Raw genomic sequence first — 111,820 nt, 5'->3', positions numbered from 1 at the left:
TAACCCTTTAAAGTGAACTCTAACAAAGAAGAAAAAACACTGAAATAACAGACAAAAAACAAGCCAGAACAAATGAAGGACTATTCACAAAAAAAGTCTAATTTTTGAAGTTTTTCATTTTTTAAAGCCGTCTTCAGTTCTGAAAACAAGAAAAAAAACCTACAAAATAAGAACTACCCGTATAAAGTGAACTCTACAAAGCCTTACTCTTCTAGCTCTGTGTAAAAGTGCCATCATAGTATCGAGTGTGCAATAACAGCTGTTGAATTCTATACTACAATAAAAGCTTTAAAAAAACTTCTTGCCACCAGAACCACGAAAATTTTTTATTTTATGACCTGATTTCGTTCCCTACGATCAAACAACAGAGCTCTTAAAAGACCAGTTCTTTGTAACCAACTTGGCACGGCTTATCTATTCATATGACTGTGTTTTTATACCTCTTTCTAGCACGTGCTAGTTTATAAAACTTTAAAAACTGTTTAACTGGAACCGGTTTTCTTACACTAATCAAGAATGCTGAAGGTGAATTAAATAGCGTCAGCATTGCGCAAGATAACGTAATAGCCAAATAGTTCATTAAGTCCTAAGTCATGTTTGCACTGGCATCGATGGATAAAGATACATTTGTAGAATCAATTCTATACTTCAAGCATGACCAAAATTCTATTTACTAATAATAATAAGAAAATATGGTCCTTCTTGAACCCCATTCATACCCCTAAAATGTTTATTCTGTGTTCTTTCCCGAGCTCAAATGACCATTGAAAAAAAAAAAAAACATACATCAATAGCATACCTAGAGTTTATAGCCCGTAAGGGGTTAAACACAGCATTAAAAAAAACTTCTAAAGAAAAAAAAGTCGAAAGGAGCCTGGCTTACCGGACCAGAGAACAAAAACCTCACAAAAATAAAAAGAAAAAAATGGAATCCCAATCCAAAAACACTGCCCTCCCCTCCCCCCCCCAAAAAAAAAAACAAAACAAGACGGCTAAAGACAATGCATCAAATTCTTATGCTTCAAAATAATGCAATTTCGACATGTACAGAACTGCAGTTGAACATTTAGGCATGTTAACTCATTAGACTTACCTTCCAAATTTAGGAGCCCAACATGTCCAATACTAGATCGTTTGGTACTAGTCTGTTATCACGACAACACTTAATTTCTTGACCTCAGTAAAACCGATTTTCCTATCTGCATTTGGAGATAATTACCTTAGTCACAGTGAGATAAAATACTATACAGGTATATTTTAATTGAATATCTAATGTATAGAATTGGTTAGGTTAGGTTTAATTTAATACAGTATATTTAATATATTGCGTTCGGAACAGCCTGCTTTTCATGATTCTCTGTTGTATTTTCCATAATTTTGGGACTAAAGTATTATATTTTCATCATATTTTGTTATATTTCATTATAAATAATCTAAATTTACTTCTTGAGTGTGGTCGGTATAACAGACAAGTACCAATGATCTAAATTTAATGATCTTTACATAATTACAATCACCATAAAATGTGGATTTTTTTTAATATATATTAGTATTAATAAAATCATAATAATAACTTCATAGCTTTAAAAGCTCTGGATCCAGAAGTATTTGAAGATCTTATCGACGAAGATGAAAAACAAGGACTTGTTAGCTCACAATACAAGTAACTAAGAGCATAAATAACTCACCCCATCCTACCCGCTATAAGCCCAATTTTACAGGTCTTCTGATTTCCTTTCTCACAAATCCAGCCCCTACTCCTAATGAAGCCATTACTTGATCAGTCATTTCCTGCATGCTTACCAAATACGGACTATTGTTTTCAAATTTGCCCCCCCCCCGTTGTTTGCGGCTCGGCTGAAAGGGAGTCTCTCTAGTCTTCCATGTTACAATTTTTTTGTAGCGATAAGCAATAGCCTGTGATTATTTCCCCAAGCCCTCCTTCCCCAACCCCAAAAATTACAAAGGAAAACCAACAGGAGCTTCAAGGCACTGGGACAACCAATAAGACATGGGAACACGGATAGAACCAATAATTAGAGAGTACGTAGTTTAAAAGGGTAGGTTGTGCATCCCACTCCAAAAAATATCGCATAATGCCTTTGAAATTACCGCGGCCAAGGTAATTCAAGACAAAATCCACGAAGGTTGATACGGACCCATGTATGTAAGACTGACATCTACGCCTGGAACAACACTATGGTAAGTAAATCTAAAAACTTTCAACAATAATGTAAAGTTTTGGCCACTGTAACAAGACATCTTGGAAAAAGGCCACAGCTTGAATTAGTATTTTTGCCACCATTTCATGTAATTAAAAAAAAAAAATCCTCCATCATGTTTTACTTCTGACCTAACCTTAGTTGTTTTGTAGAAGGAGTGTTTCTTTTTTCTTTTCTTCCCTTTTCTCGTCCTCGGGCTATTAGTCCTGTTTTGTAAATTTTGGTTTCATCTGTAAATATTTTTTTAAACCGAAAATTAAGACTGTAAAAGTAAAAAAACAACAACAATTATTTCGAGAACCGAAGAGTGTACAAAGAAACGGACTAGACTAATCGATTTGGACTAAACTAATCGATTTAAGGTTTAAGGCCGGCAGGATTAAAATCCTGGCTAGGGAAAAAATATTACACAGCACCTTTGAATTATTGAAGACAAAATACTTTAAGATGTAAGTATCTACGCAAGTAAACAAGTCGAACTTACCAACTATAAGTCCTATCCGGCAGGCGGGCTGTTTGTAAGCGCAGGCCATTAAAGTCCCTGTTGTGTCGTTCAGAACAGCCATCACTTCAATCGTGACATCCTAGGGAGGAAAAAGGGGGTGAAATGAGAGGGTAGCTGTTCTACGGTACCTCCTAACCCACCTTCATTTTCAGAAAGGTGCATAGTAAAAATCATAATAGAGAAACTGGTGTTGGTCACCAGTAATTTTGAAAGAGCTTGAGTTTCAAGCAAACGATGATGTGTGAAGAATTGGAAGCGTTTGAGCATTCCTAGTCTTACTATTATAGAAAATGGTTTAAAGTTGAAATAAATGAACTGAAAATAGCAGATATTCCTACTATCATGAGTGTAGGTAAGTTTTGAATAAACATAGGTTGGTTCTTGAAATTCTGATTTCAGGGGTTTGAGTCCTGGTGTTGCTGGTTAATTGGTTTGGAACGGGGGCAAATGGTGTGTGACTTTATGAGCACAGCCGCAGTCGACCCAGCTCTAAATGGGTACCAGGAGAAATCCTGGGAGGAAAATACGGGAAGCCTCAAATGATTTGCCCCCAAATACGCACTACACTGCCGGCCGAAGGCACTGAACCAGGAGATCGGTACCTGCACAACGCAGACCATTGGTCAGCATGCGAAAACGTTTTATTTTAATAAACGGGTATGTTATGTATTTTGGGCCTCATTCAGTTTTCTCAGTTTTTCATGAGAAGTCCTTAAGTTCATAATAAGGGGGGGGGGGTGCAAATTTCCCCTACTATTCTTTTATTTGTATGAAATGTGTATCTCTAGAAATAGCACGGGGAATGGGTACTGGGGAGATTTTAGTCCCAATGCGATTGTTTAAAACGTGGGGCATAAAAGATGACTCTTACATGGATGTCTTCAAAGGAGAAGGGGGATAATGCTGACATCAGTCGTAACATTCTTAAAGAGACAGAAATATGTGAAATGCAAAGGGGGCTTTGCGTCCTAAAACGAAGAGATTTTTCTTTTTACTCTAAGTCTTTACTTCTTTGTCTTTACGAAGACGTTAAAATTAAATCATTCCGTTTTTTGGCTGAATATTTATATTATTTACAATTATACAGTCAGAAATAAATACCATAAAAATTATCAGAAACAAAAAACAAGCTGTCCTCAGTGCTCAACGCAGAAAAAAAACTTTTGAAGTTAATTACAACAAGCCAGAAAACTAACTACTATCCCTTCTCATTTTCAAACAAGTTCAATTGACTGTATTAACAAAATCAGGCTATTAGATAAACTGCGTTAATCCCTAGAGACAGAATTTTTGCCCTATCTAATTTTAAACAGCTATTATTTTGTTTAGTTATTATTTTGTTATTGAGTCTTGTTGCATATAACTTAAGGTTATTGATTTTATTCTGTGGTAAGCACCGAGGGTGGCTTGGCAGAAGTCGTTCCCGAAATATCTGCTTAGTCTTTTTGCCTTTAATTCAACTGGCTGAAAATTACCCTTGTTTCTTGGTTTATTTTTTATTTTTCTATTATCAAATGTTCGTTTTCCTACATTGTGCAGCAATAATATGTGCGACGGTCCAGTCGGTGTCAAAAAGTTGGGGGGGGGAGTACAAAAAACCTAAAAATGCGTCAATTTTGTTATTCACTTTTGTTACGTCTTAACGAGTCGGTAAAAACTTCGAGGGGGGTTTAACCCCCCCCCCCCCCTTTGACACGGCCTTCGCTCCCTGCGTGTAACGAATTGGGTGAAGCCAATGGGGAGGTGAAAAAAAGGTTGTCATCACCGATGATTCATCGGGTTTGTTTATTTCTTTTAAAATTTGTCCATGCTGTGGGGAGGTGTAAAAATTCGTTTTGAGTGATATTTTTCCAAGCAGTAGTTTCAAAGGCGGCATTAAGCTATGAGTTCATCCCAGCAAGGAATTACTAAATCTCTTAGAAAACCTTTTTGAACGTGCTTTTGTTCAACGACAAATGTATCCCCGATTTCATGAGCTAACATTTCAAAAAAATTTAGATCAGGAAAAATAATGATCCTAACTTGGGCTTAATTTTAGTTAAGTACATCACTCAATTTTTCTGGGGAATTCTTTTTTTTTTAATCTTGATAAAACGAACCTTTGTACTTAGCTCTATAAGCCGGAAAAATTGGAAAACCAGAAGCAATGACACTGTATTTCTTTGAATATTATCAGGGTCATAAATCCACGGAAAATGTGGAGAGAAGGAGGGGGCAAACTATTCCTAAATCTAAGAGGACGGCACATCCTGTTTATCATCTTTTTTCTTCGCTTTTCCGGTGCCTTTTTTTCGTTTTTTTTTTGTGACGGCTTTGTGATTTTATTTGCCGTTGGAATGTTTTATGTCTTACGCCAAATATGTCAAGCGAATGGTTGTTGTATCTCTTGACCATAACAGGAAGAATGTCAAAAGAGGTTAATGCAAGCGATTTTAAATGTATAAACAAAGTATAAACAGGTAAAAAGAAAGATAAATAAAGGAGACAGAAAAAAGAAAGTAAATTGGACGAAAGTAAAAAGTAAAAAAGTCTTACTCCTCTTTTATGAATCGCTCTCTGCAGTAATTCTACGACGTCTTCGCCCTCCACATTAGCGCAGGTGAATCCTTTAGTCCACTGGACAAGTCTGGCTTTTGTCAGGCCTTCTTGCCGACACGGAAAGCTGAAGGTGAAACCCAGGGGAATCACTTCTTTGTCAACCTTGTACTCCTTTACAAATAGTGCAAGGCATTCTGCGATGTGATCAAAAAGCTGCAAAAGGCAAAGCATTTTACCATCGAGTAATGGACCAATAGATACATCAAAAGAATTAGACTTTTATGCTGATTTCAAATATATAAATTTCAGCTATTGATCTATGTATTCTAATTAAACAATTTGTGATTCAGGGGTCATTCTTAAAGAATTGGAGCAAACTTGAACTTCGGCGTAAAGAGCAAGACATTAATGAGGGGGCGAATGGCCTCATTCGACTAATAAAAATATACGAATGTAGAAGTTCATCACGTAAGTTAATTCGTTAGTTAAGCATATTTATTACTAATAAAAAAGGCTCGTAAATAAAATTAAAAGTTCTAGTGCTCTTTTTAAGTACCCCAAAAAGATGAAGGGCAACAAGGCCCTCTCCCTCGTCCCTTTTTTCTCAAAATCGTCAGACAAAATTTTGAGAAGACCATTAGCCAAAAAAAGAGTCTCACTCTTTACGCTAAAGTTTGACTCTTTCTCACAACTCTTTTCTTTTAAACAATAAAAAACTTTAGCGGAAAGAGCGGGGAGGGCAAGGAGGGGACAACCCCTTTCATATACGGAATAATTTCTGTTCTTCTTCAGTTTTAATGTTGCTCCTTACTTTCATTTAAAAAACTTGTTTTTTTATTTAATCGCATGTATAAAACTAAAACTTTTTCGCATGCTGACTTATGGTTGGCTTTGTGCAGGTGCCGATCTCCTGATTCACTGCCTTCTGCTGGAAGTGCAATGTGTGGTGGGGGGGGGCAAATCATCCCATGCTTCTTATGTTTTCCCTCCAGATTATTTTCTTTTAGATAGTTGAATATTTAAATGCCTTGGTTTGACTCTGTCTGCGATATTTCAAGTTACTTACATATGACGATGGCTATGGCTGTGTTTTTATATGTTTAGTGCCTTACTTTTTATTGTGACAAGAGCTGCCACTGATCAGCATAATCACACAAGGCATTTGACAATATAATGGTTTGAGTTTGAAATTCCTCCAGATGCTCATTTAGAGCTGGGTCGACTCTGGCTTATTGATCACATCGACCACGTAGTATTACACACTATTGACCCCGTTCCAAAACAAATAACCAGGGCCATATGCAAAATGTGTTTAAGTGTACTTGAACAAGGACTTAATCTTGTCCTAGAAAAAGATATTCAAGACCCAGAACTATCTAGTCATTTCGAGTATTGTTTCAGCGTTCTGTGTTTACTTGTTTCGCCAGACACTCCGCTATAACTAATTACAAAGCTGCGAAATACAGAAGCAACTTTTACCATCGGATAATGAATAAATAATAAATTATTTGTTCGTAAAACTGATTTTTTTTTTTCTGACGTATTTGAGAATGCAAAATATGTTTCAGTATGTTTGAGCAAGGCCTTAATCGTCTTATAAAAAGAAAATATTGAAGAGGCAGAATTACTTAGGGTTTAGCCGTTTGCAAGAGACAACATAGATCAGAAAGCTGTAAAAAAAATAATAACACCGGATAATGAAAAAAAAAATGCCCACAAATCAGCTAAAGATTTGTCAGCGTTCTTTTGCTTGCTGACGCAGTGGAGAATGCACAATATGATTTCAGTACATTTGAACTAGGACTTAATCTCGTCTTACAAAAAGAGAATATTCAAGAACCAGAATTCTTTCATTGTTTAGGAATTTAGCCGTTTTGGACAACAAAAAACTAAAAAAAAAAAACTGCGATTGATAATGAACTTTGATGATGTATAAATAACAAAATTTCTGTTTGTAAAATAGATAAAGCTCTTAAACGAGACAATAGAGAAAAGAAACATAGAAATAATAAAGATTCAGTTTTTTGCTTATGAATTTGAGTACAAAAAAATCTTTGCAATTTGTTTTAGCAAAAAATGTTCAAGAACCAGTATTATTTTGTTTTTTTGTTTTATTTTTTGGAGGGGGGGTTAACAGTTTTGGGGGGTTTAACTGTTTAGCTTTTTTGGGGGGATTTAGCTGTTTAGCTATTTTTTGGGGGGTTTAGCTGTTTAGCTGTTTTTGGAGGGGTTTAACTGTTTTGGGGGGTTTAGCTATTTAGCTGTTCTTTGGGGGGTTTAGCTGTATTTTGGGGAGTTAAATGTTTTAGGGGGTTTAGATGTTCTGGAGGGTTTAGCTGTTTTTGGGGGGTAACTGTTTTAGGGGGTTTAGCTGTTTTTTGGGGATTTATCTGTTTAGCTGTTTTTGGGGGGTTTAGCTGTTTAGTTGTTATTGGGATGTTTAGCTGTTTTTCACTTTGGGGGTTTAGCACTCCGCTTTGGTCAAAATACTGCGAAAAAATTTGATCATTCAATATTATATTTCAAGATAGATCAGTCTATTGACTTACTGCAAATTCAAAAGGCAAAAATAAGCATCAAGACAATTGACAAGAATACCAAAAAGTGATATATTGGTCATTTAATCAACAATTTTACCCATGATTACAATCTTGAAAGTCAAGTTCGTTGACATAAAAAAAAAAAAATAAATAAAAGGAGTTAACAAAACTGACCTGGATTAACTAAATACAAATTAACTGAACAATATCAATTTAAACGCCTCATTCGAAAAAGAGAGAAATATTATATTATAAACGAGTTTCAACTGAATAGTTTTCTTACTTTAAATTAATTCCTTAACATAATTAGAATAAATAAATACAAATTTGTGAATGGATACTTTCTGCGAAATTCGTCACCATTAAAGGTTATAATGCATACATACATACTCTTTTGGTTTTTACATCCAGTCCTCTTTTTGATCAAACAGTTCGTGGAAACGAACTGTAGTAAGGAGCGACCCGGCTCAACAGTAACCAAAACTCTAAAAAATTGAATTTTGATATCAAAAGCTATATCAAAAGAATTGCATTTTAATGCTGATTTTAAATATATAAGTTTCATCAAGTTTAGTCTTACCCATCAAAAGTTACGAGCCTGAGAAAATTTGCCTTATTTAGGAAAATAGGGGGAAACACCCCCTAAAAGTCGTAGGATCTTAACGAAAATGACACCATCAGATTCAGCTAATCAGAGAACCCTACTGTAGAAGTTTCAAGCTCCTATCTACAAAAATGTAGAATTTTGTATTTTTTGCCAGAAGACAAATCACGGGTGCGTGTTTATTTGTTTGTCTTTTTTTGTTTTTTTTTCCCCAGTGGTCATCGTATCGACCAAGTGGTCCTAGAATGTCGCAAGAGGGCTCATTCTAACGGAAATGAGAAGTTCTAGTGCCCTTTTTAAGTGACCAAAAAAATTGGAGGGCATATAGGCCCCCTCCCACTCTCATTTTTTTCCCAAAGTCAACGGATCAAAATTTTGAGATAGCCATTTTGTTCAGCATAGTCGAAAACCATAATAACTATTTCTTTGGGGATGACTTACTAACCCACAATCCCTGGGGGAGGGGCTGCAAGTTACAAACTTTGACCAGTGTTTACATATAGTAATGGTTATTGGGAAGTGTATAGACGTTTTCAGGGGGATTTTATTTTGTTTGGGGGTGGGGCTGAGGAGAGGGGGCTATGTTGGAGGATCTTTCCTTGGAGGAATCTGTCATGGGGGAAGAAAAATTCAATGACAAGGGCGCAGGATTCTCTAGCATTACTATAAGAAAACAATGAAAAATAAACATGAAAACGTTTTTTCAAATGAAAGGAAGAAGTAGCATTGAAACTTAAAACGAACGGAGATTATTACGCATATGAGGGGTTCTAAAAATATTTAGCATAAATAGCGAGGTATTTAGGAGGAGATAAATACCTTGCTCTTTATGCTAAAGTATTTTTAGTTTTTTCAACTATTTATTCTACGGCCTTTCTGATTCAGGGGTCATTCTTAAAGAATTGGGACAGAACTAACGATTTAGTGTAAAGAGCGAGGTATTAACGAGGGTACAAACCCCCTCGTATACATAATAAAAATATAAGGTTATGAAAGTTTGTTACGTAAGTTAATTCTTAAGTTACGTATATTTTTTACTAATAAAAACGTTCGTTAAAAATTAAAAGTTCTAGTTGCTTTTTTAAGTAACTGAAAAATTGGAGGGCAACTAGGCCTCCTTCTCCACCCCTTATTTCTCAAAATCGTCTGATCAAAACTAAGAGAAAGCCATTTAGCCAAAAAAAGAATTAATATACAAATTTCATTTTAATAATTTATGTGCGGAGATCCAAAACCAAACATGCATTAATTCAAAAACGTTCAGAAATTAAATAAAAAAAAAACTAATTTTTTTAGCTGAAAGTAAGGAGCGACATTAAAACTTAAAACGAACAGAAATTACTCCGTATATGAAATGAGTTGTCCCCTCCGCAATCCCTCGCTCTTTACGCTAAAGTTTGACTCTTTGCCACAATTCTACTTTTTAAAACAATTAAAAGCTTTAGCGTAAAGAGCGAGGGATTGCGGAGGGGACAACTCATTTCATATACGGAGTAATTTCTATTCGTTTTAAGTTTTAATGTCGCTCCTTACTTTCAGCTAAAAAAATCAGTTTTTTTATATTTAATTTTCTTGTGAGAGAGTGCCTTTTTCACTTTTATATGGCAAATCTTGTTTTAAGCTTCTAGCATATCCTGTGTTATTGGCTCCCTTTTCCATTGGTTTGATTTTATTATAAAACAAATATGAATAACTAAACATCAGTTTAGTTTATAAGTTTTATTTTGTTCATTTGTAGAATTTATACTATTAATATATATTAACATATACATATAACATGTGTTTATAGTATATACATATAATAACATATGTATATATTGATTTTATTAATATGTAGTATTCTATCCGTGGTTGTCTTCTGTTGCTTTTTTTTTTGTAAAATATGTACAGCCAGCAGGGTCTTAAAACTTATCTACAGCAATTCTTCTCTTGGATAATTACTTCAAGAAGAGGTATGAGACCAGAGTAAAAAAAAAAAACGGTAGTTGAGGCAAAGAAGGGGGGGGGGGTCATCTAAGTCTTAAAAATACCCAAACATCTTGTCATTACATTGGGATTACACTAAATTCAAATAGGGAGTCCTATACCCTTCTATTAAGGTAGCAATAATTGTGGGTGTGTATGATTTCAGAGTAATCCTAATTAATAGTTTACATTATCTTTATTAAGCTCTCTAATTAATGGTTTCCCTCTTGTTATTAAAGTGTTTCCCGTGTTTGTCAAGCATTTTACCGTTTTATTTATTCAAAATCTCTTATTTGCTTTGTGCTGCAATAAAACACGAGTCCGAACTAAATTATCTGATAATCACTCCTTATCAAAGTGAAATATAAAATGAAAGTAACTTAAAAATGAAGCGTAAAATAGCCCGATAAAAATAACCCGACAGTGAAAAGTAAAAAATAGTAAAAAAAAAATCTATGAAAATATTCCAAAACGAAAAGTAAAAAATGGTAGAGTAACACGAAAATGAAAAGCAAAAATAGTACAATAGCTCAGTGAAAAATAACCTGAAAATAAGAAGTAAAAAAAAATGTAAAATAACCCGAAAGTGAAAAGTAAAAAAACAATAAAAGAACCCAATGAAAAAAACCCAAAATAAAAAGCAAAAAACAGTAAAATATACCAAAAATGAAAAGTAAAAAATAGTAAAATAGCCCGATGAAAAAACTAAAAAATGAAGCCACTCCATAGTAAAAAAGCAAAGATGTTCCAAAAATGCATTTGATGTCGCTTCACGCGAAAAATGTAGGCTAAATCTTTATATATATAAATAAGTTGTATGTTTGTGTGTTTGTCCGCATATGACGTCATTATAAGTATATAAGGCTTTGTATATGACGTCATTATAAGTATATAAGGGGGCGATTCAAAGACAAATTTCAGTATAAATCCTACAATGGCAGAAGAAACAGCCGAGGAAGTTGCTCAAAGAGTTAATTCAAAGAGAAATTTTAGTATAACTTCTACAATGGCAAAAGAAACAGACGAGGAAGCTGCTCAAAGAGTTAATGCCAAAAGGCTTGCGGCTAATAGAGAAAGTAAGAAAAGAAAGCGTGCCGAGGAATTACAAGAACAACGTGAAAACAGGCTTGCGTCTCAAAGAGAAAATGACGACCGGGACACAGGGAATATAAATGACAACCGGGACACTCAAAGAGAAATAACAGACCGAGACACAGGGAATATAAATGACGACCGGGACACAGGGACAATAACTACAACGGGGAAGCAAGGGGGCACAGGGGGGATATATAAATGACGACGGGGACACAGGGAATATTCGATTAGCAATCACCATCAACAAAGCTCAAGGGCAATCATTAGAAAAATGCGGTATAGATCTGAATACAGATTGTTTTTCCCATGGAAAATTATATGTTGCATGTTCAAGAGTCGGTAAGCCTGACAATCTATTTATATGCACATACAATGGGACAGCGAAGAATGTTGTATATTCGCAAGTTTTGCGTAGTTAAAAACATATATATACTAGCTGTTGGTGGCGTTGGCGTTGGGGTGGCGCGAAGCGCCACCCCAACACCCAGTTGGTGGGGGCGCTTCACCATCCCCCCCAAGACCCCCCGCGCGCATAAGTCGTTACGCGCCATATTAGTTACGCGCCATTGTAGTTGTGTCCCTGTGTTCCACCTGTGATATATATATATATATATATATATATATATATATATATATATATATATATATATATATATATATATATATATATATATATATATATATATATATATATATATATATATATATATATATATATATATATATATATATATATATATATATATTGAACTACGTAAAACTTGCGAATATACAACATTCTTGGCTGTCCCATTGTCTGTGGATATAAATAGATTGTCAGGTTTACAGACTCTTGAACATGCAACATATAATTGTCCATGGGAAAAACAATCTGTATTCAGATCTATACCTCATTATTCTAATGATTGCCCTTGAGCTTTGTTGATGGTGATAGCTAATCGAACATTCCCTGTGTCCCCGTCGTCATTTATATATACTTCGCCCCCTTCCCCTAGCCCCCCCCCCCCCCCGCGCGCGTAAGTCGTTACGCACCATATTAGTTACGCGCCATTGTAGTTGTGTCCCTGTGTCCCACCTGTGAATATATATATATATATATATATATATATATATATATATATATATATATATATATATATATATATATATATATATATATAACTACGTAAAACTTGCGAATATACAACATTCTTGGCTGCCCCATTGTCTGTGCATATAAATAGATTGTCAGGTTTACCGACTCTTGAACATGCAACATATAATTGTCCATGGGAAAAACAATCTGTATTCTGATCTATACCTCATTATTCTAATGATTTGCCTTGAGCTTTGTTGATGGTGATTTCTATTCGAACATTCCGTGTCCCCGTCGTCATTTATATGTCCCGGTCGTCATTTGTGTCCCGGTGTCTCAGTCTGTAATTGCTCTTTTAGTGTCGCGGTCGTCATTTATATTCCCTGTGTCCCGATGTCCCGGTCGTCATTTTTGTCCCGGTCGTCATTTGTGTTCCGGTGTCCCGGTCTGTAATTTCTCTTTGAGTGTCCTGGTCGTCATTTATATTCCCTGTGTCCCGGTCGTCATTTGTGTCCCGGTGCTTTGTTGATGGTGCTTGCTAATCGAACATTCCTTGTGTCCCGGTCGCTTTCTCTTTGAGTGTCCCGGTCGTCATTTATATTCCCTATGTCCCGGTGTCCCGGTCGTCATTTGTGTCCAGATGTCCCGGTTTGTAATTTCGTCAGTCGACAAACATGACGTCAGTCGACACACAAACATGACGCCAGTCGACACACACACACACAGACAACTTATTCATATATATATATATATATATATATATATATATATATATATATATATATATATATATATATATATATATATATATATATATATATATTCACAGGTGGGACACAGAGACACAACTACAATGGCGCGTAACTAATATGGCGCGTAACGACTTGCGCGCGGGGGGGAGGGGGGCCTGGGGGGCGCGAAGCGCCACACCAATAGCTAGTGTCTACATAAAAACATTGATGAGGATTGAAATTAATAAAAGTTTCACAGACTATTTCGGAGGGGTGATAAACTTACTGTAAAAATTTTCTTTTTTCTAGCTTGATCATACTTCTTTACTTCTGCTTACAAAACCCGTTTGAGTTCGCTATATACTTGATATTAATTGTAGGTCTATACCAAATAGGGATCAATGAGATGCATTAAAACAGGCTTCACAAGGAACGTTTTCAGGAAGACGGACTATAGTTTTCATTGCAGAAAAGTGCTGAATTTGGATTTTTAATTAATGAAACTCAATTCCCTTAGTATCACCAATTTTACAACCATTTAACTCGCTCATATTTATTTAACTTAAATTTCTTTTAAGTTTTGCTTTCCAAATCTAGAACCTGATAACTTAAGTAAAACTTACGGCTTCGCCTGGTCCCGTCATTATTTGATGTGGCACAGCAAAAATTCTTGACGCAAATTCCTTTTCAGGTGTGGCTTCACCTAAATGGATCAAAAGTACTCTAAAATTGGTCCCGCCTAGATCGAGGGCCAAGAATTTTCCCCTTTCTGAAAAAAAGAGAAATATATGAATTTCATTTCTCCACAAAAGGTTATAAACGGAATATTTATAGAAAGGAATACGTGCAGCGGCGTAGCAAGGTATTTGACTTTCCTTTGTGGTTACTAAATTGATCCCCTCCTCTATCTTTAAAACGACCTAATTCTAACCCAAAAAATTCAACCACAGATGATGGATTCAGGTTTATGTCTTTATCATTCGGCAAATAGGTGGATTTGTTAAATTATGAAAATCGTAAGAGTGAAATAATCCTGATTCATAATGATTATGGAAGTTATTTTTGTAAAGCAAACTTCACGTATCGTGAAAATTTCTACTCTGAATAATACAGACAGTTAAACGAGAGCAAAATTTACTTAAAGCCGCAATTTAGTAGCCAGCTTAAGCAATTTAGGTTTTTTGGTCAAGTAATTTACTGCGTTTGAGAAGTTCAACCTTTTATAGAAACAGGGCATTTTTTTTTTGTGCAATAAAAAAGTAATGTAAATTATCGCGTACATTTTTTTAAGGGCCCTAATGAAAAAAAGGTTAAGATGGCTACGCCATGGTTTATGGATGAATGATAGCCCATTCAAAAAGATTTTACTTTTTGGTCATACATCCCAGGACAAATGGAAAGCAGGTCGTCCCTGAATAGAGGGGGGGGGGTAAGAAGTCATAAGAAAGTAATTAGAGGTAATTGGAACTCCATAGGAGAGGTTAAGAGTAAAGCTTTGAATGAATTAGGGTGAATGAGAAGCGTGAATAGCCATGCTGGCCCAAGGCTTGGTACTGCAGCGAGTTGTTGGTTATAGAAGTGGGAGTTTTTTTTTTTTTAATAAGCAAAAGCAGAATCAAAGGCAGAGACAATCCATTGCAAACATAACGTCAATTCAAATTGGTTACTCGTGCAATTCAAGAATAATGCCATTTGCAGTGATTTTGTTCTGTGTGAACCTAGAGCAGGCACATTTCAAGTGAATTTAAATACAATACAAGAAAAATGTAATATCTAGAGTTTGCTTTCTAAAAAAAACGTCATCATTACAAGAAAGGATTGAAATCCCTATTTGTGGACCGTCTCCTTCCCCGCGTTATCCACTCATCCTTCTCTACTCTACACCCATCTCCGCTCACTCTATTCTCTACCACTAATCTATACTCTACTATCTATTAGTACATCTCTCTGTACTCTACCAAAACATGGATGATTTCATTAAAGAAATACATTATGTCTTGAATGTAATCTATGCTGGACAAGGCTTAAAAAGAAGAAACGCTTTCACAAAAACCAAAGGAGCACAAATACATAAGCTATGATGTAAAAGTCTCTTGCTTTACGAGAAATATCCCCTCATTTTAAGCTTTTTGATTTATTCGCTGACAAGGTATGAATCACTGGTACGCAATTTATGAGAAATACATTTCATAAGAAATACTTTTTGAACAACCGAATAAGCAAAAATTAGAGTTTTGTAACAGTTAATTAGTAGTTTGAATGAAGTCACCTCTTTAGGCATTCAAAACGGTGGGCACATGTACTATTACCACTACTACTAACAATTCATTGCACCACCACGCCGCCTGAGGACAACAGAGCTATGAAAAACCTGAACCTAATTGTCAAAATAATGTATTATGGTGAACCTAGACAACGATTCCCCTCTTCGGGGTAAAATACTTTGGGGAGGGTTAAGAATGCATTATACTTAATATTTTTCAAAGAATTGTTCTCAGTTGAACAAGTATTGCGGATTTCAAGGATTCCTTAAACTTATAGGGTGGGCGCATTACTTATGAACCTACCTTGAAGGGCATGGTCGAAAACAAGAAGTTTTGGTAATTCTGTATTTACTCCCAGTGTTTTGTGTCAAGGACAAATTTTCCCCTTTTTTCTTCTTCAAAGGAAGTCGCCAGAGCCCGACTTGTCTATTAAAATTTGAGCCTATTTTTTTATTTAATTAGTAGGGTCTTATCACTTTATTAGCGATTGATAGTTGTTCTTTCATTTTTTTTTTCATTTATACTTCTGAATTGGTACTTATATTCTGTTTAAATCTGCTAATTTATTAATGGTAAGAAAACTAAGAATAAGCCACAAAATGGAGGGGCTCGTCCACTTTACGCCACCTGAAGTACATCTCAGAGCACCACATATACCAAGCAGTTCCATCCTACGTATGACGTATGAGAGTTTGCCAAGCTTAGCACGCACCATATGGTGAAGGTGATTTCTTGAAGTCGGTGACCCCTCGTAGCAACAAGATAGTCAGTAAACAGTAAATAAAACAGTTCAAGCGTTCACACCAAAATTCTATTTTAACTCACCCTCGCCATTTGGCAAATTTCTAACGTAGGTGGGATAGCATTTTATGTCAGCTTCACCGTTTGTCTTCTGGCGCAGTCCATTTTCAATTTCTTTTAGTAAAGTTGCAGAAACTCTTTCTATTTGATCATCAGAAAGGATTAAATTCGAACATCTTTCTTCCAACTAAAAATTAAGATACAAAGTCATGACACGGTTTGACATGGATACCGGAACAAACAGTTTATAAAGTTTAGCCAGTACAATTTGTTCTGTTTCTTCTTTCTAGATTAACGCACACAGGAAACAATACAAAAATACATGACACTTGGAACCTTACAAAAGTTTTAGGGGGCCAAAATGCATAAAATCTTACACCTTTTCATATGTTTTCCTAAATCGTCCTGAAAGGAGGGGATTCTCGATATAGTTTTTTTTCTGTAGCTACGAAAACGTGTAAGCTATGAGCAAGATTTGCAGCTTAATACCTGAAAATAATATAGATCCGTCGATAGGTTCAGTTCATTTTCTCCACCCTTATTTGGATTTCATTAAATATTTACAATTTTAACCAGAATTCGCTATATTCTCTTGTCTCGCTAACAGAAATAATTATAAATAGATCTTCTTTTTTTCAAATGGCTCTTCACAGACCCTGAACACCTCAAAAAATTACATCTTGCTCACAAATGTACATTGGTGACAGTTAAAAACACAAAAACTCACTTCTTGTTTTCCGCTCTTCTGTAATACTTGTACTGTTACAGAACGCATTGGAGTTGGCGCAGCCAAGTTTCGCCCTCGTCCTTCCCTCAAAACCCCTCAAAATGAATTTTGGGAAATTCTTCCCAAAATCTATTCAAACAACCCCGAAGGAAATTTATCCCTTAAAACGCACAGGGTTTTGGACAGAGAGAAGATGTCACCCTTTCATAATAATGGTTTGTCTTTTTCTTAAGAGAAGGGGCGGGGCAAAAAATTGAAAAAGAAAATCAATATTTAAGGCTGTTATTTATCACGTTTTCCAGAATTAGAATCGGACCAATACATGGTGGACCCCCCCCCCGTACCTTTGCTATGTAAGATAAGCGTCAGAACCGAATACGAGAAATTATTTCGAGGCGGTGTCATAAATAAATAAGTAAATAAGATACACAATAGCAATATAGAAATTACACGAATAACCGCAAACATTTCGAGGATTTTGAAAGTAATAGAGTTTCAATGCTGCCCCCTACCCTCTTTCGTATGTCTCCTGTTATCTTAAACATCATTTCGTTGCTTTAAATGAGAAGAAAAGATCCGCACAAAAACGTAAAGAATACAATCAAAAATCAATTATTCTAAGTAATAATAAAAAAAAATAACTGATTAACAATATTTTTTTCACGGCAGAAGCATGGACGCCGCCAGGACGGACAAGTACCCTCACCACCGCCGCCAGGACGGACAAGTACCCTCACCACCTTCTGGTAAACAAGAAGACCTTCTTGTTTGAAAAAAAAATCATTTAAGGAAGAATAGTCTATGGTTAAGTTAATCATAAAAGCCTATTTAGAGGATACATTCAATCTTTTCAGGGGGGGGGGGTGAAATATGTTCCTAAGGATAGTCAAGGTCAGGCACAACTATATTACTCACTGGATATGTCCTACCTTTGAAACAATTTCTTTAATAAACCTTAAAGCCTTAAGGGAGGGACGAAGCACAGGGGCGCCAAATCAAGAAAATTTAGGTTTTTAGTCAAGAGGGGGGGGGGGTTGTTATTTTTAATTTTCAGCGAAAATGAAAATATCCCCCCCTCTAGTTGGTGCCATCCCAAAAGAACAATTAGCACAAAAAGATCCAGGTTGAGCAAAAGAAGAAATACCGATTTGTACATGACGATGCAACAAGAACTAAGATTTAACGGATAAATGAACTTTTCATCTTAAAAGTCTAAAGTACAAACAAATAACCTTATAAGAGTTAATTGACCATTTAAACATAAAAAAAAATCTGAAATATCCAGGAAGTACAATTGTAAAACAAAAAGAAAAAAAGTGTATAACCTTCAATAACGTTTTCATCCGACACGCCTCTGGGGTGACCAGTCAAGATTATAAATTGATAACTTTTTTTTCAAGAAATAAACCGCAATGTGCCAAGACTTGAAACTGACGTCAATGTCCACAAAATATGCACTCAATCATCAGACTGAGTAGAAAAAAATTTTTCCAAGAACCAACTAAAAATAGTTGTTTCATACCGACCGTATGATGCGGTTACAATCTAGATTAAACAGGTTTTTCATTCAAATGCAATCAAAGAGTGACTGAGACTCAAGGACGTCAAGATAAAACATTTTTGCCTGCTTAGACCCAACTGAACTATTAATACCAAAAACCATGATCTTTTAAGATTTTTCTTTTGATTTATGTCAAAATTACGAAGTATTTAGGACAGTGCCACATTTATGTCACTGTTGTGACTTCAAATCTTAAAAACAAATAAGCAAAACTAATAAGTTAAGTTAATGAGCTAAGCAACAAGTTAATAAAAGAAACATGGGTGAAAATTCCGCAAAAAATTAGATAAACATGGCACCAAATGCTTAAGAAAACTGTGCAAGTTTTCGTATAATTAATTCAAACAATCAGGGAGTCAACATATTCTTAATGTTTGAGCTTTTACAGACAAAAAATTCCACAACGTTTTTCATCCGTAAAATTCAAAAATTAAGAATATGTTGATACATATTCGGAGGAAGTCCGCACCTTCTTAAGCATTTGATGTCATGTTTTAGCTTATTTTTCGCGGAATTTTCACCCATGTTTCTTTTTTTGACATTTGGCACCCGCTACAACCAAAATCTATACAACTGCATTATGGAAGTGTTTTTCATTACAAATTGACTTCCCGATTGTTCCCAATCTTTATAAAAATATATAAGTAGCGATGTAAGTTACCGTTTAATTAATTCAAACAATCAGAATTCATATTCACTATTCTTGGTACTTTAAGTTACCGCAAATACAGAGTTCTCAATGAAAAGTATATATATATAGTCTGTGTTGTATAGTCCGTTGTATAGTCTGTGTGAAAGATATATATATATATATATATATATATATATATATATATATATATATATATATATATATATATATAAGTCTGTGTTACATATAAGTTTGCACTAATGGTATCATTCGCTGTTGCCTTTTTTTTATAGCAAAATATAAGACTTTCTAATAGGGTTGTTCTACTTTCAATAATTATCTCTTAATGCCAACTTTATATGGCAGAAAACTCTGGTCCAAAAATATCGCTTGAGTGAAATATGCTTAGGTTCAACCACGTGAATTAGATCAGGATGTCTAGGTCTGGCATTGGATCGGGAAAAAATATTGGCAGTGTTTAGATCCAGTTTTATGTGACGTAAATATAAGAAAATACCAAACATTAACTTTCCAAAAAATGCACTTCCTCCTATTGCTTTCGGAAGTCAGTATGATGAGGTTTCTAAATATCGTCTTTACATAGATTCATATCTTTGGTGTTAGATGGGGTGTGTTTGCAACATATGGGGCACTTTTCTAAGGTGGTTGTATGTTGATTTTTTCAAATGAGTGGATATTTCAAAGCGAGCATTTTTGAAAATGTAACATCGGCGAATTTTTGCTTGAAAAATTATGCTTTCTGGACATTTCCGCTTTTATGGCTTACGCTGTGTTCTAAAAAGCATCTGGTAACACTGGTCCATACAACATCAAATCGGCATAATAGCAATTAAACATGCACAGTTCATCATAGCCAGCAAAAGTAATGAGCAAATATGTATTATTTCTGTATTTTTCACTTTAGCTTTTCACCAAACCACTTTGTATGGGAAAGGTTGTTGTAGCAACCTAATAAAGGATTTGTTATTGGGAAAAGGGGGCATGTTTGATCCTGGATCTCTAAAAAGGGTAAGGATATTAAGGAAAAGCTTAAACTGAATGTTGGGGGAGGATATAAACTAAATTAATGAATACCATGTGCATGGAGATTTTCAAAAGGGCGTATAGGTAATATCATAGGACGGCTTAGGGTATTAAGCTGAAAATTCCAGGGTATGTTGAGGGGGATCTTGATTTAACTAAAACAAAGTAGCGATTTCAGGGCTTATAATTGGGGGGGGGGGAATTTATATCATAGGAGTGTAAAAATATAAAATAAAACGAATTTAATATCAGATGTAAGAAAAATCGGGGGGAGGGGAGCTACCCTTTTGCCCAGACCTAAAACCGCAACTGCAAAGAAGCACAGTGTGCATACTAATACTGCTACTACTTTTGCTGCTACTACCACTTCTTCTACTGCTACTACTAATACTACCAGGGTGAAGCTTTCAGGGAATACTAGACTAAATCAAAACACATTAGATGCGTGTATGTTGTCAAAAGAGCGCGTCAGCGATGCCTAAGAAACAGCTTAGAGCATCAAGTTGAAATTTACATGTATGTTTACGTATGTTGAGGGGGATGTTGAACTAATCAGAAGGCTCTATGTGCATGTCATTACTACTCCTATTGCTACTACTAAGACAACTACTACTGTTACTTCTAAGGCCAAGTTAAAACCCATTATGTGCATGCAGATTGTCAAAGGGCGTAATAGTAATATAGCAGGAACACCTTAAAGTAAAAAATTTATATTTCAGACATGTTGGGGAAGATGTTAAATTAAACAAAATACATTGTGTGCTTACTACTATTGCTAGTAGTACTACAACTACTACTATTGCTAAGGCTATTAAAGTGAAACTTTCATGGCTGTCGAATAGGATAATGAACTAAATCAAAATACACTTTGTGCATGCAGGTTGTCAAAAAGAAGGTTGTCAGCAATATCTCAGAACGGCTAGAAGTACTAAATTTAAAGTTTCAGGATGGGTTGAGGGGGATGTTGAACAAACCAAGAGGCACCATGTGCGTACTACTACAACTACTATTATTAAGATTGAGGTTAAAAGTATGACAATTTCAGCGAATCTTAAGGAGGAAGTAAAACTGAATCAAAACACACCACGGGCTTGCAGGTTGTCAAAAGGCGGAATAACAATTATCTAAGGAACGACTGAGGGTATTAAGTAGAAATCTGAAGGGCACGCTGAGAAGGATGTTGAACTAACCAAAAGACACTATGTATATACTATTGCTGCTGCTGCTACTAATTTACTATAAATAATAAACTACAACTACTATAGCCTAGCCACTACAACTGTGACCGCGACTACTTGTGACTTCTTTTGTCTGCCACTGCAACAACTTACGGCTATGAATATTTGTGATTGCAACTACTTGCGACTGCGACTGCTTTCAGTTGCAACAGTTACGACTGTGACAACTTATGGGTCTGACTGGAATCAGTTGCGACTGAGAGTGCGACTACTTGCTGAAACTGCGACTATTTGTGATTCCGACTGCAGCTAATTTTGAGTTCAATTACTTGCAACTGTGACTATTTGTGACTGCTTGGGACTGTGACTACTTGTGACTGCGACTACCACTACTTGCAGCTGCGACTACTTGCGACTACACCACCAACTCCTTGCAACTGCAACTACATGAAACTGGAACTAATGAAGACTACGACTACTAGTGGCTGCGAATATTTGCAACTGCGAATAGCTGCGACTGCAACAGCTTGAGACTACGGCTGCAACTGCGACTGCTACTATTGCTAATGCAATTTTGACATTGACTGTGACTGCTACAACTACTTGTACAGTTGTGAACTGCATCAAAAGAGTTTAAGTACATCCAGGTTGTCAAATAGATACATAGATACAATATCTCAGTAACAGAAAAGGATATTAGACTGAAAATGTCAGGAAAAGTTAAGAGGGATGTATAACTGAAGAAAAATACACTATTGACTATGTGTATCCAGATTGTCAAAAGGATCTGTATGCAATATACCGGTAACAGCTAAAGATAGGCCTATACTCTGGAACTTTTAGGGCGTGTTGTTGGGGATGTTTAGCTATATTAAAAGACGAAACGTAGCATCCAAGATTGTCAAAGGGCAGATTTGCAATACCTATGGAACGGCTAAGTTTATTAAACTGAAACTTCTAGGGTGTGCTGAGGGGGATGTTGAATAAAATCAAAAGAAGCTGTGTGTATCCAGGTTGTCAAAAGGGCGTATCTTAAATATCTTAAGAACGTCTAAGAGTATTAAATTAAGACTTTCAGGGCATGTTGTGGGAGTTTCTTCAATTTTAATGGGCTGTAAACTTGATGTAGAGCTGAATCTAAAGAAACTATGTGCAGCTAGATGGTAAAAAGAATGAATCATGAATATATAGGGAGCAAATAAGGGCATTGAGATAAGCCTTTCAGGCATACTGAAACAAATGCTGAACTAAGAAAAGAAAATCTGCGCATTCGAAGTTGTAAAAAGGTCTAGCTGTGACATCTCAGAAAGGCCAAACGGGCTCTTGTGAACTAAGCAGTATAGGCCTAATATCACAGCTTTCACTCGACTAAACAACGTCTTAAACCATATGGCTTTTTCATTTGTCCATAAAACTATAAAGTAAGACAGTGAACGTTTACTTGCTTCAAATATATTTTCATTTAATTCTAGTTCTACTCCACTACATTTAAAATATTTCTGTTTCTTAGATTTTTCACAGTCGCTTTACGTTTAACTGATCCCCTTTCCCATTACCTGGGAGTAGCCTTAGAATATTAACAAAAACTTTGTTTTCTTTTTAATTGGCAGTATGAATCATTTATTGATGAGAAGTGAGCAGCCTACAAATAAGAATGCAAACCAACGAAAGTAGCAAGCATTTGTATAATATGTAGTTTAAGCACTAGGTGGGGGAAGGCTATATTTGAACTGAAAGCGACCCCGAAGTAGAAACTTCCTGAATATATAGAAATAAGAATTCTGGGTACTACTCTGTTAGCCAGTACACACTCGAGAATTTGGATCTATAAAGTCGGACAATAACCGGTTTATTGCTGTTTGAATGCGGTGACAAAAAGCTCCAACTCGGTGGAAAACTATATTGTAGCTATATTTTAAAAAACCATTTAGTTGGTATTTTGGTTAGGTTAGGTTACATTTTGCATGCAACCCCGATGTACTTAACACACACACCCTAATGTGCAAATTTACATCCTAAATTATATATATACATACATATATATATATATATATATATATATATATATATATATATATATATATATATATATATATATATATATATATATATATATATATATATATATATATATATATATATATATATATATATATATATCGCAGTTGTTTCAACCCCCGTCCAAATTCTCGAGTGTGTACTGGCTAGCAGATAAGTAACAAATTATGTTCATCATAGCGTTTCCTTCAGGGGGTGAGACATTAATTCCATTGTTGCCAAGACAATCATTCAGCAATAAAAAAAATACATAAACACGACAACCAAAAGCATGTATGCTTATCAATGTATCTACTCTGTCTAAAATTAGGGGTAAACACTTCGATTCCTAATTTGATACCACTCGATGCCCTTCTTAACGCCAATTCCAAATATATATACCCTGCCCTAGCAAATGCGGTCCAGTTCCCCAAATGGGATTAAACACAGCCCAATGCTATATAAAAAACTTCGCTTATTTTACGTCATCTTTCATTTGGCCCATTAATGGGGGAGGGGATTGCAGCACATTTGTAAGGGTAGCAACTAATATAATTGGTATCGACGGTGAGAAGCACATCAAGTGGTATGTTTATCTTTCAGCTAGGCTAGCAAAATAGGTAAATTTGCAGTTTTCGATGTAATTTAGCTAGGGTGAAAGTAGATACGTCTCTTTATGTTTCTTTTCATGCTCTTTCATAATTCAGTAATCGCTTCTGGGGAAATTACATTTTTAGCTCTTAAAGAGCTAAAGGCAGTCCATAGTAGCAAAAAATTTTAAAGCATGCTCTAAAAAACAACTGCCAAAATTTCACCACAAGTTGTCATTTGCAGCTGGTTCAGGAATTCCGATTACCATTTTCCTTAGTTTTAATAGTAAAATGTTATTTGGAAGGAAAAAAAATGCCAAAATTATGTTTAAAAGAACTTGAACAAAAAAAAAAACGGCGTCAGTTTTACTGTGATGTCACTTGCAAGGCATGGAATCCCTAAAAAAATTGTTTTCAAATTAACATTTTAACAGCCTACTAAGATTAGGGGAAATCTTAATAGGTTAATAATAACCATTCCGGAATCAGCTACAAATGGGAATTTTGTTTCTCACTAGACATATTCTTTAATTTCATGCTTTTAAACTTATGGCTGCTATAGGCGTTTTACCTTTTGGGACCCCGCTAAAGGCTCAAAATGGAATTTCCTCCCGCAGAAAAGGATTACTGAATTATGGAAGAGCATAAGAAAAGGCATCAAGTGTGGTATTCACTTTCATCCTAGCTAAATTATGTTGTAAACTACAAATTTACTTCGAAATTATCTAAACATCGTAAAAATATTAAGGATAATTGCAGTATTTTGATTTTAAAAAAAGTTTAAATCAAACCTGAGGATCAGGCGGTATGACCTTTGGTGTTCCTAGTGTATGTCTACCCGAAAAACTTAAATTTAAAATATCTTCTTCATACTGATGTCTAATTTCATCAACCATTTTCACCGAAAGCCTAGACACAACTGAGGAACTGGCCAAGATCTTGGAGCCAAAAATGAGATTTCAGGATATTTCTGTCACCTTATTTATCAGCCAAATTTCACCTAAGGGGTCTTGGCAAGTCAAACTAATTAAAGATTTATGAGAACTTTGAAATGTCAACACGCGGTACGAATGATAACTGATAATTTTTAGTCTCCTTATCAGACAGAAAACATGAAACAGGTTCTTTTCCCTAGTATGTCAATAGTATAGACAAGTATTTCAAAAACAAATAGTAAAAAGAGCAATAGTAATGCTAAAGGATTTCGTAGAGGGTCGGGGGAGGGCACCGTAACCTTTAGATATTTTCCCAGGAGCAATTCAGCAAATTGTTTCTCAAAATGGAGAGAGGGAGGGGTTAGGCTTGTAAGAGAATTTTAGATGTAGAAACGGTGTATTCACCTTAAATAGAAACAAAATTTGCGCTTTAGGCCTATACATATTTTTATCCTCAGAGAGAGAGAGGAATCACCCTCCTTGCTTTCTTATGGGGCACTCTGGGCAGCAGATATTGTACCCATCATCATTACGATTTAATGATAAATTTTATGTAAAATAGTCGGGGACTATTTTTTTATTATAGCGACCCCATTCAAGAAGTGGAGTTATGTTATTCCTAATGAAATATACCTAAATATGATGAAAATGTAATACTTTAGCAACAAAATTATGGAAACTACAACAAAGAATTATGGAAAGCCCAGAACGCTTCATATTAAACATCTAACCTAACCGAAATACCAACTTTATATATTAAATACTTAATTAAAATATACCTTTGTAGTAGTTTATCTCAGCTAAATGTCTCCGAATACAGAAACACACAAACCGGTTTTACATTCCGTTTCCGAATTTTCTCTAAATACAGACCGACAAAACGGTTTTACAAACAAACTTCTTGAGTGGGGTCGCTATAATACATAAGTATCAATAGTCATTTAGAAAATTATACAATTTAAGACTCTCTCATCGTTTTCTATTTTCTGGGGCCACTAGCCACTCCTGGTCCCGTGGGTAACTCAAATAACGAAAAAAAATTCTTTACAAAACCATGTGGATTTTACAGAGGAGAAAAAACTGAGGTGTGCTTTTCAGGTTTGTTTTAGTGTTATTATCAAGTAGTTATTGATGAAAGGATCATCTGCTTAGGCATCCAAGATACGACAGAAGTAATTTTAGTGAAGTTGCCGACCAGTAACTCTTCAAAAGGAGACTTGCTAAAACAAAAAGAGAGGCATTTTTAAATTACTAATTCATACAAAATACTTTTCTGTTGAGAGGAAACTCTCCATTTTGATCTAATGCTATTTTCCTATCTTAAAAAATGCTCATTTTTCCCCAAAGTCGCCCAATCAAAATGTTTAGATAGTCATTTTGTTCAGCATAGTTGAACTATGCATCTAGGGATAACATGCCCCCCCCCCTCAAAGCCTGTGAGGAGAGGCCTGTAAGTTATGAAATTTGCCCATTGTTCACGAACAATATTTGTTATAGGGAAGTATATAGACTTTATTGGGAGGGAGAATTTTGTGCTAGAGGTGGGTTTCCATGGAGAGTTTCCATGAGGAGGTAAATTGCTGGGGGCTAGCTTTCAAGGGTAAATTTTACAGTGGAGATTTGACATAATTTGTATACGACATTATTTTTATTTGTCTTACTTTCTCTTTGCCAACTTAATTCTGTTCTTAGATATTTTTCCAGGGTAATTGCCCGAGGGCTATTTTCAGCATGTTTCGGTTTTCAGGAAAAAATTTTGACGGAAGGGGGGATCTCTGGAGCGATCGGAAAAACAATTAGAAATTAATGCCACTTTCAAATGAATTTTTCAAGTGATTTGCTTAGCAATGCAGTGGTCTATTATTAATAAGGAGTGCTAGATTATTGTGTAGGGAAGGGAGTAAGATACAAAAAGGACTATGTTTCAGTGGCCTAATTTTTAAGCCTCAGGTGAAAGCTAAACAAGTTTTTGATACTGCTTGTCTAATTCTTTTTAGTTCCCACGGATATTTTCAGTCTATGGTCCTTTATTATAGGTCCTGGGGCGGAGAGGAAGGGGGGAGGGTACTAACGTCCTAGCATTGGTCACTTGAACTGTAATTTTCCATTCCCAATGAGCCCTAACCCTATCTTCTAGGACCATTGGTTTGATGTAGTTACCCCTGAGAAATACTTAGGCCACAGAAACTTACTCATTTTGTTATCCCACCATCCCCTACACAAATATCTATCTCCTCACCTTAATAACATATATCACTCTACCATGAAGTAAATCACTTCGGTTAAATAAAGCATTAAAATAAAAACCAGAAATACTTCTGTGCAACAGGAAGGGAGGTCTCCTTGCAGCATCTTTGGGGACATTAAGCACATTTTTTTTCACAGGGAGATATTGCCAGACAATTTGATCCCTGCTGAAAATTTCCCCTTGACAATTCCAAGGTAAAGTTGTTCTCTCCATACTGAAAATTGTCCATACAAAAAGGGAGAAAAACGAATAAAATGAATCATGCGAAAAAATTCAGGTTAATCTTCCTAAAAATTTTCTCCCCACTGAAAATTCCCAAGCAAAAGTGTCCTTATAATTCCCAATAACAAATACTATCTGCAAACAATGTACAATTTACGAAGCTTAAAAAGGCACTTAAATTTCTTCAATGGGGATCTCTGATTGTTTTGTACTTAGGGAGGGAGGGAGATGCCTCAATGGGTGCATTTTTAATGCCAAAATACCCCAGCTCTCATTGAGCCTTCACATAAATACTTAATTAGTTCTAAGAGAGACAAGGAGAGGCTGTATAATGTAGAATCGGGAACAACCTTACAAAACAAAATTACGAAAAAAAATGAAGACTTACAATTGTTATTTCTCTTATATGTATTATACGTTTGCAAATAATTATAAATTTTATCTATGAAATGTGCAAACATTTATTATAGCTATACCAATTACCAATAAACACTTTTTTTTTTTAGAATATAAGGAGGTCGATTCATTTCAGTTTTACTGAAACTATATCTTTCTTTCTGTTCAAAATTGCCCTGGTTTTACCTATGACAGCCACAGTTGATGTTGAGTTAAAAAGAAAGAACATTCTTCTTGACCCAGAGACTTAGGGATATAGGTTTCAAACTGACCAATACAAAAAGCTCATCCTTCCCTGTGGCATTCATGAAAACCGCCCTCGCAATAAAACTGTGATCATCTGTCGGCTCAAGAAATAATGTACCAAGTTTATAGCTTATATGTGTCCGCATTTGTCGGCATAATGGATGCTTTTGTTGACAAATTCTTTAAAACCCCCTCCAAACTTAGACACCCTATCATATGAGTATTCCAGGATTCAGGGACTCTGGATCAGAAGACCTGGAATTGGAACCGTGGCTGGTTTGGATTTTAGACAGTTTAGTTATGATGGATAAAGGTATATATATATTATATATATAAGGTATATATAAGGATGGATAAGGTAGTAGGGGTTAGAAAAAGGGATCCCTAGAATAACTAGAATTTTCTTCCCAAATGGTGAAACACATTCAAGAATTATGCTGTATAAGATCTAACAATAACCGGTTTGCCTCATAGGAATCGGCTATGACTTGCTTATTTTGAGTAACAAAAACTACGATGTAACTATATTTTAACTAAATATTTAATATATAGAGGTAGATAGGGGTTAGATTGCATGTTTAATATAATGCGTTCTGCACGGCCTGCTTATTCTTTGTCATAGTTTCCATAATTTTGTTTTTAAAGTATTATATTAGGGTAATGTTTTGGTACGTTTCATTAGGATTAACCAAAAATCACTTTTTGGGTGTGTTCCGTTTAACAGACAAGTACCACTTCTTAGGTTTAAAGTCACGTTCGTGAAAATTCATCTCCAGCCCCTTAATGTTCCCATATACAGCCTTAGGATATACACGCAAACAAACTATAGAAAAAAACTATCGCAAATTGTTCCTTTATAATATGAAACACATTTCTATTAATCAAATTATCATATTTCCTTCCATCAATATTCGTGTTTTCATTTTGTTTAAAATAGTATATATTTTTTCAATATTCAGCCCGATCACTCTTGCTAAACTGCTAAAATATCTTGCTAAAATATCTTGCTAAAAAATCTTGCTAAATATCTCGAGTCTATATGGCGTAAGCGGTTTTAAAATCGACCAGTCAAAGGAAAGAACAACATACAAATTTATAATCAGGGTCGCATATGTGCCCATCTAGGGGTTGGAGTTCATTAAGGGACATAGCTCCAGCATTTTTATTAGGGAGAGCAAAAGGGGTCCACATCCGGAGAGTCAAGGAGTGTGAGCTCTATAATAATTTTTATCGACATTATTGGAGCAACTGCCCCCTTGCCCCCCCCCCCACACCAACGACGCCACTGGGTGCACTATAAAGGCAAAAACGACTATAATGTTCAAAAAGAGCACAAAATAAGGAACCTATCTAGGGCTAAATAGGAGAGACGGCTGGTGCCGAATTTTCACAAAGGCGACTTTGACCATAAAAAGAGCATAGAACTAACAATCTAAAAATGCCTCTCTTTTTGTTCTAAAATGCCTCCTTCGGTAGAGCAGCTCTTCTGAAATATTACCATACTTTTGATGTCGAAAGCTTCAATTTCAAACGGCTTATGTCAGCGAAAATAACGAAAGTAGTAGTTTCAAAAGAACGGAAAATTATCAACAGTTCATGGTAAGGAGCGACCCGGCTCAATAGTAACCTAAACCCAAAAATTGGAATTTCGATACCAATAGATATATAAAAGAATTGTTTCTTTATGCTGATTTCAAATATATAAGTTTTATTAAGACAAGTCTTGCCTATCAAAGGCTACGGGCCTGAGGAAATGTGTCTGGTTTTCAAAAAAAGGGGGAAATACCCCCTACAAGTCATAGAATCTTAATAAAAATTACACCATCAGATTCAGCGTATCAGAAAACCCTACTATAGAGGTTTCAAGCTCATATTTGCAAAAAAAATTGGAATTTTGTATTTTTTGCCGGAAGAACGATGACGGATGCTTGTTTTTTTTTTTTTTTTTTTTTTTTTTTTTTTTTTTTTTTTTTTTTTTTTTTTTTTTTTTTTTTTTTTTTTTTTTTTTTTTTTTTTTTTTTTAGGGATGATCATATCGATCTAGTGGTCAATAAATAGAAAATAAAGTTGGTTTGAAGAAGTAACGTGTTTTTAGACCGCCTTTAAGGTTTTGTCGTTCATTTTTGTTTTTTGTCGTGATATCGTGAGCAGGATCATTCGAACGAAAATTAAAAGTTCTAAAGCACTTTTTAACTGACCAAAAAGATTGGAGGGCAACTAGGCTCCCTGCTCCATCCTCTTTTTCCCAAAATCTTCCGATCAAAATTTTGAAATAGCCATTTTGTTAATCATAGTTGAAAGGCCCAATAACTATGCCTTGGACATAGCAAGATCATCCCCCCAGCCTCAGCGGAAAGGTTTTTAAGTTATAAAATTTACCCAGTGTTTACACATGGTATTTGTTATTGGGAAGTATGCATATATTTTCGGTTGGGGGGCGACGAATTTTCTGCTGGGGCTTTTTCCATGGGGGATTTTTCCACAGAAAGGGAAGTTTCCAGAGGGCGAATTTGTCAAGAGAAATTATACTCTGGGGGAATTTACCAGAATTCCTATACAAAATTCTTTTTGTATGTCTTGCTTTCTCTTTTCTGTCTCAATTTTTACGAGTGAAGTTTTAAAGTGTAATTTTACGGGGTATTTTTTTCCGAGATTGAATTGTCTGGAGGATGTTTATTTCCTCGGGAAAGGAGATTCCTCCACAGAGGTGGGGCCAGATTTCTTGGCATTTAAAAAAAATTATCAGAAATTAAATAAAAAAATACGTTTTTTCAACTGAAAGTAAGGAGCAACATTAAAACTTAAATGCTACAGTAAATTTATCAATCCAGCCGAAAATCTGAGCTCTCCGTAAAAGCCGCAAAGCGTAAAAGCCACTAAACTAAAATTTATAGCACAGGGGGAAAAAAAGGGCAAAACCAAGATGCTTTTCCTGCAGTACAATAAAAAACTGTATAAAAAACTGTATATTAAAAAAACTGTATATCTTCTTTTTGTCTTCTTTTACATTCAATTTTTACACTCAATTTTTTACGATATTTCTCATAAATTACTTTTTTTTATATAATACACTTGAAACAGTTTTTATGCTTTTCGAATAAAGCCTAATCATATTAAACAAAAAAACGATCAAAAAACAAAGCTTTTGATTTTTCCCTGTGATTTTCCACATTTTTAAACAAAACAAGAGAATTTTTTTTAGCGTTATTCGAGCTTGCTTTTTCAAGTACATCCTAAAAGTAATTAAATAAAAAAAAACTAATTTTTTAGCTGAAAGTAAGGAGCGACATTAAAACTTAAAACGAACAGAAATTACTCCGTATATGAAATGAGTTGTCCCCTCCGCAATCCCTCGCTCTTTACGCTAAAGCTTTTAATTGTTTTAAAAAGTAGAATTGTGGCAAAGAGTCAAACTTTAGCGTAAAGAGCGAGGGATTGCGGAGGGGACAACTCATTTCATATACGGAGTAATTTCTGTTCGTTTTAAGTTTTAATGTCGCTCCTTACTTTCAGCTAAAAAAATTAGTTTTTTTTTTTATTTAATTTCTGAACGTTTTTGAATTAATGCATATTTGGTTTTGGCTCTCCGCACATAAATTATTAAAATGAAATTTGTATATTAATTCTTTTTTTGGCTAAATGGCTTTCTCTTAGTTTTGATCAGACGATTTTGAGAAATAAGGGGTGGAGAACGAGGCCTAGTTGCCCTTCAATTTTTCGGTTACTTAAAAAGGCAACTAGAACTTTTAATTTTTAACGAACGTTTTTATTAGTAAAAAATATACGTAACTTAAGAATTAACTTACGTAGCAAATTTTCATAACCTTATATTTTTATTATGTATACGAGGGGGTTTGTACCCTCGTTAATACCTCGCTCTTTACACTAAATCGTAAGTTTTGTCCCAATTCTTTAAGAATGACCCCTGAATCAGAAAGGCCGTAGAATAAATAGTTGAAATTACTAAAAATACTTTAGCATAAAGACAAAGGTATTTATCTCCTCCTAAATACCTCGCTCTTTATGCTAAAGTATTTTTAGAACCCCTCATATGCGTAATAATCTCTGTTCGTTTTAAGTTTCAATGCTACTTCTTCCTTTCATTTGAAAAAACGTTTTCATGTTTATTTTTCATTGTTTTCTTATAGTAATGCTAGAGAATCCTGCGCCCTTGTCATTGAATTTTTCTTCCCCCATGACAGATTCCTCCAAGGAAAGATCCTCCAACATAGCCACCTCTCCTCAGCCTCACCCCCAAACAAAATAAAATCCCCCTGAAAACGTCTGTACACTTCCCAATAACCATTACTATATGTAAACACTGGTCAAAGTTTGTAACTTGCAGCCCCTCCCCCAGGGATTGTGGGGGAGTAAGTCATCCCTAAAGACATAGTTATTATGGTTTTTGACTATGCTGAACAAAATGGCTATCTCAAAATTTTGATCCGTTGACTTTGGGAAAAAATGAGCGTGGGAGGGGGCCTAGATGCCCTCCACTTTTTTTGGTCACTTAAAAAGGGCACTAGAACTTTTCATTTCCATTAGAATGAGCCCTCTTGCGACATTCTAGGACCACTTGGTCGATACGATAACCCCTGGGGAAAAGAAAAAAAAACAAACAAACAAATAAACACGCACCCGTGATTTGTCTTCTGGCAAAAAATACAAAATTCCACATTTTTGTAGATAGGAGCTTGAAACTTCTACAGTAGGGTTCTCTAATACGCTGAATCTGATGGTGTCATTTTCGTTAATATCCTACGACTTTTAGGGGGTGTTTCCCCCTATTTTCCTAAATAAGGCAAATTTTCTCAGGCTCGTAACTTTTGATGGGTAAGACTAAACTTGATGAAACTTATATATTTAAAATCAGCATTAAAATGCGATTCTTTTGATGTAGCTTCGTTACCAGAACCCCTACTTCAGTTCGTTACCACGAAATGTTTGATAAAACAAAACATTATTCGAAATAGGGACCGACTGGTAGGGGTTTGGCGTTCAAATTTGTTTATTAACAGATTTTCGTTAATATAGCAAAGAAAAAAATGTTCATGTTAAAAAGATAATAAAAAAAAAACAACAACAAATGATCGATCAAAAACGCTCATAAAAATTTACATCACAAAAAACAACACAAAAAATCGCACTCTGTGCGATAACAGAGTCTGATACCATCTATTATATTTCTATCGATTTCAAATGATAGCTCTACATGAATATACATAATTATATAATAATTTATGTTATTTTCTGACAGAAATAATTGTAAAAACTCACTAACGCCCCTCCGGAAAATATTATCTCTAAAATCTCTGCAAGAGTTTACTAAACAACGTATTACAAGTTTCTTGGCGAGAGGATGAACAGTGTATGTTCATATATATATATATATATATATATATATATATATATATATATATATATATATATATATATATATATATATATATATATATATATATATATTCTTTTCTTCCCACTATTCTTTTCTCAAAGTTTCCTTCTTTGTTTTGTCATAGTAGACCAGTTCAATTTTAGACCTTTTTTAACTAAAGAGACCTACTGAACAAAAAAATTATCTTTTGTATAATTTTCAAAATGGAGGCACAACATTTGTTACTCGATTAACAATTTTTAAACTTACTGCTCTTGGTGCCTCAACACGAAGATATTTCCTCCATGCACAAACAATCGTTCCCCAGATTTCCTTAAAATGACAGAAGAGCATACTTCAACTTTTCTTCGGCAAAAACAAGCAAACACTAAATATCCTGATTAATTTCTGAATGTTTTATTATAATCCAGGAGCGTTAACCCGCGCGGATTCGCCGCGATCATAACACATCATTTAAAAACGGAAGTAATTAAAGAAGCTGAGTACAGCAAAAAATTGGCAAAAATAGAAATGTAATGTACTTTTACATTCTTTTGATTTCAGAATTTTTCAATTCATTTTTAAATTATATATTCTTTTGTTTTATGATTCGTCAACTCGTATTAATAAAGAAAATATGCTTCTTTTCCACCAATGATCACTGCGTGTCCTTAGAAATAGAGTGCCGTTGGTGGATCCAGGGGGCCCAGGCAACCCTCCCCCCCCCAATATTTTTATGGCACCGTCTTTCCCTGTTTTTTCACAATAAATTTGTCCATTCGGTCAATTACTGGACTTTCCTTCTGGAAAATCAAGATCAATTCATAGAATCAGATAATCCAGAAAATCCATTTGGATTTTCCTTTCTTGGAAATCCAGGAAAATCCTGGAAATCATGGATATTCCCTCCTTCCCCCCCCATGAAAAATTCCTCCATGGAAAGATCCAAGGGCTACATGTTCATAACTTGCAGCCCTTCCCCCGGGGACAGTGGGGTCTTAAGTCTTCCTCAAATACATAGTTATTAGATTTTTAGGCTATACAGAACAAAATTTACCCTCAAATTTTTTTATCACTTAAAAAGGGCACTAGAACTTTTAATTTCCGTTCAAATGAACCCTCTTGCGACATTCTAGGACCACTGGGTCGATACAATCATCCCTGGGAAAGAGAAAAACACAAATAAACACACATCCGTGATTTTTCTTCTGGCAAAAAATATAAAATGCCACATTCTTGCAGATAAGAGCTTGGAACCTCTACAGTAGGGTTCTCAGATACGCTGAATCTGATGGTGTGATTTTCATTAAGATCCTATGATATAGGATCTATATAATATAATATCTATTGGTATCAAAATTTAAGTTTTTGTTACTATTGAGCTGGGTCGCTCCTTACTTACAGTTCTTTGTCACGAACTGTTCGATTATTAGTAAAGATGGTGGGATCAGTGAAGATGTTAAAAGCAGAATGGTCAAGCCTTAGTGTGTTTTTTCACAGTTAAAAAAAAAGTTTGAAAGAATAGGAAGACAACTAGAATATTGGAGGCTGCAGTGATGACAGAGGTCAAATATGGCTCTGAGTGTGTGAGTGTGTGCGTGTGTGACTCAGTGAGTATGTGAGACAAAAGGGCCGTTTAATTAGAAGAGGAGGCTTTTTTAGAAGTGCTAAAAACTTTAGCCAAAAGAACAAGTTATGTACGTATTTAATCATAGCAAATGTATATACATTAACAGTTAAAGTGCACAAACTGACTGTTTTCACCTGGTTAACCACCTGCAACAAAATTCACTGAACTGAAGAAAAAGTCTGAAATTATAAGAAAGTATAATGTCACACTGGTATTGTGATTTGAAAACAAGATTTTCGCCAACACGTCAGTACAGACATGTGGAGACTGGAAACAACGAAAATCAGTAACTTCTTATGATCGCCTGTTCAGTTATAAACAATGAACTGTACAGAGCATTTGTAAAACAAACGGTCCCAAGGAGTCTAAGCAACCTCAAAGAGTACAGTCTCATGTAGCCGTCCTCGCCTCAACGCACCGCTCTTTACGCTAAACTTTTTTATTGTTTTAAAAAATAGAATTGTGACCTCCCCCACCACCAGAACAAATACCCCCTGAAAGCGTCTGTATGCTTCCCAATAGCCAATACTATATGTAAACAATGGGCAAAGTTCATAACTTGCAGCCCTTCCCCCGGGGACTGTGGGGGATTAAGTCGTTCTCAAAGACATAGTTATTAGATATGTCGACGATGCTGAACAACACGGTTATCTCAAAATTTTGATGCGGTGACGATGGAAAAAATGAGCGTGGGAGGGTGACTACTTGCCCTCCAATTTTTGATCTCTTAAAAAGAGCACTAGAACTTTTAATTTCCATTAGCATGAGAATTCTCGTGACATTCTAGGAACACTGGGTCGACACGATCATCCCGGAAAAAAAATAAACACGTATCTGTGATCTTTCTGGCAAAAAATACAAAACTCCACGTTTTTGCAGATAGGAGCTTGAAACCTCTACACTAGGGTTCTCTAATATGCTGAATCTGATGCTGTGATTTTCATTAAGATTTTATGACTTCTAGGGGGTGTTTCCCCCCTTTTTCGAAAATAAGGCAAATTTTCTCAGGCTCGTAACTTTTTATGGGTAACACTAAAATTGATGAAACTTATACATTTAAAATCAGCAAAAAAATCCGATTCTTCTGATGTATTTATTGGTATCAAAATTCCGTTTTTTAGAGTTTTGCTTACTATTGAGCTGGGTCGCTCCTTACTCCAGTTCGTTACTACAAACTGTTTGATACCTTGATCATGAATTTAATTCGCTGGATTATTTTAGTCATGCGAACATTGCGACGTAGAGCAAGTGAGCCATTTAATTTTACTAGAATTCATTTCCCAGAGGAAAAGTTAACAGGTTCAAAAAGATTTCCTACCATAACTGACCTGGCAAATCTGACAAAAAAGAAAAAAAAACATCATCAGCATTTCCCATCTGCTTCAAAGAATCCGATGTATTAAGCCAGAGATAAGGTTTTCAAAAAACTGATATTCAGAGAACTAAAATCCCACGAAATGGGATTTGGGAAGATGTTACTCAAGGATTTCAGCCTTCCTCAGAGTGAGCACATTTCTTGTTTCTAATTCCTCGTTGATGAATTTAAGAAGTAACCAGTCCGCATATCTTAACACCTAAGACTGAGTTGTTGCGTTTCGGCGGTTACACATAGCTCTTAATCTGATCCATTGACCATCTCGGAGGCGTATTGTTCAACAAAATTGGAAAGTTACCATGATGAATATAAGCAATTATTGAGAAAAGTTTTTTCAACATTCCCTGTGCATTAGGGGGTCAGACAACCTTCTTGTGGTCCCCTCAGGACAGTTGGCACAAATAGATACCTACTACAGCTAACTTCAGTAACTGTCCAGCCACTGGCCGTCCTGTTCAGTGTCTGACCACAAGAAAGGGTGGTTTGCAATAAATTCATCCACATGGACACGTGAAGCAATAATAATGGCGCAAGAAAATACCATTTGATGAACAGCCAAACCTGGGAGAAAGAAGCTCTTGCTGGGACCAGTTCTGAAAATTAGGTACCACTTGCTGCTGATGGCTGGCGAATGATGGGTGAGTCACCCTCTCTGCGAGGGATGAGTGTTGCCTGCTCAAGCCGGTCTGGGGCTGGTGGATAGGGTTGTCAGAATGAGTGGAAAACAATGATGGACAAATACAATACGAAGTAAGTCTCTTCAACAAAGGGTAGGAGGAGGTACGAGTAAGCCCTATATTAAAATAACACGCCCGATGGGGCAGAAATTACACAGTGGCTATTTTTATTATTATTATTTATTATTTTTTTTGTCTTTAGGCAATTTTAAATTTCAAAGCCATGTATTGAAAAAAAAACACAAACCATATTACCTTCAACTGCTAGGGTACGACATGGATGGGGGAGGCAAGAGGCCTTTGTGACCTGAGGTTTGAATCAGTTATTTGGGTCTGCCCCAAGTCAATAATAATCAACTGGACTTAATCTTAGGAGTGCTGACTCGGCACTGAGTCACAAACAATCATAATTCACTAATTTAATCACAAAATTCATGATTTTTTATACCATGCATACCAGGGGGAGGGAAGGATTTGGGAAGCCACAAAACTCCAGATGTTTCTTTATATTAATCAAGTAATTTTCTATATTCATATAGGAGAAATAAAGAGCACCTTTATATAACACCAAGAAAAATTGTAAATATGCAAAAAAGGAGCAATTTATGGAGATAATTGCTAAAATTTGATATAGGCTAGCACAGGACTAGATATTTGCTAAAAACACAGGACCGCGGTCTGCGTACAAAGTGATTGTGGAATCCGTCTCTAACACAAATGTTCTTAGATTTGTCGGTTAAGACTGCCAAAATCTTTCGTAAAAACTTGTTTTGAGCGCTAAGCTGTTTATGTCTTTGTTGTTCATATCCCCAAATCTGTTATTTGAGCCACTAGAATTCTATTAACTATACCTTCCCAATCTAAGCAAGACTAAGAAGATTCCTTATTCATCATGAGCCCTTCACCCTGTCTATGCAAACCATCCTTCATGCCCAAGTAAAAAAAAAAAAAAAATCTATATAACCTAGTTTTACGCTTTCTACCCCTGGGATATGGGTTTCTGTAACTTCTAGCAATTCCAGTTCAAAACTGATTTCGTCAGTCAAATGCCAATTCGATATTTTTTTTTTTTTTTTTTTTTTTTTTTTTTTTTTTTTTTTTTTTTTTTTTTTTTTTTTTTTTTTTTTTTAACGTTGTAACGTCCCAAGTCACAATTTTCATATAATTTAAGTCATTGGATATATATATATATATATATATATATATATATATATATATATATATATATATATATATATATATATATATATATATATATACATTTAGTTTGCCTTATACTACTCTCACAATTTTCAAAAGGTATATACACCATCCTCAAAGACACTCACGTTAGAGGATTACCAAAAAATACACTCCGTCGCCACTATAATAATCACCTATGACACTTTCACGTCTCCCTAAAACCGAAGTGGGAAAACAGCGCCGAAGCCACAAGCTTGGGATACCACAAGCTTCAGATACTTCAGAAATTCTGTTTGGGTGAGGCCCAGGGGTCTTTGAAGCCAGAGGAGAATCTAAAATCTAAAGACCACTCAAACGTATCACCAATGTAAATGTAAACTGCAGTAGAGACAAGACATAATTGGAAATGCAATAAAATATAAACTCTCAGTACAAACATTAAAATTCTTGCCTTTATGATCATTACTAATGGGAATAATTCCAAAATCCCTCAAAATCACAAAAACTATTATTTTTGTTTTACTGCTGGCACAATTTTCTAGGATTCCTTTTCCCGAGAAGAGAAAGTTCCATGCGGATCGAGCTTTGAGCAAGAGGCGTCATCAAAATCGATTCTGATGTCACAAGACAAAGTCATAGCGTAAAGGTCATTACGGACATTCTGTGGAAACACCAAAAAATTCTGTTGCTGAAGCTAAGGAAGCTAACAAAAGAAGTCATGGTTCTTAGCCACATGGTATTAACTATCATCAATTTATTTGATGGTCGACTATGATATTACTTATCGTCACGTGCCCCATTACCACTTACATGAGGAATAACATGTTCGAAAATCTCACTGAAGATAGGACGTGGAAAATTGTTAATGATTTGGTCAAAACCCCTAATACATAGGAGGGAGGGTAGTTCCAGAAAAAGTAAATAATTGTCTAGTATTTTGGAAAAAATAACTTTGGTTATAAAAAAAAAGTTGCTTAAATCTCAGTCTCGCCCTACTTCCATGAAAATTTGGTTTAACCTCCTTGCAGAAATTCATACAGGCGTCCTATACTATTTATGTCATATATTAGCATTAGTCAGCAAGTTTGGAAGACCCTATAGTTTTTCGTGGGGGGGGGGGAGAGAATTTGGGACTGCTTTCATAACTCACTGGTTTTTACAAATCTTTTTCTTGATTCGGTAAGTAAATGCAAAACTTTCAGTAACTATACCTGCATGAATGGATGGTGAAATAAAATAGCTTTCATTCATTACTAATTTCATTCATTACTTTTATTCTCTACTAAGTCATCCAACAGGTTTGTTAGAAAAAATGGTACTGATCTCTTAAAGCCACCATACTCAAGTTCTTGGTCTGACGGAACCGGTTTCTTTCTGTATTAAATAAAAAAAAACTAGTTTTTAACTGAAAGTAAGGAGTGACATTAAAACTTAAACCGAACAGAAATTAGTCCGTGTATGAAAGGGGCTGTTCCCTTTTCAACACCCCACTCTTTACGCTAACGTTTGACTCTTTCTCTCAATTCTACTTTATTAAACAGTAAAGAACTTTAGCGTAAAGAGCGGGGTGTTGAGAAGGGAACAGTCCCTTTCATACACGGAGTAATCTCTGTTCGTTTTAAGTTTTAATGTCACTCCTTACTTTCAGTTAAAAAAGCTAGTTTTTTTATTTAATTTCTGAACGCTTTTGAATTAGAATTCTTTTTTCGGCTAAATAGCTTTCTCTTAGTTTTGATCGGACGATTTTGAGAAATAAGGGGTGGGGTAAGAGGCCTAGTTGCCCTTCAATTTATCGGTTACTTAAAAAAGCAACTAGAACTTCTAATTTTTAACGAACGTTTTTATTAGTAAAAAATATACGTAACTCAAGAATAAACTTACGTAACGAACTTCTATATTCTTATATTTTTATTATGTACATGAGGGGGTATGTCCCCTCGTTAATACCTCACTCTTTACATTAAAGCTTAAGGTTTGTCCCAATTCTTTAAGAATGACCCCTGAATCAGAAAGGCCGTAGAATAAATAGTTGAAATTACTAAAAAATACTTTAGCATAAACAGCGAGGTATTTAGGAGGAGAAGAGCCCCTCATATGCGTAATAATCTCTGTTCGCTTTAAGTTTTAGTGTTGCTCCTTACTTTCACTTGAAAAAACTTTTTCATGTTTATTTTTTCATTGTTTTTTTTTTACAATAATGCTATAAGATCTTGCACCCCCTGCATTGAATTTCTCTTCCGCTATGACATATTCCTCCAAGGGAAGATCCTCCCACAAAACCCCCTACCCTCAACCCCAAACCAAAAAAAAAACTGAAAACGTCTGTACACTTGCCAATAACCATTACTGTATGTAAACACTGGTCAAAGTTTGTAACTTGCGGCCCCTTCCCCGGGGACTATGGGAGAGTAAGTCATCCCCAAAGGAATAGTTATTATGGTTTTCAACTATGCTGAACAAAATGGCTACCTCAAAATTTTGATCAGTTGACTTTGGGAAAAATGAGCGTGGGAGGGGCCTAGGTGCCCTCCAATTTTTTGGTCACTTAAAAAAGGCACTAGAACTTATCATTTCCGTTAGAATGAGCCATCTTGCGACATTCTAGGACCACTTGGTCGATACGATGACCCCTGGGAAGAAAAAAATTAAAATTTAAAAAAAAAATAAACACGCACCCGTGATCGGTCTTCTGGCAAAAAATACGAAGTTCCACATTTTTGTAGATAGGAGCTCATATGACTTTTAGGGAGTGCCCATATTTTCCAAATAAAGGCAAATTTTCGGCCAAATTGATAAAACTTGTATATTTAAAATCAGCATGAAAATCCAATTCTTTTGATGTATCTTTTAGTATCAAAATTCCGTTTTTTAGAGTTTCGTTTACTATTGAGCCGGGTCGCTCCTTACTACAGTTCGTTACCACGAACTGTTTGATTTAAGTATGTATTAAATAAAAAAAAACAAGTTTTTTGAAATGAAAGTAAGGAGCGACATTAAAACTTAAAACGAACAGAAATTACTCCTTATATGAAAGGGGTTTTTCCTCCTCGACGCCCCGCTCCTTGCGCTAAAGTTTTTTATTGTTTTACAAAGTAGAGTTGCGAGAAAGAATCAAACTTTAGCGCAAGGAGCGGGGCGTCGAGGAGGAAAAACCCCTTTCATATAAGGAGTAATTTCTGTTCGTTTTAAGTTTTAATGTCGCTCCTTACTTTCATTTCAAAAAACTTGTTTTTTTTATTTAATTTCTGAAAGTTTTTGAATTAATGCATGTCTTATTTTGGCTCTCCGTACATAAATTATTAAAATGAAATTTGCATATTAATTCTTTTTTTGGCTAAATGGCTTTCTCTTAGTTTTGATCAGACGATTTTGAGAAATAAGGGGTGGGAAAGGAGGCCTAGTTGTCCTCCAATTTTTCGGTCACTTAAAAAGGCAACTAGATCTTTTAATTTTTAACGAACGTTTTTATTAGTAAAAAAATACGCAACTTAAGAATTAACTTACGTAACAAACTTTTATATTCTTATATTTTTGATTATATATATGAGGGGGTTGGTCCCCTCGTTAATACCTCGCAATTCAAACTAAATCTTGTTTTGTCCCAATTCTTTAAGAATGACCCCTGAATCAGAAAGGCCGTAGAATAAATAGTTGAAATTACTTAAAAAATTTTTAGCATAAAGAGTGAAGTATTTATCTCCTCCTAAATACCTCGCTCTTTATGCTAAAGTATTTTTAGAACCCCTCATATGCGTAATAATCTCTGTTCGTTTTAAGTTTTGATGCTTCTCGTTACTTTCAATTGAAAAAACTTTTTCATGTTTATATTTTCATTGTTTGTTTTTTTTATAGTAATGCTAGAAAATCCTGCGCCCTTTTGATTGAATTTCTCCTCCCCCATGAAATATTCCTCCAAGAAAAGATCCTCCCATATAGCCCCCTCCCCTGAACCCCACACCCAAACCAAAAAAAATCCCCCTGATAACGTCGGTACACTTCCGAGTAACCATTACTGTATGTAAACATTGGCCAAAGTTTGTAACTTGCAGCCCCTCTCCCAGGGACTGTGGGGGGTAAGTCATCTCCAAAGACATAGTTATTATGGTTTTAGACTATGCGGAACAAAATGGCTATCTCAAAATTTTGATCCGTTGACTTTGGTAAAAAAATGAGCGTGGGAGGGGGCTTAGGTGCCCTCCAATTTTTTTGGTCACTTAAAAAGAGCACTAGAACTTTTCATCTCCGTTAGAATGAGCCCTCTTACAACACTTTAGGACGACTTGGTCGATACGATGATCCCTGGGAAAAAAAAAACAAAAAAAAAAAACAAATAAACACGCACCCGTGATTTGTCTTCTGGCAAAAAATACGAAATTCCACATTTTTGTAGATTGGACCTTGAAATTTTTTCTATAGGGTTCTCTGATACGCTGAATCCGATGGTGCGATTTTCGTTAAGATCCTATGACTTTTAGTGGGTGTTACCCCCTATTTTCTAAAATAAGGCAAATTTTCTCAGGCTCGTAACTTCTGATGACAAAGACTAAATTTGATGAAACTTATATATTTAAAATCAGCATAAAAATCTGATTCTTTTGATATATCTTTTAGCATCGAAATTCCGTTTTTTAGAGTTTCGTTTACTATTGAGCCGGGTCGCTCCTTACTACAGTTCGTTACCACGAACTGTTTGACTCGGTGATAATTAGCTTAGCGTATGAGTGTATATACAGTAAAATGTAGGTATATCTTAATTAAATATTTTAGTTAGTATTTCGGTTAACTTGGAAACCATTTAATATAATGCGTTCTGGGGAGCCAGATTACCATAATTCACTGTTGTAGTTTCCATAATTTTGTAACTAAAGTATTTTATTTTCATAATTCTTAGATATGTTTCATTAGGATTAACACTTCTTGAGTGTGGTGACTATAAGAGATAAGTACCGAAAAAACATTTTACCTTGAGTTAGTCAGGGTTTTTCTAACAAACCTTAAGAACAACCTAATAGAATTCGGCTACGTACAGATATAACGGATGAAATCTAATTATTTTCGTTATTTATTAATGAATGCGCAGTATCTAACAGCTATATAAAAAAAGTAAAGAATACGGCATTGGAGTCTACATTCCCTATCGGCAGTGCTGATCTCCCTTTCATGGCCCTTCGATCAGGAAGTGCAATAAGGGGGGAGGGCAGCCATACCTTATTATCTCAAAACCTTCCTGTTTACCTTCCCCAGATACCTCCGGGATACCTAGTTCTATAGTCACCTAGCAAATCAAACAAAAGCTAAGAGCTCATATGGCACTTATGACAAGGCCGGAAGTTCTAAGCAAAATTCTAAGAAGCAATGTATTGATTTAAAAGGAAAATCAAAGGTTTAATGCCGGTCGGGATTTAAAAAAAAGAGCTCTGAGACACAAGGTCCTTCTAAACATCAAAATTCATTAAAATCTAACCACCCACCCGTAAGTTAAAAATACCTCATTTTTTTCTGCCCCCCCCCCCAGATGGTCGAACTGGGGAAAACGACTTTATCAAGTCAATTTGTGAAGGTCCCTGACACGCCTACGCACCAAACTCGCCAAAGCACTGGACCCCCTAACTCCCCCAAAGAGAGCGGAACCAGTCCAGCTACGTCAATCACGTATCTATGACATTTTCTTATTCTACCCACCAAGTTTGATCCCGATCTCTCCACTCTAATCGTTTTCCAATATTTCCGGTTCCCCTCTCCAACTCCCCCCAATGTCACCAGATCTGGTCGGGATTTAAATAAGAACTCTGAGACATGAGTTCCTTCTAAATATCAAATTTCATTAAGAGCCGGTCCATCCACTCTAAGCCTTTTCCAAGATTTCCGGTTCCCCCACCCCAACTCCCACCAATGACACTGAATCCGGCCAGAATTTAAAACAATAGATTTGAGTTACGAGATCCTTCTAAATATGAAATTTCATTAAGATCCGATCACTCCTTCGTAATTTAAAAATACCTAATTTTTTTCTAATTTTTCAGAATTAACCCTCCCCCTAACTCCCCCAAAGAGAGCGGATCCTTTCCGGTTATATCAATCACGTATCTAGGACATGTGCTTATTTTTCCCACCAAGTTCCATCCCGATCCCTCCACTTTAGGCGTTTCCCAAGATTTTAGGTTTTCCCCTCCAACTCCCCCCAGTGTCACCGGATCCGGTTGGGATTTAAAATAAAAGCTCTGAGACACGATATCCTTCTAAATATCAAATTTCATTAAGATCCGATCACCCGTTCGTAAGTTAAAAATACCTCATTTTTTCTAGTTTTTTCGATTTAACCGTCCCCCCCACTCCCCCCAGATGGTTGAATTGGGGAAACGACTATTTCTAATTTAATCTGGTCTGGTCCCTGATACACCTGCCAAATTTCATCGTCCTAGCTTATCTGGAAGTGCCTAAACTAGCAAACTAGGACATATAGACCGGCACACGGACAGACCAACCGACAGACCGACAGAATTTGTGATCGCTATATGTCACTTGGTCAATACCAAGAGCTATATAAACCGACTTATAGAGAAATCAACATCGAAGTTTTCATCCTAGTCATAAAGATCAAAAGCTTAAATCTGAAGCTCCAGAAAAACGGCTGCTCGCTTTTGAAGTAAAAGACCGAAAGCTTAACTTGCTGATTCATGGATTACCGGAAGAAAAATCTGACGAAACGCCAGAAACTAATGTGAACAAGAGCTAAGAGCTCATATGGCACTAGTGACGAGGAAAGAAGAGCTAAGAGCCAAGAGCTCAGATGGTATGAGCTGTAACAAAATTCTATGAATCAATAGATTGATTTAAAAAGGAAAATAAGAGGCTTAATGCCGGTCAGGATTTAAAATAAGAGCTCTGAGTCACGATGTCCTTCTAAATATCAAAATTCATTAAGATCCGATCACCCACTCGTAAGTTATAAATACCTAATTTTTTCTAATTTTTCCTCTCCCTTTAGCCCCCCAGATGGTCGAATCTGGGAAAACGACTTTATCAAGTCAAATTGTGCAGCTCCCTGACACGCCTACCAATTTTCATCGTCCTAGCACGTCCAGAAGCACCAAACTCGCCAAATCACTGAGCCCCCCCTCCCCAACTCCCCCAAAGAGAGCAAATCCAGTACGATTCTGTCAATCACACATCAAGGACATTTGCTTATTCTATCCACCAAGCTTCATCCCGATTCCTCCACTCCAAGTGTTTTCCAAGATTTCCCCCTCCAACTCCCCCAATGTCGAAAGATCTGGTAGGGATTTGAAATAAGAGCTCTGAGGCATGAATTCATTCTAAATATCAAATTTCATTAAGATCCGATCACCTATCCGATACCCAATTTTCACCTTTTCCAAGAATTCCGGTTTCCCCCTTCAACTCCCTCCAATGTCACAGGATCTGGTCGGAATTTAAAATTAGAACTTTAAAGCACAAGATCCTTCCAAATATCAAATTTCATTAAGATCTGGTCACCCTTTCGCAAGTTACAAATACCTCAATTTTCAAAATTACCCCCCCCCCAAAAAAAAAAAAAAACTCCACCAAAGAGAGCAGATCCGGTCCGGTTATGTCAGTCACGTATCTTAAAACAGGTTTCTATTCTTCCCATTTAGTTTCATCCTGATCTCACCGCTTTAAGTATTTTCTACGATTTCCGGTCCCCCCCAACTGCCCCCCCCCCAATTACGCTTGATCTGGTTGAGATTTAAAATAAGAGATCTGGGTTACGAGGTCCTTCTAAATATGAAGTTTTATGAAGATCTGATCACTCCTTCGTAAGTTAAAAATAGGTCATTTTTTCTTATTTTTCAGAATTAACCCCCCCCCCCATAGAGCAGATCCGTTACAATTATGTAAATCACGTATCTAAGACTTCTGCTTATTTTTCCCACCAAGTTTCATCACGATCCCTCCAATTTAAGCGTTTTCCATGACTTTAGGTTCCCCCACCCCAAAATTTCCCCAATGTCACCAGATCCCGTCGGGATTTAAAGTACGAGCTTTGAGACACGATATCATTCTAAATATAAATTTCATTGAGATACGATCACCCGTTCGTAAGTTAAAAATACCTCATTTTTTCTAATTTTTCAGAATCAACCCCCCTCCCAACTACCCCAAAGAGAGCGGATCCGTCCCGGTTATGTCAATCATGTATCTAGGACTTGTGCTTATTTTTTCACCAAGTTTCACCCCGACCCCTCCACTCTAAGTGTTTTCCAAGTTTTAGGTTTCCCCCACCCAACTCCCCCCCCAATGTCACCAGATCCGGTCGGGATTTAAAATAAGAGCTCTGAGACACGATATCCTTCAAAATATCAAATTTCATTGAGATCCGATCACCCGTTCGTAAGTTAAAAATACCTCATTTTTTCTAATTTTTCAGAATTAACTCCCCCCCCCCAACTACCCCAAAGAGAGCAGATCCATTTCGGTTATGTCAATCATGTATCTAGGACTTGTCCTATTTTTCCCATCAAGTTTCATCCCAATCCCTCCACTCTAAGTGTTTTCCAAGATTTTAGGTTCCCCCCTCCCAGCTCCCCCCAATGTCACCAGATCCGGTCGGGATTTAAAATAATATCTTTGAGACATAATATTCTTCCAAACATCAAATTTCATTGAGATCTGATCAACCGTTCGCAAGTTAAAAATACTTCAATTTTCTATTTTTTCCGAATTAAACCCCTACTCCCCCCTCCCATATGGTCAAATCGGGAAAAAGACTATTTCTAATTTAATCTGGTCCGGTCCCTGATACGCCTACCAAATTTAATCGTCCTAGCTTACCTGGAAGTGCCTAAAGTAGCAAAACCGGGACTGACAGACCGACAGAATTTGCGATTGCTATATGTCACTTGGTTAATACCAAGTGCCATAAAAACCTTTCCAGGAATAAGTTAGGTATTGCTGAGCCAGGAATGAAACCTAAGCGCTATCTTTACGCTTCTCGCTCGGCAAATATTACTGACTCTCGCTAACATAAAAGTAAGCAAAACAGGTGAAGCCAGTACTTGTATCATTAGGATCCGAAAATGAGATTCAAGTAATAATGTCGAACGTTGGTAAACTCAAGGCAAGTGGTATAGTTATTTGTACTGACTTGCCACCTGAATTGAATTTGCGAAGAAGTGAGCTATTGACTAAGTCAAGTGAGATGAAAACGAAAGGTGAAATAACATCTTCTTGGGTCTGTTGAAAAGGTACAGACATATGGCTGGAAATCAAAGGATCTTCATCATCTTTGTACTCTCGCATCTAGTTACGTTTGGAATGCATTAATAAATAAGTTACAATAGTGATTTGAATTTAAATTAATTTTTCGCGAGTGAAAAAACAGAGAAAAGGGGGATTTAAATTGATCTTGCTTTAGTGTGCTTTTTGTATATTGCTATTCAGTGAGATTGTTTTCATGTTTTCTGTTTGCACAAAGTTTTGCACAGTCTAGTTTTGCATAAAAAAATATTTCGTTCTGCTCGTGTTTTCTTTCTGCAGCTAACAAGTCGGATGTTGGGCCTCTGAGTTTGGTGAACCAAATGACTGTATTGCTGCTGTTTAATTAGGATCTGTTCCGGCAGCCTCCTTGCTCCTCTCATACTTGGAATAATCTGGGGTACCACTTTCTGCTTATTAACCTATCACTTCAGATTGACTTTGGTAGGTTTTGTTTTTATGATGATTTGATGATAAATGTTAACTAAGGTAACATCTGACCGGCCCCATAATTTTGAGAAAAATCAAATTGACCTAAATGAATAACATAAATCGGTGGGATCAGTTGGTGATAATTATCCTGATCTTTTTATCCAGTCTTTTCCTTCCAGCAAATAAATAAGTAATGACCAAATCCCTGCATTTAATCAGTCACAATCATCCCGAGTCGCGTTTTGGAATTGTCGCGGAGTGCTTAGTAGTTTTGATTTTCTTTCCTCTTTCCTTTCTAGTAAACACATTGGAATTATGTGTGACATTTCTTAGTGATAGTAATAGCTCTTTAGTTAGTATAATTGGGTATAGAGTACATAATAGAAATAGAGCTATCCGTTAGAAAGGTGGACTTGCTCTGTTTATTAACCAGGATCTGCATGTTCGTGAAATTGCAGATTTCAGCGATTTATACCAAGAGATTGAGTTTGAATTCTTGGTTTTTGAAATTATGTCTGGTAAAGAGAAGCTACTACTATGCATGTTTTATCGGCTACCGGGATCAAGCGCCTCGAGTTTTATTAAGTTGAATGATCTTACGCAGCGGCTGAATTTTAGGAACCAGAAAATGTTATTTATGGGATATTTTAATATAGATTTAGGACTGGTGAATTCGGAGGCCTATGCCTCAAGATCTCAGCCTGTGAATTTACTGACTAATTGTTATTCTGCAGGTTTATTCCCAACGGTAAGAATGCCAACACGGATTTGTGAACAGTCTGCTTCAGTTATAGATAACATATTTACGAATTTTAGTCTGCAACCGAGTTACATCAACTTAACTGATGCTTCAGATCACTTCATCCTATTTGGTGAATTTTTGATTAACCGTTGGAAATCGAATACGAATATAAAAGTAAGAAGGACTATTGACAATATATCTACAAAAATTTCAGAGCCACATTAGCTTGTACCGATCGGAACTCAGTTTATGAAGAAACAGACTCAGACGCAATGGCTGCTCTATTTGTTGAAAAATTCTCATCTGCTCTTGACTCTGCCTGCACTTTTTCAAAAAGGCACTCTGGTAGGTGAACGACAACGAAAAAGCCATGGATCACGCAAAGATTACTTACCAATATTGAGGACAAAAAATATGCAGTTCAGGCAATATTTTGATAATTTTGATTAATTTGGTAACGAATTCAAAAGCTATAAAAACACTTTGACATCCCTGTTTAGGAAAGCTAAACAGGCATATTACCTTAAAAAGTTTCAAGAAGCAGAAGAATCGCCAACGAAGACATGGACTATATTAAATGAATGCCTGAATAAGCAAAAAACCAACACATTTCCCGAGACAATGATGAACCGTAGAGGAGCCTTGCGATTGGTCAACTATCTGCAGATATGATTAAACAAAATACCTGCCTTCGTCGTTCACCTCCTCTATGTTTCTGTCACCAGTCACCAAAGATGAACTCCTCAAGATAATACAAGCCATGAAAAACGGCCACTCCGAAGGTCTAGATGGGTTGTCCATCCTCATCAAGAAGACTATGGATAGCTGTCAGCATCATCGCACATGTCATCAATTCTTGCTTTAAGGACGGAATCTTTCCCACTCTTTTCAAGTCGGCGAGGGTCATATACCTTCACAAAGGTAGCGACCCCAAGCAGTCTTCGAACTACCGCCCTATCTCTATTCTCTCTGGTTTTTCGAAAATCATGGAGCGTTGCATCTATAACAGAGTGATGAATTATCTGACTGATGAAGAAGTCTAAATTCTTCATCATGCATCAGTTTGGATTCAGAACTGGGCACTCTACCAAGCATGCTATACTGGTTTTGCTACAATTCCTAAATGATGCAATGGACCGTAGCGAAATACCAGCTACTATATTTGTGGATGTGAAGAAAGCATTTGATACGATTTGTCAACTGATTCCTCTGGGTAAGCTTGACAACTGCGGAATAAGAAGCAATGCTCCCTTGCTCATCCAGTCTTACCTTACTGGTGGGAATCAATTTGTGGATGGAGGTATAGTAAGACTGGCAAAAACCCCAAGTTCAGGAAAGGGAGGAGTATCGCAAGGTTCAATTCTTAGACCACTTCTGTTTCTAATATACGTCAATAGCCTTATGGACGCTATCGCAGGTGATAGACTTGCTCTACTATTCGCAGACGACACAGCTGATTCCGTCACAGGCACAGATGAATCATCGGTCTGAGAACACATCTGTCATAGTCTCATAAAGCTATTGCAGTGGTTTACTGACAACCGCATTGTTTTAAATTCATCGGAGATCCATTTTATCAACTTTTGTCGACTTTCTCATGCCCTGTCATCGTTTCCTCAAATATCTGCCCATTTTAGCGGAGAACTAGTTACCATTACTAGAAAAGAATGTTGTAAGTACCTAGGTCTTATAGTTGATGAAAATTTATCTTGGAAACTTCATCTGGTTAGACTAAGGATTCAGCCAGGAAAAAATGTAGGGTTACAGCGGTATCCAAAATTTTACCTCCCTTTCCCTGCCCGTAAGTCAGTTTATTATTCTTTAATTCATTCTTATTTTAATTATTGTCCCATTACTTATTTAAATATTAATAAATATCAAATTATGCCCCTTAAACGTCTTCAAAATAAAGCCCTTGGTACATTAAGAACACTCCTTCCTTTCCCATTGGCGTTCCCTGGTAATTCCCCTACTAAGAGTCTAAATAAATTTTTCAGCATATTCCCAGATGATCTAATAGTTACCGTTGGCTCTTGATTTATTAATTCCTCGCTAATTTCGTTTGTTCAGAATACATGTAGTCTTTTAAGACATTCAGCTAAATTGCCTTGCCCTAGGATTCATACTGAAGAATCCAGACTTTCTACAAAAAATTCAATAATAAAGTTTTGGAACATTTATGAAAGTTATGTGGATTCACATTCTTCTAAAAATTATTTAAATCTATATCTAATAGATAATTATTAATTAATATGAAGTCATGGTTGCCGGTGCTGGTGTTTATTTATATTAAATACATTATTAGACGTGGATTGTGGGCTGTGAGTTGAATGTGGAGTTTTATTTTCGTTTTTATGATTTGTATTTTTATTGTTTATTTATTCTCTATTTTTCATTACTTTTGTAATATTATTTATTCTTTTCTTCTAAAGGTGCCGGTTTTCGAGTATAGGCACCCTCGTTAAATATTTTTCTTTTCTGTTGTATGATGTATTATAGTTTAGTAGTGAGTGAAAACAGTTTGAAAATTAAAAGGACTTGAACTTGAAATAACAGTTCGAATAATATTCGAAAGTAAATCGATATTCCCATTCAGGTGCCTTCAGAGCCTTAGCCTAATTACTTGTGAAAGGGATTTTCAAACATTTTGTCAAACAGAAAATCCAGCAGAAAAGTCCACATGCACATTTCTGTATAGAGTTTGTCAATTACTTTTTCATTTCTTAAGCGTAGCATGACCATTGACAGAGCCACACAGAGATAAAATACTTAACACGGGTGTACGCCCACAACATTATTGGGAGAAGCTGGGCCTAGAATCTAATACCAGGTTCTGGTGCGGATTGGGTTTACGTTGGAACTGAACACACACTAATATAACCAACAAGAATGTAAGAAGTGCTTGAAGTGATCTACATAGAAAAAAGAGATGAGACATTCAAGTATTAAGTTTTTTTTTTAATCATTAATGTCCATAATATTTCAATGGTGATAAACAGCGAATTCGTCATATATGTAATTGAACTTGTCATTCTCATTTAATCGTTTAAAAGATTTCTTTTACAAAGAATTCGATTCAGCTTATCAAACAGTTAAATAGTAAACGACAAGTATGTCAATAGTAACAAAACTCTAAAAACTAGAATTTTCATAGCAAGAAATATATCACAAGAATCTACTTTTCACAATGATTAAAAATAATAATACAAACTGATATTTGGCTACTGTCCCAATCCCCTAACAGTAAAAGTTCTGAAGCCTTTTAAATCACTTGCGCTTTACTGAACACAAAATATATTATGAACATTTTTTATATTCATAACGCTGAAAAATAATAAAAATACAGTTAAATAAAATATTGAATTACTGAGATTTTCTTGAGCTGATATCGTTACATATTAAACATTCAGATTATTTTCATTTTTAATTTCTAGTCACCTTATAGTGATTTATGCTTTATTTATCGTTGATGCTTTGAAAAATTAAAGTAAACTGTTCAAAATACATGTAGTTTTCAGTACAATGCAAGCGATGCAATATGCTTAAGAACTTATACGGTTGGCGAAGGAGGGGAGCAGTATCCAAACACCAGTTGTAGTAGTTTTGTTCGTTTTAGGTTTATCTTGAACATTTAATTTGAGCTTGTTTTATGATTTTTTTTTTATCTACAACAGTAGCTTATTTATTATCTTTACTTACGATCTGGTTATTTATTTTAATTTTTGTTCGTTTTGGGTTTAATTTATTCTTTGATACCAAATTTTGGCGGTTTTGAGGTTGAATTATTATAAAAATATTATGCTCATACCAACGTGTTTTCTATAGATTTGTCTTAAAAGCACGAGAGTAAAAAGTATTATGGCACCAAGAATGGCGCTTTTTGATGTCATTTATAGATCAGAATTGGTTAGCAAACCGGACCATTGCACTGTTGAAAGAACCATCGCTGAAAACCTTTCAGTCGAAGTTTGCAGTCTCCCATCAAGGTTGCGACAACCTAGTAGCATTTCATTAGCATTCACCAAACATAACTCCGCAAGTGTATGTTATATAACACATAAATGCCTTCTTTTCTTCTAGTAGGAGTTTGATACTTAGTTTAGTTGATACTTAGTTTGATAGCCTTTTATTTACAAAACTTTTTGGCAAAATGCAGCCGTCTTCTGGGAAAAAAAAAGAAAAAAAAAACTAAGTAGAAACCATCAAATAAACTGGTTTCAATTAAAAACGACGCGACAAAAAAAAAACAACATTCGCTTTTCAGTGAAACGGCTGTTGGTAACAAAGCCTAATTATTCGTAAATAAAAGGCAGGGTGTCACTCTCTTGGCAAAAAAGGCCTCATTTCTAGGAATTGTTTTGTTCCTGTACGATATAAAAGGCGGGGTGTCCTCGTCTTCGCAAAAAAGGCCTCGTTTCTAGGAATTGTTTTGTTCCTGTACGATGAAAAGGCATTTCCATCTTCGTTCTCACTTACGTCACACTTATAGTAATTTCTTGTCCTTAAGAGAGGGATTTATGCCCCCCCCCACCTTGTCTAAAATATTATTTAACCTCGCTGTATATGAACAGAAATTCAAATCAATATATAAAAAACAGCTAGTTCATTATTGTGGCTACAATGAGAATATTATATCAATAAATATCTTACATATGTTTCATTATATGTGCTGCGGAGCAACAGTAGGCGATAGTTGTTTGTAACTCGATCTCTAACTTCGAGACCTTTTACAGAATGGCAATATTACAGATTAGCAAGTATGGAGTTTAAATAGTGTTTGAAAATGTTAAGAGCTGAAGAAATTAAGGACAATAAATTTTGTTGAATTTCAGCTGTGTAAACAAAGTCAGGCGATTCGTGAATAATATTCAATCAAGTCTAATGAAATATATATACATAAAACTTCGAATGAAAACCCTGAGGTCAGTTAAAAGATCTTGCATTGGTCAAAAGTATAGAGCATACCTTGATTTGAAAGATACATTTCTCCATGTCACAATCCGCTAAATGTCCCAAAAATACCAAAGGTTAGTTGGCAAGGGAAAAGGCTTCAAAAGAAAATGTTTCAAGATACCATACCGAAAAGAACCATTGTACTTAACTCAGAAAATTTTTGAAATTCTCTAACATTTTTTGTTTTCTTAATACATTTCAAATACAGATCCGATTTAACCGCAGGATAAACCACCAGAACGTCTTTTCTCAATGTTTTTATCGTCCCAGCCTCTCTCCCCCTCAAAAAGTAGATAGAAGTGAAGGTAACGACCAAACGATCCTTTACAGTAGATACTATTCCGAAATCAATCAGTTAATAAAATAATAGGTTGGTAATTATCTGTTAGCAGATAATTATACACTCGAGAATTTGGATCTATGAAATCAGACAATAACCAGAAAATTACTGTTTGCATACGGAGACAATTAGCTTCGGCTCAGTAGAAAACTACATTGTAGCAAGTCTTTTCTTACATGAGTCTTAAGTCTTTCCTCTTTCACACCGATTTTTTTCACCCAGTATTCGCTTCCCAAGGTTGAAGAACGGTGGCTTTATATATTTCAAACCAAGTTTTAAAAGACTTTCTTCATTTAAACCTCTTTTACCGATGGGTTGCCCAGTTATACAAATCGTGTGCATCACGTGGCACGCGCCACGCAGGGTGTAGAATGTACTGTGTTCAGCACGAATAATACTGGTATTTTTGGTGGTGGAAATGGCACTTTGAAATGTACAATTAAAAAACGCAAAATTCCTTGGTTGAGTAATTTCAGCAAAGTACTAGTTTTTAGAATTATATAAATACACAGAAAAATCACGATCTAGTTTGTTTAATCTAGTTTTGTAGATATATCTTGCATAATCTGTGAAGCAAAAATATGATTTATTTTAAGTTTCAACTTCAATCTTTATTTTCGTACCAAAAACTAACATTTTTTAATCAATTATTACACTAGGTGGTAAAAGCGCGCAGCCCCTTGTCTACAACTTGGCTTTACAATGTAACTGAACGTTGTTCAACACGAAGTATCAGACAATGCAACATTTTTACGAGGCATTGTAAGTGTTATCAAACTTATTTTATTTAATTGCATAGAATCAACATGAAGCAACTTGTCATTTGAAAAAACAGTTTTGATTTCGGCTCAAAATTTCACAAATAAAATCGCCTATCTTGGGATTTAAACTGACGAGCTCATATCCCAAGGGGGATTTTATTCAAACATCTTTCTAATGCCTATTGTTTTTGTCATGCATTACGAAAAACCCACCATCTCTGCAAAACGTTATCGGACGATAAGCATCTTGTCGGATATGAAACAAATTCTTATGTTTTTTGTAAAGGTACGCCTGTTTGCATGGCGAATGCCTTTATAGAGTAAATCTCACCTGAGTCCATTTGAAGTCTTAGTGTTGCTCTTGATTTTCATTTCGAAACTTATTTTTTAGTTTACAAATTTACAACGATGTTGAGTATCATCGGATACTTATGTATTATACCAAACACAGACAAAAAGTTTGTTGAATGTGAGATCTGAGAAAACCGCTTTCACAGCCACACAGACAAATGACGGGTGACAGAATGCATTGGACTTGTATGCATTGTATATTTGCAAATTAGGGGGGAGGGTGAGGTTGAGTTAATTTACCCCCACCCCACCCCCTTATTAGCAAATATATAGGACAAATTATATTATTACATGGACTAAAGTATTATATTTTCATTATGTTTTGGTATATTTCATTATGATTAGCGTAACTTCACTTCTTGAGTGTATTTGGTATAATACATAAGTACCTATCATTGTTATCAAAATCATCCTTCAAAAACAAATTGAGATACAAATACAAATAGCAACAAAATGAGATATTTTCAAACTTTTATTACTCACCTGTAACGTTTATTTTGCAACGTTTCATGTCTAACTTATCAAAGTTTAAACAAACCCGTTTAAAATTCGGTAATAAACAAGCCCGCTGATTTTAATAGACTCCCAAAATAGGGTGGGTACCAACGTTTACTTGTTATTTAGCTAAAACCAGATGCCGGGTTGCCACCTCTAATGATTTATCGCTATTTCTAGTGATTTTTTTTTGTATTGCCGAAATCAAGTGATCTTTTTTGTCATCCGCTGGCAACCTTCATCAGATGATCAACTGAATTTGAAGACTATTAATTTAAATTCAACTACAATGAGGAGATTATCCAATGAAATTAGTTCAATTAAATCAAAAAATTGATGAATCATAATATTAACAAATTGAACTCATTCAAATTAAATCCTAACATTAACTAAAGTCTCTGTTATTCAGAGATTATTATCCTAAATTTATTTCCATTCTCACAGTGATTCTAATGATTCTTCACCTTTCAAAGCTTGCGCAAAGAAATGCGCTTAGGCATACATAAATTCAAAGAAGACAGGGGGATTTTTGGCAAGTGATATTACTAGGCAGGATGTTGCTAGGTAAGATGTTGCTAGGCAAGAGTGTGTCACTTCTAAAAAAGAGCGATTTTATCTAGTTTATAGCATTCAGATTTCGGCAACTCTCGGAGAATTCGAGACATTAGCAAAATATAGTCCATTATTTTCCAGACGAGCCCAGGAGTTCTTTACTTGGTGCTTTTCGTAGAAAAAGGAGAAAATCAAATAAATGAACTAAAAATAAAACTTAAACTTTTAACCGTAATGAAAGTTAACAGCAGTGTCTAGTGCTGCACATTCAGCAAGCCATCACTGAGCCCAGTAGTAAACTTCAAAGAGACCCTCTGTTGGCAGTTTTCCTAGCCGTTTCTTCTATTATGAAAACAGGGGCGAATTCAGTGCCATGTTGGCATACATACCAACATAAGATACAGTGGCGTAGCAAGAAATTTGGCCGCCAAGTGCAAATGTTGAATATAGGCTACTGCCCTTTACGGAAAAAAAGACACTTCTATTAATTTTTCTGTTATTTTTCCATGTTCGGACCTCTACAAATATATGCAAGAGAGTACCTAGAAAGGGGGTGATTTTCCCCCAAAATTAAAAGATAGAGACAAAATTTGCAGCTTTTAGATACTTTTATAAAATGAGAAATTTACCAGGACTAGCGGCATATTAACGGAGCCGCTAACATTGTAATAAAAAAGAAGACATTGATGGGGAAAAGAACGTTTTGCATATTTGAATCCAGCAAAATCAATATGTTAACAAAACAATTAATAAAACTGTGTAAGAAAAAAACTTAGCGTGAAGAATTTGTCTTATTATAGTTTATTTCCCTTATAAAAGCGTGTGTTGGAATTCCGCTTTATAAATCCTGCATGTAAAACATGGACAAATTGCATAATTTGTCTTCCTTGCCCCGAGGATATGGCATCTACGAAGGCATAACTGTATTGGTTAAATGGCTTGTTACAATTTCTATTAGTATTAGACACGCCCTTTTTCCCAAATGCATCCGATCCGAATTCCGAGATCGTCATTTCATTCGAACTAGTCAAAAGGTCCAATAGCTGATTCCCCAGAGATGCCCTGCCCTCACGGCGCAAGGCAAGAATTTCTTAAATGTAGGATTCATCATTAACAAAAGGGGAAAGTTTGATTCTGGCTGCATCCAAAAAGGCTAAGGGCATTAAGTGAAACTTTGGAGAATATTGAGGGGCAGAATTGCAATGTTGAGGGTGAGGATCAGAAATATCTTAGGAACGACTAAGGGTATTAAGTTGATACTTTCAGGACACATTGAGGAGAATGTTGAAAAGTGGTTGGAGGGCTGCCTGCCCCACTCATGCCATTTTTAGCTATCCTCCTTCCAAAAACATTGATTCGAATTTTGAAATACCCATCTTGTTCGAAATAGTCTAAAGGTAACTATACCTATGGGGATGACGTAACACCCTACTGCTTTTCAGAGGGCTGCCGAACATAAACAAAACTCACTGTATGTATGTTGATTGTGAAAAGGGCGCATCAGCAATATCTTAGGAACAGCTGAGGATATTAAGTTCAAACCTTCAGGGTATGCTGAAGAGTGATCGTAGGGCAACCAGCCCCTTCCCCTTTTTATATACCCTCTCCTCTCAACACTGATCGAAATTCTGAAAAAATTATTTTGTTCAAAATAGTCAAAATGTTAGTAACTATGCCTTCAGGGATGCAACGTCCCAAACAGCCCTCAGGGCAAGGATTGTAAATATGCGATTTGCCTTTTTTTTCATCAGGATTTATCATTGGGAAAAGGGACAATGTTTGATTTAGGTCTGCTCGAAAAGGCTAACGGTATTAAGGTGAAACTTCGGGGACTGTTAATGAGGGTGTTAAACTTAATAAAAAGATATCATGTGTATCCAGTTTACACCAAAAACTTTCCAGCTGATATGCCAAAAAGGCGTATCACCAATAACTCAAGAACAGCAGGGGACATTAAGTTTAAACTCTCAGGACATGTTGAGAGGGGTGTTAAATAATGGTCGAGGGCAACCAGTCATTTCCCATTCCCTTTTTAGCTACCCTCCTCCAAAAAATGTCTGATGAAAATTTTGGAATAGCCATCTTGTTCAAAACAGTCGACAAGTCAAATAACTATATCTCCAGAGATGAAATAACCCCCACAGCCCATGAGGCCATAAATAATAATAATAATAATAATTTATTTATCACCCACTTTACAAAAACAGAGGTTAAGTGGAGTAAAATACAAAAGAAAAACAGCAAAAGTAATACAAGAAATAGATTTAATCACATACAGAAAAAAGACGGATAAGGCGATGAAAACATCCTAGCCTATAAATCGCTTCAATAGCAAGATTGGCCGATAATTTTTCGAAAGCACCAGTAATATCTGTCGCACAATACTTTCTAACCAGTTTTGTATTCCAGTAAGAACGAGGTAGATATAAAAAAAATTTGCAGTACCGGTAATAATTTATACGAATACGTTTTAGATCACCAGTCAACAGAAGTGGCCTAATACCAGAACAGAAGAGTACAGAATGATCGCAAAAATTTGAGTAAAGCCGAGTTAGCGCTCTTCTCCCATAGTGTCCACGAATTGCTACAATTTTAGAGTAACCGAGCCTCAGCTTATCACTAATATCTTTGACAGCACGAGACCGGAGAGCATTCATAGAATCGCAAACTGTTATTCCAAGCCAACGAAACGATTTAACACGAGAAATACTAAAACCACCGCAGTGTAGTGAATCTGAACAATTATTACCGTTGAAAACAAGAAACTCGCACTTGTCAATATTTAGGTACAGGCCGATATCGCGGAAAGCAGAAGTAGCTGACTTCACTGAACGGGCAAGACCAGACTCAGTTTGACTAATCAGAAGAAGGTCATCCGCATAAGCCAGATATGAGATATCAGATGGTCCTAGTAGGCACGTAGTCGATATTTTTGATAGTACATTTTCAATACAAGCATTAAAAATATACGGCGAAGGAACTCCCCCTTGTCTTACACCGCAACGAACAGGGATATGACCAAAATAAGAATTATCTAATGACTTAAGGCGAAGGTAAGAATGGGAGTACCAAAAACGATGCACGTGAATTACCGACGGATTTACTCCTCTCTAGCATAATGCTGTCCATGCTTGAGTATGATAAACACTGTCAAATGCTTTAGACAAGTCTAGGGTTGCGAAACGAAGTACACGACGAGTGTGATGGGCATCTTTTAATAAAGAAGTCAAAGCACGGTGAGCATGCTGACAGCCTAGCCCCGATCTAAAACCAGATTGATTATCATCATTTAGAGCAAGCTTAGTGATATAAGATAGTAGGAGGTGTTCAAAAAGCTTGCTAAGAGTACAAGCTACCGTTATTGGCCTATAAGAACTACAAGAAACCGGATCTTTTCCTTTTTTTTAGAAGTGACGTAACGCTACCGCATAAGAACGAGTCGGGCACACACGAACTACTAAAACACATTTGAAAAAACAGTTGGAGATGAGATACCAGTTCAAAAGAATTCGGAACAAGATTCAAAACACTAATCCCATCAATATCCAAAGATTTTGATTTTAAACCCTTAATACCTTTAACAATAGTCCACTTTTCAACTGGAATCACATGTCTCTGACATAAACGTGACGGCAAATTTTTTTCGAGCAAACGTGAGAAACGCTTATGCACTGCATAATTAACTTTCGAAAATATTTTTGAATAATGTTCGATCCAAGATGGACGAGGTATAATATCACTAGAACTTGTATCCGGAAACTTGGCAGATTTCACCGGAGTAACGAACGGCACGAAGATGGCGTTTATATTCGAGTTTCGTCTTTTGTTTTGATCAAACACAGTACCCCGAGAAGGTCGACCACAGGCAGGCCAAATTCTTAACCAGAAATTGGCCTTATTCTTGACTTTTTTCAGCAAAGGATCACACTTCCAAATTGGTTTTTGGGTATTCCGCCTGACACGGATCAGTGGGACGGCCACATCTTCAGCTTGCTTTATACATAAGATAATGTCACGATAATAGCGATTCAAATCAGCACGAGTATTGTCAATAATGGGGTACGCATTTGTGCAAAGAAGATGGAAGGGGGCACGTACGGTGGACATTTTCAAACCACTTATGCGACAGTGATGGTTGGTTCGAATATGCGTCAGAAGTAACCGTAATATCAAATAATCTCTCTCATCTTCATCAACATGTACTGCTGAAGTTTGTAATGAATGATAGCAGATACAGTGGTCCAAATTTGAGACAGAACCACTACAGTGGATATATGCAAAACTGAGGTCTTTCGCTAGGACCTTAAATGCTGAGGATAGACACTGAAAAAGCGCTTCCTTTCGTGTCGAGGAAACGGTGATGTCACAGTTTAAGTCGCCTATAAGCACCCACTTGTATCCGAGACGCTCAATACCAGATATGAGAGTCTTTAGTTTGTTGCAGGCATTAGCATAACTGGAGAAGGAAGAAACAGATCTTCTATCATGGGGCAAATAGGCGTTGATTAGGATCACGTCTGCAAGCCAGATTGCAAGATAGTGTTCAGATGATTGGTAGCAGCTAGGAGACAAATATCTAGGCAAAGATCGCTTAATTATACAGGCAAGACCGCCAGAAGGCCTACCTCGGGTATGGCGGGCATTCGTGGTGAAAACAGCATGTTGAGAGCTTTGCCTTAGAAAGTTTACACTGCAACTTGGGAGCAGGTGTTCTTGTAAGAGAACAACATCATGATTAACTAGTTTCTCATCAAGGCTTAACACTTTATCCTTTATCCCATTGATGTTGAAAGAGCACACTGAGACTTTATACTCATTCATGATTGCAAGCGAGAAGGTCGTGGAACTTTGGAATTTGCAAGAGCCTTTAGTTTGGAGCAACGAAAACTGTAAGCAACATGATATCCACTACAATTTGCACACTTTGGGGTGTTACTGCAAGGTGAGTAACTAGAGTTCATATGGGGACCAGAGCACCGTGAGCATTTGTAGTTTTGATCGAGACATTTTGCGGCAAGGTGGTCAGGTGATTGACATTTCCTGCAGCACCTAGGAATTCGCCGATATTCATACACTCGGAATAGTTCATAGCCTATCTTCAGTCCAGATTTAAGGGCCGAGGAAAGAGAGATTTCGTCTTCGAACGTAATTTTCACACAATTTGAGCTCCCAATTCTCATAGCGTCTCGAACACCCCTGCAAGCTTTAAGAGGCGCAAAATCAAGATCTTGTGCAACGCCTTTCATTATGCCGAAAAACTTTTTCTCCACCATTTTTGCTTCACAATCACGAAAAACCGAGCGTGCAGATTTGCAAAAGTCAGCAGCGGCCACGCTATCGATCTTCACAATCAATTAATCACCAGAGGCACGCACAGTATCAATGCACTCGTGACCAGAAATACAGCCAATTCTTTTCTTCCGTTTAGATGCATTATCAAGATCACGCGGTACATTCGTGATATTAACAGTGGCTTTGCTTATATCACTACCAATAGCACTGCTTGGGAGGCTGGGGAAATTCAGATCGTAAGTTGACATTTTCTCATTAACTTGCGAAAGAGTCTGTTGAATTTCGTTAAGCTTAGAAGCTATCCTGGAGTAAGCAACTGCTGGAATACAGGGAACTTCGGCTGGGGAACGGATAACAAAGATAGGCATGTCCTCAGATGAAGTTCTAACATGTCTTTCAAATGATTCAGAGCTGCGTTTGAACCCGTGCGCCTTGAATAGGGCTCGGTCAATTTCGGCAGCGAATCCCACAGGATTTTCTTCGATTTGGCAATATCACTTGACTCGAAAAATTCAACAGCAAATTTTAAGATCACTGTAGCTTCGACACCTTTTTCATTATTATACTACAGAAAGTTCAGAACCGGGCATAAACAAAGCAGTCCGTATCCATATCAGAGTCCATTTTCATACAAAAAGTATGTTAATCCAATTCCGAGTCAAAAACATAACCATGGGCAAAACACGTCTTAACCGCACGAAAGCTGAATGGTAGTTGGCTAAATTTCAGAAGCTCGAAATGCCAATAAGCGAGGGAAGCGTAGGCTCCTGCTATCTATTCCCCGCAATTTAAGGGAGACACACTCCCGGCAGGTATGACGACGCTTGCTACAGAAAACCTCCCCTCTTCTGCTCGCTTATTAGTAAAAATTTCCAAAAACAATTAATGAGTCTATATGATTTGATAATTATGACCATAGGATTATCTCTCACTTACTGAAATGCTGGATAATAATTTCACTCAAGGTCACGAACTTTAATCCTTTGCCAGGTATTGCGAAATCTAACTAGCTTCGCAGGGATTAAAATTCACTGAAAAAGCTTACTGGTTTGAAATTTATGATATCCAATTCTAGATAGATGTTTTCACCTTGAACTACGAAACGATACTGATTTCGTAGTTCCATTGTCGTAAGCTAAGTAAATTGCCCATTGTTTGCACGTAAGGTTGCTTATTGGGAAGAGGGGCACGTTTGATCCTAATTCTCCAAAAAGGCTATGGGTATTAAGACAAAGCTTATAGAACATGTTGAGAGGGATATCAAGCAAAATAAAAACACTCTATGTGCAAGAAGGTTTTTAAGGGAAACAAAAGCAATTTCTAAGGAAATGCTAAGGGTAATAAGTTAAAACTTTAAAGGCATGTTGAGAGAGATGATAAAAAAGGAACGGGAGGCAACCATCCAGCCCCTCCCCCTACTGCCCTTCTAGATGCCTTCCCCTAATACTGATAGAAATCTTAAAAAACATTTTATTCAAAATAATAGGGTATCGACGTAAAATTTTGAAAAAGTTGAGGGGTATGTTGAGCTATATCAAAAGGAACTATCTGTACCCAAGTTATCAAAAAGAGCTATCAGCAATATCTTAAGAACTGGTAAGGGTATTACTTTGAAAATTTCAGGGCCTCTACAACTATTACTACTAATGCAGCAGCTGCAAATGTGACTGTAACTGTGACTACTTATGACTACGACAGCTTGCAACTGTGACTGCAACTGCTACTAAATCTACTTGAGACTACTTTCGGAGGATGTTGAACAAAATTAAAACAAATTATGTGCATGTTAATTGTCAAAAGGGCACAACAGCAACATCTCAGGAACAGCTGAGGGCATAAAGTTGAGACTTTCAGGGTATGTTGAACAGTGCTTGGAGGGCAAAGGCCCCCCTTGTCAGTTTTATACCCATCAACACTGGTCCAAATTAAAAAATAGCCACTTTCTTGAAATTATTAAAAAGTTCTAACGACTATGTCTCTGGTAATGACATGCCCTCGACAGCGCCTTGTTTAATCCATAGGCAACGCAATAGCGTAACCTATGGTAAAGGGCCATAAGGCTTCAATATATATATATATATATATATATATATATATATATATATATATATATATATATATATATATATATATATATATATATATATATAGTTATTTTTCAAGGCCAGAATATACCAGGATGCCAATTGTTCCGATAAAGTATGTAGCCGTTTTCGAATAAAATACATACATAAATGAATAAATTTAAAAATTACTGTTCGTTATAAATATAGTACATATATATATATATATATATATATATATATATATATATATATATATATATATATATATATATATATATACATCGTTGCAACTTCAAAGATTTTTTGTTTCTTTCCTGCAGTAAATATTGAATATTTTTTTTTAAATACTATTTTGTATAATGATGCTCTGAAACATTAATGTAAAATCAACGAAAATACTCATTGATTACTATCGTACTCATCTATAAAACATTGAATCGAAATCCAAGTCTCGATGCGACAAAAAGAATCAGAGCCATCTATAAGACCGACTCTTCGCTGCTGCATTGCCAGCGTTGCAGATTAATTCTTATTCAAACTAAACTAACAATTAAAAATGTAAAGTTTTCTTTGATACTCGATATCGATGGACAGCTACAGAAAGCCTTACAGAATCGGTAACAGTAGCTTTATATAGAAAAATCCAAACAGCTAAAATTTAATTCAGATAAATATAAATCATCACACCCATTGCAGGGAGGGGACCTTCAGGCCTGATTCCCCTCCTAAATCTTGCGGTTTTCATCATAGTCTTACGCATTTTTCCCAGAGTCACCCCTCTCCGCAGTTTTTCGTACTCCAAGATAAGCAAAATCATAGGCAAATAAAGTAACGAATAAACTAAGATGAAGAGAAACATACAAGAGTTATGGCTGGTTGGTATAAAGTTGAAAAATCCAAGTTAATTTTGGCTCATTAAATCATAATATAAGATAAATATTATGATTAATTTCGAACTATTTACAACCAAAACACTTAAGAGCCCCAACAGAACAGCTTTTCAGAAAGAATGGAAGTACCTCCGGGCCCATGGTTCCCAAACGTTGAAATTTCAAAAGTCTTGAACACATTTAACCCAAAATCATTTTTATGGAGCAAATTAGCATCACTTCATTGTTTTGGAAAAACTTACTAGCTTTCTGAGCTTAGTTTCATCAATCTTGTAAGAGAGTGTAATATATATTTATTAATTATATGTTCGTTAAAACAGAAGTCAAATCTTAAAGCTATTATCAAAACTTTAGGACTCATATGGAGCAATTAATCTATTTAACAAAATAGATTCTTTTTAATGAACATTTTTTATCATAGAAATAAAACTGATCTTGACTTACTGATCATGAATCTTTTTAATCAAGACAATAACTCCTCAGCGTTTCGGATTTTAAAGTTAAAGCTGGCTATAAAAAAAATAGAAATATGATTTGTGTTTAATCTTTCACCTTAAAAGTGCTCGGTAACAATATAAAATCAGACATAAAACAAAATAAATTTCACATAAAATTAATCGAAGGGATAGTTTCGTAATGGTTTTACATATATGATATACTTTGCTGATATTTTATCATCATGCGTGGCTTAACATGGCGCCAATGAATTTCAACTCAATACGTTCTCATACACGGCCTGGAGTGTCAAGTTAAATTGACACCATCTATCTTATGATGACACAGACAATCTGAATTAGTTAAAGCAGAAAGGATTTTAGAGAAAAAAAAGAAAAGAAAATAAGATACAAAAAAAGAAGAGTCAAAATGATGCTGTAGTGATTTATTTTTGGTATTTGTTTACAAATTGGATAGTGAGATAAGTGAAAAGATGTTTGACTGGGAATAGCGAAGCCAATAGACGTATCCGTTTTGGTGATAATACAAGAACAAAAGTTAATAGTGGAAAAAAATTGTGCACCCTCTCTGCTCGACTTCTTCTGTCAAACCCCCTTGAAGAAAAATAGATATTGTTAATAAAAGAAAATGAACCATATACACTAAAATTATCGCAATAGCTAACTTTAAGTATTAATTTAACCATTAATAGCAAAAATAAAGGGGTCTATACACAGTAAAATATTGTCTTTAGTTAGGTTTTGGTGTGGGCTGAATCTTGATCTTAGCAAAACCTGATAATAAATTTCTTAACATTAGTTTAGTTGATAATGTAAATAGTAACTCGTACAATTTCCACAGCAACTTATAATTTTTGGAACTTTTTTTTAATTTAATAACTATAAACATTCTGAATAAATATTTTCATCCACTACTACTACTGCTACTATCAACTCACTCTAACATCAAGCCATCTGAAATCAACACAGCTTTGTGTGCTCCTCCTCCATCCCAATTTACTCAAAGCTTACCTATTTCCCCCCTCTAAAAAGTCCCAATTTGATTTAAATCCTTTCTTATGTCATCTTCCTAGCCCACTCGGGGACGATCTATTTTTCGTTTGACTCTAGATGGCTGGTCAAAAAGGAAGATCTTTGACAATCTGTCATCCTTCATCCACAAAACATGCCCTAGCCATCTCAACCTTTCTCTCATTATACCGTTAAAAAACATTAGTTTTCCATATTCACTACATCCACTATCTTTACTAATAATACTACCCAAGTAGGTCAAACAATCCACTTGATCAATCTTCTTGTACTCAACATCACCTCTTCACCTTCATTTATTTCAGTCTAAACGACTTAGTCTTAATATCAAGCTTATTTTTGCACCTGAACTCTCAAAACATCAAAAATAATTTTCATTTTGCTAACATTTTCATTTAGGACATCCAATCCATCAGCATAATCTAAGTCTAAGAGAATTTTACTTTCTCGTTTGATTTCATGCACTCCAATAGCCTTTGCCGTATTTCTTCTTTTGAACCCATTACTTAATATGGTAGATTTCTACGCACCAGTTGGCATGAATTTGAGTGGGCATGAGTTTCAAAAGAAAGTAAACGGTGTATACACAATAATTTAGACAGCATCAATTGTTATGCTATACGTAACCAGCATATTTAATAATTTTTCTCGAGATACAGTACACCATCGCCTAAATCTTCAGCTACATTTCAATCCTTAGCGAAAGCCTTTTATGTGCGCATATTTTGCATTATCAGTCATGTTGGCAGAGCTGGATCAAAAAAATTATAGTTACAAAGTTTTTTTTCGCCCCCCCCCCCACCCTTATTTGCTAGTTCAATAAGTTGAACCCATTCTTTTACTAGTAACGACCAATTAAACCGTTTTGTCTATAAAGTCATATGAATAATAAGGAAGACATTATAAAACTATGTTAGGACGATTTTAATACTTTTTCATAGGCGTAGCCAAAGAGGTTACAAGGAAAAGGGCAACCAAAGTAATAAGAATGTTGTAATATAAATCTAAAAAATGGGTAATTGTTCGAAACTCTATTAGCTTAAGATGAATTCTGACTGTAATCAAGCAGCGTTTGTGAAATCTTTTCTTAGGTTGTTTAATATCAAACTTAAAGAAGCTGCAAACTTGTAGCTTTGGATAGTTTGGATAGCCCTTTGGGTAGCTTTGGGTAGCCCTCCCATTTAAAAATGCATTCCCTGCAAAATAGTTGCCAATGATAAACGATTTTAAAATGTTTCCCAATCGTTGGGACCATTTTCTGCTAGGGAAGGAACATTCGGGGAACACAGTGAAACGATTAATTCACTGACATGATTACTCTATTTTCTTCCTAGTGGGACATTCGATTAAAAGAAAATCTAGCAATGCACAATACATTTGAGATTAGGTTGGACCCGAAAAGGGATATCTAATAGCTTGAAAGACTTCACCAATCGGTTCAGCTGGGTCAATAAGAATTATTAGTTTGATTAACTTAAGTCTAAAAAAAGAATATCGAGAATCCCTTATGGAATGGGGTAGCTAATTACAAATCTAATAGTCCAAAGTCGAAACATGTTTACATGGTTGGATGCCAAGACTCCTTCTTTAGACCCTTAAGTCTCTTCCTCAGACCCATTATACCTCCAACAATTGCCTCGACTTATGCTTACGATTCAAGCAGATGTTAAGTCATATATACAGTAAGCATAGTTAATTCTCTGCAAAACCTCAAAGTTCAAGAAATGCCAATTCGTGCGTCAAGCGCCCCAAAAAAGAAAGAAGGATAAAATTGGATTCCTTAAATTAAAAAAAAAAATTATGCGAAAGTAAAAGAAGCACATTTAATGCCTTCTACACAACACATCAAATTATCAATACAGCAATCATAATAAGAAAATGACGCACACTCAACTAAAAAATAAAATAGAAAAAAACACAGATCGATCATAAATAAAGGATTCGAATCAAAATAGCTAATTCTAGCTAGATACAACTAAATTTACAATCAAATATACATTAATGTTAAGGTAGTATCGTCTTGGGAAGGAACCTCCCACGCTAGCGATTCTTTTGAAACACCAATAAAACAATGGCCAAAAAGGTTGACACTCCTCTATTCAAATGAAGAAAATTACAATTAAAATAACTAAAAATAAAGAGAAAGAACGGTCCAGGGTACCCCTCACGGCTTGAGTTTTCCCCCTATGGCTCACTGATTTTTAAACTTTAGTCCATGTACATTCTATTAAAGCCATCTGTTAATTCCTCCAACCGAAGGTTCAACAGATACATAAAACCTCTTGATTGTACTGGATATAGAACTAGCAGTATTTCAGACACTCATGACGGGGCTGCTTCCACAAAACAGGTAATAAAACTTTAGATAGAGGCCTATATACCTCTTAGAGGGGTTTTGGTATGGGCGTGTTATGGAAATGATATTGTATAAGCCTTTGTTTCTTTATTATTATTATTATTATTATCGTATTATTTATCATATAGATATCATTATTTATATTGTAGTTGAAGGAGCTGGCCAGTTTTTTTCATAAATGCAGCGTCTGTAAATAGTAAAAAATTGTTTTTGTTTATGAATAAAGAAACCTAAACAGAGAGTTTACTTGTGAAAATCCTCCACTTCAAAAACTTACGTTCTTTTTAATGGTTTGAAATTTTACATACGAGTAATCAGCTGAAATTTGACTTTTCGTCCTATTGGCTAACTGAAAATTCCACACAGAAACTAGAAGAATTTGGCTTCAAGTTTTAAAGGAGGGGTTGCTTTTCAATGAAGAAAAAACAGCATCGAGATTGCTTTACAGAGATGCTTCACAGACATAAACGAATGAAATTAAACCAATTTTTTTTCTTTTTTTACCAAGAAACGATAGGAAAGTAATTTTTCTTTATCCGCACAACATATTATTATAAAACCATAATTGCACTAACTTCAACTACCGCAGCTATCGCCTTAGTTACAATTTTCATCCGGTGCGCGCAACATTTATTTCGTATGGGGGGGGGGAGAAAACTTAAAAACAAGAAAATCACAAACATAATTTTTTCTAAATCATAAAAACCTGAAAGCAACATAGACATCATAATAAAACACTTTCACCCCTGGACCCATCTCAAGCCTATTCATACCTGGAAACCACTATTTTATAGAATCATCCTTTGGGCTGTTTTCAAAATCATGAAGTTTTTAGGGTAATATCCCATTTTCGTCAGAATCGCCACGCTGAACTATGAAGATAAATAAGTGCCTGTGTTTTAGCTTATTATTCGCCCACATTTTTTTTTTTTATTTGGTACCCACTATCGCGAAAGACTGTACAACTGCATATATAGTCTTTTTCATTAAGAACTAATTCTAGGTTTCTGCTAATTTTTTAAGATATATATATGGTTGTGCAATTTCCCAATTAGGTAATTTAAACCATCAGATTCACAGTTTAATGGCCTAGGGACTACATCAAAAGATTATACGCAACAGGATATTTTCTGACGCTAAAGAATTTTTATCGATTGATGTCGCTAAAAAGCCAATAATATCAAACATAATCAACCAATGATAGAAAAATTAGAATTGACTCAGATAAATGTATTTAAGGCCGTGATTAAGTGAACTTGAAAATATCGAGGTTCAATCAAAGCTAGGGTAGCCTTCTGTCTCTCAATTCTCTAAAGACCGTCGATTGTCAAAAATCCTTCAAATAGCACTTATTCTTTGGCGGAAATAGCAGGTTAATTATACCAGATTGTCAATCTGGTCTCTAGGGATGTTATCGGCAATCTGAAACAATTCTTTCTGGCAAGAAACTTGTAAAAATTTCAGGTAGCTAAAAACATTCTATGGGACTGTTCGAAAACAGGAAAATACATCGAAGATGGTTGCAATCATCTTATAGATTATTATCTTCTGCTCATGATAGTACCGATTTTGTTCTAAAGGCAATATCCTTCAGAGTACACTTGTGAAAAAGAGCTAGACATTTTCTGAGATTTCTAAGCAATTAGAGGATAGAGCAAAATCCTAGCAAACGTTTTGTAGCATCTTCAAGAAGCTACGGCCTGATATTAAAAGCACTATCTTCCGCCAATGAATACTTGAGTACTTTTTAAATATAAATCTTTATTTTAACATGGGATTTTCGAGTTCCATCAGTTCACTTAATCACGGCCTTAAGGTAGTTCGGTAACCTTAAATGCATGAAAGGGAGTGAAAATAAAATGTAATTGTTTGAATTGGGTTGCCTTTTACACTATCTTACATATCTTCATAAACTAGGAAAAAAGAAAATACAATTTTAAATGAAATTAAATAAAAAAGTAGTCTTCGAAATGAAAAGGAGATGAAAAATGAAATGAAAAACAAATCTTTTTCAGCCAAGAGTAAGAAGCAACAAGACTACACAACCGCAACCAGTTTTTTTATTAAAAAATAAATTATCGGTTTCTCCTAACTATTTATGACAAATATGGTTGTGCAAGTTCCCAATAAGCTAACCTGAACAATGAAATTTCAGTTCAAATGTCCTGGGTTCTAAAACACAAAGATTATACGCAATAGGATAGTAAAGTGGATCCGAAAGTCTAAAAAACCGCATTATCTGCCACGAATCGCCACAATAGTAAACTAGGCAAAATAAAAAGGAACGTGAATGAGCTAAAGTAAAAATATAATCTTCCGTTAACCTTAATTACGCAGTTTTAAAATCAAATCACGTGTTTGGTTTGGCTGCTTTCAAAGATGTTCCTTAAAAATGCACGAATTTTGGGAAGCTTAAATACATATGTAAAAATATTGCAAAGGATATGTGGCAAGATTTCCAATTCACAGTTACGCTACAGAAGCTTATTAAATCCAAATTGAAGCTTTACATTTGAATATTTTCCGCTGCAATGTCGTGGTTATCAGCAAATCCCCCTTATAGATCACCAGTAGATTTTCCCCTAATTGGACTGAGCGACACTCAATCCGGGCATAAAATTTATTGAGACAGAAAATAATTTGTTTTTAATCCGCTTAAAAAAAAAAAAAAAACGCAAGATAGTTTGAGAACTGAGGACAATTGAAACTATGGTTGGTGTTATGTATAACTAAATTAACAACACAATAACTTTTTATGAAAACACAGATATTGTGACTTAAAAAAGTTATTTTTTTTTTAATTTCTTAAAATTTAATTCAAAATAGCAAACCCCCTTTTGCGTTTTTTTTTTTTTTTTTTTTTTTTGCTGGCTCAAAATTTGACACAGAAACAAGATATAAATACGACAAAAGCTAAAAAAAAAGCTAGGACTAGTTGGTTTTTCCTTCTGATATACCCTTATAAAATAATATGATTGGCTAAAAATGCAAAGGTAACGGTTGAGGTCCAGAAAATAATCCAATGGAATCAAAGCACACATTTCAACACAGAAATATTGGATGGTAATCTCTTTTTTACCTCGTTAGTTCAACTGGATAGCACTATACTCTCATTTAAAGTAGAAGTTTTGACTTTACATTCAACCCCTAGATAATATAGAATTCGCTCAATGTAGCTTTCCGCAACATAACAATCTATAGTAAATAATATCAAATTATTCATACAAGGCTTCAATTTTGCTAATGCCAGATCAAAATTTGTATGAAACGGTTTCGTATAATTGTCTAGATGACCAAAACATGATTTAAAACTATAAAAAAAATGACTTTTGACCAGTTTTTTTAACACAAGAAAAGTCAAAAGCATTGCCAGTCTATTATTATATCCTCTTCAAAATGCATTAAGAACTGAGTAAAAACAAACACAATAAAATGTGCCAATATGATCAAATAGCACAATTGATTCATAACAATATCAAAGAACACAATTACACTTTCTTTTTCTAATTTTTATTTGATTGGAAAAGATAATAACGGGGAAAAACAACACCTTGCGCCACAACAGTTAGGCTGACAGGAATTAAAGCTCGCTATTACAACCATCCTATAAAAAAAAATGTCTTCAAGTGAGCGGAAATTCACATCTCGCATAATTCGGATCATAGTTGCCACGTCTGTTTCTCTGGCCGGCAAAATTATGTTCTTTTAAAATTTGGACGAAAATGCGATTTGATTTCGGATCATAGGTACAAAACTTGTTTCTCCTGGTTGCAAGGTTGTGTTTAAAATGAATAAAGGCTAAGTTCTATTCACTCGTAAATATGTAGAGAAAAAAAGTAAGTCGGACCCACTAGATGAATACTCTAAGTATAAAAACTAAACCATAAAATTAGGAAGAAAGCAAGCAAGATATAACCGACAAGCAAAATTAGAAATGAACAGTGTAAAATCATTTCGTTTAACCTTTTAAGGCTTTTTTGATTCTATTTAGGACCAGAGTGAAAAGAAACGTTTCACCAACCAGCAAATTTGTTTTGGACTGCATAAAGGCTTAAACTTTACTGACTCATAAAAATGTACTATTTGGCATTCTTGAAATTGTACGAGACACACTGGAAAAATTGTCTCCAAGAAGGATAAATAAATAGTTAACCGACAATTTTATTACAGAGCAGCAAATAAACAACATGAAACATTTGTTTGATTTGAGAAAAAATTCTTTGTAAAACTTTTTAGCTGCTTTCACATAGAAAAGTCAAGCGATCCCTATTTCGGTCACATTTTATGCTCATATAAACCAATCATTTAAAAAAATAAAATAAAAGAAAACGCGGGGACTGCAGTAAACCGCCCAAACGGGTTAGATTTCAAAGCTACAGTACGAAATTCACCTGTTTCTAAACTGGGCCTGTTTTTCTATTGATCGTTTTACAAGCCGAGAGACTATGCTGCAAGTTTGTTTGAACTTACAACTGAGTCGGAACAAGATTGCATCTGCCCCTGTATCCAACAGCAAGACAGGAATCGAAGTTCCCTTACACAGTCGAATTTCACGTCTTCGCGTGGACACATATACAATTCCCTTCGATTCCGGATCAAAGCTGAAAAATTCGCTTCTTCGGCTGACAAATTCGGGTTTAAAATAAATAGTGGGTCAGCAATCATAAAAAGCAACAACTGGTGCTCATAACATTAAAAAGTTCATGTATACTGGGTAACTACCTCCAAGAGTATATGGTACGTTTTTATCAGCGCATAAGTACGGTATTTTCGACGTAAACTTAGTTAACCTTTCAAAAACAAATAAACGTTCCAATGGAGATACATTCATTTATTTAGACTCGTTATTTTCAAATTTAATACTTTAGTATTGCTACTAATGACGACCACTGCATATGTGATCGAAATATCTAGACTTTTGTACCGGTATCACTGTCTAAATAAATGGATTTATCCTCATTTGAACATTTACTTGTTCTTAAGTTTGGCATGATTTTGGGTGCAAATTGGGCGCGGATCTTTATCCCCGTCAAATTCCTGCTTTCAGCAAAGTGAAAACCATGCATAATGAGCAGACGAATAAGAAAAAAAAAGCAGACTTCAAACGCCGTAAATAGATACGTCAACGGTTAACTTGAAACTGCGCAATGACTGAGACCTGAACCGTGATATTGTATGACAAAAATTGCTTGTATTAGGGTGCTGAACTACAGAGAGCAACAATTTATACTGAAAAACTGTCAAAATGCTGCATTAAAATGAACATTACAGTAATAAACAAGGATAAAAAGGATAAAGATCCTCCTGAGCCATTGCTGGCGCATAGGGCGTCAAGTCGACGTTTCAGTTGTTGTGTTTTTTACAGGGACAAGTAGCAAACTTGTCGCCCAACCTTGCTGCAGACAGGGATCGAACCCGGGTGCTCCTTATTGTCAAATAGATTCTCAATCCACTGTGCTATTACAGTAATAGCTGTGTCTTATTCTTGCTTAACAGATTCGTCTGCAAGTCAGAAGTGCCACAACCCTTCTGAAAAGCCTGTTCTTTTTTGTTTATTTTAGATACAATGATATTGGCAAAAAAAGCGTTTCAACATTGATCCAAAATAGAAGCATATCCATAAGGTAACCTTTTTTTTCTTGTAGGAAGCCATGAAATATGGCTGTCACAATAAAAAAAAATCGTTTCCTTTCAGAGCCTAGATTTATACTGAACACATTTTTACTGGTAGCAATTCTGAGAGGCACTCCTTTTTGTTTTAGGATGAAGTGAAAGTGGTTACTTTCTTTGGAAAAATCTGCTTTATTAAATTAAAACTACGTTCAGATAATAATAATTTATAGGGTTATAACAGCTTATATTTAAAAAAATTAAACTTTAAAGTTAAGGATATAAGTAATAGTTGTGAATTATGACTACTAATTCGTATTTAAGTCAGTGCATCCCCACCCCTTCCAAAAATGGTTTACTAATATTTTATTTATAATAAATACAATAATGTCGACCAGAGAAAATCAGAACGTTCAAACATTGATCGAAAAAAGTAGTAAATCTAAACGGAAAGCTTTTCCTTCTTAAGACGACGTGAAGCATGGCTGTAATAGCGAAATTTGTCTCCTGTCAAGAGTGTAGCTTTATATCAACCCCATTTATGATGGCAGCAATTCAGAGAGGTGCTTCTTTTTGAGAGGATGAAGTGGAAGTGGCTGGCTATATGCTTTGGGAAGATCTGCTATTCTGACTAAAAAGCTGTGCTGAGATAGTATCAGCCAGTCATCATCAAAATCTAAAACATAGCCAATCTTTCCATCAAAATAAATTAAGCTTTTTATATTTTGTGGTTCTATAATTTCTCCACCTGTTTCTTGATTGAATAAATCAAACTTCAATGGCAATTCAAAATTAAGAAAAAAAGAAAAGTCTAAGATTTTGCACTTATAGCGCTGATGCGGTCTCAGGTCTTCAATTTGGCAAACTAATTCAAACAAGGTAAATAAATCTTGATTACGGAGTTTTTTATCTATCGCTAAATGTATGAAATCACATTCGGTTTGAGCATGCCCAGCTACAAGATACTTCTGATAAATTACAACACCTGTTTCGTTACTGAGGAGTAGCAACGCATTGGATAGCACACTGTTCTTATTCTGGAAGGCACATCCATCCGACCAGATGATAATCACACTTAAACCCTTTTCAATCTCTGCTCTCAAGAATTCGATCAATACACTTGTGCATTCGTTAGCGCCAAGATTTCCTTGCGTTTCATTCCACAAAAAACAGTAAGCATCCTTGGATTTGAGGTCATAAATTGTGAAATTGTGAATATTTAGTTTACTTTTTTGACAAGACATGCCACTTTGAGTTCGGGGCAACTGTATTAATGGCTGTTGTTCAACAGAATAAATACCCATCATATCAGAGGCAGATTCTTCGTCTAATTTTTTTCTTTTTATAGCTTTGTCTTTCAATGACTGATGTCTAAGCCAGTCCTCTTCAGAAATATTTTTCTTTTCATAGGCAGCACATACATCACATACATCTTTCTTTGGCTTGTAAATCGCAATATTCAACGTATCAAGATATTGATCAAACAACCTCATTGATAAGCACTTCCTTTCTTTTTCCTCACATGATATCTTGTATAGAGAGTGGACGTCCACTTTGGTTTTGAACTGAGGTTCAAGATATAGCTTATTTACGTGGGGCCTACTGTAAAACCCGGGTAGTTTGGGCAAGTCTTTTAAGAAACTGTATAAATGATCTCTGTCTTTGTCTGTAACTCTGCCTTTACCTCCATTTTTCCCTCTCGGTTTCGCCTTTTTCAAAGAAAATGCTCCATGATTATCACGCATGTCTCTCAACCAAGAAAGTACACGTCCTTCACGAAGTCCTAAGGTACTCAAAAACATCTTTTTGCAGACTCGTTTTTCAATTCCATTGTCGTCTTTTAAGTGATAAAAAAGAGTAATCATTCTTCGTGATTTGACATCATTAGTGATCAAAGTGTCAGTTTGTTTAGTTGTATCTGATTCAGCTTCGTTTACTTCTGTTTCATTAGTTGTCTTTAGTTTTGTCTGATTCGCGGTGTTTAGCTGGATCAGATTAGTTGTGTTCACTTGTGACTGATTAACTGCGTTGATGTGTTTCTGATTAGTTGTGTTTTGTTGTGCATGATTAGTTGTGTTAACTTGTGTCTGATTAGTATTGCTTAGTTTTATCTTATTAGTTGTGTTTCGTTGTGTCTTATTAGCTGTGTTTCGTTGCGTTTTATTAGTTATACGCCTACGCTTGGTCTGACGCCTGGTCTCAGTGCACCTAACCAGTTCACAAACATAAATAGACTTTTGGCGGCCATCCATTTTCCAGAATGATTCAAATATAGCCATTCGATCTTGGTGAGTGAAATTTTTGCAAGAAAACAAGGCACTTTTCTTACACTTGCTCGAATTACATGGAGCACTCATTATAACAGCAGGTCGCTCAACTAGCTCCCATTTGCCATTAACTTTTTTATAGGCCATATAAGCTTTGCCTTGATCTTTCAACAGTTTATTTTTCTTTTTGATCCAGCTTTGAGTGACTTTGCCACTTCGATCAAAGTCAGCTTCTACTCCTCTAAACACATTCGAACTATTTTCAAAACTAGTCTCATTTTTAACCTCTTTATAAGCTTCAGTAACTGAATAACTCTCTAAATCCGTGCTTATAGCAGTATCTAGCACACACTCGATTAAATCCTCAGGAATCGGTCCCATACTATTTGATAGTTCCTTAGCACTAGTTCTAACAGCACTTTTTACAGTTTCACTTTCCAGTTCAATCTCGTCGTCAGACATAGATCCATTGCTTTCAGAGTCACTACTCATGTCTGAGTATTTTCAGAACGTTAGACTTGATACCTTGTCTTCTTCTCTTTAAAGAGTTTGATTTACAACTTCAACTGCAGAAGAAAGATTGTCTCGTGTCGATTGCCTCGTCGATCCTTCTAAAAGAGACAGTATTATGCTTCATCAGCAACAACAATTCAAACTAAGGGCTCATTTACAAAACCCACTTTATCTTCATTGTTTCACTTCGAAACCAAGATTTCTTCAAAGAAATGTTATTCATTTCACTTATTCATTTCATTTCACAAGGATTAAAGTTTATTAGCACCGACGGATCCCTCCTCGTGTATGCGCCAGAGCTGAAGTATTCCAAGCATTCCAAGTATTCATAGCAAATTAAGCATTACAGGGACTGCAAGGAGGTTATGGAATATAAAGCATCTGCCTCCCAAAATAAGATCTTTGGTACAATCAGAAAATGTTTACTGCGTTGGCGTAGCTTCGTTCTCAGGAAACGTTGATATGTCAGTAATGCTTATTTATTATTTTTTTTACGTGGCAATACTAGTGTATTTCATAGTATAATTTAGACAAAGAACTGTCACAACATAAATAGTTAGTGGGTTAAGTAAATGAACCCTAAGAAAGACAAACTAAATATTTTAGATAGGTATGATACCATCTTCATTATTTAAAAATTAAAGAAATTGAAACCTGGGATAGCCGATGCCATATTTAAATGTCCTACTAAGGTCTTTCACTGTATTTATTTTCTTAGAGAGAGGGTGCGAAACAAAAGTGGGAGGGGAAGAGGGGTGGAAAGAAAGAAAGAGATCGAGAGAGAAAAAACAAAGAGACATGGAGTAAGAGAGAAAGCAGGAGAGAGAGCAGCACGAGAGGGTGAGAAAAAATAGACGAGCACATAAATAATTACTTGCATCTATGTTATGTCTCATCAGCAGTGTGAGAAGGGGATTGCCCAATTTTCAGCCCCATCCTAAGGCAAAACACACTTAGAGTGCTAAAAACATATGAAAAATTTACATTCAGTTTATTGATTGGTAGATCAATTATGCATTAATGGTAAACATTAAAACCTCTGAGATATAAAATAATACAAAAACTCATTCAAATGACAACATAGTTTAACAAAGTAAAAAAAAAAATCGAAAACTACAAGCATTAAAAATACCAAACAAAATTGGGAGAGCCAAATACGCTTTATTTATTTTTCTTTTATCATCAAAAACCGCTAAAATCCCCCCAAAATCAGAGTATTACCCACGAATTACGGACCTAATTCGTCGCTACATCTTTACTATTGCCTGTCCCCTCTAAGACAGCCAAATTTCTAGTTAAATAATATACTCAATTTTTTTCGTTTTGTAACATATTTCATGACGCCAGGCTTATCGTGAGTGTCCGATGTGCCACTAGTCGATTTAACCACTAGATTATTTATATCAATTGAACCTTCGCTTGAAAGAATCAGCAAAAAGCTATGATGGGGTACGCTTCCCCCCCCCAAGGAAACAGTTCCGGATGAACGTCTAACTCCGAATGAGGCTGTTTTCCCCGAACTCGTTCCCCGCAGCTATTGCCTTGCAGTGAAGTTTGGAATTTGGGGCTATAAGCACGCTTTTTGAAGTTTTAGGTACTCCTCTCTCCTCAACCACAGAAAAAATCCCCCTACCCTCCTCAGTAACAGCTGATGCGCAATTATACACCAGGATACATAATTCTAATAAGCCTAGAAAAATTTAACACAATTAAATGAGGCTTTAAAATACTTTTTATTTAAACCGCTTATTTTATATGAACTACGCGTATCTTTAGGTATGAATGCATGCCACGCGGCATTATGGCCTCTGAGACTGGAAAGCTCTACATATGTTTTTTGATAATTTTAAACCAATTTTTATCTCAGAATTTTCATCCCATAGATTTTGTCCGTCATTGGGTTGAAAGTATTCCTCGGTGCCACAAAATAGCAGAAACCACCACTTTGCTGGCGCTACAATCTCGTTCGCTATAAAAAAAATAGGGCACTAGAACTTCCAATTTCCGTTCGAAGGAGCCTTCTTTCGGTATTTTAAGATCATGAGTTCAATATGATCACCCCTAGAAAAAGAACAAATCCCACATATCCATATAGAACTCAATCAAAATCCTATTCAGATAGTCACTTGTTTTTCTCCGCACCTGTAACTCATTAGTCATAGCTGCTGCAGGCCTTCATAGAATGGTGGCACCGTATGTCTATTTTTTCTAAGCCATTGGTCATACCTAATAGTTTTTATTTCTAATTCAGGTGCAAAACCTTAAACTTGATTAGTTTCACGGTTGAATGGGCTTGGTGCACACAAAGCTAATAAGTTTAAGGTTGTAGACCTGAACTGAAAAAAAAAAAGATTGAATATGGGCAATGCTGCTAAACAACTACGCTCACAAATAATTACTCCTTTTAGGTCATTGCTATTGCTGTGTTAAGCCGTCCAAATTCAAACAGTGTGTATAATTTCCAGTTATGCACTGGGTGCACTCTATATCGTTAATCGCTCCTTGCCGAACCATCAACTTGTAACGCATAAAAAGCTGTTCGATGGCATTCTAACCCCCCCCCCCCCCCCAGTTCAACTCAAAAATTTGAACATCAAATCATGCGCCATGATAGTAAGTAGTTCCCTTAGTATGGCGTTTAAGCCTTAAAAAAACACATATGTAACTGAGGTGGGGGGATGTTGGTACACAAAGTGCCGGAGAAACTACTCACCGTTACAGGATGCACCTGGATTGGCATATACCTTCAGAGCCGTTCCTAGGGTTGGTGGTGCCCGGGTGAAAATCAATTACACCCCCCCCCCCTCCCAACTCAAATACAAGTAGCTAAAGCCAAATTAAAGTGAAACATTTGGTCGAAGTGGGCAAACCCCAAGCCGCAGTGCCTCCAGTTCCGGCAGCCAGGGCAGCTGACCTGGTTGCCCCCCCCCCCCCAGGAACGGCTCTGCCAACTTTCAACTGAAAACTGAAAGACGGTTTTAAGATGTCATTGATCGTCAAGCGGGATGAAAACTAGAAATTATTTTCTGTCACACCATGAAACAATTTTTTAGAACCAGACTTGACAAACCGAAAATCAGTCATACCTTCGAAAGTTTTTATTAGGGGGAGGGGATTCTCATTCCATTGTTAAAAATAATATCCACTATCAAGCGTTCATGGAGACAATTACACTTTCTGCATTTGTACAAGATTTCTAAACACAGAAATGGGGGCCACCCCCCTCTTTTGCGTTTTCTATGATTTTCTTTCAATACTCATGTTAGAAAGGAATTCCATAATACATCATATCCACGGTTCAAACCTTATTAAATCGTATTCAACGTATACAATCCTCATAGACAAAAAGTATTCTGTTCGCCCCCGTAGAAAGTTTGTCATACGGAAAATGGAAAAAAAAGAATAATAGTTGAAAAAAAACAAGCTGAATGAAATCGAGAACATTCCAATCATTTTTTGTTTTTATTGCAGTTTTAAACATTAGAAATTATGATGAATCAAAGCAAAGGTCCAAAAAGCAATAATAAATAATGAGTAGAAACTTTGTAACTATTATACTAAAACAAAAATCAATTTTAAATATTTGGGGATGACTTGAGGAGTGACCAAATAAGAATCTTTGAACAGGACTGGACGAAGGAGTTCTAACCTGTGTTTCACCTCCGGCGGGTTTACGATGTAGTGAGTTTGTAATGGCAGTAGTAGTAGTAGTAGTATACAGGGAGGGGAGAGAAGGTGGGATTTCTCCCCTTTATAGGAAATATGAACTTATTTTCAAATTCATATATTGACCGCTTCATACCTGCATAAATCCATGGGATTGGTTCATCCTATAATCCCCAATTATGTAATAAAGTCATTTCAGTGTAGGATGCTTTTAGGAACATTTATGTAGGTTTTTTAATTATTATTTTTAATTTAGGATGTCTTTAGGAATGTTTATGCAGTTAATCTTTACGCGTTAGCAAAATTTAAATTTTCCCCTAGCGCAGTGATTTATATCTGTAACAGTTTATATTTTTTTTTTATTATGTAAATAAAGTCACAGTCAAGTTATGGGACGGAGGATTAGGCAAATTTTTCTCAAGATTGATTTTTTTTTTTTTTTTTGCTTTTTTTGCGTAATTTTTCCAAGATTGATCAAAAGAACTGTCACTCCTCTAATAAGATAAACAAAAATTGTGACCCAAAAACGATTTCTTTGCATTTTTAACAACCATGCCACCAAAAATAAATAATTTTTGTAAAAATTCAATTTAGCCCTCTATTGCAATATTGTACAATACGACAAAAGTAAAAACTGAGGAATAGGCAAGGAAAGTCCCTTTGGTACCCTTAGACAAGGCTTTCATGTTTTAATTTCTTATGATATAGTCAATTTAGAAATGGAAAATGTGGAAGGACAGCATATTTAATTCTAAAATTTATCGTGTTATTTAGAAATTGCAAAAAATAATATTAGATGCTGCCGTGGTTTATCTAAAAGTCGTAACTGACAAATACATGAAATAAAGTCTTAGATTTTGCACATATGTCATGGCATAAGGCTACTAAAAACTTAGGACATTATATGCAATTAGTAAATATTTGACCTAGCATTTTTGTTAAATAATCCTTCTTGAATTTCCTTTTTAAAGGAATCAACAAAGGTGTTTCTTCAGATACCTCCCTCGGAAGACCACTCCTAATGGAGGTTGCAATATCTTACAAAGCTGTTTTTCAAGTACTCGGGGCGGGGGTTTCCTCTTATACAAAGTCCGACCATTCTGTGTTTCTACATTTTTTCTATATTGGCTAGGCAAAGAGCGGTACAAGTCGAGATAGCTCGACGAAGGTCAAGTGATGGACATACTGGTAGAAAATAGTCATTACCGCAAGATTAATACCACCCACTTAGAAGTTATTATGGTGCTAAACCACCCTGGATGCCCAATTTCGGGTCCTTTTGAAAAGAAAACAAATTTCCAGAAAAGCTTGAGAAAATATGCCAAGAGCAATTGTAGATAACACAAGTACTTCCATCACAAGCCTTATTGGGTCGGTTATACGAGAAAATGATCTTTTACTGCTTTTGGGTAAAACCATAAATATTTGATAATATATACTATTTAAAATATGCCGTCAATTATAAAATATTGATTGTAAAATTACTTCATTATTCCTGCCAGCCTGCGTTCCTGAGATAAAATCTTATGATGCTATATAACTTAAGAAGAGATAAAAGAGCATCGGAGGGGGAAATTAACGCCGCCCATGAAACGACATGTCTGGAGTTCTAGTGAATGAAACGTTTCCAGTACAGAACTCCTGAAACTACTTTCAAAGAAGGTTCAATATGGTCTCCCAAGGGTTATTTCTGTCAAGGGTTATGTAGCAAAATTATATAGTTTTATCTCCACAAAACAATAATCGTATTCATAAAAAGAATTAACCTTGCCCGAATTTAGCTTTTGCGGATATTTTGTTGGTTTTTCCGTGACACTGGGCAATCATGTTGAGATTGAAGTACGTTTTAATCAACCTATTAATGATACTTTTTTTTTTTTTTTATTCTTCGTACAACCAGCCTAAGAAGGTAGAGTCCATTTAAATCACAAAATAAAACATAAAACAATGAACATAAATATTGACAAAACTACTTACCCATCAAATATAAGCAATATTCCCGATCAATATAAATTACAATTTGTTATTCTGTCATTGTTTTCTTTTTAATTTTCTTTTATTCAATTCCCAACAACAGTAACTTAAAAAAACGAAATTACTGAAATCAATAATTTGAATGAAGTTGACTTGCAGAAAACTGTTGGAGTATAGTCCGTATTTTTCTGTGGGGATAAAATCGTTAAAGAAACTCCTAATTCAGCTGAATGTTTCTGAAGTACTCCCTTTTCCATATTTTGAATTTTTCCCAGAAACCGGGAAAATTCATTAAGAATTATAAATTATTCAAAATGATCTTTTAGTGATTCTGTAGCTTTATCTAGAATAATATTTAAAAAGATGTCTCGTATGTATTTATTAGGTATTCAATAGAGTCATCATCAACAGAGTCAGTACATGTTATCAACAAACAAGCAGTGTTACCCCTGTTTGTATTCTTTTCTTGCTGAAACGTTTTTGGTCTTTTTTACAATAAATTTTTTTCTTGCTTTGCTTTCATTGTCAAACATTGACAATCACTTTCTAGTAAGGTCAAAAAACTCAGAAAGTAAATATCATAAATTTAACTAGCAGCTCACCACAGCCTACGAAATGTTACACAGGAACCAGCATTAGTCAAGATATTAAAGAATTAGATTCAAAATGGTAGCACTCGCAGAATCACGTTTACCTCTTAGGAAAGAGAACTGGGCATGAATGGGGAATAAAATACTCTAGTACATTAGTTCCGACACGTAATTCTGAAGCGGAAGGGCTTTCAGGTATATGCACCTCCATTGTCCAAACTTTAACAATATAATCCACAATTTTCTATTTTTCATACATTTCGCATTGTTTAAACTTTTTTTTTTAATAATGTGTCCCCAAGGTGGGATTAACCCCCCCCCCCTTCCTTTCAAAATTTGAAAACTCTAAACTGCGCATTATTTTTTTGTATTTAACAACGTTTCCCATATGTAATTAGAACTTACCTCAGAATACGAAATAATGCACTGGCTATTTTCAGGATTGGCAGGGGCAACCATTGGTCACAAACTGGACAGTTATAGCTTGATCTTAGTACCAAAAACAACCCTTTTCCGATACCCTGAAATTAATTACAAATACAATTCAGAGTAAAAAACATTTCAAAGATCAATTAATACTTAGTTTTATGCATAAAAAAAACCATATGCATGGCCTCCTAAACGATCTAATGATCCTATCCTAAGGAAAATTCAGAAGGACAAAGTAAAATGCATAAAAATCCAGAGTCGACCAATAAAAACGTATATTTTAAAGCTACTGTTAGATCATGGGCACACAAAAATATGACAGAAGGAGGGAGAGGACCCCTACCTCCGGATTGGATGAAACCACCTTCCATTCTCTTTCTATCTCTAAAAAAAAAAAAAAAAAAAAAAAAAAAAAAAAAAAAAAAAAAAACCAGCTGATTTAGGTTTTCAACACCTCAGTCTTAATTGTCTAACCCTGTACCAAGACCTGACCTCTTACTTTCAGACCAAGGTGTCAAAATAATATTATTAGAATCGATTGTTGATAAAACAATCTTTCTAATTGAAATTTTTTATAGAAATGCGTGAATGACGGGCTCCCAAAACAATCTCAAGACAATTCTTCTGGAAAATATTGAACAAATCTGTTTTCCGAAGCACCCACGCCTCAGAAGCGTTCTCGACCACCGTCATCACTCGATCTTCCAATATTTTAATCTTGATTAGCCAATTCTCCGATTTTTTTTTTTTTTTGCCGTGAAATAATACCCTGGGTCTTCATTATTCTACTTTTCACATTTTCAATGCATCCACCACTTTATTAATAATGCCACCAATGTGAGTAAAGCTGTCCGCTTTATTAATCTCTTCTTTACCCAGTGTCACAATCTTACCTTCGTTTATTCCAAGTCTAAGTAAATTAGTGTTCTGTATATTAATCTTCAAAATAATTCTTGTACCCTAAAATCTCAAACCTACAAAAAAATTGCTAATTTTGCTAACATTTTTATGTAGATAATCAGTATAATCTAAACGCAGGAGAGCTTTCCCTAACCATTGGATTCCATGATCTCCCATAGCCTTTGTTGCGTTTCTTAGAAAAAAGGCCATCAAAATGACCCATATGAATAGGGATAAAACGTAACCCAGCCTATTTGCTGATTTAATACCAAACCACCCATTAACCTAATTTCCTAACTTAACTGCAACAATTTTGTTCTTTTATACATCACTAAAAAACTTTAATGTATTTATCTGGTATACGACACAAGGATGCAACCTTTTTGAAGCTTTAAAAAGAAGGATGCAGCACTCCTTTACTGATTTAAATATATATGGTGTGACTTGGCCTAGACAGCATTTTCACCAAATTTGGCTTACAATCCTTGGAGCATCCTCAACCGCTTCCAATATACAAGAGAAGTTTAGCAGGGTAATTTTTTTAGATACAAAATGATAGTCTTCACATAGGCTACTACTTTAATCCATAATTTCCACTCTTGGTTTAATAACTGAAAAGTGCCTGAATTATCAAACACCTTTGGCCTTCAGTTTTATAGATTATGAGCAACCGTTCGATTCTATTGATAGACGAGCTTTAACAGGTCTTATCGTTGTATGATATACCACACAAATACACTGAGGCAATTAGTGCTATGTACAAGAAAAACACTGCTGTGGTTAAGGTAGGAAATGAGATTAGCAGCTGGTTTCGTATTAAACCAGGAGTTAAGCAGGTTGTATTCTATCCCCCTTTATATGGATTGTTTTGATCGATTTCATCTCGAGAAGCACAGGAAAGGCAATGGGAGACCACGGAACTAAATAGAGGGGTGGGGGACTCACCTGGAGATTATACTGATGATTCAAGCATCCTAGATTAAAGTGTGAGCAAAATGAATGAACTTTTAAAGGTTTTCTGAGTTCAAGGTGCTAGAAAAGGCTTGAAAATAAATATTAAGAAGACCAAGTCACTAAGACTAGGAATACATGAAGATGAACACGTGACATTAGGCAACGAAAAGATTGATCAGGTTGGGAGCTTCAGTTACCTTGGTAGTATTATTAGTAAAGATGGTGGGAGCAGTTAAGATGTTAAAAGTAGAATAGCTAAAGCTCAAGGTGTTTTTTCACAGTTAAAAAGTTTGGAAGAATAGAAAAATAAGTCTGCAACCAAGTTTAGAATATTGGAAGCTACAGTGCTGATAGTGGTCAAATATGGCTCTGAAGCACGGGCGCTCTAAAAAGCAGATGAAGATTTGCTAGATGTTTTCCAGAGAAATTGCCTCCGGATTGTTCTACCGTATACCCGTCTACAGATTGGTACCTGTCTGACTGACCATATTTCAAACAGTAGGCTGTGCAAAAAGTGTGGCTCAATCCCACTTTCTAGGGCTATAATGAGAGAAAGGTTGAGATGGATTGGGCACATTCTGCAGATGAAGGATGACAGATTGCCTAAGATTGTCCTTTTTGGCCAACCATCTAGGACTAAATGGAAAGCAGGTCGTCTGCGGTTGGGGCGGGATGATGTCATAACGAAAGATTTTAAGGAAATGGGAACTTCCTGGGAGGGTGTAAAAAGAAAGGCTTTGAATAGACTGAGATGGAGGAGGAGCGTGTGTTGCTGTGCTGGCCTCAGGCAACTTGGTGCTGTGGTGAGGTTGTTAGCAATAGTAGTAGAAGTAAAGTAGCAAAGGATAGAGGTAGATATAGCCCAACTGATATTATTGGGCTGATATGAGGGTCAGTGTCACAATTGGTTACTCAAAGAAAATATTGGTTATTGGCCAATATATTTGTTTTTTATTTTATGCAGAGCTTGTCCAGAAAATGTCACCAGGTTTCCTCAAGTAATTTGTGCATGCCCAGTCCTTGGGGGTGGAACCATTAGCTGAGCTTGACCATGGTGGAGAGAGCAACAAAATAAAAAAATTATTTTAAATGGCCAACTTTTTGGAGTCCACAGTGAATTATTTAGTTTGTTCTTTGGTGTGTAATAGACCAGCAGGAAACATTTGAGTATGAATATGGGCAGAGAATTATATCAGCATTGTATCGGGTATGCTACCAATATATTGGTATGAGTACCACACCCCAAAAATCCATATCAATCAGACCCTAGTCGGGAACTCCTTGGGCTTTAATCTAAAACTGAGATCAATGTCAGAGATGGACACAGAGCCTATGCTATACCACAGAATGGTATTTTAAAGTGATTAGCTCCATCCCTCCCAACCCCCTTTAGATGATACTGATCTTTGATAAACCTAACAAACCCTGTTTTGTGAATTTGTCTTAATTGTCTTACTTATACTTTAGTATATTGGTCATTTACAATGTTAACTTTTTTAAATGTAGGCTACTGGTGGTTAATGATGGAGCTTAATCGCAATTGAAAATTTTTAGCTTGAATCTAGTCTTGAAAAAATGTTTACAACATTTGTCACAGGATCTTAAACTTGAAAAAAAAAATACTTCAATTCCAGAAAAAACTCAATCACGGATGTTTCTCTAAATGTTATGAAGAGAAATAGTACCATTTAAACGGGCTAGACTTGATGTTGTAAAAAAAAATTCAGCCCAATCCCCCCTCCCCACTTTGGTCAACTCCAGACCTGTGTGCTCATCATTAAAAGAATTTTAATAGTCATATTTAGGAGTACCTAAAAGTTAGAACAAGCATATTCACATTACAAATTTACTTTAAAAGAAAATGTATTGATTATAAAAGGTTTTGATGAATCAGCTACTTTTAATGTGATGGGCGGGCTTGTTCCTTTATTCATCACAAAATTAGGTGAAACAAGGAGAGATGTTCAATAAAACTGCTCTCAATTCTTTACTGACATCTAGTCTTCCACAGTACTTAAACTTCACAGATACTAGGGCAGAAAATCATGTTTCACTATGTAGTTGCAGATGGGACTAGCACTCTCGTGGCTTATTCAAACAATATCAGGCACTCTTCTTTTATACTTATCAAGAATCTTGTTCGTGAGTTGTCTTATTCAAATATAGCTTACAACCACAGCATAAAAATTAAAGATTTTTGGGACCCATCAGTCACATGCCTTTCTTCATACCTTTGCATGTGTGCAATAACAAATTTTTAGAACATTGCAATGGGAATATAGGAAACCTTTTGAAGCTATAAGAAACTTCACAAACTGTGCCCAGTGATGTATCCAATTTCTGAATCAAAATTTTGCTACTATTATAATATTTATCCTGTGCTTTCAACATGGCAGATCAATGAGCTGTCAACCTCAACTAACTATTTCCCTTGGGCTGCAACCAAAGAAATGGTTGCAGGTTTTCACGGAAATATTCTTTAAACTTTTATTATAAAATTGACAGATGATTAACAAAACATATTGTTAATACTTGGGGAATGTCCTCACACTCTAATTCTTGCACCATATTCAGTAATGTTGAAAAAACAGCTATGTGTAGCATTTTCAAAACAGCATTTCACAGTGACAACTTTTTAATGAAGCCTTGTAACTTTTCTTCCCAAATCAGAATATTGCCTTTTCCTTTTTGCAGAGATTTATTCCACATATTTAGCTTTGAAAAAATATCTGTAAGATAAGCTAGCTTCAAAAGGAACCGTGTATTGCAGTACAGCTCTGTTGAAGGTTTTTTTTATAAAGTCTTAAAACATAAAAACTCCATTTCTAGGTTCAAAAATTCTATTTGAACATTTCCCCAAGACAACCACCAAGCTATGGAGTGAAATGGCAGTGCTGTATTCCCCAAGCCTATTTCTTCATACAAAAATTTAAACTACCTTGACTGTTGTGGCTGTGCTTAAGATGACTGTTTCAATGATAATTTGAAAAACGTCATTTAGACTGGGGCTCAAATTTTTAGGACTAGAGCCTCTCTATGAACAATTCAATGGGTCAATTTCATGTTTGGGGCAACAGTTTTAACCAAAGCTTCAAGTTAAGTTCACTGACCTGCCATAGTTCTGGCTCCATCTATGTACAAACCACTCACAAAATAGCAAAGATAATCTCAAACTGTTAATGTTCTACTTGCTTTGGAAACATTGTCATAGTTGAACACTGCCCATACTGCATATGTTTAAACATAGAATGATAGCCAACAGTGTTTATCAATAAAACCACAAACCTTTTATAGATAGTCACTTGTGTTAATTGTTGCAGCCAGTAAGTGATGTGAAAATATACCAGATCATACACCCTGTACAGGGCATGGTTTCTATTATGCAAATTTCATGAAACTTTCTGTCCTACTGATACAATGTTGATTTTTAAGTTTTTCGCCCCTCCTCCAAAGGGTAACGCCCAGATCCAGAGCCTCAATGATTCTCCTAGAAGGTATTTAAAAGTATTTACCTCAGGCTTTTACCCATCAAAGGCCACTACCCTTTCACAAATTTTGTTCTATAAAAGTGACACTATGAAAAATAGATCTACAGCTGAAGAGGTATAAAGAAAGCATTTCAAGTCTTGTACCTGCACTAATTTGTAAGACTTGTAAATCTACACCCTAAATTGAAAAGAGCCTTGAAATGCTCATGCATGCCTGCACAGGGGGTACATGGGGTCATGGCAATCAGAGGGTACAAAGTAATCCTCAGAAAAGGAGAACAGAATAAAACCATGGAATCACAATAAACATTGAAAAAGAGAAATGTGTCTGTAGACTGTTCCCCAAAAGATCAGCTTTTACTAAAGCTGATTGTTAATGAGACAAGCCTATGGCTTAATCTTTCTTTTTAATAAATAAAATAGATTATACCTCAGCCCATAAACCTGGCAGACACTCAGTTCAACAACTTAAAAGGGAGTTTATATATATACATATATATATATATATATATATATATATATATATATATATATATATATATATATATATATATATATATATATATATGCATATAAATGAAAGAAAAAATCCTGAATAACAAAATAAGCCTCTATGCTGATGACTCAAAACTCATTGGTTATGCAAATACAGTGGAAATTATTGAGTCAATACAACTGTACTTTGATGCATTCACTCACTGGACTAATATTTAGAAGCTTGAACTCAACATAATTTGAATTGAATTTCTTTTTCTCTTCTTGTTTTCTCTCTCTTTCAATCGGGAAAGCGGAAGATTTATGGGATGACCAATTAAGCGTGGGGGTCCTTGGCAATATTTTTAGAATAGGTTGTTAAGAGTGAAAATATTATTAATAAAGGGGAAAAGTCCGTTAATCCTTAGTAAGAAGAAAAGTTTATATGATTAACTTATTTTGTCGTTAGATTAGGTATTTTCGCGCTGTATTCTGTTTCTGTGCGTGCTTGTAATTTGTACTGTTGTTTAATTTTCTTGCTTGTGTGTTATTTATTTATATTTTTGTGTGTATATGGCCCTTAGGCTTTTGAAATACACTTATCTATCTATCTATTTATCTATCATAGCAAAAATGCAAGACTCTCCACCTTGGGAAGAAAATCCCACACACTCAGTACCATATGAATTGTAGTGATGGGTTGTGCAAAGCTATTTTCAGTAGCCATGGGGAGAGAAATCTTTCTATCTTTTGGTTGACAATGAGTTGAATTTTCATATTCATGCACAAGCAACTATTGTAAAGACCAGATACTTGGCTAAATCAAAAGAACATTCACTACCAGATCTCCAACTGTAATGACTAAGCTATACAAAAGTCTAGTTTGACCAAGACTAGAGTCTGGAATGTATACTGCATGCCTAATTAACAAGACTGACTATGTAGCAATGGAACCAGTCTAGAGAAGGGCAATAAAATGCATTAAAGACATTAAATGCATGTCTCATATCCACCCTGTCTCAATAAACTTAGAATATTATCTCTAGCATATTGACGCGAACCAAGTGATGTGATAACACCATACCAACTTGTAAATACAGAAGATATAACTCCTGACCTTCTCTAACCAGATAATTCAAATAGAACTTGGAAGTTCCTCATGAGCTTTTCCAGAAACAAGCAAACACCAGGCTAAGGAACAAGTTGATAGAGTTGTCAGCTTGTGAAACATCTACAGCAAAAAAAAGCTGGCCTCTATGGTAATTATAGTGCTCTGTTTGGGATACCACAGAGCAGTAAAACTTTACTTTTGTCACAAGCCATCTAAACTGGAAACTGCTGCTTTGCAACATAGTTTCTATACTATAGCACTTAGAAATACTACTTCCAGAAATGCATTCATTTCTGGTTGACTCCTCCATGGGGCAAACAAAAAATGCATAAAGTGGGCAGAGTTTTGAAGCTGAGGGAAAAGAAGGTTTTGAAGCTGAGGGATGAAACTATATCTTAAATGATAATTCCAGTTATCACTGGTACTTTCTGTAGAGTGGAAAGTAAGAAGATAATTAAAAAACTCACACTTCCATTAATGCTAATATCAGAGACGGTTCACTTTCACTTTTGAACAAAACAAAGGTCCAATTTTGCTTACAGGTAACATTACCTATAGAGCAAAGCATATTAGTTCAAGGGTCCTGCAGGCAGCAGGGTGAGGTCTGTATTCTGATTGGTTGAATTGTTAGTTGATGTTTATGGCATACTTTTTACTGATTGGTTAAGCCTTGTTTGTTATGGTTATGATGTTTCATCATTGTAACCCTATTTTTGCCAGAAATTGTAGTTAGTCAAGGGCAAGCTCCTATGGTGTTAAAATTTTGAATGGAGGATATTTTAATTTCTTATGAGTTTTTTTTTATTTTTTTGAATTACTGCATATAGCTAGATTCTGATGATTGTATATTGTTTTTATGTCATTATTCATTCATATTGCCCAACCCCAACATTTCCTTTGGCTTCAAAACCCTACCCACTTTATAAATTTTTAATTTTGTTGAAGGAGGATTTTAGAAAGCAAAAAAATGGATAGCTTTGGTAATAAGACAAAGAAACAATATGTGGTCATGAGAATCTTGCTATATGCATTTTCAAAACCTTGTGATGAAAGTAAAGCTTTGCCAAAATTACTATCATCACTGAAGCTGACAGACAAAGAATTTGTCCTGTTGCTAGCATGTGCAATTCAAGGTAATGATTTTTGTCTCTTTTTCATGGGATTTTATTTTTAAGTATTTATGCAAAAGTTAAATTTTAGCATAAAGCCAAGGAACACTTGGAAAGAAACTACCTTCATTTTTATAAAAAAAAACAACAAAAAAAACATGATATTCAACTGAATAGGATCCAAATATGTAGTTGCAGCATTACTTAAAAACAATTGTAGAATTCTATTTTTGCTATTCTGTGCTATCTTGGAGAGGGGTTAGTTAAAAAAAAAAAACTTTTAGTAATGAATCTAGAGCCAAAAACATACTCTAGGAAGGTATTGCCAAGCTTCCATGTTAACACTCTTCTGATTTCTAAGTCTTAAAATTTGCCTAATTTTGAAGGTCCTCAAAGGTCACTGATCTATAGAGAAAGTAGTAGAGGTAGGTATTTCAAAATGCTTCCCAGGACATAGTATAGTCTGTAGACCCACCCCTGAAAGTTTCATTTTTCTAATCTAACCCTTGTCCATGATAGCAAAAGAAGCTAAACTAACATTTTCTGTGGGCAACCACATGATTTTCTAACAAGGCTTAAAATCATGCTGAAATAATAGGAAATCCATTTTCAACAACAAGAGCATAAGTAAAAGAAGCTGAGAACCCAAAATTAAGGTAAATTGCATTTATCAAAATTTAGATAGGTTTAAACTGGCTTTTTATCTGTGGAATCTTTAGTAAACTTAAATAATTAGGCAAGCCTTTTTCTCAAAATTGCAACATAGGCCTACTGAAGAGTGTATGCATATTCAAGACATAAGACATTAAGGAAAAATTCTAGTTAATTGACTTTTTGCAATCTCAGAAAGGGTTTAGGTTAGGAAAATGAGACTTTCAGAGATGAATCTACAGACTTAAGTATGTCCTGTGAAGGTATTTGAAGCAACTACCTCTACTCCTTCTCCCTCTAGAGGGACCTAACCTTTGATGACCTTTAAAAATATGTGTGTTATGAAAGTGAAACCTTGCAAAATAGATCTTCTGCTTAATTAAAGTACAACAAAATTGTTTTCAGCTTCATAACTTTGCTCAATTCCATTTTATAAGGTTTTAAAAATATGGAAATACCTTTCCTAGATTTTGAAAAAAAACCTTGATATGGCTCAAAATTCTACTCAAATAACAGGAATTGCATTTCCAGAACTAAAGGCAGAGAAAAGGCAACTAGTAACTGAAAATTAGGGCAAAATGTTGTTCTGTCAAAATTTCAATAGGTATAGACCTGTCATGTAGACAAATTCAGGGCCCTCTAGAGGGAGAAGGATTGGTAGCGGTGGGTACTTTAAAATACCTTCCCAGGACATACTTTAGCCTGTAGACCCATCCCTGAAAGTTTCATTTTTCTAACCTAAAACCTTTCCGAGATAGCAAGAAGTCAATTAACTAGAATTTTACCGACATTAGCTAGGTTATGCAATGACCTGATTCATTTTTACTAATATTTTTTATGGTAAAGGTCATACCTAGGTCAATCACTAGATCCAAAAAAATCTTCAAAATAAAATGCTAAAACCGAATTCTTCTCTTCTGCATTAACTAGAGCTCTAGCAATGACATCTATAGAAATGATCGAGCCCGTTTTTAACTTATCAATCTGCTCTCCGATACGCTGAATCTAATAAAAAGGATTTTCGTAAAGATCGCCTGCCTTTATTTGGGGGAGGGTACTTTTTCCGAAAGAATTAAAATCCTACCAGGTTCATAGCTTCTGATTGATAACGTTAAGCTTCACAAGTCTTATATATTTGGAATTAGCACAAAAAGTAGTCTTTTTGTAAACCAATTGTCATAAAAAACTCCCTTTTTAGTGTTACGGTTACAGTTAATCTAGGCCAATCTTTACTTATAGTTCGTTGCTAAAATCTCTTTGATGTAACTATGATCTCCTTTAACATTAAAGCAAAATAGTAACAGATCATGCTAAAGTTTAATTTTAACTCTTAAAATAAAATACAGCACTTTTAGCTTAACGGAAATTTTTAAATCGGATTACACAACAATAATTAATTCTAAGAAGAAAGAAAACAATGGTTTTAATTTCAAATTGCAGAATCACATGAATATTATGATTTGGCCGGAGAAAAATAATTTTGTCCTAAACATTTCCTTAACAAGAATTCTTTTTAGTTTAAATGAGAAAAACAATACAATAACAATCCTTAGCTGAATAATGATTGTAGTTTGTTCTGATGCGTTCAAAACTATGTTCGGTAATCTTTGAAGGGGAGGTTCTGGAATGTTTTTGTGGCAAAAAGGGCCGGTCTCCTTTATCTCTTAAAAATTAGCCTGAACTTTAGAGTCAAGTCCTTGTGAAGCTCTTTCTAGAAAAAAAAATCGAAAAGAACAAAAATCGAAAAATCAAAGTAGTTGTTCAGCAGGACAAATATGCTTTTGCAAATGCAAACAGTTGATGGGGAATGTTTTTCCACTAAAACATTTCCCTTGAGAAATATTTCTGATATTTGTTCAAGGATTCCTTAAGGATGATATTTCCTTAAGGATTTCTCAAAGGGTTTCCATCCTTTTGGAGATTCTTTCTCCCTTTAACTTGTTTTTGAAAAATTTCGAGCATAATAGTAATTAGTCGATAGTACTAAAATCTATTATAAAATTTAATGAAGTTAAATATTGTTTTTGTAAATTCTACTTCACGATTTCGTTCATTTTTTCCACCTCTTGATACAATAATATCCACTGCCTCTTTAAGTTTGAAAAATATATAATACAGATGGTTCTCATTAACTCGAAATTCATGGGACATGATTTTTATCGTGTTACATGATTTTAAATATATAAGTTTCATCAAGTTTAGTCTTACCCATCAAAAGTTACGAGCCTGAGAAAATTTGCCTTATTTATGAAAATAGGGAGAAACACCCCCTATAAGTCTTAAAATCTTAACGGAAATCACATCATCAGATTCAGCGTATCAGAGAACCCTACTGTAGAAGTTTCAAGCTTCTATCTACAAAAATGTGGAATTTTGTATTTTTTGCCAGAAGACAAATCACGGGTGCGTGTTTATTTTTTTTGTTTTTTTGTTTTTTCTTTTTCCCAGGGGTCATCGTATCAACCAAGTGGTCCTAGAATGTCGCAAGAGGGCTCATTCTAACGGAAATGAAAAGTTCTAGTGCCCTTTTTAAGTGACCAAAAAAATTGGAGGGCATCTAGGCCCCCTCCCACGCTCATTTTTTCCCAAAGTCAACGGATCAAAATTTTGAGATAGCCATTTTGTTCAGCATAGTCGAAAACCATAATAACTATGTATTTGGGAATGATTTACTCCCCCACAATCCCTGGAGAAGGGGCTGCAAGTTACAAACTTTGACCAGTGTTTACATATAGTAATGATTATTGGGAAGTGTACAGACGTTTTCAGGGGGATTTTATTTTGTTTGGGGATGGGGCTGAGGGGAGGGGGCTATGTTTGAGGATCTTTCCTTGGAGGAATCTGCCATGGGGGAAGAAAAATTCAAGGAAAAGGGCGCATGATTTTCTAGCATTATTATAAGAAAACAATGAAAAATAAACATGAAAACGTTTTTTTCAAATGAAAGGAAGGAGTAGCATTGAAACTTAAAACGAACAGAGATTATTACGCATATGAGGGGTTTTAAAAATACTTTAGCATAAAGAGCAAGGTATTTAGGAGGAGATAAATACCTCGCTCTTTATGCTAAAGTATTTTTAGTAATTTCAACTATTTATTCTACGGCCTTTCTGATTCAGGGGCCATTCTTAAAGAATTGGGACAAAGCTTAAGATTTAGTGTAAAGAGCGAGGTATTAACGAGGATACAAACCCCCTTGTATACATAATAAAAATATAAGATTATGAAAGTTTGTTACGTAAGTTGCTAATTTATAAGTTACGTATATTTTTTACTAATAAAAATGTTCGTTAAAAATTAAAAGTTCTAGTTGCCTTTTTAAGGAACCGAGAAATTGGAGGGCAACTAGGCCTCCTTCTCCACCCCTTATTTCTAAAAATCGTCTGGTTAAAACTAAGAGAAAGCTATTTAGCCAAAAAAAAGAATTAATATACAAAGTTCATTTGAATAATTTATGCGCGGAGAGCCAAAATCAAACATGCATTAATTCAAAAACGTTCAGAAATTAAATAAAAAAAAACTAATTTTTGTAGCTGAAAGTAAGGAGCGACATTAAAACTTAAAACGAACAGAAATTACTCCGTATATAAAATGGGTTGTCCCCTCCGCAATCCCTCGCTCTTTACGCTAAAGTTTGACTCTTTGCCACAATTCTACTTTTTAAAACAATTAAAAGCTTTAGCGTAAAGAGCGAGGGATTGCGGAGGGGACAACCCATTTTATATACGGAGTAATTTCTGTTCGTTTTAAGTTTTAATGTCGCTCCTTACTTTCAGCTAAAAAAATTAGTTTTTTTTTTATTTAATTTACTCCCTAAAGCCACTACAAAGTTAAGAATAATTTTATTAGTGTATTATAGACTTGGCATACCAAGACATGACTTACAAATGGCAAGATATCATTTTGAAATGTCAATAGTAAATTTAATTTCTTAGGAAATAGACACTTGAGTATTAACAGAATCTGTTACAAAAAATGTTAAACAAAATTAATATAGATCAAAATTTAAACGTTGCAACTTGCACACCAGAGTTTCGACTAACAGAGGTACGTTAAAAAAGCTTAGAGATACAGAGGTAGAACTTTAACTTTTAGAGATTAAGTGAAAATTAAAATGACGACTTGTCTAATGAATTTTGAGTTATAGAGGTAGTTTTAGGGTCACTTTGGCTTACAGAGGGAAAATATAACCGCAAATTATTTCAAGTTCTTTTTTTGCTCGACTTAACAGATTTCTCCAAGAGGATTGAAAATAGTTCGAGATACCGATGATTTTGAGCTATAGAGCTTCGAGTTATCGCGAATCGACTGTATTCTTAAGCGGGAAATTAATGGGAGTTCGCAATCTAGCCAAAAAATATTACGTTATCATGTCTCGTTCCAGTATAATCCTGTTTAAAGTAACAAACTGACTAAATAACCTCTAAAGTAAGCAATTACTTTATAACATATACGGGATTTGGTTTGGGTGGACGGGGCCACGTTATTTCAGTGAAGAATAGGAAAAATGAAATTGTAGGCGAATTACATTACAAATTGTCCCCCCTTCTTTCATCTCCTGCTGGAGGGAAATATAACTAATGATTCTTAATTTTGAAATCCAACTAATATTTTAAAAAATAGAAAAGGAAAAGGTAATTAGCAATCTAATAATGACTTAGTGCCACCAAGAGAGGTTCATTTCTACGGAGATTTAAATGAGAATATTTATCTTCTTCTTCCTTTTTCATTCACTTTTAGTGTTTCCTTGTTTCCCTTCTTTCTCAGGGATATATCCCTTCCATGAAAAATTTGCCTGAAATGGATTTCGGAAAAGGTAAACTGTCTGGCTACAGAGATATAAAGGGCAATGCTCACTTTTCATTTTCCTTTGTTGTGCTTCTCCTCACCCTAGTCAGGGATAGCGCTTAAACACCTTGGAAAAGTGCTTAAACCAAGACAAATTTGTTTAGACCTTGCCCTGGTCAAAGAATCTAAACCGGATCTCATTTAATTTTTTTCCCGTCTTTTCTCGAATTAACTCAATCGTTAGCTCTATTAGCTATGTAGGGTAAGAATCTTTTTTTTTTAATAACTACCAGGTTAGTAGTATATCGTCATTTGACGATAAGGTGAAATTTGGAGTGAAAATAAATAGGCGTTCCTTCTAAAATTCTCTTGGTCCAAAATCATTCAATCACTTCATAATGCATAATTTCCCTAAAAATATTAGCTTTTTTAGATTCAGTCTATTTATTTGCCTACAGAGTGAAACAGTATATATATATATATATATATATATATATATATATATATATATATATATATATATATATATATATATATATATATATATACTAGCTGTTGGGGTGGCGCTTCGCGCCACCCCAACACCTAGCTGGTGGGGCGCTTCGCGCCCCCCCAAGCCCCCCCGCGCGCGTAAGTCGTTACGCGCCATATTAGTTACGCGCCATTATAGTTGTGTCCCTGTGTCCCACCTGTGAATAGAGATAGATATAAATATATGTTTTTAAATACGTAAAACATGCGAATATACAACATTCTTCGCTGTCCCATTGTCTGTGCATATAAATAGATTGTCAGGTTTACTGACTCTTGAACATGCAACATATAATTGTCCATGGGAAAAACAATCCGTATTCAGATCTATACCTCATTGTTCTAATGATGTGTCCCTGTGTTCCGGTCGTTCATTTATATTCCCTGTGTCCCGGTCGTCATTTGTGTCCCGGTGTCCCGGTCTGTAATTTCTATTCGAACAATCCCTGTGTCCCGGTCGTCATTTATATATCCCGCCAGTGCCCCCGGCGTCCCCGTTGTAGTTGTGTCACTGTGTCCCGGTCGTCATTTATATTCCTAATTTCATGACGTCAGTCAACACAGAAACATGACGTCACCTGATCCACAGACAGACAGACAGACAACTTATTTTTATATATATAGATATATATATATATATATATATATATATATATATATATATATATATACATATATATATATATATATATATATATATATATATATATATATATATATATATATATATATATATATATATATATATATATATATATATATATATATATATATATATATATATATATATATATATATATATATACATGAGAGTCTCCCCTTTCTTAAGTAAACTTTAGAGTAAACTTATTGCTTCTAAAGCAGAGCTAATCAGATCTATATACAAGTAGTTAGGGGAAAAATTAAACTACTTTCTACTTATTAAATTGTGCAAAAAAAGAGCGAAAGTATTGAGAACTAAAAAATTTTGAAAATCAAGAAAACTTGATTACTGAATTTTCATTTTTCAGAACCTAGCTTTTTTTAATCAGGACATTAAAACCTGAGAGACCAACACTGTTAGAGATTTAATTGTTCACAGCTGGTAGAACCCTAGCATCGCAAAATGTTCAGCCAAACTGTAGGGGATCTGAAACTGCAGCTTTTGGTTGATTTACTTGTAAAAATAAATCTGCCAGGAGGTAAAAACGTAGCTTGTTAACTAATTAAATTACTATGTCCGATTTGTTAGCGAGTTGATTGAATTATGGAACCATTAAGTGAAAACAATTTCTTATTCCAATTTAATTCTATGTTGGGCATGTTCAGGGCACAAGGTGCAAGTTTGTTCAGTCAATTAAGCAGTAAGGAACATTTTGCCTCCCCATAGTAGTATAATATTTGCAGGCATTGTTATGTTATGAGTCGGAGGTATTAGACTTGACGTTGCTTGTGTAGGATTTTGACTCTTGTTGACAGAAGAGTATCAGCAATTGCGCAAAACTATGTTGAGACCAAGATGGGTTCAGGATTGCATAAGGCCTCCATTTATACTGGAGGTCCCAGAGACTTCTTGCTGTCTAGTTATCAGCCAGTTTAAGCACTTCTTGTCGACTTGAGGAGATGTGCTAGTTCCTGTCTTACACTGGTTCTGGGACCATTGCTTTTCCTGAGGCCAAAATAATTTCAATCATATAAAGAAGAAAAAAATTGCAACTTGGAACGTTACAACGGAAAAAACAACTATCTTACTGGAACTAGACTTATTAGGAGTTTTGGAAACTCATATCCCAGGGATAGGACAAGAAAATATAAAATTAGGTGATATAGAATTTATTTGCTTAGGCAGGAAGGATGGGGTGAATAGGTAGGGATGCCTCATGATGGTGTTGTTCAACGTAAGACTTAAACTCCAGATTTCGCCCTTTTGGGGAAAATCCCCATATATATATATATATATATATATATATATATATATATATATATATATATATATATATATATATATATATATATATATATATATATATATATATATATATATATATATATATATATATATATATACTGTAGTTTTCAATTCAAGAAAGGATATACGACATTTTAACTTTGCTTAGTCAGTTTGAGAAAAAAAGTAAAAGATAATGAATCGTGTATCTATTATTAGGTCCTTTGCATCAAGTACAGAGATGTCTCGTGTCGATATTATATAAAGAGTCTCGTGTCGATATTATTTATATTGTTTATGGAAAATTCTTCCCGTTGAACTGGCAGTTACTTTTTATTCGTTATTATTTAAATTTAAGCATAGTCTCCTAACACTGCTTAGCTATTTCTTTTCTTTTGATTTGCTCCCAGTTGCTGTGCCATCTTCACATCGAATTTGAAATATACACAAAACACACTAGCCATTGATAATTTAAGAGAGGTTCTGTTTCTCTCTAACAAATAGTATGGTTGCTGATGGAACCGATATTAGTCTGCTTTCGATATTGATTTGTCGTTCGGTATTTCAAAAAAATGAGTTAAACTCATTCATCTTGGATAGATATTAGTCGTTTTACTTATTTGTTTATTTTTATCATTAATTTATTTGTTTGTTTTTTGGTCTTTTTCTCGGGTCTTGATTTCCCTATGGTCGTCCCTCTACTGGTTGATTTTTTTTTATTTCTTGTGTATCGTCGGATGGGATGTCTGCTGTGGCGTGGTGAGTAAGTAACACTATACATATTATTATTTTTTCTTTCTTCTTTGACTTGTCTTTCTTTTGACTGATTCTTCGTTTTTTGTTCTTTAGTTGTTTTTATCTGTGCAAAACGAGCTTATCTCTCTGCCAGATATTTGCACATTTAGTATGTTCTATGATGAAAAATATATGCATCCTAAAAATGTTGTAGGTAAGCTGCAGATATTAGGTACAGATAACGGTACAGAAACATTTTTTGATAAATTTTATATTACAAAAAGATTGTCATATCAGTTGAAAATACATTTTTTTTTTTATTAGACAATATTAAGTCATCTTCCAAAGCCAGGTCTGTATCCACCTCCGAATCCAGTTCTAAATCCACCTCCGAATCCAGGTTTATATCCACCTCCAAATCCAGGTTTAAATCCACCTCCAAATCCAGGTCTGTAGCCACCTCCGAATCCTGGTCTAATTTTGCCTCCTCCAAATTTGCCTCCTCCTAAGCCAAATTGAGCTGCAGTTATAGTTATAATAGCGGCAAAAAGAAGCACCTGTAAAATAAGTAAGATTACTCAATCTGCTCTGTTGTTCCCTCTTTCATAATTAATAAAAAATTTGGTATTTTTGTGCAGTATTTCTTTTATTTGCTGGTACAGAGAACACCTTTGGAAGCCTCTGTTTTAAAACTTTCTTTAAACCAGCAACTGTTTATGTAAGTATTTTTTTAACGATTCCGCATTTTTTTTTTTTTTGAAAATTGGCATTCTAGGATCTTCTGGCCTGAAAAAAAAGAATCTAAATTTGGGAAGAAAAAATCACGTGAGTGAAGTCACATTCAAATACATTTCAAGAGCAAACATTATGTCATTTTCACCCCAGCAAAGGTCGCATTAAAAGTTACACAAGACGACAAAATGCTCTGAACATCTAAAGAAAAAGACTTGAAACAAGAAAAAAAAAATCACATTGAATTGCAAACAAAAATGCGACTTAGAACTCAAAAAATTCCACGATAATGATACTAATGCAAAATTCAGATATTTTCAGAAATTACAATGGAGTAAGGGGCGTGTTATTTAAACGTCTGAAACGGATAAACAGAAAGGGGGAATTGGATCCACGTCAGAATTTCTTAGTTCATCTGAAATTGTTGATTTACCACCCCATAATTTGAAACTAAAGAATAAAACGATGATTATGCCAATGCGTAATTTAGATGTTTAAGAGAACATAGACATTTGAAAATTCCTAGTTATTACCAGAGGCGTCGTTTGGAGGCGGGGGCAGGCAAGAAGTGTATTTTGCCCCCCCCTACAATAATGTGGAGAAAAAAATCATTATATATCCCATGTCCCTTGACTATCTGGATATGGACCTCTCTTGCTCCCCCTATTAAAAATGCTGGAAATTCGCCCCCGGTTACTACTGAATTTTATAGCAACGCAATTAAAGCAGAAATATAACGACTGGAAAGAAGTTTTTTGGTTTCTATGACGTCATGCAAAAGAATAAATGATTTTGAATGAATCCGGACGGCTAAGGAAAATTCAGGGGAAACTGTCTGAGGTAATGAGGCATGAAAATGAAGGGCCATGGCATCTTCGGTTAGAAGGCATGCGACAAAAAGTATCACAACAAGCCCCAAACGAAAATAATGGACAAAGAAATCGGCGGTTAGCATGTATGCGACAAGGATGATCAGATCGAATCACAAATGAAATATGCGGTTAGAACAGAAGCAACAGTGAAAATAACGACGAGTCAGAGGAGAAAATAATCCTATAAAATGGATGATTTCCCGATCACCGTTTGATGTATTAACAGAGAAAAGGATTTGGAATCACGCCAAACTTTCTTAATTCAATTAAAACTGCTTACTCGACGCCTCATGATTTAAAACTAAAGAATAACGCGATTACTGTCCTAATATGTAATTAGAGAATCAAAAATGTACAAACCTGTAACTTGCAAAGCATCGTTGATCAAACGAAACTCAGGGTCCCAGTAGCTATTTGCTATGACCATATTAGATAGATGCGTCGGTCGGGTTTATGCCTGGAAGATCCACTGTACCTTAACTTACTGGAACAAACCTTACCACGCACCAGTCAACAGAGAAGACAAAAGAATTCGGGTTTAAAGCATGGGTAGCCTTTGTGGACCTCACGGCTTCTTTCCACTTAACGGATTACAAATCGTTCTTGGTGATACTTCAATTAACTGTGCTATCAGAAAACCACTACAAACTGCTTGATAAGCTTCACGAAGAGAGGGAGAGTTGTATCGAAGTCAACAGAGAGCAAAAGAGGTTATCCGGCATCAAAATCGGTTTCCACGTGGGGCGTGGTACCACCCCAGAGCTTTTTAATTGTGAAATAGTCAATTTCATGGTACAAAATACGAATTGCATTTACTTCGGTCGGCAGTTTGGAGAGTACGTTCTGATGGAAGCCGGATTCGCAAATGATCTTGCTCTCATTGTCAACTTAATCAACCAATTAACTAACAGTCTTGTCCAACAGGATGAGATAGCAAAAGTAGGGCTGAAATTTAACTGAATCATAATGGCAATTCAGCCCTAAGGCCCAGTCTCGTCCCTTGAAAAAATAACTGTTTGAGAAGCTCCGGCTTAACTTCTGAGAATCTTCTATCACCTTAGCTTCGTGCTGTCTAATGATAGCTTCATAGATGAATAGGTTTACAGCTAAATATCGAAAGCATCGTCTATTGTTGGAAAGCTCAATATTCTCTGGAGAGTACCTTACACTTCGAGGCACACAAAGATGGGGATGCGTAGCACATCACTAAGATCAGTCCTGCTCTGTGCCATGGAAACATGACTCCTTAATTCTTCAATCCTCAGCATGATACACGTCTGACAGACAAAAAAGCTCCGTCAGATTGAGGGCTTTCAGTGGGATGATTCTGTTAGCAATCAAGGGTGATTGCGTTTACATTCCAACTGCCATTTTGTATTCGAATAGTGTAGCGTACTCCCAGGTGATTTGGACACCTCCTATGTATGCCGACGACAGTATCAGCCCAAATAGTCAATGATTTCAAATCCCAAAGGTAATGACGGGTCTTTCCCGAGAGACATATCCTGGACAAGGTGGAAGGATAGCATAAAAAAAACCTGGAGGTGGATAACAATGCTGTCGACGAGGCCCCACTCTTAACAGCAGATCGATCGGCGTGGAGGAACAGAGTTGCGTCGCTTGCTACGTTGCCTTTACTGTGGCAGGCACCTTAAGTAAAAGTAGCTCATGAAGGGAGGGTGGAGGTCTGAAATATATAAAACCTGGGGTTCACCGATTCCACATTTTCCAAGGTTAGCTCTTTGAATTTTTAACTTTCCATGAATCCCAGTAGGGGCCAAATAACAGTACCTTTTGTCTGCTAGAAAGCAAGAAGACAATAAAAATATTTATAAACAAGAAAATAAGAAATCTGAAGACCCAATGAGATTAAAAAAATTGGGGCATAAAAACTCACTGCTTAAGGCTTCAGACACACTTATCCAAACTCTGCCTACCCACGGATCCATGGGTCTTACTCAATAATACAGATACGCGATTGTACAACATTGCACAAACTTTTACCAAGCCTTAAATGAATTTAATTGGTTAGATTAAGTTTAAGAATAGTTAGAGAAAAAAATATTTTCCTAAATAAGGGTTTTGTAGGGAAAGTTAATAGCCAAACTAAACATGAAAATAGATCAAATTAGGTAAAATAATAACAATAATAATTTCTCGAAAGAACTGTTCAGTGCATAATTAAATTAAATTTACAGAAATATGATCAATTTGTTTTTAGTAAATGCGGCCCTTTTGGGTTTTGTTTATTATATTTTGGGTATATATATATATATATATATATATATATATATATATATATATATATATATATATATATATATATATATATATATATATATCACTGAAAGAAAGAACAGCATTCAAACTTAAGACGAACAGAGATTACTCCGAATATTAGGGGGTGCCCCCATCTCAACCCCTTGCTCGTTACACTAAGGTTTTTCAGGGCCAAGTGGTTAGCACACTAGAGTCAAAATCCTGACGACAGTGGTTCGAGTCTTAGCATCGTTGGCTACTTGGTTTGGAACAGGGGCTTAGTGACATGACACTGTAAGCTTAGCCGGAGTTGACACGGCTCTGAATTGGTACCTGGAAAAATCTAGGGAAGGTAAACCGGAAGGGCGTGCGAAAGCACAGGATGGCTGGCCCCCACCCCCCAATTGTATTTCCTTGCTGAAGGGCTATAAAATAGAAATCAGCACCACCGGTAGGGACTGCAAAGTCCGGTGCCGCATTCTTTACCTTTATTCTTTACTTTTAAAGAAGCTTATTATTCCAAATCAACGGCCCTTGTGTTTCAGCAATCGATATTAAGGAATTGGGACAAAAAAAAAAAACAAAAAAAAAACAACAAACAAAAACACTTAAGCATAAAGAGAGAGAGGTTGAGAAGGAGTAAATTTCTGGTCCTATCTGCAAAATGTGGAATTTTGTATTTTTTGCCAGAAGGCAGATCACGGATGCGTGTTTATTTGTTTTTTTTTGTTTTTTTTTTTGTTTTTTCCCCAGGGGTGTTCGTATCGACCCAGTTGTCCTAGAATGTTGCAAGAGGGCTCATTCTAACGGAAATGAAAAGTTCTAGTGCCCTTTTTAAGTGACCGAAAAAATTGGAGGGCACCTAGGCCCCCTCCCACGCTAATTATTTTCCCAAAGTCAACGGATCAAAATTCTGAGATAGCCATTTTATTCAGCGTAGTCGAAAAATCTTATAACTATGTCTTTGGGAACGACTTACTCCCCCACAGTCACCGAGGGAGGGGCAACAAGTTACAAACTTTGACCAGTGCTTACATATAGTAATGGTTATTGCGAAGTGTACAGGCGTTTTCAGGAGGGTTTTTTTGGTTGGGGGGAGGAGTTGAGAAGAGGGGGATATGCTGGGGGAGCTTTCCATCGATAATTTGTCATGGGGGAAGAAAATCTTCATGAAGGGAGCGCAGGATATACTAGCATTATTTAAAAAAACAATGAAAAAATAAATAAAATACAAATTTGGTTTTAATTATTCCTCTGCGGAGAGCCAAAATCATAACATGCATTGATTCAAAAACGTTCAGAAATTAAATAAAAAAAAAACAAGTTTTTTTAAACTGAAAGTAAGGAGCGACATTAAAACTTAAAACGACCAGAAATTACTTCGTATATGAAAGAGGCTGCTTCCTCATCAACACCCCGCTCTTTACGCTAAATTTTTTTACTGTTTTAAAAAGAAGAATTGAGAGAAAGATTCAAACTTCAGTGTAAGAAAATCAGTGTAATCAGTGTAAGAAAACAATTCTTTTGATATGCTAAATAGTATTAAATTCTGTTTTTGGAGTGTCGAATACTGTTGGTCTAGTCGAATTAGAGCAGATTCTTTGAGGGTTGTTTTGAACTGGTTCCCTTCTTCTGAATTATCATCAGCTCTTCCATTTTTTTTTTCACTTGGCACACAACAAATAATGACGAGAGACTGTATTTTTTTTTGCTAAAAAAAAGGGGTAATTTGGACCAAGAATCACCTTCCAAACCAGCTACGACAATAACAAGTGAAATGCCATTTAGAACCCTAAATCAATAACAGCAGACCGTCTTTTACCCACACGCTACCTGGATATAGCCTTAAGTTATAGACAAATTTTTTTTGACAAAATCGCTTGAAATTTAAACGGTTGTGTATTATACACCACTCAAGTTTACGCTTCATAAAAATCGAGAACAAACCGGTTTCTTCGTTAGTTTCTTTCAGCTTAGCGTGAGACAAGACAAAGACAAGTGACAGAATAGATGGGAAATATATAATTTGGGCTATTTATTTGTATATTAGAGGGGGGGGAGTTAAGTATTTGGACAGTTTGAAGTTAGAAAACAATTCTTACTTCATAATATGCAGAATAATTGTACCTAATACATTTTGCATGTAGAACCGCTATATTTTACCCCCCCCCCCCCTATTGTGCAAATATATAGCCCAAATTTGTTTCTAAAGTATAATATTTTCATTATATTTTGTGGTATTTCATTTGGATTGAGCGTCAACAAACATGTACTAACTAAATGAAGCAAGGGTGCTGGCGGGAGGGGGTCATGGCCCCCCTTGAAATTTTTGACTATAAAGTAATTATAAGGAAACCAAAAGAGAGAGCAGAACAGGTAAAACAATGGAAAAATATGTATTGCCCCATTGTTAGCTGCCTGCCAATAGATTTTGGCCCTTAATAAGGAAAATGTAAGCTCTAATTTGTGACTGAGTGATCCTAATTTTCTTGAATTCTTTTAAGTAATGAATCGTAAGTAAATAACGCTCCTTGTCATAAACGAAAGTATAAGAGCTATTGATAACATTAAATCAAAGAATCAGCTTTTGATGGTGCTCCTAAATTTGTATTTGTTATTAGTAATTAGTACAGTTATTAGTACACAAGAAAGTTGGTATAATTATAGAAAACATAAGGAAAAGAACTTAGTAAGGGGCAATTTCGGTAAAAATGTGCCGTCAACTTTTGCTTGTATAGCAAGACTACCCATGAGCTAGTATATGAGGCCACTATAATCAGAAATGTTTCCCCTGACCGGAATGCTAAGAATTTCTGTGTTTTCTCCCTGAACAGATAAGATTTTTGTGTTTTATTATCATTTTTTTTTAAGAAGTGATTGTATTTACCTAGGTGTCACTTTGAAAAAGACTTAATGTTTTTACAGTTATGAAGTATTTGGGCGTCAAATATATTTGACAAAATATTGTTTTTTTTTGTATTCACAATTAAATTAAAACGTTGAATCCAAAAATTTTTATTTGATTTTCTAAATCTTAGTTCTAATGTTTTAATTTGAAAAATTACTTTGATAATGTTTTACTTTTTACAAACACTGAGTATAAAGGCATTAAATATTTTGGTGTTTGATGACCAAGTCCAAAACTGTCGATATTGTTAAAAAATATCCGTCCAATGCTTCGGCATTGCTCAACAGAACATAATGCTGGGAGTTTATATCTTAGTTTTTGTAAGTAAGCTATTGTTTTTTTTATATTTTGTAATTACTTACTTTTTCCATTTTTATATTATTTTACTTTAATTGAAATACTTTTTCCATTGCCTTTAGAAAAATGTTTGTTTCTAAGCTTGCAAGTTAATTTTTTGGCACTTTAAAATAAACTTACTTATTGTTCTAATTAAACGACCCTTGTGTATCAGGAGTCGTTTATAAGAGAATTGGGACAAAATTTAAACTTTAGCCTAAAGAGCAAGGTGTTGAGGAGGGATAATAATTTTTATTCGTTTTGAGATTTAACCTTGCTCCTTAATTCTCACCGTGCAAAAGAAAATTCATCCTCCCGTCCCTACCAAAAAATGTATGCATACTTTCTAATAACAAATACTATACGTAAACAATGGGCAAATTTTATAACTTAAAAACTTTCCCCCAGGGGCTGTAGGGGGTCATTTTATCTCTAAAGACATAATTATTGGGCCTTTCAACTATGCTGAACAAAATAGCTATCTCAAATTTTTATCGGGCTATTTTGGGAAAAAAGTGGCGTGGGAGGGGGCCTAGTTGCTATCTGACTTTTTGGACACTTAAAAAGGGCACTAGAACTTTTAATTTTCGTTAGAATAACATTTCTAGCGATGTTTTAAGCCCACAGGGTCAATACGATTACCCCTGAGAAAAAACAACAACAAAAAAACAAATAAACACGCATCTGTGATCTTTCTTCTGGTAAAAATAAGAAAATTCCACATTCTTGAAGAAATGAGCTTCAAACCTCTGAGGTAGGATTATTTGATACGCCGAATTTGATGTCGTGATTTTAATTAAAATTATGTGACTTCTAGAGGGCCTTCCCCCTTTTTTCGAAAATCATACAAATTTTCTCAGGCTCTTAGCTTTTGATGGGTAAGAATAAACGTAATGAAACTTATATATCTGGAATCAGCACAATAAGCCAATTCTTTTGGTATATCTATTGGTATCAAAATTCCGTTTTTTAGAGTTTCGGCTACTATTAAGCCGGGTCGCTACTTACTTACAGTTCGTTACCACGAACTGTTGGATTACCTACCAAAATCCAAACAGAGATCATTGAACTATCGTCGATATTACAATGAAATATCATTGACAGATCATCGTCTTTTCTGAGTTGCTGAAAGTATTGTATTCATAAAACTTTACAGTTTCATCAAATGTAACTAAACAAACAGAAAAAAGTTTTTCATCTAAAGTATGGAGCGAGTTTAAAACTTAAAACAAATTGAAGTTGTTCTGTATATATGGGGGACTGCCCCCTTCGCACCACCTTGCTTATTAAACAAATTTTTTTTAGCACTTTGAAAAATCTTTTTTTTCCAATTGCAGTTTTCTTTAAAATTTGGACAAAAGCCAAACTTCACAGTAAAGAGTAAGTAGCTATAGAGAAAACAGATCCCTTCATATAAAGAGTAATTTGTTTAAAGAGGTTTCAAATCTGTTCCATGCTTTCAGTTGAAGCACTTCTTTTTTATTTTATTTTCTGATTGTTTTCCAACTCGAACCCAAGCGTAACCAAGATATAATTTGAGGTACCGGTCCCTTAAATCCCAAGTTAATTGCTTTTAAATTGTGTAAATCGTAATCGTACGTTGATTACGGTTAAATATTTTAATTTTGGACAAAATTTGAATATACTTGAAAAATTGGCGATGAATAGAAATTTTGGTAAAAAGTCTTAGTTAATATTACTACTAAACAATTTTGGCTGAATGAAAAAAGACTGTTGTTACTATGGATGGAGATTCTGTGAGACATTTGATCTTCTATATGACTGAAGCCATCACAACCTCTGCAATAGTATTTTTCTTATCGATAAATATATTACATACATTTTTTTAACACTTTGAAGTACTTCACACAAATAGAAAAAAGAAAAATATTACCATTTAAAATTGCTGAAAACTAAAATGTTAAAATGTGCTGATAGATATGGGAATGTAACATTTTAGCTTTATAGAGAAACATTTTAGTCAATTCCTGCTCCCCCTACCATGAATAGTAAGCAGTTTGTCTACTAAAATGTAATTTTTTAGTAATCTATCCTACTCTCTCCTAAACAATGACTCACCCTCCCCCTCATAATAGCTGACACGCAGTTACAGATCACCGAACATAGCCTAACTTCATTACACATAAAGTGAATCAACTTGGTTGAATCCAGTACTGCCACCATGTGGCATTACTTCTTCTGCAACTGGAAAGCCTAAAATATAGTATTGATACTTTTAAATCAATTAGCTTCTCAGAATTCTAAACTGATTGCAAATTTGTCTTCTCCAGAGTAAAGTCGTAGTTTCGTGCCATAAAATGGCAGAAAACAAGACTTTCCCTGACCATATCTGAATGGTCACTTAAAAAATAGTTTTTAGTTTATGTTTGAATGATCTCCCTCCCAATTATCAGACATTCGTATGGATACAACTGCCTCTGTAAAAAAAACAACAACAAATAAACATGCAGCGACGATGTTTCTTCTAAAATAAAAAAAAAATGAAATTCCATATTTTGAAGATTGGAGCTTGAAACCTCTATGATATGATATGGTTCTATGATATGATTTAATAATAGGATTTTCAATAAGATCATTTGTTTTTTGGGGGTGTTTCCCCTCAATTCAAAAATAATGCAAATTTTCTCAGATTTTTGGTTTTGGGTGGGTAGTAATAAACGGGAAGAATAATACTACCGGTGTAGCAATTGTCATGAGAATTAAATTTTTAGTTTTGGTGAGTAGTGGCCAAGGTCACTTTTTACTTCCTGTTCTTCATCACAAACTGATAAAATTCTCATGTGACGAAATTTTTTCTGAACCTGTTCGTTTTATTTAGCTGAGTAGGACAATAAAAAGAAAGAGGGTCAATTTGACAGCTGGATAGTTAAGTTTTTATTTTGTTTTTCTTTTGCTATTCTGTTTTTTTTTAATGTCAGCATATATAAGGGATTTAAGTTCGAGGGGGAGATTTGCTCTGTTATGTAAGAGGTACATTTTACATAGCCGCTATAAAGTCAAAACGTGGTGTCCATGCAGACAGGAGGATTTTGTAGCATCTCTATTCCTTCTGTAAACTATTCTAAGGCGTAGGAAATTGCATAAAGACAAGTCTATATCTGTTATAATCTGCAAAAACAATAATTCTTTCTGAAATTTTGGTTTCAGTTTGATTTTCTTTTAATATCAAATGCATAATAATTAACAATATTATTGATTAAATAAATTGATAACTTCGGAAGGAATCCTTGTCGTTTAAAATTTACTCTCTTTTTTCATTTTGCATTCAATTTAATTGCTCTTTTTATTTGAAAGGTTTTTCCTAAAAGTATTTAAAAATAAACTTATTCCAACGGAAACATATCCTGAAATACATTCCCTGTCACCCAACCGCCACTAGTATTTTGACGACTAGTTCCCCCGCTGGAAAATTTTCTACCGGCGCCCTTGAAATGAAGTGCTTGAGTGGCGTATAATACACAAGTACCATTCAAACTATAGAAATCTGAAAAGTATTTAGCTTTAAGTAAAATAAATCTTAATATGAATAAAAATAATTAACAGTAGGTAAAGTAAAGTGTAATAAGAATAGACGTTGGGCATTGCCAGGTATTTGGGGTCACATCAATAAAGTTAACTATTGTTAAACATGGAATTAGGAATGTTACAACTCTTCAAATGACATTGTAGGTAATTAAAAAGGGGAGTGTTTCGCCAAGATAGGCAAAGTAAGTAATGGTGTTAATTCTTAAAAATTGAAGGGGGGAGGGCAAAGTTTATTTTACAGAATATATTTGGGGGGCATTCTTTTTCAAATATCGAACGCATACGCAAAAAAATGGAACTTTACAATGAAAACATAAAAAAAGAAGCATTTGAAAATCTGAAAGGGGGAATTAGAGGGGTGAATGACCTCTAATTAACACCCTTAAAGATCTATATGGTTCTTAACTTTTTTATCGCAGCTTTCTAAGTTTCCAATCCTAAAATATTGATTGCTTAAACGTAATCAAGTTCTTATATAGCCATTTAGTTCAGAACAAGATACGAAGTTCACTTGAGCTTAGTGGCCTCCTAAGACAAACTGTTATGAATTTGCCACAAAGTACTGAAATAGTCTTTTTGTTTACATATTACTTTCATTTATTAATTGCCTTTATTTATTTACTTATTACCTTAAATATATATCCAGTCATGATATTGTGGTGCTTGAATACAATTAGCACGTTGTAACTCAAATTTTATGCATACACTAACTGAAATATTCTCTTTTAAGTACTTTAAGTTAGAAAGCTCATTAGCTTTTCCTCTTCGGGTTTTTGGAAATTTAAGCGCTTGTCCTATTTACGGTCAAATCAATCAAAATTTCCAGGCTATAATGCCTCAGAACAAGTTCTTTACCCATTTTGCTTCTGCGTTGCAATTCAAAAGTGGATATACCGCTATATGGATTATCCCTTGTACTCAAATTCTAATTGGCATAACCCTGTCACACAAAAGTGCAAATTACGCTCTTACTAAACTAGGACAATTTGCAAATTACAATTGCCCTCTGGGAAAATGAACATGTATTCGTAATCGAGCTATCCCTAATAGCTTAGCTTATCCATGTGTTTTGTGGAGGCTAGTCACGGAATATTTTATGACTAGAA

The 111,820-nt window shown here is 35.3% G+C and overlaps 3 protein-coding genes across 7 annotated transcripts; all 3 read right to left on the bottom strand.

Moving 5' to 3' along the window:
• Positions 1-2,706: 2,706 nt before the first annotated feature.
• Positions 2,707-25,167, bottom strand: LOC136025335 (hexokinase type 2-like; the record flags this gene model as incomplete). The annotated part of the gene is given in 5 exon segments (XM_065701258.1): positions 2,707-2,806; positions 5,263-5,478; positions 13,899-14,044; positions 16,365-16,527; positions 24,900-25,167. Coding segments are annotated over 5 exon segments (730 nt in total), but the record flags the coding sequence as incomplete, so codon positions are not given.
• Positions 25,168-64,998: 39,831 nt separating this feature from the next.
• LOC136025334 (uncharacterized) lies at positions 64,999-93,013 on the bottom strand. 5 transcript variants are annotated; one of them, XM_065701254.1, is made up of 4 exons: positions 92,934-93,013; positions 88,533-88,734; positions 83,370-83,485; positions 67,798-76,832 (listed from the first exon to the last, which is right to left on the bottom strand). In XM_065701254.1, exon 4 carries the CDS (start codon positions 76,711-76,713, stop codon positions 74,494-74,496), a length of 2,220 nt encoding a protein of 739 aa, XP_065557326.1. In that variant the 5' UTR covers positions 76,714-76,832; positions 83,370-83,485; positions 88,533-88,734; positions 92,934-93,013; the 3' UTR covers positions 67,798-74,493. The 5 variants fall into 5 exon arrangements, 3 of the variants coding, with proteins under 3 accessions (XP_065557326.1, XP_065557327.1, XP_065557329.1); XM_065701255.1 differs by lacking the exon at positions 88,533-88,734 and having other exon boundaries at positions 92,934-92,958; XR_010617072.1 differs by lacking the exons at positions 67,798-76,832; positions 88,533-88,734; positions 92,934-93,013 and adding an exon at positions 64,999-65,553 and having other exon boundaries at positions 83,370-83,487.
• A 6,909-nt stretch (positions 93,014-99,922) lies between these two features.
• On the bottom strand, positions 99,923-111,470 carry LOC136025333 (glycine-rich protein 3-like). Its single transcript, XM_065701253.1, has 2 exons — positions 111,344-111,470; positions 99,923-100,618 (listed from the first exon to the last, which is right to left on the bottom strand). The coding sequence occupies exons 1-2, from the start codon at positions 111,362-111,364 to the stop codon at positions 100,397-100,399; spliced, it is 243 nt and encodes an 80-aa protein (XP_065557325.1). The 5' UTR covers positions 111,365-111,470; the 3' UTR covers positions 99,923-100,396.
• Between the last annotated feature and the right edge of the window lie 350 nt (positions 111,471-111,820).

This window comes from Artemia franciscana, chromosome 3 (genome assembly GCF_032884065.1).
Source record: "Artemia franciscana chromosome 3, ASM3288406v1, whole genome shotgun sequence".
NCBI lineage: Eukaryota > Metazoa > Arthropoda > Branchiopoda > Anostraca > Artemiidae > Artemia > Artemia franciscana.
The sequence above is the reverse complement of the archived record's forward strand: the minus strand, read 5'-3'. Positions and strand labels throughout refer to the sequence as shown.

What these genes read in the sequence shown, in the direction of transcription:
- LOC136025334 (XM_065701254.1), bottom strand. Translation starts at nt 76,713, where the DNA reads ATGAGTAGTGACTCTGAAAGCAATGGATCTATGTCTGACGACGAGATT.
- LOC136025333 (XM_065701253.1), bottom strand. Translation starts at nt 111,364, where the DNA reads ATGACTGGATATATATTTAAG. An exon ending in TGACTGGATATATATTTAAG is followed by an intron (nt 100,619 to 111,343) that starts GTAATAAGTAAA and finishes CTTATTTTACAG; the next exon opens with GTGCTTCTTTTTGCCGCTAT.